This window comes from Megalobrama amblycephala, linkage group LG1 (assembly GCF_018812025.1).
Source record: "Megalobrama amblycephala isolate DHTTF-2021 linkage group LG1, ASM1881202v1, whole genome shotgun sequence".
NCBI lineage: Eukaryota > Metazoa > Chordata > Actinopteri > Cypriniformes > Xenocyprididae > Megalobrama > Megalobrama amblycephala.
Window position 1 is genome coordinate 2,455,730 of NC_063044.1, and position 133,503 is coordinate 2,589,232.

The following is a 133,503-nucleotide window of genomic DNA, read 5'->3' on the forward strand; positions in this document are numbered from 1 at the left end:
GGTTCAAACATTCACTGATGCTCCACAAGGAAACATGATGAATTAGTCGGGGGGGTGAAACCTTTTGAATTCAAATATCAAGGTAAATTGTACTTAATTTTTCTGCCGGGAAACATGCAAGTATCTTCTGTTGCTTCCTAAATGAAAAACAATGATATTTAAACAAAATAAGAAAAATTGTGACATCTTCATCCTGTTCAAAAGTTTTCACACCCCGACTCTTAATGCATCGTGTTTCCTTCTGGAGCATCAGTGAATGTTTGAACCTTTTTTAATAGTTGAGTTTGAGTCCCTCAGTTGTCCTCAGCGTGAAAACACAGATCTCAAAATCATACAGTCACTGCTGGAAAGGGTTCAAATATGCAAAAATGCTTGAAAACTGATGAATCTGCAGGATCTGGAGGATTTTTCTGAAGAACAGAGCTCAGTTTAACTGCTCAGGACAAACAAGAGACTCATGAACAACCATCACAAAACAAAAAAACAGTCGTGGATCATCAGGTAACCACACACAGTATTGAGAATCAATGGTTCACATACTTATGAATGGGGTTATTTTAATAAATTCAGCTATTGTTTTGTCTTGTGAACTAAATGCAAACATCTTTTATGTAAAATATCTTACTCAGGACAGTACTAAACCAAAAATAACATGCATTTTTTATTATGCCTCTTATTTTATTAAAATATTTCTAATTTTCACAGATTCTGCAAGGGGTTCACATACTTTTTCATGCCACTGTATATATATAAAATGATAAAACCAAGACATCATATTTATTTTTAAATATGTATACTATTAATCAATCAAAATATGATGTATCATGCATCATACATACATATATATATATATATATATATATATATATATATATATATATATATATATATATGATCACTTGGTTTCATCATTCTATTCTGTCAGGATTACTTACAAAATATTGTCATGGGTTTAATAGGCTACATGTTTATTAATTTCACAAAATTATATCCTGCATTCAACTATATTATAACAAACTGAAACAAGAATTTTAAACCTGGCTTTTTCCAATGTTCAGATTTCTGTTTTGGAATTGTATGCAAATGAATGCATAATTATATAATGTCTCATTTGCGTATAAACATAACATTTAAGAAAACTTGTTATACAAAACAGTTGTCTTAAAAAAGAAATAACATTTGAGCAATAACAATTAGAGTTCTACTGATATTAACATTTTGACCAGTACAGATACTGGCAATAATTATTTTCATGTTATGGCCAATAAACCATAATTTTGTCTATACAATTGTGTCTAAATAAATTTAAAAAACAATTATTTTAAATGTTACAAGTACAAATTTATGCATCACAATATTATAATGTAAGATGGATATTCAAGATTACCTTTATCTGTGTTATTAAATTATTAGTGTCTTTAAAGATCACATTTAAGTGAGCATTAGAGGATAGCAAAGGTAATCTAACTGTAAAAAAAAAAAATGTAAAAATGTCCAATATCAGCTGATACTGATAAAAAAAAAAAACACTCTAATATTGCCTAGTATCTGAAATGTCCTGATATATAAAAACAATCCCTTCAAGCGCATCCACAGATCACATGTGTGTAATATGATGGGGTTGATTTGCAGTGTTGCACAGGGTGGGATCTAAGTCGGTGGATTTATGAAATCACGATGAGGGAAGAACACTTGAAAATTCTTCATAAAGTCGCCATATATTTTATATCCAGGCTCCTAGGGAGAGGATTCACATTACAGTGAAATAATGTGTCACACTTGGCTGCAGTAAAGCTCACGAAGGGAAGGAATCAAAACAGTCTTTAATAATATCCACAGAAAAATTCAAATGAAGGCAGGGATGCAAACACAGCCATACATCAACATGAACTGAAAACACAGGAACTTAAATACACAGGAAAAAGAGGTGATTAATGATGATACAGCTGAGCGTGATGGCAAATAAAATCAGTAACCATTGAGACAAATATGGTGCAAATGCAAATCAGTCCAGACTGAATGACACTGACATAATGACCCAAACAACTGTCAAAGTTCAGCACCAGCTATTTAGGGCAGGAAGCTTGTGTCAGATTATGTAAGGCGATGGTTGGGTCACTTCCGTCCATCTGACTGCATCTGAAGTACAAAGTTGAAAAGCCATGGAAAAAGGCGGTCTCAAGTGACATGAGACGACCCATGATATTCACCCAGGAGGAATGGAGAAAATATTCTAGCCTCATTTCTGCACAAGCTGCTGGGTAGAGCAGGCAGAATTTGCCAAATATAGTAGCTGTGAGAGAAGAAACTCTGATGAAGCTGAAATAATTTTGAGACTTCAAACGATAAGCCAAAATACTAACTATTTTATGTTAGAATTATGCGCTGAATAATTACACTGCATACCCACTTTCTTAATCCAGATGGGGGAAAATATCATAAGACTGAGAGATGGGTTTTTTTTATCTTCTTGCTTTAGAGCATCGTAATCTTAAGGAAACTGAAACTTTAAAGCATTTCAGAAGCATATTAAGTTGTTTTTCGAACTAGTTTACTCTTGTAACTCTGCTTTGTGATACTGGGAATATCATTGATTCTTGTGTTATCAATTGCTTGTGATATTCCTCATTTTTAAGTCTCTTTGTATAATTTTAAATCTGGATTAAATGCACAAAACTGTTCAAATGTTTGAGGTTAGAATGATTTTCTTTTAAATAAATTAATACTTTTATTTAGCAAGGACACATTAAATTGATCAAAAGTGACAGTAAAGACATTTACTTTGTTACAAAAAACCTTTTTCAAATAAATGCTGTTCTTTTGAACTTTCTGTTCATTAAATATGAATAGAATATTTAGCTGTCCCCAAAGCACGGTTACGATCCAGGGGTGGCAGGGCCTTTTCATTGTATGCTCCAAAACTGTGGAACTCTCTCCCAACTGACATATAGCCGTTTTTAAAACTTTGCTCAAAACATTTTTTTTTTTTTAGGAAAACTTTTATTTGATTAGTTTTTTTATTGTATTGTTTTGTGATTTATTTCTTGTTGATTTGTATATATATTGTCTTACATTGTTGTGTTTTTCTTTTATGTAGCTTTCTTGGAAAGCGCCTTAAGAAAGCAACTTTTAAAGGCGCTATACAAAATAAATGTATTATTATAATTAAAGGTGCCCTAGAGCGTCTTTTCAAAAGATGTAATATAAGTCTAAGGTGTCCCCTGAATGTGTCTGTGAAGTTTCAGCTCAAAATACCCCATAGATTTTTTTAAATAAATTTTTTTAACTGCCTATTTTGGGGCATCATTAACTATGCACCGATTCAGGCTGCGTCCCCTTTAAATCGCGTGCTCCCTGCCCCCCAAGCTCTCGACTATAATACAGTGCATTTACAAAGTTCACACAGCTAATATAACCCTCAAATGGATCTTTACAAGATGTTCGTCATGCATGCTGCGTGCATGGATCGGATCGTGTGAGTATAGTATTTATTTGGATGTATTACATTTGATTCTGAATGAGTTTGAGGCTGTGCTCCATGGCTAAAGCTAACATTACACACTGTTGGAGAGATTTATAAAGAATGAAGTTGTGTTTATGAATTATACAGACTGCAAGTGTTTAATAATGAAATTAATTAATACAGTAAGAAACGATGGTAACTTTAACCACATTTAACAGTACATTAGCAACATGTTAACGAAACATTTAGAAAGACAATTTACAAATATCACTAAAAATATCATGTAATCATGGATCATGTCAGTTATTATTGCTCCATCTGCCATTTTTCGCTGTTGTCCTTGCTTGCTTACCTAGTCTGATGATTCAGCTGTGCACATCCAGACGTCCTGCCCTTGTCTAATGCCTTGAACATGGACTGGCATATGCAAATATTGGGGGCGTACATATTAATGATCCAGACTGTTACGTAACAGTCGGTGTTATGTTGAGATTCGCCTGTTTTCCGAAGGTCTTTTAAACAAATGAGATTTATATAAGAAGGAGGAAACAATGGAGTTTGAGACTCACTGTATGTCTTTTCCATGTACTGAACTCTTGTTATTCAACTATGCCAAAGTAAATTCTATTTTTGATTCTAGGGCACCTTTAAATAATCATCATATTAGAATGATTTCTGAAGGATCATGTGATACTGAAGACTGGAGTAATGTTAACTACTGTAATGTTAATAATGTTAATTATGATGTTTCACAATATTACTCAAAAAAATGAATTGTTGGATTTACTTTAAAAAGAAGTGTCAAGTGGTTCCACGCAACTATATTGATTAATTTGTACTAATAACAATTTAGTTGTATGAAAAGAAATTCAAGTAAAGCTGACAAAATTTCTTTGAGTAAATACAAATCATTTGAATTTGTCACTGTTACATAATATTTATATGTGCAGTTTACTTAATAATGTTGTTTATTACGCAAGGTGAACGCATTTATTGACTTAATTTACCTTATTAAATTAACTATTTGCTCTACAAAATGTATTTAAGAAATAACTCATTGAAGAAAACTTGAATTGAGAGCAGCAATTCCATCCTAAACATGCGTATATGAGGCTCACAGCCTAAACACAGATGACAGGCTCTTCTGCATAATGGTTACCACAAAATTACAAAACATTACAGAAACTCCTCTAAATGTCCAACATAACTGAACATTAAACACAAACATAAACTAACAACATATTTCCCTTTACTGAAAAACATAAAATAACACTTTGATCCCTATTTACTCTCCTAATGCAGTCCCTTGCAAAGCATGCTAGGAACTACGGATCCACTGCCCAGTTAGTTATGTCAACATTAATTTGTGCATTTCACTCAGCAATGTTAAGTTGACTGAACAAACACTTATTAAAGGATTAGTTCACTTTGAAATGAAAATTAGCCCAAGCTTTACTCACCCTCAAGCCGTGTATATGACTGGATGGAAGCACTTTCTTCAGCTCATACTCATTGATCCCTACCACTGCCATTATAAAGCTTGGATGCGTCAGGATATTTATTAATATTTCTGCGATTGTGTTCATCAGAAAAAAGAAAGTCATATACACCTAAGATGGCTTGAGGGTGAGTAAAGCTTGGGCTAATTTTCATTTCAAAGTGAACTAATCCTTTAAGTAAAGCTGACAATACTCCTTTCTAGTAGAAACAACTCAGTTAAATTAAGTTCTTGTAGTTACATGAGTTTTATAAGTAATGTGAACAAGGGTAAAAAGTTCATTTTTACTGTATTTTTGATCAAGCTTTGGTGAACATAAGAGAACCCAAACTTTTGAACAATAGTTTGCATGTGCCTTATTAAGTTTTGTAAGATTTATGCTTATGCACAATTTTTTGTAATATTTACCTTGTTTAGATATTTTATTTATATTTTGCAGTGTAAATACTTGTATGCATGTGTATGTAAATGTTTAAAATGATAACAATACCATGGTACAAATAATTCTGGCCCCTGGTGCAAAGTACTGTATATACTTGAGCATGAAGTAAACAGCATTCTGAATATAATGAATCTCTGTTTTGAGCAGCATACTGCAGGAACTCAGTGGACGGGCAGTGGTACGCCTACGATGACAGTACTGTTGAGCCGGTGCCTGAGGGAGAAGTGTGCACTCGGGGTGCTTATATCCTGTTCTATCAGAGACGTGATGCCATTCCATCCTGGTCGGCTAACTGCTCAGTACAAGGTGAAAACTCATATCTGCCTTACTGTACGTCCTCACCACCGAGGGCAAACAAACAGAAAACATACTGAAGAGTGCAATGTCAAGAGAATACAAGAACATTCTTTAAAAGCTGTAGTGTAGTTTTGTTTAGCAGATCATTTCAGCCTGTCCGATCTGCTCTCTCTTTATGAAATTTAACTTCTACACTAAGAGATTTATGATTATGATCGAGTTTGAAAATCTGCTATTAAATTACATTGTTAGAAAGGTCACCTATGGAAGCTTGATTCCACCACTAAATAAGAAATAAAAAATGTAATTGCGACTTTTTTCTCAGAATTGAGAGATATAAACTCACAATTGCAAGACAAAATGTCAGAATTGCGAGAAATAAACTCAAAATGCGAGAAATAGTCAGAATTGTGAGACATATCGCTAATATCGCAATTCTGACTTGTTTTCTCACAATTGCGAGATATAAAGTCGCAATTCTGACTTCTTTTCTCAGAATTGTGAGATATAAACTTGCAATTGTGATTTATAAAGTCCAATTCTGAGGAATTCTTTTTTTTTTATCTCAGAATTTTAAGTTTACGTCTCACAATTCTGACTTTAAAACTCACAATTATGACTTTGCAACTTACAAAATTTTGTGTTATAAAGTCAGAATTGGGAGGTATAAGCTCAATTCTGAGAGGGAAAAAAGTCAGAATTCGCAATTCTGACTTTATTACTCGCAACTGTGACTATATCGCAATTGCGAGAAAAAAAGTCAGAATTGTGAGATATAAAGCAAATACCTTTTTTATTTTTTATTCATTTACAGAAACAAGCTTCCATAGTCACCATTTAAAATGCAAGACTAATTTTATTTTAACCAAAAATCGCTACTAGAGTAGACTTTATTATATTATTATTTATTATATTTAATATATATAACTAATATAATATATTTTATATAATATAATATTTATTATATTATTACATATTTATTATAGAGTAGACTAAACTTTATTTACTATTTATTTTAAACAAAAAAGTAGTGTATTCTAGGCTGTGAAGTTCAAATATTTTATGTATTTTTTAATTTATTTTATTTTTATTTATTTTTTTCAGAAATGTTTAGCAGTAATATTTACTGTATTTTTTATCAAATAAATGCAGCCTTGGTGAGCATAAGAGACTTCCTTCAAAAGCATTAAAAAATCTTTCCCCAAAATTTTCAACAGTAGTGTATATCCAGCAATGTTTAGCATTAGTGATGAGGACAAAGGCACAACCAACCTTTTGGTGGCTCCAAGAGCTTTTCTGTACAGCTCTCTTCAACATGATGATCTCTTTACATCTTAAGAACCACATCTTCAGAATCCAAATATAAAGACAGAAATGACAAATGAAATGATAAATATTCAACACAGGTCCCAAGTCTGCTTGAACACTGTGCAGCCACAACAATAACCTTGGTGACGGATCAGGAACAAAACACTTGGAGGAAGGACGAGCTGCTGATTAGCCTCAGTCACAGGGGGCTGGTCTCACACACTTTTCACACACTGACAAAATTTGGTAACTTTATTTTTCTGCTCAAATGTCTGTGCTGCTGTTTTCCTTCCTGCTCAGTCCTTTATCCCTCTCCATTCCTCTGAAGTTATGCTATATGATACTTCAACAAATCAAATCTACACAATGATATGAATGTAAAAGCATTCACATTTTATAAACCTAAAAAATTGTTATGACAACCGCACGTGTCCACTGAAGCAAGCAGAGTGGGCATTTTCAATTCATTCTCTATGGGAGGTGAAAAAAGTCACGTAATGTTCAGCTTTATGCAAATGAGAGGTAAAAAGACAGGGGGGCAGCAAACTGATGTGAGATGAATGCAATGACATCTGTCTGAGCTTTTCAAAGTGTTGGTGGATTCTGTGGATAAATGTCATTCTCGTATATCATTAGATTTAATTCTGATTTGAATGTATTTTGCATGCTTTCTTTGTAGCTATGTTTATGATGTCTGAAACTTGGTAAAGGTTTTCACACTTTATGTGAACACACACACACACACACACACACACACAAAATCATGGGCATGACTAGAAAAGGTTAAATGGTCCTGAAAAAAAATAGTCATGTGGTCAAAAATGATAGCATTGTAAAACATCTAGTGAAAACTCCTGGTACTGCACCCAAACAAAATCTTACAGATTTTTTTTGTGATATCAAGTTCAAATTTGGAACACAACTTGCTTTGATTTTCTCACAGTTTTAAAGTAAAAGGTTTTTATTTAAAATATTAAATAAAAACATTATCAAACTAAAATATAGTCCATTCATTTCACTGAAATAAAAAATAGGTCATTTTTGACTGCCACACAAAGAGCACCAGAGGGTTAAAGGTACATCATTTAACTTTTGATGCTCTAGCAGTTAATAAACAAAACTGCATACATCTTGCAGAAGAACACTGTAGCCGGAGCTACTTCTCTCTGTTTATGTATACGACAAATCATGCAGGTACTGTGCTACTCCACAGTGGTTGTCAGCCCACCTGGTCTAAAATAGTCAGAATATATACACTTATTATATGGGTGCAGGAAAACACAAACAGATGGATTCATTCTGTACTCACATTTGGAAGGTGGATTCATGCGGTACTTGCTCATTACATAAATTTTTAAAAAAGTTACATAGTGTACCTTTAAGGGATTAGTTCACTTCAGAATTCAAAATTCCTGGTAATTTAAATCTAAAAAGTTATATCTCATCTTATCACAACTATAATTTCCCTTAATTATATTATATTATAAATTAATAAATAATACAATTTATTTTCATCCTGCAGAGAGCGACAAAAGGCTGTAAAGGAAATGTGTGGAAGCCTTTAAGATATTTTGGCCTTGTTTTATGCAAATGACTAACCTTGAGCATGCGGCTGCTCCTTTAGAATAATCCAAATTCACTAACATTAGAACGAAAAATTCATATGTGTACGCACGTGTTGTGAATTAGGCGGAGATATTTTCGTGAGAAGTTCTTCTGTCCGTACAAATACAAAATAATCCATGCAATTATTAGTGAATTAGACCCAATGTTTCAGTGAGCTGCTCTTCAATGATATATATATAGTGAATCTTACATTCTAATACATTTTTTATATTATCAAAGGTGCTGTAATTAGCCATGAAATGTCGTGCAGAGGCCTTAGGTTACTCCATTGTGGTAGTGATTAAAATGTATGTTATCAGTAGCTCCCAGTGACACAGTAGAAACAAGTTCTGTGCAGTCTGGCTTGAACTGAGTTGAACTCTTTGAACTGTTGCGAACAGCTTCAAGCAACAGTTCAAAATAAAATAACTGAACTGTCGGGTTCACGTTTGTGGAATTAAAGCAGTCACCTTCAGTGTTAGCAGATGTGATCAGATTAAAGTTACGTAAGTCACCTCCACACTAACGTGCCCCAGAGCATATATGCATAAACATTAAAAACTATCAAATACATCTGTTTGAAGCTGGTGATGTGCTTTGACAAATAGTTCTCATTTCTTTGTGCTTTGTCAATCCTTATAATATGAAACTTTGCAGCTTAACCTGCACACACAGACACACACACACACACACATATATATATATATATATATATATATATATATGAGAGCTATATGTTGTTCCTACTTTCCATATCTTACTTAAAGGGATAGTTCACCCAAAAATATGAAAACTCTTTCAAGTCGTTCCAAACCTGTATGACTTTGTTTCGTCTGCAGAACACAAAAGAAGATATTTTGAAGAATGTTGGGGTCTAAACAACATTGGATCCCATTCATTGTATGGACTGAGACACTGCAAAATATCTTCCTTTGTATTCCACAGAAGAATAAAGTCATAAAAGTTTGAATGACATGAAGGTGGGTAAACGATGACAAAAGTTTCCTTTTTGGGGTCAGTAAGATTTTATTATTTGAGAATTTATTCTTTTATATAACGGCACAATAAATAGATCGAACGTGACATTAAAGGCATTTGTAATGTTAAAAATGATTTTTATTTCAAATAATTTCTGTTCTTTTAGAGCTTTCTGTACAGCAAAAAAAATACAAAAATGTTAAGCAGCACAACTGTCTTCAATATAATAATAATATGATAATAATAATAAATGTTTCTTGTGTTGCATTGATGCCACCACGTAGTTACCATAATCTTGAGATGACAACATATGACGTTATATTCGGAGCTGCTTACGTCCTCTGACTGGGAAGTATGTGTTTCTATGGCACCACGATCAATGCCTAAATGAATCTACAGTGGTCAGGTGGTACACGTGGGAGCTTTCAGAAAACTCCCAGCTTACAAACTAATTATGAGCTCTACAAGGACGTGAATGCTTTTTACGAGCCAGAATCTCGTAGCTACAGTAATTATGATATTACGTAAACACACCTTTAAAATCAAATCATCATATTAGAATGATTTCTAAAGGATCGTGTGACACTGAAGACCGGAGTAATGATGCTGAAAATTGCACAATATTACTGTTTTTAATTTTAAAATAAATGCAGTCTTGGTGAGCATGAGAGACTTCTTTCAAAAACATTAAAAAATACCATCCTTCCCACATAGAAACTTGCCAGTCACATTAGTATAAAGGTCTGAGTAAAAAGGCATCTCACTGAAAGGTCATGTCTCAATGCATCGATTATGTCAACCCATCTGAGACATTCTTTCATATTTTGCATGTTTCCCATGTTCTATAATTCATGTTTGAAAGTTGACTGCACCAGCTGTCCGCCAGCATCTTATAATCATTTGTATGCATGCCATAATGCTTGTTTGGAGCCATTCCATCTCATCTTCATGGGTGTTTAATGGAGACGAGCCTCCCACATACAAAGGCTAGAGCAAAATGAGAACAGGGTTCCTGGTATTTTCATGAACCTTAAACCAAAATGCTTGACCATAAATCATTAAAATTTGCTAGAGTTCAGCTACATGTGCATTTCAGATATCAGAAAACAGACTGTATTTTGACTTGCATGAAATGAGCAATGTTAACTAGGCTACTTTTGACCCACAGGTTCTTCCAGCTCCTCTATATCAGATCACTGGCTCCTCCGATTAAATGCAGACAATCGAATTTCCAATTCAACTAGCAAGCTGTCCAATTCATCTTCAGCTCCTGAGCCCCAAACACCACATGTTCCTGTCATCCATGAGCCTCTAAATGAAGACATTGGTCAGTAAACTCTTGCTTTATGTCTACTTCTGTTTCTACCTACTCTTAAAACAATAAGTATTTCTTTTATAATTTATGAAAGTCATAACCTGCTCCATAGTTTTGAGTAGTTTTGACTTGAGTCATTAAATGCACTGAATGAAAGAGATAGATAATAATGATCATATTTTTAGATGTACAGTAATCAAGTCAAGTCACATTTATTTATACAGTGCTTCATACAGCACAGATTGTTTCATTTCAATTAAATGGTGGCTATTATTACTTTGTTTTTCCATTTTCAGACATTTTTAGATAGAATTAGGAGATTTATTCAAATATACTTTAAATAATCACAGGTTAAGGAAAATTAACATCTTACAATAATGCAATAATGCATATGCTCAACTACATTAGTTAAAGCTGCAGTCCGCAACTTTTTTTGCGTTAAAAATGTACAAAAATTATATAATGAGAATATACAACATGAATCCATTTTCCATACCGTGTTTTGTCTTATCCTGAATCATTATGGTACACTTATAATAAGTGTTTATATTCGGACTATTTCAGACCGGACTGGTAGGACCCGCCACAGAGTATCACAGTAACTGCGTGACTCGCCATAGACATACATGGAGAAAAGTAGCTCCGGCTACAATGTTCTTCTGCAAGACGCGTGCAGTTCTGTTTATTAACCGCTAGAGGGCCAAAAACAGACAGCAGCTTTAACAAGAATAAAATGAATAAAAATTCTTTATTCATCTTAATTAATGTTAATCTCAACATTTACTAAATCGTATTTAAAATCAAAAGTTGTATCTGTTAATATAGGATTTAATGGATTGATACAAACTAACAATTAACAATTGTATTTTTATTAATTACATTAATGAAGATTAATACATACTGTAACAAATGTATTTCTCATTGTTATTTAAATATGTTAGTTAATGCATTAAAGGGTTAGTTCACCCAAAAATGAAACTTGTGTCATTAAGTACTCACCCTCATGTCGTTCCACATCCCTAAGACCTTCGTTCATCTTCAGAACACAAATTAAGATATTTTTGATTAAATCTGAGAGGTTTCTGTCCCTCCATAGAGATCCAATGCAACTACCATGCCAAGGTCCAGAAAGGTGGTAAAGACATCATTAAAGTACTCCATGTGACTCCAGTGGTTTAACCTCAGTTTTATGAAGTGATGCGAGTGCTTTGTTTGCACAAAAAAACAAACAAACAACATTTTACCACTTTATTTAAGAAAATATTGACCTACAATTCAGTAGGGCGGAGCATGTTGTGTTGACGCAAGACCGGAAGTTGTTCTGTGAACGCGCTTTGGATGTTATTTTGTAAATAAAGTTGTAAATTATGGGGGTTTTTTTTCGTGTCACTTCATAAAATTGAGGTTACACCTCTGGAGTCACATGGAGTACTTTAATGATGTCTTTACTACCTTTCTAGGGCTTGAAAGCAGGTAGCTGCATAGCTGTCTATGGAGGCACGGAAAGCTCTCAGATTTCATAAAAAATATCTTAATTTGTGTTCTGAAGATCGAACGAAGGTCTTACAAGTGTGTCACTTATCACATTTCTACACAAACAGTTCATTTTAAAGGGATAGTTAACCCAAAAATGAAAATTCTGTCATCATTTACTCACCCTCAAGTTGTTCCAAACCTGTATGAATTTCTTTCTTTCTTAAAACCACATGTGTCACGTATGACTTGCTAGCCCTCCATTTTTTGCCTTTAGGTGTAGTCGAGCCGACGCCATTTGTACGGAGCGTACGGGGTCACAGCATGAGTATGCGCTACCAATCAAAATCCAAGACGGGCCCGAACAAAGTTCTGCGATGGTCGTTTGCTTCCAAGGAACGCAGAAAGCCCTCCAGCGTAGCTCCACAATCCGGAAACGACGAGCTGGTGGAGTACCTTGAGTCCGGCCGACGGCCTCGATGTACCAAGGAGCCCATTGTCAGCATCGTGGCAAGTCCTTCACAGGTCAAATCCCAGCTTCGCGAGGACGATTCCCTGAGTTCCCCTAGCTGTAGCAGTAGTCTCAATGGTGTGGAGCGAAGTAGCTATCAAGGTCCGGATTCGCCCAGGCTACCCGAAGGCCAGAGCAGACCAGCATCGGACCTTAACGGTATCAGTTGCGATAGCTCATGGGCCAAAAGCGGCTCAACGTCAACCAAGCAGGAGCACGAAAGGACTCAAGCCAGCAAGTCGCTTCACGCTTCCCCTACTGCATTCCCCAATGGCACTAGCAACAGTGCATCTCATTCCAGAGACTCTACGTTAAAACGGCTTCGAAACCAGGCGGCTGCGGCCAGCAGGATTCATCCCAGCCAGACGCAGATGGCCACTGGGGAAAGCAGGAGTAAAGATGGCGTCCTTCCAGTCATCGGCAAGGAGGTGGGTCACGGGAAAACGCTTTCCAGTAAGAGCTTGACAAAACTCTCTCTATCCAACGGCACTCTGAATGGGAAGGCCGTTGAGACAAGGAAAACCGGTACTGCTCACAAGAGTGGCGATAAAATGGTTAGTAGCAGAGAAAACCAGGTTTGTTCAAGCACAGCTGATATAAAACGTGCCCACAGCTCATCCAGTATTCAGAGCAGGCTTGATATGACTTTGAAAAGGACGTCATCTCTCCAAAGAAATGGTCCATTGGTGCCCCATAAAGGACATACAGTTGACAAATCTTCCTATGCAACACTACAGAGAATCAGATACAGCAGCACTTCACTTGGCCGACAGAGACCTGTGCCTGAATCCTGCTTCTGATGGGTTTCTCTTTCACTGTGGGAAAAAGTGTTTGTATATACAATAATGTGCAAAAGTCTTAGGCCACCATTAGATGTTGTTTTAGCAGTGATATAATAACCATATATAATTATTTCTCAGTCTCTTTATTAGAATATAAACAGAAAATACAGTAAATTTGTATGCAGTATTAAAAAACAGAAAGAAAACAGATTTTATAGGCTAAAGTGGCAACTATTTAGTGACCTCCCCTTATACATGAGCAATAGCAGGAACCTGCCTCTCTTAAAAAAATGGATCAGAAAAGGACTGGAAGGCCAAGAAAACTTTCAAAATATGATTTTGTTTCTCTTTGTTTGTTTCTTTTGAACTCTGAAACTTCAGAGTTTCTTTTTTTGAGAAAATGGAAAAAAGTCCATGAGGTCACAATATATACTCATTTTTGCTTAAAGAAAAAAATTTTGTTCAGAATTCATTTTTTTACATTTTGTGTACATATTTCCTATATTTTCTGTTTGCATCATAATAAAGAGACTGAAAAATAAATATGAATGGTCATTGAAGCATTGCTAAAACAACAAAGCTTTTGCTCTTTTCCAAAACCTAGAAAGCATTGTGTGCACCCTGTTTTTGTCAAGGCAGCGGGTACCCTTTTGCAAAGAGTACAATCCCATAATGCACCGACAAACTGGGTGAACAAATAAATCCAAGATGATGAGTGGAATGAGAAAAGTGTTTAATTATATGCATATATTTTATTTAACAATGAAAAGTATTTAAAAAGTAGTAAAAATATATATATTAAAAAAAACAGACTATGTACACTACCATTTGTACTGGTCTTTACGATTATTTAATGTTTTTAAAAGAAGTCTCTCATGCTTACGAAGGCTGCATTAAAGGATTAGTTCACTTCAAATTTCCTGATAATTTACTCACCCCCATGTCATACAAGATGTTTGTCTTCCTTTCTTCAGTCGAAAAGAAATTAAGGTTTTTGATGAAAACATTGCAGGATTTTTCTCCATAAAGTAGACTTCAACGCGGATCAAGGGATTGAAGGTCCACGTCTACGTCATACGTGACCTTTCCGTCATGATTACGTAATGCGTGGCGCATCGCAGAGCAGTGCAATACTAGCATTTGTGGTTACAAAGTATATAATTTTTTTTTTTTTTTTTTCTTTTAGAAAATTACTGATTGTTTAGCTAGATAAGACCCTTATTCCTCATCTGGGAGTGCTTTGAAGCAGCATTTAACTCGCAATTTGGACCATCAACCCGCTGTACCCCAGTGAAGTCCATAAAAAAATTGGATAAAAGTCCAGGAATGTTTTCATCAAAAAACTTAAATTTATTTTCGACTGAAGAAAGAAAGACATGAACATCTTGGATGACATGGGGGTGAGTAAATTATCAGGAAATTTTAATTGTGAAGTGAACTAATCCTTTAATTTGATCAAAAAAACCAGTAAAAACTGTAATATTATTACAATTTAAAATAACTATTTCTTTTTGAATATAATCTTTTAAATGTAATTTATTCCTGTGATCAAAGCTGAATTTTCAGCACCATTACTCCAGTCTTCAGTGTCACATGATCCTTCAGAAAGATGATTTAATGCTTAAGAAGCATTTGTTATTATTATCAATGTTGAAACAGATGTGCTGCCCAGTTACAGCTTGATTGGAAATGGCGCAACAAAAATATTTTGTAGTCATATTTACATTTTCTTGTCAATTTTCTTCAAATTTCATCTCATGCTATTCACTGTCACTGTTGTCTCCTTGGTAAATACACTAACTAACCAAGTTGGTTTTATTGCCATATAACAAAACAGAAGACCGCTTTTAGTTGAAAATCAATCCCTGTGACCTAAAAGTGCTGAAGTTGAAGAAACACCTGTATCCAGTATGTTTCTCTCACTTCACCTGTATTGAAATCAATTGTGAGTTGAGTCTCCCATTTCTATGACAGTTTCTGCCAATTTAGAGCATCCAAATTGTTTCTAATACAATAAGGATGCTGCCTTAGAAGATGGGGGGTGCAGGGAGTAAGCTTTACTTGGCTAAGCTCACTAGGTTTTGAAATAGAGTTTGCGTTTCCCCTTTCAAATCTGTCTTTCTGTATCATAAATGTCTACAGTCTATTTTTAGTTGGAACAATATTTAAAGGGTTAGTTCACCCAAAAATGAATATTCTGTCATTAATTACTCTCCCTCATGTCGTTCCACAACCATAAGACGTTCATCTTCAGAACACAAATTAAGATATTTTTGATCAAATCTGATGGCTCAGTGAGGCCTCCATTAACAGCAAGATAATTAACACTTTCAGATCCCCAGAAAGCTACTAAAGACATATTTAAAACAGTTAATGTGACTACAGTGGTTCAACCTTAATGTTATGAAGCGACGAGAATACTTTTTGTGTGCCAAAAAAACAAAATAATGACTTTATTCAACAATGGCCATGTTCTCACAGCAGCAGAATACGGTTGACGGTCCTGTATTTGAGTCCTATTTAATATTACGTTGGTCACTGTCGTTATAGTTACTAATAAGAGAATACGGGCTTGACTCTCACTGCATGTTCGTACAAACAGTGTTTCAGACAATACTGTAAGTTGCTGTGTGAACGAGACATTTTGAGACTCACACCTATAAATAAATGCGGTTGTCAATCCCAAAAACTGGCAGTGTGAACGTGGCCAATATCTAGTGATGGTTGATTTCAAAACACTGCTTCATGAAGCTTCGAAGCTTTACGAATCTTTTGTTTCGAATCAGTTGTTCGGACTGCGTATCAAACTGCCAAAATCACGTGAACCATTGAAATTTGAAAACACTGAAACACTTATGACGTAATGAAGCCTCGTTTACTGAAAGCACGTGAATTTGGCAGTTTGATACGCAGTCCGAAAAACTGATTAGAAACAAAAGATTTGTAAAGCATCGAAGCTTCATGAAGCAGTGTTTTGAAATCACCAATAACTAGATATTGTTGAATATCTCGTTATTTTGTTCTTTTGCTGCACAAAAAGTATTCTCGTCGCTTCATAATATTAAGGTTGAACCACTGTAGTCACATGAGCTGTTTTAATATGTCTTTAGTAGCTTTCTGGGCATTGAAAGTGTTAATTATCTTGCTGTCAATGCAGGCCTCACTGAACCATCGGATTTTATCCAAAATATCTTAATTTGTGTTCTGAAGATGAACGAAGGTCTTACAGGTTTGGAACGACATGAGGGTGAGTAATTAATGACAGAGTTTTCATTTTTGGCTGAACTAACCCTTTAAATTGCATATTTCAAAGCCTGTTCTTAAATATCCTTTTATACCTGTAAATATGTAGCGTCACATGCTAGTTGCTGGAATAATTATCGTATTAGCAGTAATGATACAGTAGGATCTTCTTAAATGTCAGAATTGGATTGCTTTTAGTGAAATGGTCATGTGTATTTATGCAAGTGCCTTTTTGTAATGATCTCAGGAGGGTGACGTTCGTAGGAACAAAATGGCTATTTTTTTTTTGTTTGTTTGTTTTTTGATCATGAATATACATGCACACACCTCACCACAGATAAAATAAATCCACAGATGGCGCAAACATTTACTGGTCTCACTCACACAATATCGCAAATAGCACTAAAAGCACTAAATGTTTCATGTGTTTGTTTTCTGACAGGAAGGGACTATGCAAGCACAGTTAGACAAGTGCATATCGTGCTCGTGTCTGAGTTCAATGCTTTCAAGCATCAGCTGGAAATTGAGCACTAATTGCAAAAAGGATCAAGGTGCGGATGCTAAAAGTAGCAATATCTCTTTTTTTTTTTTAAGAAATATTATTATTGTAAAGTGAAGATAAATTGAGTCATAAAAAGGGGCAGTATCTTATAACAATATCTAACAAAGGGAATAAAAATATAAACTAATTATCAGAGGACGTTGTCTGAGAAGTATGTCTTGACAATATGAAGCATGTTAGGAAATATGAGTCCAAACATAATGGTTTTCTTGTGAGAGTTTTTCTCTAATTACTGCATAGTTTTTTTGTGCTATGCAAATGAATGATACCTCAAATTGCATAGCTTGTTGATGTTTCTAACCAGTTGGACTTATGACTTTCTTGCTTTTTTTTCCATCATATGGTGAAGAATACAATGGGATTTTTTTTATTTATTTAATGTGAGTATTACAAGTAACTGTAAAGGTGCGGTCATATTAGCAAAATTTTACGGTCCAGACCCATAAAAAGGTCCAGTATAGCAATGTACAGTACAGTCCAAAAGTTTGGAACCACTAAGATTTTTAATGTTTTTAAAAGAAGTTTCGTCTGCTCACCAAGGCTACATTTATTTAATTAAAAATACAGTAAAAAACAGTAATATTGTGAAATATTATTACAATTTAAAATAACTGTTTTCTATTTGAATATATTTGACAAAGTAATTTATTCCTGTGATGCAAAGCTGAATTTTCAGCATCATTACTCCGGTCTTCAGTGTCACATGATCCTTCAGAAATCATTCTAATATGATGATCTGCTGCTCAAGAAACATTTAATGTGTACAATTGTACAATATTTTTTTTCAGGATTATTTGATGAATAGAAAGTTCAAAAGAACAGTGTTTATCTGAAATCTAATCTTTTGTAACATTATAAATGTCTTTACTGCCACTTTTGATTGATTTAATGCATCCTTGCTGAATAAAAGTATTCATTTCTTTAATTTCTTTTCAAAAAAAAAAAAATAAAAATTCTTACTGACCCCAAACTTTTGAACGGTAGTGTATAATGCTACAGAAGCTTTGTATTTCAGATACATGCTGTTCTTTTGAACTTTCTATTCATCAAGGAATCCTGAAAAAAAAAAGTACACAACTGTTTTCAACATTGAAAATAATCATAAATGTTTATTGAGCCGCAAATCAGCATATTAGAATGATTTCTGAAGGATCATGTGACACTGAAGACTGGAGTAACGATGCTGAAAATTCAGCTTTGCATCACAGGAATAAATTACTTTGTCAAATATATTTAAATAGTAAACAGTTATTTTAAATTGTAATAATATTTCACAATATTACTGTTTTTTACTGTATTTTTAATTAAATAAATGTAGCCTTGGTGAGCAGACGAAACTTCTTTTAAAAACATTAAAAATCTTAGTAGTTCCAAACTTTTGAACTGGACTGTATAAAGCACAGCTCACACTGAAGTCACTTTCGTGACAGATCGCTGCCTCAGCTCAAGCGCCTCGTGAACCGATCATCGCTTCCTACTACCTTTATAGCATCAAATAAACATGAATGAACATCAGAAGGAATGTTGTTTCAATCGACGTCAGTACACTCCATTTTTCAAGTTCAAGTCCACCTAATCTGCTAACACCCCTGACTGCTTTGAAGGACAAAATGGTGGATTCGGCATTATGATTGGTTAGATCGCCTGTCAATCAAACTCAATTCACGCAAAGCGTCATGGGGCGTAGGAATAACAGATAAATAACTAAATAACAACATGCAGTAAACAGTAAAATTGTTTGCGGAATAAACCAGTGTGTTTATAATTTGTGAGTAACGTTACTAAAATAAAATAATATAATAAGAAATACCAGTTTGCTATATCAAGCAAGATCAACTAGAAACAAGTGGAAGCCCGAACTCACTCTAACGTTAAAAATTAGGTGGATAGAAATGGCTGGAGTTTGCCATGAAAATTCGCTGAACAAATATGACTGGAGCTTAACAGGAGTCACTAAGTGCATCCTAATTTGCGTACTTATGCACTATTCTATGACGTTTTTAAGTACAAATAGTGTGAGTAGTGCATTCACACAGAAAATTGCAAAAAGAAAAAGTGTACTTTAAATACCCAGATGATGGGGATCAGACTCTGTTGTTAAATGACAAAATAACCTTATACAATACACGCACTACATGGATGAGTACATAGTGCATAAGTACATAGTGTATTAGTGTATAGTGTGTTGTTTGGGACGCAACTACTGCCTCATAATTGGCAAGCAAGACATATAATATTACTTAACTCTGTTACGCCTCTTCGACTTTAAATAATTCATGAAGTAATAATCCCAATGCACTTAGCAGACCTCTGGAGTGATGTTGTGCACTCATATCACTACTCAATCTGAATATGTTAATGCTGTGTGTGAACTGTTCACCTGAAATTGGACTCCTCATGTTATAGTTAATGCGCACTAAACCTGAAGAGCTGCGCTTATGTAATAGGCTACTTAAAATGTATTATGATTAATGTTGTTGGATGTAATTATTACTGAGAACATTTGTTCTGAAAGATCATTTTCTTCTGTGCTCCTGTGGGAGTTTTTATGCAAAATTTTTGTACCACACTTTTTAAATTGGATGTTTTATGTGTGATTAAATATATGCTGAGATGCTTGTTAGGTGGCAAGATAAAGCAATTCATTAAGTACTTTGTGCTGCTAACACATTGCACCCAGTTTATTTTGAGGCTAGTAAATTAAATGCTGTCACAACTTTTCTAAACAGGTTTTTAATGAGTTGTTTGTTCCGTTTTTAAAAACATTCATTTGCACCTCAATCAATAAATCTTTCACTGCCTCTGAGTCATTCCTAGCCTATAATGATATGACGCAATGCAATCTAATTGTCAATACTCATGTATGCTGTGAATCTGACATTGACTGCTTCATTGTTGGAACAGAAGTGGCAGCTATACTGCAGATACAAATAAAACATTGTGGCCAACGTAGTTGTTACTGTGCATGAACAGCGTTATTGTGTTTTAGATTAATGCTGTTTTCTCCTCTAACATCCAAGTTAGTCTTGACAACAGTTGTGTATATTGCATGTGTTTGTCAAATATGTGCTACTGAAATGACACACAAGCGAGTTGTTTTTATTATTATTAAAATGTTATGTTTTAATCTAATAGTGAAGATTAAATGAAAACATTTAGAAAGTTATAAATATCATTAATAAAGGATTAGTTCACTTTAAAATCAAAATTAGCCCAAGATTTACTCACCCTCAAGCCATCCTAGGTGTATATGGCTTTCTTCTTTCTGATGAACACAATCGGAGTAATAATAATAAATATCCTGACACATCCAAGCTTTATGATTGCAGTAAACGGGATCAAGTAGGACCTGAAGAAAGTGTCTCCATCCACATCCATCCATCATAAACATACTCCACACAGCTCTGGGGGTTAATAAAGGCCTTCTGAAGCAAAGCGATGCATTTGTGTAAAAAAATCCAAATTTTATAAAGTAAAATATCTAGCTTGCGCCAGACTGCCTTCTGTATTCAACTTAGGAAGTTACGCTACGTCCTAGGCCTTCCCTATTCAACTTACGGAAAAAGCTTAAAGGATTAGTCCACTTTTAAATAAACTTTTCCTGATAATTTACTCACCCCCATGTCATCCAAGATGTCCATATCTTTCTTTCTTCAGTCGAAAAGAAATTAAAGTTTTTGATGAAAACATTGCAGGATTATTCTCCTTATAGTAGACTTGAATGGGAACCAAACAGTTGAAAGTCAAAATTAGATTCACTGCAGCTTCAAATTGTTCAACATGATTCCAGATGATAAATAAGGGTCTTATCTAGTGAAACCAGTGCTCATTTTCTGAAAAAAAAATTGAAAATTATATAAGTTTTAACCTTAAATGCTCATCTTGAACTAGCTCTCTTCTTCTTCTCCTCTATTTGAATTCCAGCAGTGTAGATGCAGCTAAGTGTATTACTGCCCTCCACAGGTCAAAGTTTGAACTAATTGTTATATACTATTGAACTAGGATATTGCATATAAAAATTAGTTCAAACTTTGGCCTGTGGAGGGCAGTAATACACTTAGCAGCGTCTACACTGCTGTAATTCAAATAGAGAAGAAGAAGAGAGCTAGTTCAAGATGAGCATTTCTGGTTAAAACTTATATAATTTTCAATTTTTTTTCAGAAAATGAGCACTGGTTTCACTAGATAAGACCCTTATTTCTCATCTGGGATCGTTTTGAACAATTTGAAGCTGCAGTGAAACTAATTTTGACCTTCGACCGTTTGGTGCCCATTCAAGTCTACTATAAGGAGAATAATCCTGGAATGTTTTCATCAAAAACTTTAATTTCTTTTCGACTGAAGAATGAAAGACATGGACATCTTGGATGACATGGGGGTGAGTAAATTATCAGGAAAAGTTTATTTAAAAGTGAACTAATCCTTTAATCATGTAGTGTTCATCATATAGAAGAAAGTCATGGCTTGAGGGTGAGTAAAGCTTGGGGTAATTTTCATTTCAAAGTGAACAATGAACTAATGTAGGCTATGTATGCATTTATGAGGAAAAGTTCAGCTATTGAGGTTCATTTTACAAATACATAATGTGCAAGTCAGGTTTCTTTTCTCCTTATAGAAGGAAATTCTTGAAAATACTTTTTATTGTAATACAAAAACTCTGTTTCTCCGAATTTAAAGAGCAGAGAAATCTAAGGACAGTCTTTGATTATTATTCACTATTGTCCTGCAGACTTAGAGACATTGAAGTGCATGACTGAGCTGAATAATTGAGTTTTTTTCTTTCTTCAAGGATTCTGTTTTTCTTGATGGTTCTAAGAACTTGAGCAGTTCCTTAGAGGGGAAATTAAATGTGCTCTCAGAAATATGTTTGCATAATCTGTCATTTGGCTTTTATAGTAAGATATTGATTCAGACATTTCCTCCTCCTCAGGTATGAGTCATTTAGCCCTGCCACAGGATTAACAACCAGCTATTGGACCGTTTTATACAAATATGTCCTATTTAATTCCCCCTCCCGTAATTTGATGGCTGATTGAGCTTGTTTGAGATGTTTCACATACCTAGTGCCATCTGGTTATATAACACCCAGCTAGTGTATCCTCCACTGAAGCTCTCGAATGAAATAATGGTCAGGTCAATAAAAATGAAAGAAATAATATCAGGTTTGAGGTATTTAATGATATCTGAGATCAGTCAAAAGCCAGATAGCAAGCAGAGGGAAAGAAAATGATAGAATAACGATATTTTATTTTGGAGTAAACTAAAGTGTGCTGTAGACCAAAACCCACAAACAAGCATTTAAGCACGTCTGGTTCCATGCATCATCCTGAAGTCAATGGGTTTTGGGTTAAATGCATGAAATAAGGATCTGTGGTGAACATAAGCTTATGATATTTTCACGTTTTATTCCGTGACATGAAATACATCCGTAAAAGCCCCTTGTGATTTTTAGAAAAGCTATTGTCTCCAAAAAGAAGGTTTCTAATAAGTGGCTAAATGAGAGTTTGTTGAGGACATTAAATGTCATCAGCCGAACAGGTAAACTCATCTACTCAGCCTCATTGTCTTTATAATTGTGCTCTTGCAAGCTGTTCTTACTCAAACTTTTGGGGAAAATGTATTTAAGTAAAGCTTAATGTCGGAAGCTTAATGGTGGTTTCTCATGATGAAAAATAATCCAAAAGCCAATGCAAAAATCCCTTTGGGTTTTTGTTGAGGCAAGCAGTGTGATGCTAATTTATGGGTTGGCCTACAAATATAAACCATCACTGCTGCGCTCTATTCCTTATATAAGAAAAAATGCACATGACATTATGAAATTGTGTCCATTTGATACGTTTTTGTTCAAAGCACAGTTAGCCCCATTCCCAAACAATTGATTTCATGCTGTTTTTTTTTTACTCTGAGCATGGAACTAGATTTGATTCATTAATAATGCATGACATTTATCATAAAATAATAGTAAACAGAGCATCATAAGAGAACTGTGCAGCCTCCCCACAGTATACAATCAGGAAGATTTCACTCAGAAGTGAGGAGTGTTGGATTCATATTCGAAATATCCCAGCAGCTCATCAGCTTCTCCAGCTTTTCTCTACTGGAAGCAACTGAATGTTGTTATCTTCAAAAGACCTCTTGCATAATGAAGAGATTATTTCCTGCTGTTGTAATAGCTCTTAACTTGCAGTACTAATGGTGTCCCAACTGTTGTGTTTTAAACATGACAGCATGTTTCAATTTCAAACTATAATATTTATTGTTCTGTCCTGAACTGTTTTAAAATTGTACTTTTGAACTTGTGCCACTTTTTACTGAACAATGCAATATTGAAAGAAATGTGAAGAAAAATTGAGTCATGGCGGCACAACTCGGCATGTACATTCTGAATAACTTGGCCTCCTGTTATTAATATTTAGTGGTGTTTGCTAGCCATAAGTATGCTTAAATATTCCATTTAAAATAAAATAAATAAACAAAATGTAGTGATGTTACATTCGACTCTGAAGCCTGAAAACCATGCCTCAGTATCTGGTTCAAAAGGAGCGAATCCCAGTGCGGTTTTCCTAACCCTATAGGCGAGTGTTTCTCAACTGGTGGGTCGAGAAAAACGTGTTGTCCCAATTCAGTATCTGTGGTCAGATGTTGTCAGATTATATGTCAGTGTCATTATTCTAACGTTATTTCTGTAACTCAAAAATGACCATTTATTTTTACTTTGTGTTATTTTGTATATTACTGTGGTGGCCCATGCCAACTTACCAACTTTATTTATTACCTTATAGGCCTATTTATTCATAAGTATTAGTCATATTCATTCAATTTATGTGTATGTTAAGTGTGACAGTACTTGTGTGTTTCAACAATTTTTGTGAAATAAATTTGCTTGTTTTTTTAAACACACACACATTATATATATATATATATATAAAGTGGGTTGTGACTTAAAGGATTAGTTCACTTTCATATTAAAATTTCCTGATAATTTACTCACCCCCATGACATCCAAAATGTCCATGTCCTTGTTTCTTTAAAGAAATGAAGGTTTTTGATGAAAACATTCCAGGATTATTCTCCTTATAGTGGACTTCAATGGCCTCCAGATGAGGAATAAGGGTCTTATCTAGCGAAACGATCAGTAATTTTCTAAGAAAAAAATAAAAATGTATATGCTTTATAAACACAAATGATCACTTCACAAGTGCTTCCGCCAGACCGCCTTCCTTATTCTTCAAAAAGCTTACACTGTATGTCCTATACACCTTCCCTATTTAAATTACAGAACGAACGCCGCGCCAGTTCCGTTTTTTCCGAAAAAAATATTTGGTGTATTGACAAGGCAAGAGGTAAGCACTCTGTAAAGTCTCTTCCAGCACATCCCAATGACTTTCAATGAATTTAAGGTCTGGACTCAGAGGTGTTAATTCATGTGTGAAAATGATCCTTCATGCTCTCTCCCAACCGTTCTTTCACAATTTGAACCTGATCTTGACATTGTCATCCTGGGATATGGGCATGATGTGTCTTCCTACATGGAGTGTGTAGCTTTTCATTTCTTAAACAACCATCTTTAAGGGTTAAAAGAACCGTTGCCAAACATAAAACATGCTAGAAACATAATAATCACTGTAATAATGATCTATTCATAGATTCTTAAGTATTTGCCTATTAAAATCCAAACAGCAACTTTTTTTTTTGGGCGGGCAGTGTAAGTCAATCACTTTGACAATGTCTATTATTTCAGTTAAGGTTGCAGAACCACCATTTTAAAAAGCTTCGAATAATGAACTCTTTTGCTATACAGCTGAGAGAAAAGCCTTGATGCTTCGGAAAGCTTAGTTTAGCCATCATTAAGGGTGTTTCTCAAACGGAAGGCTGCATTATCTCGGAATAGCAGGCCGGGCCTGCTGCTGCCTAATCATCAAGTGATTGGAAGACTGAGCGGCAGCATTGGTTTTCAGTGTGAATGCCACAAAACACGGCAAAGAGCTTTGCGACTGACTGTACAAATAGCTTTGACACAAAATCTGAGGTATATTTTTACAGAATGCTGAAAGCTACAGAAAAAAGCAAATGGATCGCTGCAATTCACAGAAACAGCTGGACTCCAGCAGAGAAACATGGATTTGCAGTTATCGTTTTGTGTCAAATTGTTGGAGTTTGAGGTAAAAATCATACCGTATATATTGTATTGTTATACAGTGGGTACGGAAAGTATTCAGACCCCCTTAAATTTTTCACTCTTTGTTATATTGCAGCCATTTGCTAAAATTATTTAAGTTCATTTTTTTTCCTCATTAATGTACACACAGCACCCCATATTGACAGAAAAACACAGAATTGTTGACATTTTTGCAGATTTATTAAAAAGGAAAAACTGAAATATCACATGATCCTAAGTATTCAGACCCTTTGCTCAGTATTTAGTAGAAGCACCCTTTTGATCTAATACAGCCATGAGTCTTTTTGGGAAAGATGCAACAAGTTTGGGGATCCTCTGCCATTCCTCCTTGCAGATCCTCTCCAGTTCTGTCAGGTTGGATGGTAAACGTTGGTGGAAAGCCATTTTTAGGTCTCTCCAGAGATGCTCAATTGGGTTTAAGTCAGGGCTCTGGCTGGGCCATTCAAGAACAGTCACAGAGTTGTTGTGAAGCCACTCCTTATTTTAGCTGTGTGCTTAGGGTCATTGTCTTGTTGGAAGGTAAACCTTCGGCCCAGTCTGAGGTCCTGAGCACTCTGGAGAAGGTTTTCGTTCAGGATATCCCTGTACTTGGCCGCATTCATCTTTCCCTCGATTGCAACCAGTCGTCCTGTCCCTGCAGCTGAAAAACACCCCCACAGCATGATGCTGCCACCACCATGCTTCACTGTTGGGACTGTATTGGACAGGTGATGAGCAGTGCCTGGTTTTCTCCACACATACCGCTTAGAATTAAGGCCAAAAAGTTCTATCTTGGTCTCATCAGACCAGAGAATCTTATTTCTCACCATCTTGGAGTCCTTCAGGTGGGCTTTCATGCGTCTTGCACTGAGGAGAGGCTTCCGTCGGGCCACTCTGCCATAAAGCCCCGACTGGTGGAGGGCTGCAGTGATGGTTGACTTTCTACAACTTTCTCCCATCTCCTGACTGCATCTCTGGAGCTCAGCCACAGTGATCTTTGGGTTCTTCTTTACCTCTCTCACCAAGGCTCTTCTCCCCCGATAGCTCAGTTTGGCCGGACGGCCAGCTCTAGGAAGGGTTCTGGTCATCCCAAACGTCTTCCATTTAAGGATTATGGAGGCCACTGTGCTCTTAGGATCCTTAAGTGCAGCAGAAATTTTTTTGTAACCTTGTCCAGATCTGTGCCTTGCCACAATTCTGTCTCTGAGCTTTTCAGGCAGTTCCTTTGACCTCATGATTCTCATTTGCTCTGACATGCACTGTGAGCTGTAAGGTCTTATATAGACAGGTGTGTGGCTTTCCTAATCAAGTCCAATCAGTATAATCAAACACAGCTGGAGGTGAAGGTGTAGAACCATCTCAAGGATGATCAGAAGAAATGGACAGCACCTGAGTTAAATATATGAGTGTCACAGCAAAGGGTCTGAATACTTAGGACCATGTGATATTTCAGTTTTTCTTTAATAAATCTGCAAAAATGTCAACAATTCTGTGTTTTTCTGTCAATGTGGGGTGCTGTGTGTACATTAATGAGGAAAAAAAATGAACTTAAATGATTTTAGCAAATATATTGTGTTGACAACTCATCAATTAAATATTTACCATCTTATATTCTGCATAATTGGGTGTTTTTAAATGAAAAAAACTATACAAGTTTTAGGGCTGGACAATATGATGAAATATTTAACACTGATATAAGTGATCACTTCGATTTAGACCTACCTATATTGTAGTTATATAAAATATTCACAGGCAGATTTGCTTTATGTATTTCCCTGGCGTTGAAATCAGGCACATATAAATGTCAGGAAACACGATTCCTGGCTGCATGTCAATATCCATGGATTAGGTTTCTTTGACATGTCATAAGGAACACATTCAATTCCAACCTTTAGTGTAATCATTAGTTTTACTCACGTTTTCGCAGTTTCCCCTATTAAATCCAGTCATGCAGCAGGTTCTTTTGCCACTCAGTCCAGCTGAGGGAGCACGTTCCGGCAGGAAAGTGAAGTCTATGCATGGTCACCGTGATTTTGCCAAGTAAGACATGTTCCTGGATCAACATATTTTGTTGATCCTGGAACAACATTCCAGTCTGAAAATTTAGTCTTAGCCCTATTCCTACCCCTAAACCTAATCCTACCCATAACTTATCCCTAAAATCAGAAGGGAAAGATAGGTGAATAACATTGATGTAGAAGCACCTAACCCTTGTTGCAAGCTTAAACTTGACATAAACAATAAACTTGTCCCTCAAATCTGATTGGTTGATTGTCTTACTTGGCAAAATCACGGTGACCTCTATGCATACCCTCTATTTGAAGGATCCTTTCACGTCCTTTATTCAGCTCATTTTGATGGATGCATCAAGTGTATCATTTGCATCCTTCAATCACCCACAGTCTTTTGAAGAAGAAGTGATGGGAAAAGACTCAGCACTAAGATTGCCTGAGTTCATTATGAAGTGTAAGATGAAAAATAATGTTTAGGCATACATGTTGTCTTTTGTTCTTATTATTGTTGGTGTATTATTTGATTAATTAAAAAAAGGAAAGGCAGTGCAGAAAAACACTGGTGCAGTGACTGACAGCCACACATTCTCCTCAAAACATTAAATTCAATGTAACTAAAGCAACAGCAGGTGGGAATGACAAAAAATGGATTTACAAAGAGAACGCCAGTACCCACATTTGTACAAAATACTTTGTATACTTCACTGCCTTTGATATCCCAAAATCCTGTGCTTAAGTTCTGTTATTAAAATTTCCCTGTAATAAAATGTCAACTAAATTGCTAATTTATTAGTAACTAACATGTGAGTACTCCTCTTCTACTTAACAACATGATGTTATTCTTAAGTGTTATTGTTCTGTGAGTGTTCTGGTTGTACATTCACATTAACAATTAAGATCCATTTTTAATTTGAAACATCCAGTATAAATAAATGGCATGTCTGCTCACTGCTTCCCTCTTGTTCTCTTGACAACCAAATTAACACAGTTTGCATCATTCAATGATATTAATTTTTACGTAACCAAGCTAATTTCAATCTTTGCCAGAAAAATGTAACTTGCTATTATGGGTTGGAGAAATAGCTCATTTTTTAATTTTATTTTCCTAATATGTGTATATAATACTATATGCAAGCCAAATGATACTTTGTTTGGGCTGTTTATTCATTAGCTATAGCTCCATGCACTGGTTGAGCTCCACAAACCGATATTCCTGATCTTATTTTTCTTTTCAGACATACAATAACAGTTTATAGTGGCCATAAAAGTAGAAAAACCACGATACACCACTCACAGTACTAAGCTTGATATTCTAATGGCGTACCGAACGCGCCCCGCCCAGCCCTGGCCCATTGGATCTACACGACGAATACAGCATAGCCTAACCACAAGTAACCACCAATAATCGCAATAAGCTTTGCGTTTTGTTACTTTCGATAAGAAACAAAGTGCAGTCTTTCAAATTCTGTCCATTTTATCACGAAATTCAAACAAAAAAATGCATTTTTGATGATCTTTAATGTACCGTGACAGATCACTGTATAGGCGCCTCATTTCAAGCGACAATGCGGAGCACGAGTGAACGTGATCATCTCTTCCTCTTTAATACTAGTTACAAAATAAACATGAATGAACATCTGAAGGTATGTTGAAAGACACAGTTTAACTTACTGAAAGTGTAATATCTTGTGTAATCGCTTAATCAGTGTTTCAACGGTGGAAAGACGTCAATAAAACAGTTTGTAAACACTGTGTCATTTATCTCAGGCGAGTCCACACAGCTTGTTAGTTCGCCAGAGAAATGAACTCTTTCGCTAAATTTATGCACTATATTAGCCTATATATTCATTATATTTTACTATTTGATGTCTTGATTTTTTAATGTAGGCTTATGTTTAAATAAATCTGTCGTGAAAAATTTTGCCACTGTGTAGGCTAAATGATTATATTTCAACAACGAATTGGAACATAATTTTATAGGATTTAGAAGTTAATGCAAAAACTGCCTTATGTGCGGTTTACATGTTTGCATACAAATTGTTATTTGAGGGTTGATTATTATATTTAAAAATAAATAGCTACTGAATTTAGGTTAATAGTTTGGGCTCTGAATGTGCAAGTAAGGGCTTCCTATATAGTTTACAGCATTAGCAGAAATTATTATTATTATTATTATTATTATTTATCCTTAAGAAACTTCTATTTATAGAACTGAATTCATTTAAAGAGAGATACACAATTTGTTTAGTAAACTACTGTTTAATAATTAAAAAAAGCAATTTTGTTTAGTATTCCACAGTAATTGTTAGGCTTATGGGAGAGGTAGACCCTGTTGTGACTATAGAAATTAGTTTTCAAATCAAAGTGCAAATCAAAACAATTAAACTGACATTATGGTAGAACAGTTTCATTTTCATCATTGTACCTTTGTGATTTCCCTTACGCTGAACATGCACTCTGTGCCATCCAACATACGTTTGAGCAGGATTTGTTTTTAAGCTGTTTTATCAAACCACTGAATTGTGCGGAAAATATTACAAAGACATAGACTGCTTGAAAGAAGCAACTCTTCCATAAGAGATTATTATAATCCTCCTGTTGGAGGTTGTAAAGCCCCTGAGAAGAAAAGTTTTTCACGCTGCATCAAGGTTTTCAGAGAAATCTCTTTGAAGAGATAAACACTTTTATCACACCAACAAAGCATAATCAAAGGAAGAGTGATGACAAAGGGCATATAGTTCATGCTAAGAACTGAATTCCTGAGTTATAAAAACATATAACATCTATAAAGACAACCTTCATGCTTTCAATATGGGACTAGGCAAAGCTAGACAGACCTAATTCTCAAATATTATAAATACATGCGCAATCTTTTTGCTACTGTAGAGAGACTAACAAAGTCAGATTCCCAGTGAAATGCTCTCAGACAACAAATGCAGTGAGTTTGCTTCCTTCTCTGAGAAAATCGATAATATCAGAAAGGCAATCATCACATGCTTGAGCTGCACTGGGGTAAAACAGATCAGATCACAAGCTCAGTAGTAGCTATTATGTCTGATTTCGAACCAACTGATGGCAAAATTTTGGAAGAAACAGTACAGTACCTTAACACATCAACCTGTGCCCTTGACACACGTCCCACATCTTTTTTTTTCTTTTTTCCAAAAGTGTCTTTTACTGTTTAGAAGCAGATCTCCTAGAAGTGGTAAATGCCTCACTTCTTTCTGGGACTTTTCCAAAATCCCTGAAAACTGTTAAGCCCGTCCTGAAAAAGAGCAATTTGGACAACACCATATTAAGCAACTACAGACCAATCTCAAATCTTCCTTTCATAGGCAAGATCATTGAAAAAGTTGTTTTCAATCAGCTGAACAAATTCTTAAGCTCAAATGGATAGCTCAAATTTTTAATCTGGTTTCCAACCACATCACAGCACAGAGACAGCGCTCATAAAGATAATAAATGATATTCGCTTAAATACATGCATTTGGCATTTGACACTGTCAATCACAACATACTTATTGACAGACTGGAAAACTGGGTCAGGCTTTCTGGGATGGTCCTTAAAAGGTTCAGGTCATACTTAGAAGGGAGAGGTTATTATACGAGTATCGGTGACCATAAGTCAGACTGGACATCCATGACATGTCCCTCAAGGCTCAATTCTTGCACCGCTCTTGTTCAAACTGTTCTCACTGAGCCAAATTATGAGAAAGAACCAAATTGCTTACCACAGCTATGCGATGACACCCAGATCTACTTAGCTCCATCACCTAATGACTGCAGCCCTATTAGCTGCTTTTCCACTGTCGGGCCAGTGCGAGCCAAGGCTTTCAGCGGGCTAATAGCCTCGGACCTGTAGCACTGAGCCAAAAATCACGCTGCATTTCCATCATCAGGCCAGAAGCTCTGCAGTGGTTCACTAAAACCCGCCTGTAACACACACAACATCACACAAACCCATCATTTCACCAACGAATGGAAGTTTTTATCAGAAAACTAATCAGAAAGAAATCACTGGAAACTAGCAAGATAGTAAAGAGAACATAATAAAAGCGGCATTTTGTTGTTTACTTCAAGATTTAAAACCCAAGCATCAATGTTTTACCACAGTTTTACAATAATAAGTGATAAATTCATCATAATGAATTAATCTGTGTCAAGATTAAACCATTATTTACCGTTATTTCACAAAAGAAAGGGGACTTGTTCAGTCACGTCTGTTTCTGTTTATTTGTAAAAATAAAAACAGCTGGTTAGGTATGTTTTGAAGCATGGAAGCTGGTCATGAGCTGGTTTAAGCTGGTCAGGTGCTGGTCCTAAGCAACTAGCTCCAGCTCTGGACCAGCTCATGGCCAGTTAAGGACCAGCATAAACCAGTTCAAACCAGCTTCCATGCTTCAAAACATACCTAACCAGCATATGCTGGTTTTATCAACAAGGTAGTCACAGGACAGTATGTTTACATTAATAATAATTTCTACAAATTCAAATATAAGACAAATATCAGACAAATTCGAGAAGCGAGACGTACTGACAGATACAATAAATACACAATTGTGATAGCCTATGTATATGATTTGTCTGATTTCTTCAAGGGGTCGTATTTACCATGTTTACTATGGTAATAGTGGGCATAGCCTTTTGCATCGCATATAAATATTTCTGCCTTATACGGTGATCAGAATCCACATCGGCTCACAAACAGAAGTTATTTCAAACATTCGCTGCTCTCTGAAATTGAGCTTTGAGCTAAAATGATTTTAAGTCTTTAATGCTGATGTTAGCTGCTAGCCTATATGAAATCATCCGCAGTGCTACTGTCTCCAGATAAACTCCGCCTTTGTTCGTAACCACTCCCTCAAGTCTGAGCTGGCCCGCATTGGACCAATGTAATCAGAGGGCCAAATTGGACCAAGGGCCCTGAGGAAGCCCCAACGGGGCCCAATCAAGCCCCGGAAGTGACAGTGGAAACGCGACTGGCCCTGGCATGCACTAGCATAACCACTTTAGGCCCGACAGTGGAAACGTGGCTATTGACTCCCTGTGCCAATGCATTGATGAAATTAACAACTAGATGTGCCAAAACTTTCTTCAGTTAAACAAAGACAAAACTGAAGTCATTGCGTTTGGAAACAAAGATGAAATTCTCAAGGTGAACACATACTTTGAGGCTAGGGGTCAAAAAACAAAAAATTAAGTCAGGAATCTTGGTGTGATTTTGGAGTCTGACCTTAGTTTCAGCTGTTATGTAAAAGCTATAACTAAATCAGCATCCTATCATCTCAAAAATATTGCAAGAATTAGATGTTTTGTTTCCAGTCAAGAGATACCTTCATCACCAGCAGGGTGGATTATTGTAATGGTCTCCTCACTGGCCTTCCCAAAAAGACCATTAGACAGCTGCAGCTCGTACAGAACGCTGCTGCCAGGATTCTGAGCAATGAACACATCACACCAGTCCTCAGGTCTTTACTCAGGCTTCCATTTACATTTAGAACTTATTTTATAGTACTATTACTTGTTTATAAATCACTCAGTGGCCTAGGACCTCAATACATTGCAGAGATGCTCACTGAAAATAAACAGGTCACTCAGATCTTCAGGATCAAATCAGTTAGAAATACCAAGGGTTCACTCAAAGCAAGGTGAGTCTATTTTTAGCTATTATGCCAACTGTAGCTGGAACCAGCTTCCAGAAGAGATCAGATGTGCTCCAACAGTAGTCACATTTAAATCCAGACTCTAAACACATCTGTTTAACTGTGCTGAATTTACCGAATGAGCACTATGCCTTAGTACATCCGACTGATTGCACTTTATCTTATCTTTATCTCATCTTTATCTGATTATTTTAATCCTTCTTATAACTGTTTTAATTATCCTTGTTTATATTTTTGGTTAAGATTTAAAGGTGCCCTAGATTCAAAAATTAAATTTATCTTGGCATAGTTAAATAACAAGAGTTCAGTACATTGGAAATTACATACAGTGAGTCTCAAACTCATTGTTTCCTCCTTCTTATGTAAATCTCATTTGTTTAAAAGACCTCAGAAGAACAGGCGAATCTCAACATAACACCGACTGTTACGTAACAGTCGGGATCATTAATATGTACGACCCCAATATTTGCATATGCCAGCCCATGATTGAGGCATTAGACAAGGGCAGCCAGTATTAACGTCTGGATGTGCACAGCTGAATCATCAAACTAGGTAAGCAAGCAAGGACAACAGCGAAAAATGGCAGATGGAGCGATAATAACTGACATGATCCATGATATCATGATATTTTTAGTGATATTTGTAAATTGTCTTTCTAAATGTTTCGTTAGCATGTTGCTAATGTACTGTTAAATGTGGTTAAAGTTACCATCGTTTCTTACTGTATTCACGGAGACAAGAGTCATCGCTATTTTCATTTTTAAACACTTGCAGTCTGTATAATTCATAAACACAACTTCATTCTTTATAAATCTCTCCAACAGTGTAGCATTAGCCGTTAGCCACAGAGCACTATCAAACTCATTCAGAATCAAATGTAAACATCCAAATAAATACCATACTTACGCGATTAGACATGCTGCATGACGAACACTTTGTAAAGATCCATTTGAGGGTTATATTAGCTGTGTGAACTTTGTTTATGCTGTTTAATGTAAGCGCAAGCTCCGTGGGAGGGAGCGTGAGCATTTAAAGGGGCCGCAGCCTGAATCGCCGCATAGTTAATGATGCCCCAAAATAGGCAGTTAAAAAAATGAATAAAAAAATCTATGGGGTATTTTGAGCTGAAACTTCACAGACACATTCAGGGGACACCTTAGACTTATATTACATCTTTTGAAAACACATTCTATGGCACCTTTAATTTATCTTTGGTTAGGGCTGTCTGTTTGGAAGAGTTGAGAGACTTGGGAAGTGAGATGGTGAGATTTCACATGCACTCAGACGTGAGTGTTGGACCCCAGGTCCTTGGATGCAGGCTGGAGTTTTACCGAAAGCCATCAGAGGCAGTTGGTTGGTTGGTGATAACTCCACTCCATTGAGGGACTCTGGAAGCCGTCAGAGGAAGAAGGTGTCAGAATAACTTCTCCCTTTTGAAGGGTAGGAGATCACTAGGAAGCTGGGATTTGCAATTAGTGTGTCTCCTGAACCGAAGCTCTCAGGGGAGCCCCAAATTTAGTGCTCAGGCATAACATTTTTATTTTTTATGCATATGTTGTGATTATTTTCTATGTAAAGCACTTTGAATTACCATTGTGAATGAAATGTGCTAAATAAATAAACTTGCCTTGCCTTGTAAAATGTTGTAGGAAATATTCCCAGTGCTCCCTGTTCCAGGGCATTGAGTTCATCCATGACAGGTCAGAGAACTGTTCCAATTACTGTCTTTCCTCCTTACATACTTATACACACAGAAGTATTTAGACACTTAAGTCATGCTTAAAAATATCTGAATGTCATTGCATTTTATTTCATAAGATTACAAAATATCAACCAAATGGTATCTGCAAACATTTCAGCTAACTTTACTTTTTTAGCTGTTTTTGCAATGACTTTTAACTAATGTTATAAGCAGTTTTCGTATGCATATACAATACCTTTTTCTTTTTTCTTTTCCTTAATAATACTTAAATTAATAGTTTTATTCAGCAAGGACACATGAAATTGCTCAAAAGTGACATTAAAGACATTTATAATGTTACAAAAGATTTTTATTTCAAATAAATGCTGTTCTTTTGAACTTTCTATTCATCAAAGAATACTGAAAAAAGGTATCAGTTTCCACAAAAATATTAAGCAGCATAACTGTTTAATGTAAATGTTTATTAATCATCAAATCATCATATCAGAAAGATTTCTGAATGATCATGTGACATTGAAGACTGGAGTAATGATGCTGAAAATTAAACTTTGACATCACAGGAATAAATTACATTTTAAAATAGTCAAATACAAAACTGTTTTTTTTTACTATCGGAACAATATTTCACAATATTACTGTTTTTCTGATCAAATAAATTCAGCCTTGGTGAGACGTTGGAAAAAAATCTTACCGACCACAAACTTTTGAACAGTAGTGTATTATTTTTTATCATTTTATTTATCATTTCATTTATCAGCTTCTTTTTGTGAAAATTTTAGCTTGAAAAGTGTGGTACCCTACAGAATAGACTGTATTGTAATTTTATATGCAAATGATATTTTAGATTTCATTGGAAATTAATTATTGATTTAATATGACATTCATACATTTTAATTCAAGTGTGACTGAAGTGTCCAAATACATTTTAGGCGATATAAATAACCACACTTGTGATTAAGAAGTTATATAGAGTAAACAACATTCAGTCATCATGCTACAGGATCTTTACATTTCTTCTGCTGTAGACTAGCTGAAATATTCTTGAAAAAGATTGTGGGTGATTGACAGGAGTGGTAATGAGGTCAGGACAACAGCACAAGACAGCTGGTGAGCACAGCCAAACCTGAAAGAACTGCATAGTGAGTCATTACATAAAAATATATTATATAAATACTATATTTCTTATTCATTCTCAGTTGACCTTCTCCTTCTAGATGTTGTTTAATAAGCTGTTTTTCTTTTCGTTTTCTCATTTAAAAAAAAAAACAAAAAAAACAGGAGAACCCTACAGGAGCTCAGTGCTTCGCTCAAAGGCAGAATGGGAACAGAATAGAGAATCGGATTATGACCTTAGAGATCGTCTTGAGACTAATTAGATATGTCTCATCAAACCTTTAAGACTAGACCAATTTTTTTGCACCTTTAGCATGTACTGAATTTGAAAACGTGAGGAGGAGACTGACGACTTGTAGACGGATTGAAATCAAAAAGAATCATAAATTTGTCTCAAAATTGAATCTAAGTAGAAGGCAGATTTGCTTATGATTCCCGTTCCATTTGCTTTATTGGTGAAGATTGTTTTTTACTCATGAACGCACATTTGCATTAGTTGATGATTAGTCTACTGAAGGCGTGTGTACTGAACCCAAGTGATTATCCAGAACAAACAAAAGAGGACGATAACTGAAACTAGACTTGACGATAAACATAACACGATATAAACATGAGCTTAAGCTTATAGCATAAGCATAATACAAATATGTTAGCCTTAAAGGGATAGTTCACCCAAAAATGCAAATTTGATGTTTATCTGCTTACTCCCAGGGCATCCAAGATGTAGGTGCATCACTCGATTCGTTTGGTCTGATCGCGCTCCGACAACGGCAGTGATGTCTCGCACATATACTTCAATGAGAGCGAGACATCACTGCCGTTGTCAGAGCGCGATCAGACCAAACGAATCGAGTGATGAATGCAGTTGGACATAGTGGTGTATTAGAGGTAAAAAATGATATAAATACTGTTTGGTTTCTCGCACAAACCGATCGTTTCGTGTCTTAGGACATCAATGTGTCGTCACGAGCCGCAGGGTTTAATTTGGATTTGTCTGTCGTGTTTTATTTACTCTTATAGTCCAAGTTCCCACTGACTTGCATTATACCACTGACAGACGGCAGCGGTTGGAGTTAAAAATCATAATTTGTGTTCTACTGAAGAAACAAAGTCACCTACATCTTGGATGCGCTGGGGGTAAGCAGATAAACATCAAATTTTCATTTTTGGGTGAACTATACCTTTAAGGTTATGAACAAGCTGGTGTGTTCCAAAACAATGACAAAATTCACATTTAGGAGATATAAGCATTCGAAACTTACAGTCTCTCACGTCCACTAAAATGGATCATGGATTTTCATGACATCACATTAGAGATTAGAAGAAAACTGACGTTTTACAGAGTTTAACAGCTCTGGCCAAGCTGTGGTATAAATTAAATGATATTGGCTATTTTTAAAAAGGGGCGGAGCTGTACGATATGTCCCGTCCAGTCTTCCTGTTCAGTTGAAATTATGTCAAGACATTGAATAATGCTGCGCATTCCATGACAATTCAGCTGGCCTTTAAAGGATTAGTTCACTTTCAAATGAAAATGAGCCCAAGCTTTACTCACCCTCAAACCATCCTAGATGTATATGACTTTCTTCTTTCTGATGAACACAGTCTGAGTTATAAAAGTTATAGGGGTAATTTTCATTTTAAAGTCTAATTTTAAAACTAATCCTTTAACAAGACACACCTGAAAGCAATGAACAATCAAACAATAAACCAATCACAAAACAGAACAGAGAAACACATGACCTAAACAACCTGACACATGACACTAGGGAAGGCCATGATAGGGAAACAAACAACAAACAGGAAAAATGTGCTGCGTCCCAATTTGCATATATCCGTCCTGGTATTAGAAATAAGAATTAGTATGTCCCAAATTATAGTATGTTGAAATGAGTATTCCAAAAATACCCGGATGGTCTACTTTTTCCGGTTAGAATTCGAAGTGCTGATCCGTGCACACTTCTAACGGCTAATATGCCCACATTGCGCTGTGGACGAGGATTCGATTAGAACTACAAATACGAATAAAAAGAGTTTTCAAAAAAAAAAAACTACAAACATGACGGATGTTTGTAGTTAAGCAGAGCGGTTAATGCTGTGTTCCAGGCAGGTTTTTGAGCCCGTGAGTCACGACTTCAAATCACTACTCACGACTTTGTAGCGTTCCAGGAAAGTCACGCCAAACTGCGTAAAAGTGTAAACAAACCAGCATGGCGGACCGTACGGGGCTTATGCTCATTAACAATTATTTCTATCGCCAAAGGTGCTTACTCCTTGCTTATTTGAGGGAAACAGAGGAGGAAAACGGCGCATAAGGCAAGAGATGCTGTTATACCTTTTATTTTACCGTGCACTTGCAAACACCGCATCCGTAGGGGTTGCCATTGTTGTTTCGCGGGCTATGTGACGTCAGAACCCGTAACTGGGAGTACATCGATCTAGTACGAGTTCACGGGTAGGAAGTCACGGCTTTGACTGCTGTTCCAATGCACGCTTTCACGGGTAAAAGGTTGGAAAAACACGGGTTACGGGTTACGGGTTGCCTGGAACGCGGCATAAGATAAAGGGGCTTGAATGATTAATAATCAGTATAACCTGACGAAAAGATATTTATTAAATGTTATCCACATTATATTTCATCTGCAACAGCATTGTGAACATTTATAACGATACGTTTTGGTCATTAACTTTTTTAAATGCATCATTATGCAAAGAAGAGGAGAGTTCTCTGCAAGTCTGCATGAAAAACCCACGACTGGCAGATAAATGTGCGACTACATTTCTCTCCGAAACGGTAGGAAATTAAATTTAATTGAATGTGGAGGATTTTAACTGTGACAAGATGATTGACAGGGTAGATTAAACAGTTACAGGTTGCGTAACTAAGCGACAGAACGTCCGTTAAAGACGCAATTATGACGAGGTAGTAACTTATGTCCCAAAGCTTGCATAACTTACTCTTCTGCTACACACTCAAAAGTATGTACTTTTTCTTTACAAAAACAGTAGGTACTTTTATGACGTATTATAAGAAGGCGAATTGGGACGCAGCAATGGTGTGACTAACATGACTAAACGTCAAAATAAAAGACTAAAATACAAAAACATGAACAAAACTCAAAACCAAACGTGACAGCTGAATGATGGCTGAAAGATACCATTTTCATTGGTATTTTTCTTTATTATTTAATAATATTTATACCACTGTTGTCAGGCAGGTGATTTGATGTTAAAATGTTTTGTTTAAAAGTACAACAGGTTTTTCAGCACAATTCACAATTTTGATCATATCGATCATTTAGAGTCCTTAGACTCTAATTATTAAAACCTCACATTTGCCCTGACACTGTTATCCGGCAAAACCTCATTATATGTTAGAATGCCTCGATGTCCCATCAGGCAGTAGACCTGTCTGGGCTTTGCTAATTCCCAAATGTTCATATTCGATAAAATAGACCTAAGAGAGCAATAAATGATTCAGCCACAAAATTATTGTTGTATTTGACCGCTTTCAAGATAAACACCTCCAGCTTGAGTAGCATATTGACCAAAACGGCTATTGATCCTGAAGGTTCACATCACATTGCCTCATGATCGAGTGTGACTCATGAAAAACACTAATTGATTTCTCAGAGGAAAGGAAGCTGTCAAGCTGAAAACAGCCTGATGGGACATCGCAGTCTACGCAGGTGTTCGGAGACATGAGGCATGCCAATATATAATGAGGTTTTGCTGGAGAACAGTGTCAGGGCAAATGTGAGGTTTTAATCATTTAAATTAGTTAGACAAATAAAGCCTACTGTATAATACTTGATACACAAATTTTTAAGGACTGTAAATTACTCGATCTACTACAAGCATTCTGATGTTAGTTTATACTTTTTCTGCAAGTAAAACGCCTTTTAATGTAATTTTTTTTTAGAAAAATCATGTTAAAATGTATCAAATATAATAAATCAGGCTTTTGAGGAATGTTTATTTGTACATCTCTTAAGCATCGTATTGCATTGCATTGTTTTGCCCCCACAATAAAAACTACAGAGCTTTGATCATAAAACTATATTTATTTTGTATGCATTTTTATGTAAGAAATCTGCTGTACTGTTAGAAAGATCTCCTTGATTTACATTACAAGCAGAGCTGGGTAGATTACTTACAAATTCAAATTGTAGTCAGTTACTGATTCCAAATTACATCAAAAATACATTTTGATTACATCAAAAATTGTAGTTAGTAATGTAATCTAGTAGAGTTGTCAAAAGTACCGACTTCGGTACCAATCGGTATTGAAATTTTAAAAATGCGATGCTTTGAGCGCTGTTGAGCGGATTCGTACCCAGATAGCACACGTACGTCTGCAAGACGTCTGTTAAAGATCACTTCATCTGGAAAGCATCTGCTGTTTACAAACATCTAATAGACGTCTTTAAAATGTCAGTTTTACATACATTCTAAATCATAAACATCTCAAAGACATCTTCTAAACGTCTATTTGACATCTGACAGGATACGTCCTATAGACGTATTCCAGATGAGCAAACACTCTAAATAATACGTCTTCCAGACGTAATCACACACATCAAATAGACGTCTCCGAGATGTACGTGTGCTATCAGGGTAATCACCTCTGATTGGCCATTGTGTTCACGCGCTCAACATATATATCTGTGATTTGCTACAGTGATCAAGACATGGAAGTGTTTGAATTTGAAAACGTTTTGAAAGTGGGAGCAGGAGCGTTTGAAAGCAGGCATTTATCAGAGGACTGGTCCGTGATAGACGCCTGCTTTCAAACGCTCACATGTGTAGCTATCTGTGTAAGCGCATGGTGAAGAGCATTATTGATGACTATTTACAACGTTTTTTGTTTAATGAAAATTTAAAATATAGCAAAGAAGTAGAATGAATTATGAATAATTTACTGCCATTGTGAGAATAACATGTAATCAATAGAAAAGTATAGTCTGATTACGAGTTTTTTAAAACATAATATAATGTCATTACAAACACTGATTACATGATCCAGATTATATTTAATCAGCACTGATTACAAGATTGGAAGCATTGATTACAATTGAGCTGTTTTTTCCTCCTCAAGTATGTTTATTGCATGTAAAAGTTATGATTGCGGATTGTGCTTCTTTCATGGAATGACTCATTTATTCTTGCAGGTCTGTAGCAATCTTTATAACAGAGGGGAGCATGAACATCAACCCTCCTGCACCACTTAAAAAAAAAAAAAAAAAAAAAAAATCTATTACATTCATCCCTAAGACGATTTTTGCTTTTCAAAGTTCCCTTCAGGATTTCAAATTGTTCCTTCGCTTCTGCTTTATTCAACAGGGAACTTAAAATAGTTTAAAATCACATTATTTTAAGCTCCCTGTGGTAAAAAGTACAATGAAAGAAATTAATTATGCAACCCAAAGTCATTGAGTGCAAATCTTGCGGAACATTTTGAAGATTGAACTCTCGGTTCTGTGCACCCAGCTGCTGGGATATAAAAGTGATTATTAAACTGTGACCAAAATACAAACACTGTCTTTACAGGTAAAATAACTGCAACAAAACTGAACTGTATAATGCACATTTTTTCCTGACTGTAATAGGAAACCCTTTTTGACCTCTCCGCTTTGCATACATTTATATCCTCCTGGGATCTAGAAAAAAAGGATTATTTTGTATGTGCCATTCAAAAGTTTTGGATCTGTATGACTTTTTAAATGTTTTTGGAAGAAGCATCTTCTACTCACCAAGGCTGCATTTTTTTAGGTTAAAAAATAGAGTAAAATCAGTAATGTTGTTAAATATTTTTTAATTAAAAAAAAAAAGTTTTCTATTTGAATATATTTTAAAATGTAATTTAATTCCTGTGATCAAACCTGAATTTTCACATGATCCTTCAGAAATCATTCTAATGTGAGTTAAAACAGTTGAGCTGCTTAATATTTTTTGAAAGTTCAAAAGAACAGCATTATTTGAATTAGAAATGTATGGGGGGAATAATTAAATTGATAAAAAGAGCACTAACATGTTGAAGTTTCATATGTGACCCAACATGTACATTTGTAGCAATAGCCAACAATACATTGTCAAAATTATTATATGGGTGAAAATGATCGATTTTACTTTTATCCCAAAATCAATAAAATATTAAGTAAAGATCATATTCTATTTATTTTGTAAATTTCCTACTGTAAATATATCCAAAAAAAAACAAAACAAAAAAAAATTGTGAGTGGATATGCATTGCTAAGGACTTTTTCTTAATATTTCGATTTTTTTTGCACTCTCAGATTCCAGATTTTCAAATAGTTGTATCTATCAAACCATACATCAATGGAAAGATTATTTATTCAGCTTTCAGATGATGTATAAATCAAGAAGTCAAAAAATTGACCCTTATGACTGGTTTTGTGGTCCAGGCTCACATTTTTTCATTTTTGTTTTTGTTCATTCATGTTTCCCTTAAAGGTACACTATGTAACTTTTTTTGTTAAAAGTTAGCAAAATTCATCATCAATCCTTCTTTCAAAACATGATTTTGTCTTTCCCTTATTCACTATGGTAGGCCTATTGTAAGTGTTTAGACCTAGCAGAATTGTTTTCCCAGGAAATTGCCTACATCTGTGTGTGTTTGTCATATCTTTACATAGAGAAAAGTTGCAGCTTTGATGCAAGCGAGAAGGTTTGACATGGAGCAGCTAAATTTCGAACCACCGCGGAATCACTTGCTCTAAAAAACAGTGAACAGAGGAGGGTCAGCTGGCAAAAAGAGAATGCAACAGAGCTCCTAACAGAACCAGGATGAACATTGGCTTTTCAGAATGGTGAGAACTAAGGGTTTTGAAATGTTTTAAAAGACGCAGATGGTGTTTTTATTACAGGCAAGTAAGATATTTCATTGAACAGATAAATCGGCATGAGTTCACTGTAAAGCATTATCTATTGTGAAGGGTCATTTCATGATGTTTGTTGTAGCGCTGTGCTTGAATTAGTTTTCAAGGAAGTCCTGTGTCTATTAATGTTAGTATAGCGTAACCTTTCCATCTAAACTGGTTATATCTCTTAAACTTGGTGTTTTATGCTTTATGAGCAGTAAGATAATATTAATCCGCACAGTCAAGCAGTGTCAAAACACAACAATGTTCTCAATCCGCAAAATGCATGCAGTTTTGTTTTTTAACTGCTAGAGGGGCAAAAGTTACATGGTGTACCTTTTAAAGGTACAAATTTTATTTAAAAAAAAACAAAAACAAAAAAACAATTTCCTAAGTTGTCATGAAAACATCAAACAAATGGAAATTCTTGTAAGCTAAAGTTGCCTCTTTATGGTGCATCAGGATAATGAACTGTGTTTTAATAAGCTTTCATTTCTGAAACGTTTTTGTCTGCTTCCTTTTTGGCTGACATCACAAATGATGAGACTCATAAAAGAGTGCACGAAGGAAATTGGATGTGCAGTGAATGTATATTGAATGTTATTCATCTTTCCTCATTCAGAAAACAGCTTTGGCCGTGCAGTGTTTCTCCTGCCAAACATTCCTCCTGCCATTAAATTCGTTGATGAAATACTAATTCAGCTTTTAGCTAAAGTCAACAAGGATGACGTAGGTTTCCCATTACTCAGAGCTTTAATATTCTCAAATCTGATTTAATCATTCCTCAAGGCATTCCTCATGTGTTTTTTTCTGTCTGTTTTATAGTTCTTCTCCATCTTCATGGTCCCATTTTCTAATAGACTGCTGCTATTCTTTTATAAATTTCTGTCTCAAGATTGTGTCATTTGTCAACAACTGAGGATACGTCTACAACTGAACCCTACAGTGTCTGGCAGTCAGTATACAGCAAAACACTTCAGCACTTTTGTTGTTGCTCTGGTGGGATCTCTAAATCTCCTAGAAGACAATTGACAGGAAATTGGTGCAGTGGAGCAATCATAATCCAATAAGAAACTCTCTGCTTCTCCAGGGTATTGTGCTTGAGAGACCATGAGAAAGAGCGCAGATAGAAGAGCAAGATTTTTGACTCTGACACCCTTTACCTGGTGATGGTGTTCTTCCAAACCGCAGAATTATTCATGAAAATGTTCATTCCTCAGATACAGCAGTGTTGTCTGAGGCACAGGTAAAACTTATTCTCATTCTTTTTAAAGGCTATTCATGGATTAAAATCAATAATGCATTGAGAGTCATACTGATAGGATTCTTGCATTATCACATTCAGAGGGCATTTAAATTGAGAATATAATAATTTCGTATCCTGCTTGGTCAAACTACATTTCAAAGTAGTTTGACAGAATAATATAATCAATACAGTTCACTGACATCCATCATCTGCTGTAGAGCAGGATACGAAATTATTTATTCATGTGATAAATTATTGATCCAGGTGGTATTAATAGATTGCAAGTTGTCATTCCATTTCAAGAAGTTATTCAGTTCGTAACATTATGTGTGTGGACACATGCAGTCATAGACCTGTGCAGGTCATGAAGTTACATGCTATAAAAAGTGTAGCAGATCAGCCATTTCTATATAAATTCTTTTAATCAGGCTTTTTCTTCATCATGAAATCAGGGCAGTTGTATTACCCTGACATTTTTTGACTTGTCTCGAATATTAAAATGAATTTAATTCAGAAATTAAAAACATTCTCAAAAGCTGCATTCAAGTGACAGTGACAACCGCATTGTATAGGGCTTAAATTGGGATTTGTTATGTGGGGGGGCTCTGTGGTTTCAGGCTTTCAAGGGGTGCATGTGTATGAGAAGACTACAAAATCGTATCAATTGACAAACAAAAATATAACAAGTTGAGAGAGCCCTCTGCTATGAACAATAAAATGCTGATCAAAATCATTCTGTAGCTGCTGGTAGTGTGCAAAGCTGCATCTGACGACAATAAAATCTTTCTGCATGCCTGTGCCTTCTCCTTTGTGTCAGTATCAGATATAAGAGTGATGCTATATTAAAGGAGATAATATAATAGAGTTCAACATTAAGCCTTGTTTTGTGCTTGTCCTTTGGACAACTAAATTGGTCATTTTCTTGTCAGAGTAAAAAACTAGCTTGCCTGAAAAAAAAAAAAAGGATTTTTTTGTGTGTGTTGTAAATATAATTTATTCTGAAACAAGCAACATTCTCGTCAGTGTTTTATCAACAGTGATATATTTAAATCTGCATATTTATATTATTTACCCTTGGGGTATTTTATTAATATTTTTTACATTATAATAATAATAATAATTACTTAATTAAATAATAATAATAATTAACCTTTATAAAGGGCATCCCCCCCCTATTAAAATAGTAGACACTATAGGGCTGTTACCAAATTAAATAATTTACACTGAAAAAGTACAACTGCATTCAATAATGTTATGAGATTTAAATATTTTTGAATATACAAATAAGAAATGTTGGTGGGGATTATACTTTTAAACATGAAATTAAACCGCCAGTAGATGGCGGAGAGTGACCGTCTTAATGAGTGAGCCACTGAGTCATTTATTCAAACAATTCATTCAATAGGCTGAATCATTCAGTTGTTTATGATTGGGCCATTGAATCTTCACTCAACCGTTTCATTTAAAACTGCTGATTGTAGCTGCGAGATGCTGGATCTACTTTGTTTGGAACTATTTTCACTGCTACAATAGAACAAAAACAGGCAATATTGCACCTAAAATGTAAGTGATTGATATTAATTACTTGTTTATTGAACTGTTGTATGAAATTAGTGTCAATTTCAATCGAGGTGATATTCAGGAATTCAGCACTTTCTGTCATGTGATGCTTAACTTTATCATATGTCGTAAATAGCTAGCTATAAAAACCCCACATATTGAATTTTTATTGCAACATGATAAGCGGCACATGACTGACCTTCAACGTTGAAATGTGGTTGAAATAAGGTCAGTTGTTGTTTCAACGGTGAAACAACGTTGATACAATGTTGAAAGCCAAACGGTTGAAGCCCAGTCAACACGTGACCGAAATTCAACGTTGATATATGGTTGAAGTAATGTCAGTTGATGTTTCAACAGTGAAACAATTATTAAATGTAAAATGGTTGAAATAGGTTAAGAAAACCACTTATAAATCAATGCTGAAATAAGTTTGTAGACTACAAAAACAAGTGTTTAACCATATATAATAATAATGATGCAAAAACTTGGGAATATGAGATCCAGGCAGTAGATAAAGTTGATGAAAAATTATTTATTCATTACAATTAAATTTAGCCTCACACGCAAACTTTAATCGATAATGAAAATACTTAATACAACCAAAAGGTAAAATAACCATCATAAAGGAGTAGTCAATAGTTAATAATAAATTTGGAGTATTATAAAATCCAGAGTATTGTATCTAATAGCCTAGATGAAAATCAAAAAGAATGAAAACATTAAGACATTTGCAGAAAGCCCAGGAGAGCAAAGGAGAGAAAAAGCTAAATTATCAATAACTCAGTCCATATTATACCATAAGCATACAGGGAAATTCCCAACCCACTCAAACTGATGTTTTTGTTAAAAATAAAAAAGGTTAATTTCACCCATTACGTTGTCCACTGGTCCAGTGTCAAAAATAATTGTTTTAACCCTTAGGGAATTTTGCAAATCTTGCACTATTAAATGTCAGCAGACACTAATTCTGAAAAACATCACTTCTGCAGTACTTGGCAGGTGTCCAATACCTAACCACAAACGTGTCAGCGTGACCTGTCACACTGAAACTCTTTGAAGAACAATTGAACATAAGCATAATCTTAAATATAAAATAAGAATAACCATAAGGGTACAATAACAAGTAAATACTTAAAAATATGAAAAATCCAGCTAAAACCAGCCTAAGCTGGTCAGGCTGGTTTTAGCTGGTCTCCCAGCCTGGTCATAGCTGGTTTTAGAGAAGTTTTGACTTTTGACCAGCTTAAACCAGCTGAACACCTGCTAACCCACGCTGGGAGACCAGCTTGACCAGCTAAGCCAGGCTGGGAGACAAGCTAAAACCAGCTACTTCCAGCTTAAACCTAGCTAAGACCAGTCAACCAGCTTTTAGCTGGATTTTTAGCAGGGAATAATTAATATATATAAAGTATGAGTACATAAATATAGGAAATCAAAAGTGAAACTGATAAATCATAAGCCATAAACGATTAACATAAATATTAATAAAAATGCATGAATATGAATATTGACCATTTCGGATCCACCAAATAATAATATATGAAATAAAAATGTGCCCTATTAGGCCTATTTTGCCACTTCTGTGTCAGTTTGTTGGCACGTCGATATTTCAGAAAATAGAAATGATATTCTCATTTTCATTTTTTGCGGTCTGAAGAGATATCGCGAGATTACACAACACGCCTGAAGCGGATGATGCGGATCTGAGTTACCATGGAAACGGGGAAACGTCAAGCATCAAGATTCCGTCTCGCTGTTGTTTTCACTGATTTTAGGTAAGTTTAGTCCATAAAATCACACAATAATATATATAACTGTTCCTGATACCTTTTTTACGTGTAATCGACACACTTCTGTTGAATATTTACTTCAAAGAAATTATTTAGTGTCTTCGAAAAAGTCCGTTAGCATCTCAACCGTTTTCAGAAGCGGTTGGCTAACTAACTTTGAGCCCCTGTTTAATGAAGGTTTGGGCTTTTAATCTCATCTTTATGTGTAGATGAGAAGTTATAATAGTTTTGTAAAGGTTTTGCTGGCAAATTGTTAATGGATGATAGTAAACTATTTTATTTAACCTAAGGGTGCTTTCACACTTGGTTCGATTGCCTGGACCGAACCTGAGTTCGACTGCTCCCTCCTCCCCCTGCCCCCACTGGACTGTGTTCACATTTGGTCCGACCCGCGGTTCGTTTGCGTCATCAAACCAGCAGCTGTTTACTACGTTGCTTAGTAACGATGGAACAGGAGAAGGCGGCAAAATGCATAACGTTGCTCTCCTCACTTTTATATTTTTGTTTTTGAACCGTTGGTTTTGTTCATAAATGCTCTTGCGTCTATTTGCCGCGAATGTAGAATGCTGAAGGTGAGCAGAAATGAGAAAAGCTACGCTACAGCTCTCTGCTTGCAGCACGTCAGTCACGCTCGTCGGGAAAGTGAGTGAAACGCACACAAACAAACACACATTTTTATCAAATAATACGGCACTAATAGCGGTTCATTTCCGCAGTTTGGTACGTTTGCGTTCATATCAGAAGCGAACCGTACCGGAGTTCACTTGAACCGCACCCCAGACCACCCTTTTTAAGCGGACCTGGGGACGGTTCGCGGGTGCGCACCCGAGTTCAGAATCCAAACGTACCGAACTCTGACGTCAATCGAACCCGGGTGCGCGCCAAAAGTGCTAATGTGAAAGCACCCTAAAAGTTGCTGTACCGGTAATCGGTGACGTCACTTACATGAGCGCGAAAATGAGCTGAAACTATTTCAAACATGTTTTGATCTCTAATGGTAAACAAATATGGATAAATAATGTTCTGTAATTTCAGGGGCGACAGAAAACCCCCTCTACAACAAAGGGGAAGCAGACAGAGAAGGAGGAAACACAGGTGAACTGAGAAAGCTCATTAAATAAAATGCATTTATTTCACAATATATCTAACCTATATCACCATGCATCTACAATGTGTCCAAGCACTGAACAAGGCTTTTCTCCTTTACATATTAAATGTATTTAATTTAAGGCAAGGTTTTATTTTTCCTGCATAGTGAATTACTACGTGGCTGCCTCTGTCAAATGTGATGCTGTCTCCAGCTATTAACAAAACTCAGGCAGACAGTCACATGCTCCGATTCCCCTTTTCCACCAACACGATTCTGTTGCAGGCTCCTGGCCTGTGTCCATGCTCAAACTGTTCCACTCACCTCCACTGCACAAAAGGCAGTTCCAGGTCAGAAATATCGGTACCCTCCCTCTTTGACATCCTTCGCCAGTCATCACATTCACAACCACCACAGTCAACGCAAGTCAAGGTCCCTGGTCCACAGCATCAATCATCTTTGTAGGAAGATGAATAATGCATTTCTTGATTTATTTTAAAAATTGACAGTTTTCTTATGGAGTGCAATCTCTCTCTAGACGGACTGAGGTCTATCGGTCTTATAAAATACTGTCAGACACTGCATATGATGTTTTCAAAATAAAAATAAAAAAATGATTAAAATACTTAAGAATTTGTGCTTGTAAAGAGTGTTTTTTTAAATCTAGTTGAAGGTATAGTACACATGAATGTGTGTACATAATACAGATTTTACTTCTGCATTATTTTGAGCTAGAAAAGCCTTGATTTAAGGTTTGTGCTGTAATTATTGTAATGACTGAGGCAAATCAGACACAATTATTGGTTAGTTAACCAATAGTTTTAAGCTCACTCTGGAGTCTGTCCCCATCCCCCGGGAAGTTTTCAGTTACAAGTTTATTGCGCCGAGGAATGCGGTTGCCGCATGGAGAACAGAGTAGAGACATCTTCCCAGAGCAGAGATCTGCATCTTCCCTGCATTTTCCACACAGAACACAGACTCTATGGCATTAATGTATAGACAGACTGTGCTATAAATGAATCCTTCTCAGGAAATGGTATCCATTATTACTGATGTTGTATTGTACTCATTGTATTTACATGTTTGATGATTGTTAAATGTTACGACCTGCACGGTAACTTCAATCATGCCATGTTTAGTGTCTATACGTTCGTAGCGGGAAGATTTAAATGCTTGTGTATGCGGTACATCCATACCTGTGCAACACATCAGTATTACATTTACATTTACATTTATTCATTTGGCAGACGCTTTTATCCAAAGCGACTTACAAGTGAGGAATACAACAAGCGAGTCGTCATGACGAGGCAAATAGACAAGAAGTGCTCATAATACAAGTTATAGGCAGTGTTCAGATTATCCTAAGCTACAATAGAGAGGAAGTGAAAGGATAGGTATAAGAATTTTTTTTTTTTTTTAAGATGAGGTTAAGTGCTCACGAAAGAGATGGGTTTTCAGCTGTCTTTTGAATATTGGCAGGGATTCCGCATTCCGGATGAAGGCAGGAAGATCATTCCACCAGCAAGGGACAGTGAATGAGAATGTTCTGGAAAGTGATTTCGTGCCTCTCTGTGATGGTACCACAAGCCTTCGCTCCTTTAATGAGCGCAGGTTTCTGGTAGGAGTGTAGACTCGTAAGAGTGAGTGGAAGTAGGAGGGTGCTGAGCCTGTGGTGGATCTGTAAGCAAGCGTCAACGCCTTGAATTTGATGCGAGCAGCAAGTGGTAGCCAGTGAAGAGAGATGAAGAGAGGCGTGACGTGGGCTCTTTTGGGCTCGTTGAAGACGAGACATGCTGCTGCGTTCTGAATCATTTGTAGAGGCTTGATTGTGCATGATGGCAGTCCAGCCAGAAGAGCATTGCAGTAATCAAGCCTAGAAATGACCAGAGCCTGGACCAGAAGTTGTGTTGCATGTTCTGTTAGAAAGGGCCTGATTTTCCTGATGTTGTAAAGTGCAAATCTGCATGACCGAGCTGTCTTTGCAATGTGGTCTTTGAAGGTCAGTTGATCATCAAGGATTACTCCAAGATTTCTGGCCGAATTTGATGGGGTAATTGAGGATGTGCCTAGGTGGATGCTGAAATCGTGATTTAGAGTCGGATTGGCAGGGAAGACGAGAAGCTCAGCCTTAGCCAGGTTGAGCTGTAGATGATGTTCTTTCATCCATGCCGAGATGTCCGCCAGACAGCTTGAGATTCGTGCAGCTACTGTGGGATCATCTGGTTGGAATGAAAGGAAGAGTTGTGTGTCATCAGCATAGCAATGGTAGGAGAAACCATGTGCCTGAATGATGGGACCAAGTGATGTAGTGTAAATGGAGAAGAGGAGGGGTCCAAGAACTGAACCCTGAGGAACACCCGTGGTCAGTTGATGAGCTTTGGATACCTCCCCTCTCCAGGCAACCCTGAAAGACCTTCCTGTGAGATAGGATTCAAACCAGAGAAGTGGAGTACCTGTGATGCCCAGTGACGAGAGGGTGGACAGGAGGATCTGATGATTCACCGTGTCAAAGGCAGCAGATAGATCGAGCAGAATGAGAACTGATGATTTGGAATTAGCTTTTGCAATCCGCAGGGATTCAGTGACTGACAGCAGTGCAGTCTCAGTCGAGTGGTCACTCTTGAAACCAGATTGATTGACATCCAATTGGTTGCTCTGTGAGAGGAAAGATGACACCTGGTTGAAAACAACTCGTTCAAGTGTTTTTCCTATGAATGGTAGGAGAGAAACAGGTCTGTAGCTGTCTACAAGAGACATGTTTAATGTGGGTTTCTTAAGCAGTGGGGTTACCCGAGCCTGCTTGAATGTGTTAGGGAAAGTGCCAGTGTGGAGAGATGTGTTGATAATGTGTGTAAGTGCTGGTAAAAGTGTGGGAGCGATGGCTTGTAGAAGGTGTGTGGGGATGGGATCTAGAGGGCAGGTGGTGGGATGATTGGAGAGGAGAAGTTTGGATACTTCTGTCTCAGTGAGGGGGGAGAATGAAGAGAGGAGGTGTGTGGCTGTGTGTGTGGTTGGTCTGTGTTCCTGTGTATGTGGAGCGGAGAACTGACTGCTGATGGTAGATGTTTTGTCAGTGAAAAATGTAGCAAAATTATCAGCAGTAAGGGATGAGGTGGGTGGTGGTGGAGGGGGACAGAGGAGAGAGTTGAATGTTTTGAAAAGTGTACGTGTGTTTGAAGCGCTGTTGATTTTGTTGTGGAAATAGGAGGATTTAGCAGCATGAATTTCAGCAGAAAAGGATGAGAGCAGAGACTGATAGCTACATAGGTCAAATTGGTCTTTTGATTTGTGCCACTTCCTCTCTGCAGCCCTGAGTTTGGTCCGATGTTCACGAAGAACATCAGATAACCAGGGATTAGAGGGAGTGGCACGTGCAGGCCTGGATGACAGAGGACAGATACTATCTAGAGAAGAAGTTAATGTGGAACATAAAGTGTCTGTTGCTGTATTCACATCCAGAGATGAGAATTGTGAGGGTGAGGGAAGGGAGGATGACACGACAGAGGAAAGATGAGAAGAAGAAAGAGAGCGCAGGTTTCGTCTGAAGGTAACTGGTAGCGGGTTGGTGGTGAACAAATGGGGAGTTGAAGATTAAAAGTAATGAAAAAATGATCACAAAAGTGCAGAGGTTTTACCAGAATGTTGTCGGTGATGCAGTTGCATGTGTAAATGAGATCAAGCTGGTTGCCAGATTTGTGTGTACTCGTGGTGATGAGCCGATTAAGATCAAATGAGGCTAGAAGAGAGTGGAAGTCTGAAGCATAAGGCTTCTCTAGATGAATGTTGAAATCGCCAAAAACTACAAGTGGGCTACCATCCTCTGGGAATGAGGACAGCAGCATGTCCAGTTCCTCTACAAAGGTACCCAGTTGGCCTGGGGGGCGATAAATTACTAAGATATGAATTTTGACAGGAATTGAGATTGTAATAGCATGAAACTCAAATGAATTGTAGTTGCACAGAGAGGAATGAGTTGAGTATTTCCAATTGTCAGAAATGAGAAGACCTGTGCCCCCACCCCTCCCAGACTGGCGAGGGGTATGAGAGACAGTGAAGTTGTTAGAGAGAGCAGCAGGGGTTGCTGAGTCCTCTGGACGAATCCAGGTCTCAGTCAAGCCCAAGATATTAAGAGAAGAATTAGTAGCAAAGGCTGGAATGAAGTCAGCTTTGTTAACTGCTGACTGACAATTCCATAGACCCACAGAGACAGAGAGAGGAATGTTAGTATTAGAAGAGGAGTAAATAGGGCGCATGTTAGAAACATTGCGCTGCCTTTTACGTGGGTTAGTGGAGTGTTGCCGAGAGACAACAGGAATGAGTTGAAAGCACATGCTGAGGAAGAAGGAAAAGTGTGAAAGGAGGGAAGAAACTTAAGTGCCTACTGGTGTCGTTGCTCGGTGGAGTCGCGCAGGTAGAGTCGCAGGTCTTTACCCGAGTCGGTCTTCGCACGAGGAGGCCAGAACAGATATTAAGCAAAACACTTACGCGCTCTTGCCTCCGTCACCACTGCCAGCTCGCTAGTCCTAGTATTAAAAGAATCTTTAATAGTTCTGATTCAAGAACTCAGCTTGTTAATCTTTCTGGGTTGTAAAAGCCCTGACAGGAGGGGTGTTGCCACCCAGAATTACAACATCTTCATTGGTCCGGTCAACAACTGAGAGGTGTGACTTTGACCAGAGGTTAAAAACCAGCGAACAGTGCCACTCCCGCTCTTTTTTTTCTCCTTGCTTCTGAACGACCGAATCGATCTCCTTGCGGCCGGCCTAGGCCAGGCCTGCAAGGCCTGTAGGCCTCTGCCTACAAACGAGCCATGTGCTCCTCATCCAACATGGAAAAACTGGCAATAACTTCGGACTGAATCACCCAAGATCTCTCCTCAGATGGCAGAGCCGATGCTCCTCAGCCTAAGGGCATCTTGCAAGTATCGTACATTTTAACACTAAACAGCGAGTTAGTATTAATTTGTAAGACTTACTTTGCTATTGCTGAAGAAACTGATGATTCCTTTCCAGATTGCCTTTGACATTTCATGTAGCTCTAGTAACAGTATCTCTTCCGGTTCAACACTATCATTACTCATTCTGACTTGTGTGTGTGTGTGTGTGTGTGTGTGTGACCCTTTATGTATGTTATGTTATGTGTTTGTTAGTTTAGTTATGTGTTTGTGAGTTAGTTAATAAAGATTGTGCACAATACACGTTTGGTTCTGACTCCGTCTGCTAATGAATTGCCTCTTAAGTGATAGATCCGGACTACATGCTCTGAGTAGTACAGTACAATAATAAATATTATTTTTCCATAACTTGGAAATTGACATTTCTTAGAATTAATAAACAATCAACACTGAGCGTTCACTGGACGAACAGGTTAACTGATTGTAATGTTAATTTTAATGTAGCTACGTCCAGTTAATCTGATTAATGGATTTGCATATTCATAATTAATCATAATTAATAATCATAATGAGTTATGAATAATTATTAATATTTCCCCTTTGAGTTAATTTTCGCTACATTATATAAAAAAACCTTGCATTTTCATATTGTATTCTATAGGTTTTTAATATTAACTCTAAACATTGCAAGATATGTTTATTTGTTTTATAAAGTATTTTTAGTATTTTTTAGTGCATGTACAGTAATTATTTAGTATTGTCATGTTCGTACAAACGCAAACTAGATTTAATGTAAAATAGTGTATTCATCCATGTTGGAGGTAAGAGGGTGAAACAACGTCGCATTTTCAACGTTGATTCAATTTGCAAAATCGAAAGGTAATTCAAGGTACCTGACGTTGAATCAACGTTGAAATGCTTTGTGTTCTCATTGATTCCAGTCTTTCATTTACTGATACAAGAACAGTAAAGACCACAGTACATGCCTTTGTCACATCTAGATTACTGTAACTCACTTCTTCATGGCCTTTCAGCTAAAAATATAAAATGATTAAAATATGTTCAAAACTCTGCAGCCCATTTGATCACTCACACAAGAATGAATAAACACATTATTCTAATCCTCTATCACCTTCATTGACTTACGGTTTCCTTGCGTATAATCTTCAAGCTATTAAATCTCACTTACAAAGTTCTCCATGACCTTGGTCCTACATATTTATCTGACTTACTTCAGCCTTATGCTCCTGTTCGTTCCTTACATTCTTCTGGTGTGGGATTGTTAGTTACCCCTAAGTTTAGTCAGTGACTATTGGAGCCAGCAGGTCTTTTAGTGTTGTGGCTCCCAGGTTGTGGAATGCTCTTCCTCAAGACATCCGTCAAGCACCCACCCTTCTCTCCTTCAAAAACCTCTTAAAAACATGTTTTTTCCTCTGAATATTACTCTTGAGCTCTCGATCTGTAAATTGTACTTTATTATATGTTATTTGTTTGTATCCCTCTTTGTTTGTATCTCTAACCTACTTTGTAAGCAACCTCTGTATTTTCCTTTCATCCCTTGGTATGTGTGTTGTTTAAGGTTGTTTATTTAGTTCTGTTCCTTAAACTTGTCTCAGTAAAGTGACCTTGGGTGTTGGAAAGGCGCTATATAAATAAAAATTGTTATTATTATTGCAGACCAACCATTAAATGGAAAAGCATTTGATCACTGGATTTAGAGAAATCATTTCAGAAATCGTTGTCTTTGGAAGGCTTTTTTTTTTTTTCAAACACATTTTTATTATTTTAAAAATCATTGTTAATTTGTTATGATTTATTTAATAGCCTTTCATTAAACTTACAAACCCCCCGCAGCTCCATCATGATCCCCAGTCTGGGAAACCCTGACATCATGTAATATTTATACATTTAATATTTGCACTTCATGTTGTTAATGATCAAGAATGGAATATATTTTCTTTCTTACTACTTACTTATTTTTATATCAATATGGTTAGGTCAAAAGTAATCAAAAAGTGGTCAGATTATATTGCCTGAAATGTGTAATGTAATGAATTACAATTTTTGGTGGTTGTTATATATGATAATAGTTACAAAACAGATTTTAATAGGATGGTATATTAAAGGTGCCATAGAACGTCTTTTTAAAAGATGTAATATAAGTCTAAGGTGTCCCCTGAATGTGTCTGTGAAGTTTCAGCTCAAAATATCCCATAGATTTTTTTTTTATTAATTTTTTTAACTGCCTATTTTGGGGCATCATTAAATATGCGCCGATTCAGGCTGTGGCCCCTTTAAACCTCATGCTCCCCTCCCCCGGAGCTCGCGCTTACCTTAACCAGCATAAACAAAGTTCACACAGCTAATATAACCCTCAAAATGGATCTTTACAAGATGCTCGTCATGCAGCATGTCTAATCGTGTAAGTATGGTATTTATTTGTATGTTTACATTTGATTCTGAATGAATTTGAGGCTATGCTGCGTTGCTAAAGCTAACATTACACACTGTTGGAGAGATTTATAAAGAATGAAGTTGTGTTTATGAATTATACAGACTGCAAGTGTTTAAAAAATGAAAATAACGACAGTCTTGTCTCTGTGAATATAGTAATAAACAATGGTAACTTTAACCACATTTAACAGTACATTAGCAACATGCTAATGAAACATTTAGAAAGAATATCACTAAAAATATCATGTAATCATGGATCATGTCAGTTATTATTGCTCCATCTGCCATTTTTCGCTGTTGTCCTTGCTTACCTAGTCTGATGATTCGGCTCTGCACAGATCCAGACATTCTGCCCTTGTCTAATGCCTTGAACATGAGCTGGCATATGCAAATATTGAGGGCGTACATATTAATGATCCTGACTGTTACTGTTTCGCCTGTTTTTCGGAGGTCTTTTAAACAAATGCGATTTACATAAGAAGGAGGAAACAATGGTGTTTAAGACTCATTGTATGTCATTTCCATGTACTGAACTCTTGTTATTTAACTATGCCAAGATAAATTCAATTTTTTTTAATTCTAGGGCACCTTTAACATTATATCAGCAATTTATGTAAGCCATAAGGTATGAGAGGCTGTGCTGTATCATGAATAAGTCACGGCTAAAGGGCGTGGTTAGGCACGATTTGAAGTGGAGTGATACAGCACTAGCTGTTATAAAGCGGTTACCACACAGTACAATTATTAAATCCAAAAAATATGCATCAGTGCAACTTTCATGAAGTAAACTATTACTAAAAGCCTTCCTTCTGCCAGAAAAAAAATAGTCCCTGACCGTGAACAGCAACAGAAGTTACATTATTACACCATTAGATGGCGGCAAAGACTGTCTTTATAGATTTTTATATTGAAAAGTCTGAATTGTTGTGAAAACGGAACAAGATGAAACTGACAAATGCTTTGACTTGCTCTGTCAGTCACAGGAAAAATCTTTAACTGTTAAAAGTACAAGATATTGCAGCAGACATTTTAAAAGATTTTTTATTATGAACATATGACTGACCTGAAGGAAAATGCTAAATCTGAATGCAGATAAGACTTTCTCACAATACTCTTCTACAAGGCTTCACTGAACAATACAAACTGAGAACATACAGTTTACGTTTCTAAGAGTGGTTGCTAGGGGTGTTGAGTAGTGATACACAGAACCGTTGGGTGAAGCGGTCATAGCCAAATTCTCTGAAACACCTTTGGTGACGGCTTATGGTAGAAATGAACATATTCATGGGCAACAGCTCTGGTGGACATTCCTGCAGTCAGCATGCCAATTGCACGCTCCCTCAAAACTTGCGACATCTGTGGCATTGTGCTGTGTGATAAAACTTCACATTTTAGAGTGGCCTTTTATTGTGGCCAGCCTAAAGCACACCTGTGCAATAATCATGCTGTCTAATCGGCATCTTAATATGCCACACCTGTGAGGTGGATGGATTATCTTGGCAAAGAAGTGCTCACTAACACAGATTTAGACAGATTTGTGAACAATATTTGAGAGAAATAGGCCTTTTGTGTACATAAAATAATAAATAATAATATAATTTTTTTTATAATTTCATTCTGTGTGTGTGTGTGTGTGTGTGAGTATATATATATATACTCACACACACTATATATATACACTCACACACACTAAATATATATGTGTGTGTGTGTGTGTGTGTGTGTGTGTGTGTGTGTGTGTGTGTGTGTGTGTAAATTTCTTGTATGAGTAACACAGCATTTGTTTACTTCAATAACAATAAAATGACATTTCACATAAAATAAAAATGTGATGAAACAAAAACAGAAAGCCTAAATGTGTTTTCTGGCAAGGTACGCCATGTGGAAGATGTCTTCAGAATTTTTTTTCACCTATACAAAAATATTCATATTTGTTATTGAGCAGAACAGCAGAGTCATATAAATTATTTGTATATTGTGAGGAAGTGGTTAAATATGCCAGGATCCAACACTGTGTGGTAATGATATAGTGAAATGAATATAAATTTAGAAAGAATACAGAAGAAAAATACAGAAAAAAATGTATTTTTTTCCTGAGAATACAGAAAAAAAAATTAAAAGTAAGCCTTGCTTGAACTCGGAATTAATTATATTTTTAATGAATATTTTTCCATTGCTGCACAGTTTTGCCTCAAGGCCACAAATACCAAGGGAAAATGTGTGTTTCTTTGTGCTAATTAAGTCCATTTAATGCAGAACAATTGAGTCAAATATTACAAATGCTTTTCAATGTGTAATTAAGGGGCCACAAGCACAAGGTTTTTTAAGGTTATTGGACAAAACATTTTTACAATGAACCAATTTATGTTGCATTATCTATAAATATTGTTTTTATTGTGCATTTCATGTTTTTCGTAACACCTGAATATAGTTCATCAATTAAAACTCCCAATAAACACGTTTTAATTAGTGAAGGCCAGGGGGGGATGGTGTTTGCCTGTTTCTTTATAAATCACAGATTTTTCTCCTTTACCAGATTAAACAAACGAGTGAAATGAGCACAATCAATAACAATCTGTTTTTAAAAAGCTGCTATTATGTTAAATGTTGGTAGTTGTTGTTCCCATCAACTCAAGAATAGCTCTATACAGCCCAAGGCTAATGTGCTCCCAGAAATCACACTCAATGCACTTCTCAGAAAACCAGACCATCATGTATTGTTGTTGATGCAGACCACAGCAATCACTGCCATTGAAGATGTCAAGGTGGAACAGTCAGAAATGTAACAGCATTGTACATCATAGAGTCTAAGCACGGACAGAGAGCGAAATACACTGCAGTATTTGTCAGGATCAAGTCTACTGAACCAACAAGAACACAGCTTTAATTTATTATTCTTATTTTTAATGTTCACACAAGTTTCAATCCATCTGCTTCAGTTTTTTTATATAGGCTATAGCAGTGTATCTCTCTTGGTAAAACAAATGTATGATGACATAACCCATTCATTTTAAATGGGTTTTTGATGTTGTTGTTGTTTTTTTACTTAAATGTGCATCCACGGTAATAGGCTGTGTGTGTATGTCCTGATATTCCCTACGTTATGGGGACCAAATGTTCCCAAAAGTAGGCTTTTAATGGTAAATTCTGACCTCCTGGGGACTTGGAAACCCAACCTGTGTGTGTGTGTGTGTTTGCAAAAACGTCTGAAACTGTTCACGATTCATTCAGTTTACTTATGCTCTGAATCATTTGGATCGGTTTCTCACATTTTGACACAGGGGTGTTGAAACTTGGTCCTGGTGGAGAGCCGCTGTCCTACAGAGTTAACTTGCCTCAACACACCTGTCTGGAAGTTTCTAGTATGTCTAGTAAGACCTTGATTAACTGGTTCAGTAATGTTTAATTGGGGTTGAACTCCGCAAGACAGTGGCCCAGAGAATGATTGGACACCACTGCTGTAACATAACGGGACACCTTATAAGACATAGACAACAATTTGAACAATTTATGGGTAACCAAAATCATCTGCTGTCAATGCGGCTCCAGAGAATGTGTTCACTTTTTGTTCAATGAAATGAACAACTAAGTTCTCAGGTGCACACTTTTTAAACTCTTCTAGTAACATGAGCTCTTGCAACTGCTCAAGGCTTGTGATGTTATTAGACAGACACCTCTTCTCGAGTTTTCTTCTCTCAAATGAACTCTACGAATGTTTGTTTGGCTGGTTTCATTACATTTCGGCGTTGTCTGTAGGCTTTGGGAACTAATTTGTGCGCAGTCAACGCAGCCATTTTGACAGTCTCAGATTGCTCAGGTGGAATATCCCTCTTGTTACAAATGGTCCCCCTGGGAAGTTCGTATTACCAGGTGGGAAGTTGTGTTTACCACATCAGGTGCGTTCAAGTCACTTTCATCAGAGCCAGATGGAGGTGTACCTTCTCCTCATTAACTACACAAAAATTCAGCAGGGTTTTTGAAATCTACTTCTAGAAAATGAAGAACAAAGAACGTACATCAGGTGTGTTTTGCTTTTTGATGTTTTTAATTAATTTATGAAGCCTTTGTAAACTTTGTTACATATTATATTTTTTTATTACATTATATTTTGTGCAGGGAATTATCTTATTTTGTTGTAAATAGAAGAATAGACAATATCTCTGATAAATATTGTGGTAAATATTGTGGCTATTCCACCGTGTTTCTCACTGACACGCCCCCAACTCATAAGGATCGAAATCCCGAGCTTCCCACTGGTATTACAGTACAACTTTGTGGTGGCGTTCATGTGCGTTCCACTCATAAATAGGTAAGTGACGTGACGGGCCATTTTTTGTCCAAAGGCCTTAATAATAATAAAAAACAAAGATATGACATCCAAAGTATGTAAGGTAGTACAACTAGATCTCTTTTATCGAATCCAAAAGGTTTTAATTACATTTTGCTACATATAAAGGTATTTTAAAGATTTTGAAGTGTCAAAAGGTAATTAGATTTAACCGTCCAAAGGCCAATACAGCCATTTCATTTGTGATTTAAATATCTTAAAATGTAATAATTGTATACATTATATATTCTGGCATGATTTTATAACATCATCTATCAACATAGTGCAAAATGGTATTAAAATGCTGTGTAGAAGTCATTGCTTTGTTATGAGAAAGAATGACCGGAAAAATGAATTTCATTGATGTCATTTGGAGTAATTAATTAAGGGACCATTTTGGATCAAGTCATGCGGTCAATATCATGTGACAGGATGTGACATCCTTCAGTCAACTGCAAAGGACCACATGGTCATGAAACATAGAAACTAAATCTCTTTTAACTGTTTGAAAAATTCATGTTTTCTCTTATACACACGTCTCAAAACATCAGGTCATTTGGTACAACCGCTATAAAACATGGAAAATGTTGTAATATATTAAAACTTGTATTAATATGAAATGTTTAATTGTCCTTTTGAGCTAGATATCAGTCTGTTAGCATTGTTTGAAAGTATTGTCATTCGGTAAAACCGAAATTTTTTTGTTACAAATTTTCTTCATCTTGTAAAAAATGACAAAAGCAGTGTTTATTGTCAATCACATAATCTCATTGTTAACACTTAATTAAACTTCAAAATTATTATATCTCCATTATTTAGTTTTTTTAAAACATTTTTAAAAACCTTATTCGTCAGTGACCCAAAAACAATATTTTCGACATGACTTAAACGCACTATTATTAAAATTGCATTGAAAACAAAAATAGCACTGGATGGACTGATATTTTACCTGCGATCCACAGTATGAAACAACATTCGATGAAGCAGTTTTTGATTGTGTGTGTGCAACTTATGAATGAACAAGGCATTTAATACCGCAGGTAAAGGCAATTTATGCCTATATAAGCTATCCGATTCAGTATCAAAAAAAGAGTATTAAAATATGGGGACACTGTTTTTGATGGAAAGGTCTGTGCCCCAGTCCTTTGGAAAGGCTTGAAACGGTCCTGGATATCAGGATATCACAAATTATCATTGTGAAAATCTAAAACAGTTTCAGGCACTCAGCATTATTGCATCATGTATTCACGTGCGCCCTCAGATTAATAAAACACAAAGCCACCTAATTTATTACAAACTAAACATTCTCCACTGAGACTGAGTGCCTTGTGCGCCAAAATTCACGTGTTCACACTCGGAGCGTTTCCTAGAACATCACTGAACAATGGTTCAGGCTCATTTTCTGTGGTAACATGGTTTACATATTCCTTATGATTCTTGACATGAAGCCTTTAATTAGTTCACATATGTTAAGGTAATTTCCTCTCAATAGAGTTGCCTTTACACAGCCAGAGGAAGTTTGTTGTCTGTAGGTGTTGCCCTTATAATGAGCCCTCATTAACAAGCATATGAAATTAAAATTATAAATTCATAGACAATTCTGCAGGCGTGTGTTGCACTGAAGGGGTGCTATGAAATTGCAAGGCAGTTTCGGAGCAACAAACTTGTTTTGTCCTGTTTTTTCCACTGCAATCATGAGAGTAAATGGAGCACTTTAAATTTGTTTTTTGCAAATATTTTTATACATGGTTTCAATAACAGAAGATGCTCATAAAAAGAGGGGAAAACATTCATTTTACATCCAAATAACCTCTCTTTTCAGAAGAACAATGGCTGGTATTGTGAAGGCTATATATCCTATAGTGTTGTTGTTCTGTACAGACACACACACAATTTGCTATGGCCTACTATATGTTCATATAACCTACTTAGTGACAATAAAGGACATTTTGTGGTGCTATTTACAGATTAATTAACCCTTGTGCATTAAAAAAAAGGTGCACATAGGTGCAAAATGGACAAAAATGTCCATGCCAAAAAACTGTCATAGAAATATGATTTATTAATATTTTTTTCCACTTTCACTGATGTCAATTTTTTAACCAGCATCTGTTCTATCCATAGATACCAAACATTCATTAATTTTAAGAACTGTAACCCTTTAAAATTAAATGCTGGTTTGTTTACATAATGCCATAGGTGTTTTTTATGAAAAAAATAAAAATAGTAGTTTATTTTCATAAACACAAATGCTAAGCAGATTTTTTTTTCTTTGCTTATTAGATTCTTTTGTATGTCAATGAAGAACAACAACATTAATTTTGAGGCATTTATATTTTTTATGTAGTGTCAGATTTTTTACAAAAACTAACATTTAGGTCCATAATGGACAAAAATGCCCATGCCAAAAAACTGTCATAGAAATATTATATATTAATATTTTTTCCACTTTCACTGACTGTTTTTTTTTTTCTTTATCAGCATCTCTTCTATTCATAATTTCCAAACATTCATTCATTTTACAAATCGTTTTCTTTACAACCTCAGCTTCTAATGCACCTGTGTGCTCACTGTCAGTGGGCAACACTAGCTTCAGAGCTTCCTCTGCTGAGTAACGTCTTTTCACATCTTGCAAACAATGAAATGATCAACCCCTCAAGCACCACATATTTATAGGTTTGGCTGTGAGGACACCTGTGTGAACTCAAACTTTGTTTAAAATCTACCAGACTAAACAATCAACATTTTCTTGTGGTGAAAACTAAAACAATGTGTTTAGGGGCTTCTGAACTTCTACTTCAAATTCAAGCGTACCTTTTATCTCCGTACAAAAACAATAACAAGTGAAAAAGTGCAATCAAGGGTTAAGATGCGTGTTTGGTCGAAAAAGAAAAACTTCAAAGCACATTAACCTTCTTTGACATTTTTCACAGTTTTCACATGGCCCTATGTGACTCATACATGGAGTGGGATTTTTGATTGCCAGTACAATATAATTTCTTTCAAACTAAATACACACATTAAATTTTCAGTAAACACATGCAAACTACACTCTGACATCCTTACCAACATACCCACACAATTATAGCTGCATTATTTTTCAAATTGACTCTATAATATGCATAAGCAGAAAACACAAATAAAGTGAGTATTTCTTTTATATGCCATATTTGAAAATATGGCACAATCTAGTAAAAAATGGTAAAAATGTAAAATTTGAAGCCTTGCCGATAGAATTAATGCCTATTTGCAAATATTGTATCATTTTATAGTCAAATGGGCCCTGGGTTAAAAAAATTGCAGTTTTAATCGGTTTCAGTGTGGACATTTTTGTCCTTAAGGTCCTGAGTGTGAGTATTTTTTGAAGGAAATGAGGGTAAAATATTAAAATTCCAATAAAAATAAACACCCGAGCCAAAATTCGTGTAGTCGGCATTAACAAAGGCACACTTATAACAAAAAACAAAACTGAAATGGACAAAAATGTCCATAAGGTTGTACAAGGGTTAAAGATTTAATACACTATTACGATTAAAGAAGACAACATAAAACACACACAATATCGAAAACAAGTACCAGCACATACACGTTTGCACTGACATCAAAAACAAGAGTTGTGTTTCCAACAAAAAGCATTGATCTAGTTATAACATGATTAAGAATAGCACATACAAACAATTTTCAATGACTTTACAATGCAAAATGATTTTATAAATAATGTAAAACAAGCAAGTCTCTTGTGAGGTAGAAAATGTGACATTTATATGGACTTGGCCTGGTGAACATGCAGAAACTGACATCAGGGTTATTATAGTTAACTAAAACCATAAAAAAAAAAATTGTCACTTGAAAAAAAAGTTAATATCACTCATTTAGTTTAACTTAATGTACTAAAATAACTAAAACAGCTTTGCCATCACAGGAATAAATTACATTTCAAAATATATTCAAATAGAAACAGTTACTTTTAATATTACAATTTTTTCCTTGTATTTTTCATCAAATGACTTGGTGAGCAAAAATGATTTTCAAAAACAATATATATATATATATATATAAATGTCAAAAATCAGTAGGAAGTGTAGAAGCCCTTGCTTTGAATGACTTCAGCACATCTGCAGCCGCAGGACATCACACATTTCTCACACTGCTCTCCTTGTCCTTCTTCCAGTCTCTTTCACAGTATGGGTTTCTGAGTCATAACTTTGTCACTGAGGATTTTCCAGAGATTTTCAATTGGGTTTGGCCACACTGGACTGGCCATTTCATTATTTCAATGTTCTTAGCTTCAAGAAACTGCTTTATTGTTTTGCACTGTGACAGGGAGCATTGTCTTGCATAAAAATTGCGGGCTGGGAGATTCTCGCAGAGAAGGAACCGCATGTTGCTGATGGAGGCTCTGATAAAAATTTGCATTCGCCCTGCCATGTAGCTGTATAAAAGGCCCAACTCCTGCTGCAAAAAAAAAACATCACCTAAACCATTCCTCCTCCACCTTTACATGAATTCTTTACTCACTCACACTTTCCTCAGCCGAACATAACGTTTCCTATCTGACTCAAATGAATTAAACTTTGGGCCTGTTCTCCTTTGACCACACAACTCATCAGAAAAGGTTAGCCTTGCATTTAGACTTTCAGTCCGAATTCTCTTATACGGCAAGGCACTGTATGCCAAGACAAATCCTTACCCTGTTCAGAGTTTTACTGGCGAGCAATTCCAGTTGCAGTGTTGAACCGATTCCAAATTAAGAGTCTTTGCATTATCCTGTCCTCTTATGCATCTGTCTTACGTGGACTTGAATGAATTAGTGTCATTATAAAGCTGCTTCTATAAATCACAGATTAGGCATGACCAATTTCTCTTGCAATGAGTCATCTGTTAGGCCTTCATCAGGGTTTCAGTCACCTTAGAGAGACTCGTCATCTTGCAAAGTCAGAGAAAATTGGAAACTTATCCTAACAGGAATGCTGCGAGTTAAATAGGATTTGTCAGATAATTAAGGAGATTAGCACCATGTGCCAGATTAATAACAATAACTGGGAGGCATCTGAAAGTGTTCTCTGATTTTGATTTATTTTTTCCAGACGTCTCATTTAAAAGGTTAGTTCACGAAAAAATGAAAATTCTGTCATTAATTACTCACCCACATGCCGTTCCAAAACTCTAAGAATGAAGAATGAATAAATGAAGCTCTTAATAGAAATCTGAGAGGTTTCTGTCCCTCCTTTGACATCCTATGCAACTACCACTTTCAAGCCCCAGAAAGGTAGTAAAGACATCATTAAAGTACTCCCATGTTACTCCAATGGTGTAAACTCAATTTTATGAAGTGACACGAGTGCTTTGTTTGCACGAAAAAACACATAATTACCACTTTATTTACAAAATATGAATCTCCAAAGCACGTTCGCGCAACAACATCTGCTCTCACATCAACATAAACGCGCATGTGTCATTGTCAGGGGTGCACATAAGTGGTACGGTATGCGCAGTGAAAAAATAAACAATGCGCACCAGAAAACATGGAGGGAAGCGCTTTTGAGTACCAACATTTTTGAGGACCGGTTCACAGGGACACATTTACTTACTGGAGTAGGATTTTTCTCCATCTCTGGTCAGATAGCAATCATGATGATAAGTGTGTTCTTTAATTATTAAGTGTGCAACGGATCGCGGTTAATCCGTGATCCGTATGGATAAGGTCCAACGGTTCGGTGATTCGCGGATTAACTGCTAAATTTAACCATCATATAGTGAAAGTATATCATTTGGACATGTTTTGTCTCACCAATTAACACGTTCAAATGATTTTAAAAGCGGAAGACGACGCGAAAATCGGGACTCGCAAACTGTTATCTGTGCGCAGAGTGAGAGAGTCAGACAGCGCTCGAACACCGCTTACTTGCGCTTAAACGGACACATACACACAAAATTATGTCAAAATACCTGTCTCAGCAAGCATTCTCTCTGTTATGTCATAAGTGAACAGTTGAGGAAGAATATGTGTCCGGATGTGTGCTTTCCTTTTTAAAGTGACAGCAGCCGAATATTCTTGCTGTTGTCTGTGTCATTAATGTTAGTAAAAAAAAAATCATTATTATCATCATCTACAATGTTTGAGAGAAAAGAAGATAGTGAGGAGAGCAGTCAGGAGGAAAGTGATGAGGACAGCTTTTAGGATAAGTGTATCGCGTAAAGTGTGAATACCAAGCAACATCACCAGGTGCTCCCTTGAGAACCAGACCAAAAAAGTTATTCATTGTGGTGCTCTCGAACGCATGTTGGAGATTAATATTTTGTAAATAAAGTGGTATATTATGTTTTTTTTTTGCAAAGACAAAAAATAAGTCCCATGGATTAGTCTTTACTACCTTTCTGGGGTTTGAAAGTGGTAGTTGCATAGGCTGCCAATGGAGGGACAGAAAGCTCTCAGATTTAATCAAAAATATCTTCATTTATCTTACATGTTGGAACGACATGAGGGTGAGTAATTAATGACAGAATTTTCATTTTTGGGTGAACCAGTATAAAAGTTGTGTATATCAGAATATATTTAACTTATGAAATATGTTTTAAAAAAAGGGTCCTTCAACTCCTGTTAGTATAACTTCAAATAGGACTAAGCATTGAACTTGAAATTGAGGAAATTGACGGTTATTCTCTAATTTTGATCTCCACTGCATATCATACCAACCCTGTAAAGCCCTATTTTACAGAAAACAAATGATTGTAAAAGCCACTGCAAGGCAGTAAATCACTGTGATGTAAAAGTGTTGCTATAATTGAGTTGTGTATATACAGTATATCATATCTCTTTCACTGCACAGGAATATGACAAGGAAAATGTGCAACATCACAGATCCAATTCTGCAAAACACTTTAAAGACTTCTTTTCAGCTACATGCTCATTATAGACACACACACAAAAAAATGTCTTCAGCGTGACTCGGTGCAGTTTCCCAGGGGTTTCCTGGTGAGATAATAGTTTCAATGGACAGCCACGGTAACCGGCAACAGCTCCCGGGAGGACTGGGACTGCTGCGCTCCGTCAGGGGCCAAACGTAGACTGACGCTCCCGTCGGCCGTTCCCGGATCAGCCCGGAAGTCTTTGTGCACTGGACGGATGGCTACGATGAATTGTCTTTTGAAGGTCTCACTGAGCATGATGTAGAGAAGCGGGTTAATGCAACTGTTGGCGTAGCCCATGCTGATGGCGATGTTATAGGCGTAGAGGAAGGCGTAACTGGGCCGCTGCACGCTCAGATGTGCCAGTTGCAAGATGTAATGAGGTGCCCAACAAATAAAGAATGCCAGGCATATGGCGACGGCCATCCGAGTGACCTTTCTAGTGCGCACGCGAAGGCTGTGCTGGGGAAGCGGGGCGACCGTGGCCGCCATGTTCTGGAGGATCTTGAAAAACACCACGCAAATGATCACCAAAGGCAAAGCGAACGCCAGCACGAACTGGTAGAGAGTAAACCAATAGGTGTCTGTAGCCGGATTGGGGAGGAGCAGAGCACATCCAACGAACCGTCTCGCAGGGGCATGAGGCCGGCGTACATCCACACCGGCGTGATGGACAGCAGCGAGAGGATCCACACCAGGCCGACGACCGCCACGGCCACGCATGGAGTGCGAATGTGGTTGAAGCGGATGGGATGAACTGTTGCCAAGTATCGATCCAAAGTCATGACTGTTAAAATGTAGGTGCTCACAATCTGGCTGTTGGAGTCCAGCGCTGTGATAACGGTGCACATGGTGGCACCGAAACACCAGGAACCGTTTCCCACCAGCTGGTGAATGAGGAACGGCATGCCTAGGAGAAACAGAAGATCTGCAATGGAAAGACTGAAGATGAAGATGTCAGGCACCGTCTGTTGCGCCCTGAACTTTGTCTTTTTGACGATGGTGTAGATGACGATGCAGTTGCCTATAATGCCGACGAAGCAGATGACGCCATAAACGCTAGGCATGAGAACATTGTGATACTGTTCGTCAATGTCTGCAGGAAACAAAAGAGAAACTTTAGTGTTTTTAGTTTTAAGTAGGTTTCAAGTTAAACAAGTACCGTTCAAAAGTTTGGGGTCAGTAAGATCGGATTTCAAGATTTCAATTTCAAATAAATTCTGTTCTTTTGAACAAATGTTTTCAATATTGATAATAATCATAAGAAATGTGACACTGAGTGGAGTAATGGTGATGAAAATTCAGCTTTGACATCACAGGAATAAATTACATTTTAAAATAGGAAACTTATTTTAAATTGTATTAATATTTTACCATATTTCTGTTTTTACTTTATTTTTGATCAAATAAATGTAGTCTTGGTGAGCAAAAATTCTTACCAACCTTAAAATGTTGAACAATATATAAAATCTTTTGACTTTTGACCATTAAATTTTGCATTTGACTGTTGTCCCTGGTAACTGTTATTTATTTATTTATTACATAACTGTGCTATTTTCATGTGTCATGTGCGCTATGACAATCTATGGTCTCTATATTTTCAAATCAATAAACTAAATTCTACAGTTTTTCAATATTAACAACAATATTCTTTCAGTATTTCATGTCTGTGTATTAATTTATGTTGCAAGTAGCCATATAATAAGCAGGGGTATTGTACAGTCAGCCGGTCATTATCACACAATAAACATCATGTCTGGGTTTGTTCTGTGGTAATGACTGAACATTATCCGTGCCATTATCCCTGTGAGTCATGAGCTAGACACAAGCGGAGAACCACAAATTAATCTAATTAACAAAAAAAAAACACACAAAAAAACTAAGATCAATACTTTACCCTTAAAATTACTTCTGATTGTCAAACCTAATGTAGTCAAATAAATAATATGTTTGACCTGAATAAAGCCTGTTAATATGCCACATGACACACATTTAGGTTGCTTGAAAACATTTTTATAGTGTTTTTACCTCCATTTAAATGTTGAGATGAATTAAGCTCATCACTGGAATTGTCAGTGCGGGTCACGTTGAAATCCATCACAAACTTGATCATGAAATACAAATGCACAGATGTTATTAACAACAGGCTCCTACTGTCATATGAGATATGAATGTTTCAAAACATTTTTAATTGACATATGAGAATAAATGCTAAACTTACTGTTAAGTAAATTAATTATTAGTGGTCTTTGTCACTATAGAATATCTGACTGTAGAAGCTACTGTAATTCCAGACAGTCTTACACACTTAAACACTTACATTCAACACATATTGTTTTGGAAACAGTCAAATCTGCACACCGTGAACTCCAAACAAAGCAATTATTTTATGGTTTTGTCCCAACCTGTCAGGCTTTTTTCCAGGATTGTAAATGGAGTTTGTTTTCGGATTATGCTTGTGGTTGCCTTGTTGTCTCTTTATGACAATAGTGATGTATTTATACAAAGATTGTTAGGGCTGTCAGAGTTTATAAATGTAATTACTTTATTAATGAAATGAATTATTTTCAAAAATTTACTAAATTTAATTTTATTATTTAATAAATTCAGTATAATAATTTTTTAATCCTGAGATTCATGAAATCAGATTTGTGTACTCTGTAAACACCGCAGTAAGAAATAAGAAAAATTATATATATATATCAGGATTATGGGATAATATTAAAAGCAAATTATGTAATTTTAGAAACAACACACCTTTACACGCTTACTGTTTTTCTCACACTCATTAATTTATTTTAATGTGTCTTTGTATATGAAATGTATAATTCCCTTTTTTCTGTTTCTTATCATTAATAGGCAACCCTTACAATATCAATATAGGCTTCTATAGTATTTACATTGCACTCCAAGGCAAAAAACATGATGCATTCATCATTGAATATTATAAAATGTCAATGTGTTATTGACATGATGCCTGTCCACAAACATTTTTTGGTACTTTTTGTTAGTGTAAAACAATTAGGCGTCAACTGTAATCTAATTTGCATGAACCTACCTTTATCTGAGTATCTCCAGGGGTTTGCCTTTATTTCTCTTTAAAAAAGCATTCCACTAGTTGACAGCTCCTCAAGCGCTCTCTCTACACGAACTGAAGCTCCAACATCGCCAATATGTCTCCAGTTCACTAGTGCACACTTCACTGACTCATTGTCCGATCGAAATGTGCCTCGTATGATGTTAACGCTCTCATTCAGTCCTGATGCACAGGACATCTGGAAAAATGAGCCTTGCTGAAAAGGAGTTGTGTGTTGAGCTCGATGTAGCGTCTGATTTGCTGCCTGATGCTGCTGACGCGACGAACATCATCATCCAGATGGGCACTTTCGGTACAGAACCACCGGGAAACTGCACATAACTGGTGTCTGAACTACCTTAATCACGTTTATTTACAGCAACTAATCCCATTTGGGATGTCATTTCCACTGCATAATGTTTGCATGTCTGGGACTGCCTTTATAATTAGTGAGCGGTTTAATCAGAGGGGTTTGAAGTGTCTACAAAGTGGAAACATGTTTGCGAATGTAGGATTAAATGTTGTCTTGCTAATGAAACCTGGAGGGGATCAGCCTACGCGTGAAGTGCACATATTGATGCAGATAATTTATGCAAAAAGGAACAGCAACCAATCGTATTTATATAGCCTAGGTTAGCCTAAGCAACTTTAGCTAACTTTAGCTTCTGGAAAAGGTTGTCTCAAAGTTATGAACAGACGTTCTTGGTAACGTTAATAGAACGTTTGTTCAAACGTATCTTTAATAGCATAATGTTCTCAACATATTAGCACAAAAAAACCTTTGTTTATACAACGTTTTTTTTCTGAAACGTTTTAGTTGGACGTTCATCTAACATTTATAAATGTTTGGGGTGAAAACGCCCGCCCAGGACTGTCATTTTATTCTGTGAAACAAAAGTTAAATGTGTCCTATCATAATTTTCAAATCCTTTGTTTTTAATCAAATTTAATCTATTTGGTTGAAAAATATTTGGATATTTAAAAATTACCTCAAGTTAGCATCAGGTAACATTAGCCAGTTAGCATAAGCTAATAGTAGGCTATTTTTCAAATAAGATATTATAATTTTGTAAATCACAATTATTGATTATTTTTAATTTTAAGCTAAAATTACCTGTACTTTTGCTGTAAATGTATAAAGCAACTTGCTTTGTCAGACTTGGGACATTTTAACCCACCTGGGGCAAAACGCCCCCCTTGAGCCTACAAATTTAAACTTTTTTACAAATTTACACTTTTTTGTGTTAAAAATGTACAAAAAATTATATAATGAGAATATACAACATGAATCCATTTTCCATACTGTGTTTTGTCTTATCCTGAATCATTATGGTACACTTATAATAAGTGTTTATATTCGGACTATTTCAGACCGGACTGGTAGGACCCGCCGCAGAGTATCACAGTAACTGCGTGACTCGCCATAGACATACATGGAGAAAAGTAGCTCCGACTACAATGTTCCTCCGCAAGACGCGTGCAGTTCTGTTTATTAACCGCTAGAGGGCCAAAAATCGGGGACAGCAGCTTTAATTTTTGTTAAAAATCTAATCACATGAAAAGTCTGGACATTTTTCATACTTTGTTTATTACTTATGTCATTGCCTCTATGTTCAGAACAGAGTAACTACAGTAATTATGATGATGGGAAGGGGCGGTTTACCCCACATGACTGTTGAAAATATAATTTTTCATGCTGCAAATTATTTTAGGAACGTTAATTTTGAATGTTCTCTGAAACAAGTAGGGTAGAGTGGGGGAAAACGGTCCCTTGGGGTAAACCGCCCTCCCCCCTACTGTTTTTCCCAAAATAACCACTATAAAGTCAAGATACGTTTTTGTTGCAATAGGCTACATTGATAAGAGTGATGTAGAAGTATTTACAGTGAAGCTTACACTACCTGAAAGAAAACAGATTTCACTGTAAATGATCTCTTTTTCAGCAGTAAGTAATACAAGTTTTAAAGCTTGTTGTTTTGTAGAACATCACAGTTATATATGATATGAGAATAGTAAGGCATGTAGATAGGGAGCACATATTTTTTTATGGAAAATATAATGAAATGTTTCCTTAACATTTGCATTTCCACAAAAAAAAGTTTTTAAAACATTTAAGAAAAACTGGAGGTTTTGAGTGTTCAGGGAACATTCAGAAATAACATTTTTTGTCAGCTGGGTACATGTTTACAAGAATATTCCAATCCGAATGTCATATCATATAAGTGTAAATGCTTTAACCTGCTGCTTCACACAGACATATTCCACACTGCCAGTATTAATCATAATTTTGGTCTTGAATATCCAATGTAGCTGAATATTATTTGTATTTGTGGGTGTGTGTGTGTGTGTGTGTGTGTGTGTGTGTGTGTGTGTGTGTGTGTGTGTGTGTGTGTGTGTGTGTGTGTGTGTGTGTGAGAGAGAGAAGGTAATTCTGGATAGGCCTATTATTAGATATACAGACAGTTGTGAAAAATAATGCAAGCTCTTATATCTCCTTATGTGCTAAAGTGGGCTATGTTTCAAAATACATTAATTTATTTTAAGCCCTCAATAATTTATATTCTAAAGTATTTCCTCTTTGTAAAGACTAACCCTGCATCTCAATCAGCTCCCTAGGTCGTGTATCAGTATACCGTGTAAATGAATGTGGCCAGTGCCCTGACTACTGAACTAGGGAGCTGATTGAGATGCAGGGTAAGACAGAGGGGTAATGAATGTGCAGGTGGACCACATGCAGTGGTTCTTTTCCTCAGGTGGTCTGATTTTAAAGTCAAGCACCAATTAAACTGAATTAATGGGGCAATGCTTGCTTTATAGAATCAGATTAAAATCAACTCAATTTTGTCACATAATAGATACAAAATGTAGAAATGTGCTGTAGTGACAGGTGTAGACAACAGAACTGACATATTACATAATACACTATTTGATCCTGAAAGTGAATCAGATAATGCAGTTTCAAGCCATGTGGTAAAAAGCAATGTTCTGAGCATCCACTATCCAGACTGTCAGGCACTCCTGATCAGGCATAACATTATAACCACCTTCCTAATATTGTGTTGGTTCCACTTTTGCTGCCAAAACAGCCCTGACCCGTCGAGGTATGGACTCCTCTAGACCCCTGAAGGTGTGCTGTGGTATCTGCACCAAGATGTTAGCAGCAGATCCTTTAAGTCCTGTAAGTTGCGAGGTGGAGCCTCCATGGATCAGACTTGTTTGTTCAGCACATCCCACAGATGCTCGACTGGATTGAGTGAATTTGGAGGCCAAGTCAACACCTCAAACTCGCTGTTGTGCTCCTCAAACCATTCCTGAACCATTTTGGCTTTGTGGCAGGGTCCATTATCCTGCTGAAAGAGCCAGGGAATACCGTTTCCATGAAAGGGTGTACATGGTCTGCAACAATGCTTAGGTAGGTGGTACGTGTCAAAGTAACATCCACATGGATGGCAGGACCCAAGGTTTTCCAGCAGAACATTGCCCAAAGCATCATACTGCCTCTGCCGGCTTGTCTTACCACACACACCCGACCATCCATGTGATGTTAAATAAAAAAACGTGATTCATCAGACCAGGCCTTCTTCCATTGCTCCGTGGTCCAGTTCTGATGCTCACGTGCCCACTGTTGGCTCTTTCGGCGGTGGACAGGGGTCAGCATGGGCACCCTGACCTGTCTGCAGCTATGCAGCCGAATATATGCAACAAACTGTGATTCACTGTGTATTCTGACACCTTTCTATCAGAACCAGCATTAACTTATTGAGCAATTTGAGCTACAGAAGCTCATCTGTTGGATCGGACCACACGGGCCAGCCTTCGCTCCCCACGTGCATCAATGAGCCTTGGCCGCCCATGACCCTGTCGCCGGTTCACCACTGTTCCTTCCTTGAACCACTTTTGATAGATACTGACCACTGCAGACCGGGAACACCCCACAAGAGCTGCAGTTTTGGAGATGCTCTGACCCAGTCGTCTAGCCATCACAATTTGGCCCTCGTCAAACTCGCTCAAATCCTTACGTTTGCCCATTTTTCCTGCTTCTAACACATCAATTTTGAGGACAAAATGTTCACTTGCTGCCTAATATATCCCACCCACTAACAGGTGCCGTGATGAAGAGATAATGTCATTCACTTCACCTGTCAGTGCTCAAAATGTTATGTCTGATCAGTGTATTTATTAAAACACTATTTGACCAGAAGATGGCGCAATGCTGCAGCCTATTGAACATCATTATAAAACTGTGTAAACTCGTCCACTAGGGGCAGGCGGAAGCTGCACATGCTGTATCAAGGAGGAAACGGAAATAAACAGAAAAATACAGCAATTTTTCACCATTTCAAGTCGGGCGAGGTACAAGAGCTCAACCTCATCAACGATTAAAGACCAACTGGAGTGGATTCCTGGTACATTAAAACGAGAGAGCGAGTATTGGCCCCTTACAGTTGTTTACAAGAGTGAGTATATGAAACTTCAGTTTTTCTCTGACTGCCAGCGTCAGTGTTTTTTTCTTCTTCACGTTAACATGAGCAAAGGCCATAAGGCCTGTGTGCTTTACTATACATTATCAACATTCGCTATTATTTATAGCCAAAAATCATCGCTTTTATGCTTCTAGACATGTCGACAAGAAGTTGACAAAAGAAACTCAGTCTCCTATGTTGTTTTTAAGTTACTTTACGGGATTTATATGAACTAGAGCCTTCGGAACTGCACTGAAAATATTGATGTTTCTTCTATTATTATTTAGACGATACATAGTTGCATAGCAACACTTTAAAAACGTGACTATAATATTTAGACACAGTAAAAGTGAGCTTTATGTATGTATAATGGTAAACAATATCAATCATAGCAGTTTACAATTAATATTTATTTCATTTGAATGTTGTAAACATTGTGTGATTAACTTATATGATGCTAAACGTTTCAACGTTCATACAGTTAGGCAGTAACACGTCATTATCAACCGTTACCTGTTGATTCGCAGTAACGTACTGTGCAGGATATCAATATGATTCAAATGTACAGTGACATATATATGCTTTATTAGATACAATCTAAAGCGGTTCCATTTCCGGTGTCTTTTACGCAATTTTCTCCGCTAGAAATCTGATATCGTTAATACGTTACAGCTGGTTTGCATAGCTGTGTTACTCGTTGATTTATGTCTGCGCAATCCTTGATATTTGCTCACAGGTTTAACGAATATTATTCTGTGCACGTTCTATAGCGCTATGACGTTATCGAGTCTTGCGTTTTTCAACGCTGTGCGTTTATTGGTCGAACACCAGACGGAGCGACGCCAACTGGGCGTTGACGTCTCTTCTAGCGCGTTGATTGGCCGAGTCGTCTTCGACGCGTTAATGTGATTGGACGGCCCGCTCTGCTTGCGGCGCGTAATTCGCCGCTTGAGGCGTAATTGGCCGCTTGAGACGTCAAGCAGACGGGTTTCCTTCCTCTTTATGGGGAGCGTTTGCGTTTTAATGCCAGTTGTATCGTGGGGCGCGGCCCATTGAACAATCTAGAACACTAGATCAACACTATCGAGCCTTATCGGACTTTCTGAAAGAGTGTAATTTGTTCACAGGTTTCTCGCCGTGATCTTTATGTGAGGATCGCGACGCGGGGAGAGACGCGGGGCTGAGGCTGAGAGAGAGAGCGAGAGAGAGAGAGAGGCAGGTGGACATCATTGTGTCTTCTTGGATCTGTGCTCACCATCGCTATTGAGATCTCATTGTCTGGTCCTCTGGTCCACAACAGGGATATAAACTGCATCAGGAGGCTTTTTCCACTGCTTTGTACCTTACCACATAGCTGTCCGTCAGGCTGAATCATGGAGGCCATTGCCAAGTATGATTTCAAAGCAACTGCAGATGATGAGCTGAGTTTTAAACGTGGGGAGGTATTGAAGGTAAGGCATGATTATTTTAGTGTGTCATTGTTTATTAATATAGATCCACATGAGCACGTAGTTATGGTATAAGTGTGTTATTGTCTCATTAATAATTAACTAGTGAAACAACACTTATAGGTTATATTGGATCTACGTCAATTGGTTTGTTAGTTATTGATTAGTTTTATTTTATTGTTTGATCTTCTGTTCACATGCCAGAAAGATTTTCCATTTACATGAAGTAGATTCTGATATTGTAAAAAAGGAAGTGCTATAAAAAAAAAAAAATCTTAAGTTGAGATGCATAAAATCTTATGCTTTTTCACGGGCGATTGTACTTGATGATATTTTACAAGCAAATAGGTTGATTGCCATTTTATATTTAAGTAACAGACAAGAAATAATGACAAGAAATACAATATAGCATCAGCATTTAATTTTTTTTTTTTTAAATTAGAGTAAAGAACAGAATAGTCTGATTTTAGCTTTGTAACATAAAATTACATAAAACATAAAATAACATTTGTTATCCAATCAAATGAAAGCTTGTTTCCGAATTAAAGGGTAATTGTGACTTTTTATCTCCCAATTTTGGGGGAAAAAAAGTTTAAACTTCAGCATGCCGTTTTGTGCGGCTCTTATTTGTGTCAATAGACCAACGTTTGTTCGCTTCTTAATATATATAGTAATATATAATATAGACTCGGATCAAATTTGTTGTGCTGAACATCTTCACTGTAGTTCCTTCATGATTAACTTTTCCTTTTACTGTTCCTTTGCTGACATTACAGCTTGCAATCTTAACGTCCTGTTCACAGACTTTGTAATATTTCCATATAGTTTCCACATTGTTGAAACTGAGAAGCTAAGTAGATATTTTAGAGCATTTGTGGGTACGAATGAACAAAAAAGAGACATTTGTTGATTTCATTGACTAGTTCCTGCGCGTTTCAAGGTCGTTATTTCCTCTCTTCTAATATCTGTTTTGTGATATCAGTATAGTTTCTTCCATCAAAACAGCAGCTTCTCAGAATGACCGTTTACGCAAACACATCATTTCTCTTTCCTCTTGCGTCTGAATGTTAATCTCAAGCGCAGCATCTGTTAATCCGGCCAGACCTCACAGCTGTATGTCGCTGTCCAGCTTATGCAAAGCCGCGTTCTTTCGCTCTCTCCCTAAGGAGAGTTCAAGCCGTCCCTCTTTGAGCTGGATTGCAACATATCGGATGTGTGGAGGAAAGGGCTTGTACTCAAGTGCTCTGAGATTTAAACGCAATCATTCTAATCCTTCAGGTTGAGTTTGGGGGCATCGTTCGTGCATCATGCATGTATAAGCCTGTCATAAGCACGTCTACAACATCATTCTTTTGATATGATTACTGCCCGAGACTATCCTCAGGTCTTTGTCTTTGCGATGGGATGGCAGAGTCACTAAATGAACCCCGTCCTGGAGTGGTGAGGAAGAAAGCGGATGACATTGGGCAGGATTATGGCATTGGATTGTTCCTCTGGGCTTTTTTTCTCGATTTTAGATTATATTGTTGGGTAATGCATGCAGAACAACAGGGCAGTAATGAGATAATTCAACGAGCAATTATGAATGTTCTCGTGCATGCTTTATTTTGATTACATGCAAAGACCTGATTTATTTAGTCCCTTTTATGCCTTATTAGGGCCCTATGAAATCCGTTTTATTTTTTTTTACAAGTTCTGTTTTTTCTGTTTTAATATTTCTGGATTCCTTTTTTTTTTTTTTTTTTTTTTTTTCGCATTTGAATTGCTTGTATAATTAATTGAAGTCCTGAATCTTATACAATTTAACAACAATTCATTAAAAGTTTAACAAAAACTACATTTTTTTTTTTTTTTTTTTTAGGGCCTTATGAATTTTTTTTTTTTTTTTTTTTTTTCGTAAAGTCTGTTTATTTTTATTAAATTCTGTGTTTTCTGTTTTAAGTTTTCTGGATTTCATTTTACTGGTTTAATTAAAATTTAATAATCAAATCACATCTAAATAATTGAATTTAATAAAACAACAAAATTTAGTTTTCTATGAAAAGTTTTTTTTTTTTCCAGAAATTCTGTTTAAATTTTTCTGGCAATCAAATGAAGGCATAAAACATTAATTTAATTTATCTTTTAATCATATGACATTAATCAAACTTTTTGTTGTCAAACAAAGTGCTGCACAACTTTGGTTTAAAATTAAAACATGGAAGAGAAATTGTGATTATTCCTTTAAAAAATAGTTTTCATAATAAATTATTGTTATTAGTGTTATTATTATTCCATTGAGACGTAGCTCAATTCTACTGTACAACAGTAATATATTTCTGTCACAATTTCTTTAAGTTAATCAAACCTTTATTTTGACGGGTTGCCGTGAAGACCTTTGAGTTTCTGTGTGTTCATGATATGACGATACGTTAAAATGCTCATGAAGTGACTTTCAGAGTGGCTCTGAAGATGAAGTTCATGCATTCATGTCTTCTTATAGTGAGGCGGCAGAGGCTGAAAACACCACGAGCGTCACGTGGTAAATGAAACCGCACATCTGCAGCAATTAATTCACACAGAGACACACATGCAGAATTTATATTTAAGTAGTCTTTTTTTTGCGGTTTAATATTCACAGACTCTAGTCTATATCGTGATTTGATTTAAGTGTACTGACTTCTTATTTATTCATCAAATTTTACACATTCGTTGACATTCCGTTTTATACAGTAAATTCTGTTATTATGACTGGATTCTGCGGTTTTCTGCATCACGGATATCATAGGGCTCTACGCCTCTACCTTATATGCAAGTAGGAGAACCATCTACACAAGCAGGCATTCACCTATAAATTAATATTGTGTATATCTACAAGCCCTTATTCCATCCCAAACCTGTATGACTTTCTTCTTTCTTTGGAACACAAAAAATATGAGTGGTATGAGTACTTCTTCTTTTTTGCATCAGTCACAATGACGCAACGATGTCTGTAAAAACAAAGTTTGCTTAATCTCATCAGCAAACTGCAAGATAAGTTTTCGGCCCTGTGCGTTCGAATGTTCTGGATCTGTCTGACAAGTTTTATTGGCGTGTTTATAGGCTAGTTCACACTACCCCAACAACCATAGCAGTTTGGTGTAACATTGTGCACAAACATCAAGTTACTTACTTTATCATTGCAAAGGTCATGAGTTTAGAGCACTGACTGGCTCCAAATCTACCCACTTCCCACAATTCCTCCAGCATTTCTGCAGTCTGATATAAGAAAAAAAGGGGAGATCACCCCCCCCCCCCCACCCCCATGTGGATTTGGTGGTCACTATTGTGCATATTTGTGAATGCTTTCTTGTTTTTTTTTCTGTGATTTGATGAGGAAGTGATTCTTTAGAGTGTGCAAAAAATAGACCACAAGTCAGCAAGGGTGATAAAATATCCAGAAGAGAGAGCGGGTATATTTATTGTCTGCTGTCATCATTTTATTTTATACTAGATTTACATTTTGTGATGAAAATGTTAGTGGTGTTTGCATATGCAAAAGTCACCACCACAATGCAACGGTGTTCTTGGTGGTTGTCACGGTGATGCTTTGCAGCTGCTAAGGTCTTCTGAGTGGGTTTTAGTGCATTTGCTATGTAGCCTTAGATTTCTGTGTGCTTAAGCAAAGTGGCTCCAACTTAAGTACCTCTTAATGGCCAATGGTACATGTGCAGTTCACATCTTTTTTTTTTTTCTTTTTTTTTAAAGAACTTCTCGACTTCCTTATCTTTGAGCTCGTCATCCTCTCATGTAGATCTAGTATAACATCGACATGGCAGAAAATGGTGGTTATGTTGAAAACCCGCAGGTTATCTCTTGGTGCGTAGATCTAGACTGACCCTTATTACTGTACCTTAAATCGTCACAGACTGAGGTTTCAGTGGTGAACATGCTCAAGTCATTTTGTCTGGGTTTCTTTTCTGATGCAATAGCCCAATGAGCTTCACGTAAGTGTAGTTCACCTTATGATGTTGTTTTATGACTCTTTTAGTGCTCAATCTATATGGGTTTGCCAAAGGCTGATATTGATATCATGAGAGCAGAGTGTCTGATAAATAATGCACGTTAATTACAATAAATGAGAAATACAAAATAGTCAAATGTAAGCACATTTATTCTAATACAATATTAAGCCACAGAAATGTGATGTGTATTAAAACTTTATTCATTAACAAGGATGTCAGTAGATTTTGAAACTGCCTGATAATCTCAAAATAGCCAAACCTCAGCCAATTCATCAGTCTGGCTGATATCAACGTGTTATTTTTTTCACAGGGAGTAAAATGGACATTTATGCTGTCTAAGGCAGGTGTTTTGTGAGCATAATTGTGTACTTTTGACTAGTTTGTGTCCATGTATACTATTAAAGGATAGCTCACCCAGGATAGTTATCCCTTGATTTACTTTCAGACGAATACAATCAGAGATACATTTAAAAATGCATCCATTGATCATAAAACATAATCCATATGGCTCCAGGTGGTTAATAAAGGCCTTCTGACTTAAGACTTAAGAAAGTAAAATAACTAGCTTGGCTTCCGGCGGATGACCGTACACATACCGTGCAAGTCAACTTGCGCCAAATGAGTAACCCTCTGACGCGAAGTATGACACAGGATGTAAGGAGTATCGTAATCTTAGACGCCGGTCATGTTCAGACAAATAAGCTTGGGCAATAAATTCAAGCTCCTCTTCTCTTATATCGAAATCCTCTGACATTTCTCTTTAAAATTTCTCGTTTTAGACTTTTAATTCATGACCGGTGTTTTGTTTTGCTCTATCCTCTGCGCTTCCGTGTTCATCGTGCGTCGGGTCAGAGGTTACTCTTCTGCCGATAATCGATGCTTACAGCCGTCTGCCGGAAGCTAGTTATTATAGTTAATTAAGTTTTAAATATGGGTTTTCTTACGGGGGGATTTCAAAATCTCTGCCCCCTTTTACTACTATTATAAAGCTTGGAAGAGCCAGGATATTTTTAAAAGTTACTCTGACTGTGTTCATCTGAAGGAAGAGAGTCATATACACCCATGATGGCTTGAGGGTGAGTGATTCATGGGATAATTTAAATTTTTTACATTTTTCACAACTGTCCTTTTAAATTACAGAACTGAAGGAAGCATACTTGATTGATTTGATTGATTGATTGATTGATTGAATCATGCATTGATTAGAAAGTAAAGAAGATCTCTTTTAAAGTTTTTTTTTTTATTTTTATTTTTTTTATTGTAATATTTATTTATTTACATTTTATAATATAATTTTTTTATATTATTATAAAATAAAATTTTTAGTTTTTTAATACCCCGCCCCCATTTCAGCTTGTGATGGACACACATAGAGGTAGGGAACACTGTGAATAGATATAATGCACCGCAGTGGATTTGTCCTCTTGTGTTTGAAGTTTGGTCCATTAGACAAGAGGAGTAAGTGCATGTATTCAGACCCATTATGAAAGTGCTATCATGCTTTTAACAGTGTTTTGAGCTTTAAGACACCAAAGATATCGGTACGTTCCTCTTAGACTTGTATGGAAGTTTAGATTTGGGGTGGTGATCTCACACACCGACATTAAAGTATTTTTGTCAAGGGCTTTTGTGGGGTTTTTACTTGCTACCACTGTAAGAGGAACTGTTTGGTCTTTCTTCTAAATTTACTTCTAATTCATCTGCGAGACAAAGTGTTGTATCTTTTTATTTTCATTTTCCTCTTCTCGTTTTGCTTTTGATAGCTGATTGGCCAGCAGAATGATTTTCTTAAATGGACAACAGTGGCTGTTTCTCTTGTAATATATTGCAGATTAAACATTGACCGACTGATAGCTGTCGCTGAAAGGCCAAGCGTCTTTGAATTGACCTTTTCATTCATTCTTAATTTTCCACACAGAAGCTGATTGAAAAGGACTGCTCCGTTTATTGGTCTGTCTCATCTTAGATGCGATGGAGATGGAGTCTGTCAGAACGTTTGCTCGAGGGGTCGTTGTCCCGCTGACACGAATGGGTTTGCACTGCTGTTGAAACATGCCATGTGCGCGTCTTCCTGGGATAGCAGGCAGCACAGCTATTAAATGAGTCATTATGCTCCAGACTCTTTATTATACAAATAACCCGGAGCATTTTTTCCAAAAGGAATGGAAAGGTTTTATTTCAGTACTCTCGAGTGATTCAGAATACGATACAGTAGAGATAAAGGTTTTACTGCTGAGTTAAATCTAAGTATTAAAGTTCAGCACGTCTTGCTGATAATGCTGCAGACAGTGATGATATTTTGAATTGTGTGGCTTGTTAATAAGTTACCCAACGTCTTGGCTTCGATTCCCAGGCAATGCATGAACTGATCAAATGTATACCTTGAATTCAAGGCGAGTCGCTTTGGATAAAATCGTCTGCTAAATGCATGAATGTAATGCTATTAGATTTGTAAGCATTTAGACTTCAAATTTTTGATTGACAAGATAAGCATTGAAGGAGGGACCTGAGCCATCTGGGGACCAGAATATCTTATACACTAGGGGTGTTGAAATTAACCGTTTCTACAATACATTGCGATGCAAAATCATCCATGTGTGCACCGATGCAGTAATAGATCACAATCGATTATATCCTACTGATGTTTCTCTGACATCATTCGTCGCATACGTGCTTCTCACGCTAGCGTAAAATGGTGGAGGGAGGCGAAACGACACACAAGGGAGGAATAACAATGCACCCACTATTTTAACATTTACAGCATACGAGCGGGTGTGTGTGTGAGCGTTATTGTAAGTTAAGTACACTACTTAACAGTTTCATGCACTTTAAGTATTTACTAGTGTTTATTAGTTCTAAATGCTCCTGTCGCATGCTGTGTTCAGACTTATGTTTTTTTTATGGTTGCTACATTCAGGAAGTGTACTTTCTTGGAGCAGATAAAATAAAAAAGGTGTTCATATATCTGACTGCTTGTATTCATTGACAAAAATGTTGCCATGTGCAGTAATAATAAAAACTGAGAATGCATCGTGGAATCGAATCATTGACATGATAATCGTAATTGAATTGAATTGTGAGACCACACTGTAAAACCCGATAAGTTCAGAATACTCAAAACATTTAAGTAAACAACTCAAAGATTATTTTAGTAGAACTTAAGAAATGTATTTTGTACTACACAAACTCGCCAATTACAGTTTAATTGAAATATTGGATAAACTAGCAGCTAATCTTTACCGTTAAATGTTAGTTAGCAAGAGCATGCATTAATGTAACCATCAAAGAAACTATTCACATCACTATTTACTTGCATGAACTGTTAATCAACATGCAGTATTATTTATAGCTTTGAAATTTCACAGCCCATTCTCGACCTAACCACAGGCACTACTCTTCACTATGATGGCAACCCTACAAAACTTCAACATCACAGAAACACTGTTAAATACCAAAATAACAGAACATTAAACAATAACAAATCTTCCCCTGTATTAATCTTTATCAAAAACACACAAAATAACACTCAATTTTAACACTTATTCTCCTTCCGCAGTGTGACGCAAAGCATGCCGGGAACTTGAAATCTGCTGCAACTTTAATGTTGAATGGATTCTTCTGATAATGTCGGTTAGAGCAACGACATGACGTGGATGACTTAATAGTAATTTAAGTATAAGGGTTTACTCAAAAATGTTGAGCTACACAAAAAAACTAAACTCCTCGTTCAGAAAATGTAATTGTTTTAAGTTGCATCAATGATTTAACATACTTTAATTACAGTGTACTCAATCTTTATAAGTTAGTATTACTGTTTGGGTTTACAGTGCAGTGATGATTCAAACCCCTATTATACACCTGGGGTTGGGCTATTTTTGCAACCCCTTGGCAACTCCCTGGCAACCGTGCATGAAGAGATCAAAGGCACTTTCTCTTTGAAAGACCAGAAGGCCTTTATTAACCTCTGGAGCCGTATGGATTATTTTTGTAATGGATTGATTCATTTTTGGGGGGGGGGCTTTGAAATCTCGCCCCCCTTTCACTACCATTATAAAGCTTAGAAGAGCCAGGATATTTTTATCATAAAAAATGGGGTAAAATCTGTGCTTTTTTGGCATTCTGGAGGCTAAATATCACATTTTTGGGGTCGCTTCAACCTGCGGACATGAAAAACAACCCGTGGTAACACTGTTAAAGTAGCCCACTTGGCAACACTGCCAACAATACATTTGAAACTGTTTAGATCGCAAAACATATTTGCATATGTATAATAATAAAAATAATGGCATAGTAAATATTAATATTATTATCAGTATTTATAATTCATGCTATGCTGTTGTTGTCTAATGCCTGTATTTTTCTATTGGGCCAAAAAGCAGACATAAAACTATTATTAAAAATTGGTTCTGCATTTATTGGTCGTTATCTGTATTTGTCGTGATGATCAGCAAAACTGTCACTTTTTAAAATTTTTTTTTTAACTAAAAAAACGAAGATCAGAGGATTTGAATCGGGTCATGTGTCAAAAGTCAGTCTCGGGTTTACTAATGAGTGGTTGCAGATGCTGTCTGTTAACCTGGCAGCAACGTTTGTGTAGGTTTCATTTCATTCCTCCTCATAGTTTCAGTTTCTCCCTTGTGAATTTAGAATGGTTTCAGCAGCTGTCATTCAGCGTCCCCTGCGTTTAACCTTCATATAAAGCTGCCACATACTTTATGAAGAGTGCGCTAATGTCTTTTATTTGCTCTTTACATAGTTTGGTTTATCAGTCTGGTACATTTGCCTCTATCTTTGGAAATGAGGTGAAATAATCCTGGAAAATGGACTGATGCAATTTGCATTGACATCAATAGCCTACATTTGTTTTTCAAGTGTTGTCTTTTGCTCTCCCGCTCCATCTGTCTCTCTCTCTCTCTCTCTCCTCCTAGACTGTGACACACGCTCTGATCTTTTCCTTGAGATGAGACGGTAAAGACAGACATGATTTAACAGGCCCCTGCTCCATTGCCCTCGGCCTCAAGTCAAGCTGAATTTAGCATGTCAGCTATTAGACTGCGTGGCTTCCCTCTCAGTTCATCTGTTCTTGTCTCCTTTGCTATGAAGTCAGAGTCCGTTCACACTGACTGCAGTTTGCACTTGCAAAGCAACCAGAAGTCATTGGTTTTTGATGAGAGATGGTGATTTCAGAGACCTTTGGCGATGTGACAAAGTTGAGTGGAGTTCAACTTACTTTCAACTTGGCTACCAATAAGAGTTAATACTAGGGTTGGATTGACACTAAAATTTGGCTTCTGTGCAAAACCAGCCTGTGGTACTAAATCAATACCTCGGGCAACAAATACGCAACAACAAATGTCTTGCGCAACTGATGAAATTAAACCATGACAGTCTGTACATTCTGTAATATCTTCGAGTCTTTTTGTTTTCGAGGTCTAATTGATATGTCAATACTAAACGCATACATTAATGAAATACTATTACTTTCTTATTGACACTTCACTTATGTCTTATGTTTCTTCCATTGTTGTCTGAAGGTCTCCTCATTAATGTTAATTTATGTCATAAATATAATGACATTTCATACTTGTTTATCGTGAATAATTAAATTCCACTAAAGGGTGGAAATCTGGATTTAGTTCATAGACAAATTTTTAAAACTTGAACACGCCTTTATAAAATATACTGCATTAAAACATGAAATCTGCAAATATTATAAAGCATTTTAATTTTTGTTGCAATTATTTATGTAAAGATATAATGCATTATAACATACATGATAAATAACATATGCATTATACATAAAGGCTTTAAGTAAAGTGTTACCGACAAGTGTACTAAATGTTATAATGCACTGATCAGATTCTGAAAATTATAGGGTTTTTTTGTGCTTTACTTGATGCAACAGATTGCAGATAGTGGAGTTCACATGATAATGTTGCAGTTGGTTAATACAGGAAATTCTATTAGCAGCCAGTGCTTTTTAGTCACTGTCAGTGGCTTCAGGCTGCTCTTGGCGGGCTAAAGCTCATCATCATCATCATCATCATCATCATCGTCATCTCAGAGGGAAATGGCAGCAGGCTTGTGGTTTCTTCCACCTGTTCTGGAGTTTTCTGCTGTGCCCTAGATCTGGAGGTGGGGGCTGTTACCTCCTCAACTCAGCAGCATCCTGAACACATCATTCCTGTACAGAGCAGGTTGTATTGTAGGCAGGTTCAGCAGGTTTGGTGGGCGTCACAAATATGAAGTGAAACACGTTTTGATTGTTGATTTGAATTTCATTTCAGCACTTTATAATGAAGTAAAAAGCACTTCAAAGCTGTTTGTTAATGCTTATGGTGTGACTTCCGTTAGCGTAATGTTTTTTTTAACATGTTAGACAAACATATTTTAATGTTGCAATGCATCCTATTTTATTATGTTATCAATATGTACTTTGTGTATAATTTATTATTTGCATAATATATCCTTGACTAATCCTAGACTAACGCAAGTAAAAAAAAAAAGTCTGCAAACAATTATTGAAGACAAGTGAAATGTCAGTAACGCAATATAAACAAGAAAATGACAAACAATAGGAAAAAAGATAAATATTAAATAAACAATGCTTTAAGTTTTTCATACGATCAAGTCGATCTTAACAGTATAGTAGTCCGCTAATAGCATAGAGATTGAATAATCAAATGTAAAAATAAAACATTGGCACTGCATAATGTAACTGTACTGTATAAATTAAATAAACATCAATTTTTATTAAAGCTACTAAAGTGATTCAGTCAAGATCAGTGAGTGATTTTCTCAGTCTTTTGCTGCTTGATTAACATTAATGACACAGACGGCAGCAGGTAGGATATATTAGGCTGCTGTCACTTTAAGACCGAATACATGAATGTAATATAGGCTACTGACATGCTTCTGTTTTGACTGTTTGGGACCTTAAATGGATATTAAAAATGTTTTGAAATCGGTGCTACCTGAAAACCGAGAAAAAAGGCTGTTGTCTTCCCTTACACTTAGTGGTTACTGTCAAGTATGATTACTTTTATATGGAATCACAGTCAGCTTTACCAAATTGGCAGTTACACAATTAAGGTATAGTTCACCCAAAAAGTAAAATTTTGTCATCATTTACTCACCCTCATGTTGTTAATCATACAGTTGACTGCACCCATTGACTTCCATAGTATTTTTTTTTCCTACTGTGGAAGTCAATGGGTGCTGTCAACTGCCTGGTAACCAACATTCTTTAAAATATTTTCTTTTGTGTTCAACAAAAGAAAGAAACGGGTTTGGAACAACATGAGGGTGAGTAAATGATGACAAACTTTAAATTTTTGGGTGAACTGTACCTTTTAAAGGGATAGTTCACCCAAAAATGAAAATTTGATGTTTATTTGCTTACCCTCAGGGCATCCAAGATGTAGGTGACTTTGTTTCTTCAGTAGAACACAAATGATGATTTTTAACTCGGTGCGAGTTCAAATGCGAGTGAATGGGAACTTCGTCTATAAGAGTAAAAAAACCAAAACATGCACAGACAAAACCAAATTAAACCCTGTGGCTCGTGACAACACATTGGTGTCCTAAGAGATAAAACGATTGGTTTGTGCGAGAAACTGAACAGTATTTATAACATTTTTTACCTCTAAAACACCACTATATCCAACTGCCCTGCACATCTGGTTAGTTAAAATTATCCAGTTAAAAATCATCAGTTGTGTTCTACTGAAGAAACAAAGTCACCTATATCTTGGATGTCCTGGGGGTAAGCAGATAAACATTCAAATTTTCATTTTTGGGTAAACTATCCCGTTAAGTAGGGCTGAAAGTGCACTGCTTTTTTCTTTCTTTCTTTTTTTCCCCTCCATTTTTTTCATAATCATTTAAAGCCAAAATCGAAGATAAATTATGGTTAATTGCAAGTTATTATAAATTGCATTATTAATCCAGATACTTATAATTTATTTTTAAATTGTGTATCTATATAATTATAATAAATGATATAACAAAAAAGTTCATACATTAAATAGATTAGTATTTTACACAGTTTACCGTTTACTGACACTGTTTTTTAGAGCACTAATATGCTTAACACTTTAAATTTACTGCAACTTCTTTACTGCCAGTTATCCAGTCACATTTTATATTTCCAATCTGTTTTGTAGTTGTTGATAAAAGACACTGATTTCTAATGTATGCTTAGGGTTTGAAGCCAATGGCAGGTCCTTTATAGGAATAGGCTTGTGTAAACTCTTAGGCTGATTGCTTGCTCAACGACAGCAACGGCTCAATGGTTTTACCTTGATTTTATCTGTAATCAATAGGGGGGCTCTTCAAACTGATGGCGAGGCTGTGGCCTTGTGACCTACTCTAATTTAAATGTCTCTTCCTCTACATTATTTGAGCAGAGCTATACGTGATGGAGCCACGGCTGGATCCGTCTTGTTGAAATACATTTTAGTTGAGTCAGGACGGGCTGCTCGTGAACCACTTAAATTTGTTGGAAGGGTTTCGTGCCACTAAGCTTTTCTGGTAAATTAGATGGTGCATTTTGGCTTTGTCAAATGCGTGCAATTTAAAAACCTAATTCAACAAAAAATAATACTTTTTCTTACAGTGGGTAGATACACACTTGCATCCATCTAGCTGTAAATGGTAAATACGGCCAAAAACAAACCAAAAGTGCAAATATTCCAGCTCTTTGATGACAGTGTGTCTGCGGTCTGTCATTGGTATTGTTTGTGATTTTTACAAGCAAAATAGAAAATAAATCTACATCTGTTGGCATGTTTTTGCATAGTAAGATGTAGCTTTTATAAGATATAAATATAGGTTGTGGATTATAACGAAGTATGAGCCATTATATTGGATACGTATGATGTATCATCCAAAATTTTGTTGGTGATATAAAATAAACCAGAATTATGAATACTGCGAATATTTTCACATTTATTGTACTTTTTATTTGGCTTTAGACCACAGCATTTGGCTAATTTTGCCTGTCAGGATTCTTTTGTCAAATAAATATTTTGAATTTAATAAAATCATTTTAAATGAATCGCAGCTTTTTATTTGTGGGTTTCTGTGAGAGCTTGGATATGTCATTGATCATGGAACTAAATGCTTTGCAAGCGTAAGCCCAGCTTCACACTTAAGGTGTACACTTCTATGAAATCCCCCTGAAGTGACTTGTGACAGACAGGTTCTCCACTTCATGTACTAATACTGAAGTTTGCTTATTACTGATCAACGTCTTAGAAAGAAACTGTCATTTAATGGAAACTGTCATGTGCAAATACTTTTATCTGGAAAGCAGTCGGATTTTCCTCACTTCCCCTAAGACTGCATCTTAAAATGTAATAAAGGGAAATGGAAAGTTGCCTGTTTTGGCTTAATGGAAGTTCTGAATCTTTTTCGCTGAAAGCCAAGCTCGCTTTTAAACTATTCATTACCTATTGCGAAGAGCAGAAGCGCAAGATAAGGATATTAAGTAGTTGAGTGGCTTTGGACTGAGAAAATGTGGCTTATGTAAAAAAAAAAAAAAAAAAAAAAAAAGTCCTTAATGTTTAAAATAACATTGAGGTTAAGGACAGGAAAGGGGTGAGCAGATGAAATGTTAATGTGTTCATGCATAAGACAGTCACGGAAGGTTTAATGTGGCTGTCTGTCTGTGTCCTGTAATTGAAAAAAGCTGTCCATTCATTACATGCACGAATATGTTACATTTTTAATGACAAAGGACAAATTTAGTCTTATCTGTTTTAGCAGCAGTCACAAAGGAAATGTCCAATGCTTTTTAAGATTCAGTCTTGCCATTTATTTTAGATGGTTTAGTTTGTTTTTCTCTGAAACTTCTACATTATAAATGTTTGGGAACTTGCATGGGAAGCACCATGTACACTTTAGCGTGATGATATGCAGTATCCAACAAGTGCCTTCTACTTTTGAGAAACTTTTTTTTTTTTTTAACTTGGAATAATGTGCACTGTTTATTTATATTCAATTAACTGAGGAATATTTTCAGTTAATATTAAAGTGAATTAGATATAGTATTTAGATGCCACACCTCCAAGTTTGCATTATGTTATTATTTGGTCACACAAACACTTCAAAGAGCGAAAACCACAATTAAATTTGGCAATAATTTATTATTTTGCTCTAAATTATTGTGTTTGGAAGATTATGTGTATATGGAATACAGGAGGTTTTTACAAAATCGTGATCGCAAAGCCATTGCAAATTTTTAATTTCTCGCAGCCATAAAATGGCAACATGGATGTAAACAATTTAATCCATTTGGTAGAGCTGCTTTTCACCAAATTAATATTGGTGATTGGAGACGTATTATTCTCTTGAAGTTATTAGTAAACAATTGTCAATGGAGCCATTGTATTTTGAAAATGCTTATAGCAAGACATACTGTATTCTAGGGCAGCTTGATTATGGCAAATCACGATTATTTTGGTCAATATTGAAATGGCGATTATTTAACATGATTATTGGTGGGTCAGGTGATATGATCAAAGTCTTATTTAATGATATGAGTCATTTTAAATATCAGTGAAATGTCATATTTATCGACACTTCAGGAAAAAATAATACTAGATTAACTAATGTAAGTGAAAGGTCCTCGAAACAATTACAGAAGACAAGTAAACAGTCAGCAATACAATAAGAACAAAGAAACAAATTACAGACAAATAGATACAACAGATCAAACATACAAATGAAATAAACAGTGCTGTAGGGTTTTTCAGTAAGATGTACTAACAGTGGTATCCACAGTGGTATAGACAACAGAAATCGAATAAAGCAATCATATGTAAAATAACACTGCTGTATACATTAAATGTAGACTAATACTTATTAAAACCACAAAGGTTATTCATTCAAGAGCAGTGAGTGATTTTATCTTTCTTTTGTTGTTTGATTAACATTAATGGCTGCAGCAGGTTTATTAGGCTGCTGTCACTTTAAGAGCTGCACGGATCCAATATGCTGTTACGCATGTGTTTCCTTTCTCTACCGTTTACTTTAATTAAAGACATAACCAACTGTGTTTACATGAATATTCACCAAAATGCCATTTCGACTTTTTTGTGTGTAGGTTATTTGACCTTTTTAGGCTCATATTTGTAGCCCACATATACTTATGTATGTTTCGTCCCATCTCGGAACGCATGCACAGAAAGCCACCTAGGGAACAGTATCTCTTTCGAGGTTTAATGCGCTTTTAATAACACTGTGTAGTATCAAACATGTCCCACAGTTTAGCAACACTAGACTGCATTTTACAACACTCACTTATTCGGCTGATTTGGATGTTAAGTTTGGCTTAGGGAGGAACGAAAGCCAAAGTCCCTTTAAGACAAGTCATTTCATTTGGCGGCCATCTTTGAAATGCCTGTCGTGCATGCAAGTGCAGCTCCTATCTCTTTGAATGGGGAACATCAAATTCTCCAAAACTGCTCACCAAGCTTTGATATTTGAAATCGTCAATGAAATCTGACAGCAACTGTCTCATAAATTTTGTTGCTAAACTCTCGAATCATGACAAAAAAAATGGCTTTTTTCAGGCCGGATCAAGCTAATGCGCAGTCCTATGTGCTCATCTCTTTAGGAAGCGCGCATCTGACTGTTTCTATAGGAACCGGAGCTTCTAACGGCTGCTGCAGTGATGCGATGACTTTACCAATTGCCAATTGGCTCTTTTTTTTTTTAGAAGGCAGGACTTATTCCGCCATTTTGCGTGTTGCAATTTCTCCCATTCATAATAAGAGTGGACATCTTTCTATACATAAAGTCTTTGACGAAAGTGCACTGCTGTGAAGGAAAGGATGGTGCGCTGTGTGGAATGTGGCAGCGGCACAATCATTTTACGTCGATTTATCTTGTTTTCATAATTGTTGAAAGCCAGAATCGAAATCGAAAAATCAATTACGAATAATTGCACAGCCCTACTTTATTCTAATTTACATAATGATTTATTACTTTCTTGATTCTTGGCGTCATCTTGCTTTGTATGTATGCTTTTTGCTGTTATCTTTTGTAGAGGAGTTCAGACACTTTATTATCCCACCCCTCAGGCATTAATCGCTTCAAAGCTGTAATGTGTGAAGCCCTAGTGTCTTCTACATGGAACCACTGGATTTTTCCAAGAATAACTTTTAGCTTTCCAAATCGATTTTTATAAGCCCAAAGCTGAAAATGAACCTAAAAGCCGAGTGTCAGTTTAAGAAAAACTCTTTGTAAGTTCTTGTCCTAGTCGATAAGCCTCATGTGGATGTTAAAATGTCGTTTTTGAACAGATGGATTCTTCCTACTCTGTTTTACCATTTTTAAGTCGGGCATTTGTTTGGTAATAACCTTGTTTCTGTGCAACAGAGTCTTCTCAACTGGTCTGGTTACAGACCACATTTCTGAGGATTTTTATTTAGATCATCATGACCACATGGGGTTCTCTGAAGCAGACATGCAATGATGACATTTATATGTTGCTCAAGTTGAGATGATCACTGTGGCACTTTTTTCATGTCCTTTTCTGTAATATAATCATCACGTATTTGGTAGCAGTTGATGTGGCAGTTGCTACTTGGTTTAAACGCTAGTGCTTTGATTACAGTTTGTATGTGTCTTATCAGTGGAAAACTCATTAGTTTGGTTTACACTGGAACAATCATAGTTTGTTCAGCACTTTGAACTTCCCATTTTTTCTGTAGGCTGTTATAGTGCTTGACTAACCTTCTTTTAAGAAGCTGACACTGACAATCGATTGTATAAATTGAATTTTAGATTGTTTTGATCTTTGATAGATTAAGTATCATTCATTGGCTGTTACAATCAGATGTCAGTGTTTTTTATAAAGCTCTCAGATTTTTCCAAAAATGGACTCTCATGGAAATTTTCAGCAATGTCTTGTGGCTTTGAATCACACTGGCAGTAGAAAGAAGGAACTCCTCTAGATTAGACGCACATCAGCTGAGCTGTCTAAAAATGCTCTTTGGTTTATGATCTCAGATGAATTGTGCACTTGTCATAATTAAAGATAGCACTTTTGAACTTTTAATGAGATTCGCTCGCATATCCACCAAAGGGCTTTCCACAACATGCTTTTCATATTAAATGCTGTTGTTGTTGTTTACATTTTTCTTTTAATTTATATAATTCAAAATGGATTATGTTCATAGAAAACCTTTCTTTCCCTCTAGTTATAATTTTCAGGTCTGGAGAAGCCATGATTGAAATTTATGTAGTAAATAAGGCTGTTAGTTTACATAAATTCCCATAATCGTTGATTGTTTAAATTTAACAGTCAATTAATCGATTAATCTAAGTTATGTTACTCGATTATGGCAAAAATCATGATTGCTAGCCTACCTAATTGATTACATGTCTTGTACAATGTCATATTAATCGACCATCGATAAATTGTATTAATTAAATTATCAACAGTCGATTAATTTAATAGCATCCCTAATAGTAAATATACATTTTTCTAGGTATGTTTGGCTCCAAAATGGCTTGAAATTCAAATGGTTCTTTTTGAGTGCTATAGCAATTTTACAAAAGTGGGGTTAATTGGGTTAACAATTGAGTATTTTGGTCCAAAAAAGTGTGGAAACGCTGAATGAAAGACAAGAAATATTTGATTTCTCTTCAGACCGATGTTCTATATCCATCAAGAGTTTTAGAACTTTTTGAAGGTCTAAAATCCATATTTTTGTAACGCAAAGAAAGCCAGTGCTTCGCACAAGATGTGCGAGACGACTATAAATGTATCAGTGCTAATATCTTAGCAGTTGCATGTGGAATCTGTAAAATATGTATGATGTTCTTCATTGGACGGTCAGTGACAAATCTTCTTTCCTCCTCGTCATCTTCCTGACCCAGGCATTCTGGGAAACGGCATCAGCCGAAAGGGTGACAGAGCATGTGCAACGGCTCCCTGGTGACATCAGCATGTGAGCTTGTAGCCGGCTTTAACGCTACTTTGTTCTCACTTCCTGTTGGGTACAGCTTCCACCCCCAGCAGTTTCCTGTATCCGCAGAGCTGCAGTGGAGTGCATGCGGCAAACATTCAGCAGTCTGATTCTACGGCAACTTCACTGTCTAAATCACTGTTAAAACATGTCCCGTCCTGCTTCAGACTTCGTTCCAGTACTTGTTAGGAATTTGTTTTTTTCTTTCTGATATCCTTCAGGTATTTTTCGGCTTTTGTGTTTCATGAATTGTTCATTGTGCTCTCTCCATTGATGATCATTCTAGATTATTAATTGTTTGGTGCATATGATTTAGATTCCTTTTGCAGCACTTAAATTAGGTCAAATTAATGTAGAATTTCAAGTTGAATAGTGATGCAGCAAGGTTTCGTATTAAGGATTCATAATTGATATATAGGTATACATTTCAAATTATAATGGAATTTTTAAATATACTTAAATTGATGAGTAAAAATAAAGAAAAGAATAAAATGAATCAAAATTGATATTAAGAAATGCATTAAGACATAAGTTTAAAATTAAATCATCAAAAAAATTAATTAAAAGAATGAATAATTATTTAAAATGAACTTTCCTTATTTCATATTTATTGAAATCCATTTTTAAATGCATTATTATTAAAATAAAAAAGGATTTAAATGAGTACTATGGAAACAAAAATGCATAAATGCATGTCATTTGCAGTACAATATTTAATTCCAAAATTGCAGTGATAAAAGTGCAAATGTTTGGCACTTTTGAGGTTGATTTTGTTTATTTTGTGTATATGTACATTTGCTGTAATTTAAATTGTATGAATCATAATTAAGCTATCACACTATCGCGCTAGTCTGTATGTGTGTGTTTATATTACACTCTTGACATTCAGTGTTACTGCATGTTTACCAGTGGACATAATCTGTCTCTGATGTGTGAACATCCAGAGAACAACAGCCTCAGTCTCTCTTTAATCTTTTCTATGTGAAGCATGAAAAGCTCTTGTGTGCAGGATGACTCTGAGCATTGCATTAGCAAAAGCCACATTCATGCATTCTACATGAGCGTTTGCTGAAATGACACAGTATATGTTGTGCACACAGTTACCTCAGCATGTTTCACATGAAACTATATAACCTGACATCTGGAGAGAGTGAGTGAGGTGGCATCGGCGATGAAGGATGAGGCTGCTGCCCTCGTCAGGGCCGTTTCCAGCAGCACAGCAGTGTTAGCTTCTGTCAGTATCTTTAGGAACTGCGTCATTGTGGCTAGACGTCCCTTGTGAGCTGTTAAGTTGACTCAGACGGCTCGTTAAGCAACTCATCAGCTCTTTGTGTGGAGAAGCCAGTCTGACGCTTAAATTGTTGGAAAAAAAATGTCTAAATTTGTACCTAAGATTTTTTCTCTCTTCATGTCATTTGTTGTGTTATAGACTCTTAAATGTTTCGCCAAATACAAATTCTTGTTATTTTTATGGAAGAAATAAGGTAAACAAACTTGTTGAACAAGATATTTAAATGGCAGAACCACAGAAGGACCAGCAACCCTTGAAAAATCCAATTTTGAATGATTACAGTAGCAGGTACTGAACAAGGTGGCTAAGATCACAATCCTGTGTGGGCTCATTAAAACAGCCTCCTAAAGCAGGGATTAACATGGCTTGTCACATCTTTACCACTTTGGCTTGTTAGGAGCATCCTTGCTATTGCCTGTCTTATTCTCACTGCCTCTGGATTAGAGACATGTGCATAAACTTGTCAGTCAGTAACTGTGATCACAGATTTCTGCTCATGTGACATCGAGGACACTGGGTTACGTAACAGCACAATCCATGATTTATAATTTACGGATGGGCAAGCAGAAAGACTTAGTCAACCAATAGAACAAAACAGGTTTGATTTAATCTTTTGATTTGAGTGGAACAGATTAAAAGTATAGTTCAGATCAGCGGTCCTTACATGTGCCATGTGTCCTGTTCACTTACTTTCTTCTGTGAAACACAAAAGAAGACATGTTGAGTGTCAAACATACACAAAAAGCACAGGGGAAAAAAAAAAACATCTTTTTTTTTTTTTTTTTTGCTCAACACAAGAAAAAATCATACAGATTTGAATGAACATGATAGTAGGTAAATTATGACACTCTTTAATTATTTAGTGAATTATCTTTTTAAGATTTTTATTTGGCTGACAATAAAAAAAAAGCATGAAAGATGATACTGAAAATTGTTATGCCCAGTACTAAAATTATATGCTGTATTTTGTGTAAAGAAAAACTATTAAAATTAAGGGGCCATTTACACAACACAGTTTTCAACTAAAAACCGAAAACTTTTTATGTGTTTTGGTTGTTGTATATTTGCACGACAACGGCGTTTTGGGGCCCTAAAAATACAAGCTTTTGAAATCAGATTTCAAACTACAAAAACGCACATTTGTAAAAACAGTGACGTCATGTGTATGTGCATTACGTGTTCAGTCTATTGGCACGTAGTGTTTCTTTACAAATTAACATCGCCATCTACTGGTCTGGCATGAATAATATAGCATTTTTAGTCATTTTTCACTTTCAATTTTAGTACATCGTTATTGTGTAAATGTACCCTGAAACTCTAAAAACAAAAACAAATCATTTCAATTTAGGCATGCAGGACTCCAGACTGCGATCAAATGGTCGCATTTTCCTGCCTGTGCGACTAAATTTTGTAAGAGGTCACAGTGATGCGACCACCACGTTGCCAAACATATTTTACTGGACTGCAATGTTTTTAATGTAAATGGACAATGGGTTTTATTCTGAGATGTTTAACTGATGTTAACTGATATATTTAAGAATTTCTATCTTGTGTTAATATGAAATGTCTTATAGGTACAGTTTTGTTAATTGTTAATTGTATGAATTTAGTTGTTTGTTCTATTTTTGCCATGAAAATAGCCTTGTTTCTGACATGGCGTAAATAAATAAATTAAATATAGCGTTACTCGTTTGAGCTGCGAAGCGTGGACCTTTTATCAGCTCAGACAATAATAAACAGAAGTGCTAGTTCAGAGCAGGCTCTTACGTGCCAATCTCGATCACATGATACTGTTACTACACAGCACTGTGAAATCCAGTAAGAGAGCGTTAGAATTTGTGGTCACAGAAATAGTTTTTTTTTAAGGACTTTTTAAAGTGCTTTACACTTTTACCAACACTCCAGAGCTTTCAATTTAATGTTATGTTGTTTTGTTTTTTGTGATTTGTAAATCTAGACGTTAAAAGATGAAGGAAAACTAATGCTTTGTGGCACAAACTTTCATTCGAGAAAAAAAAAAAGACATGAAATTACCACTATAACTAATAGATGGCTGCAGAGGAGCACTTACTGGCTTAATAGCAATTTCCACTCCATAATATATGGAAAAGTCATAGTCTCATGAAAAACAAAAGCTTTTCTTCAAATTGTGACTGGATTACACAGAAAGCAAGTAAAGAGTGCTCCTTTTATAATCACTGAAGCTGTCGGTCAGTTCAGTATGGAACATTTAATAATGTACCATACTGAATAATGTAACCCCCCCCCCAGTGCTAGCAAATCAGGTGCTGGCGCCACCATCTGTAGAACTTAGCGGCACCAGTGCCACTGCTCTCAAATGTTAGTCTGAAGTCCTGGCATCACAACATTATATGTACAGTATGAACGATTAATATTCTTTTAGAGATTTGCTGAAGATTACAAGAAACTGTATTAAATTCCTGTTTAAGAATAACTTTAAGTGAGGATTAAATGACAGCAAAGATAATTGTAAAAACAATGAAAATGAGCATGAACAGTTACATGAATCACAAATATTGGCGAATAACCAATTTAATACAGATATATTGTGCATCCCTAGAAAAGTCCCTTTCATTAAGGGAAGGACATGAGCCATTACCACAGAGATCTGTGGGGATCTTTTTGTTTCGTTTATTTTCAGGAATGCATTTCTACCAGACTTCATTAATCCCTGAAATATGATGAAATGGATTCTCGGCACATAAGTGCAAGTGAGCTGTATTTAATCAGCAATCAGAAGTCCCAGCGGGAGAACTGTGAATCAGGATGAAACCGATTACTGTTGATTGACTCCTGCAGCTGCCTGCCTCTGATTGCTGAGTTCTGTCGTGAATGAAAATGCTAAATGCTGTTTTAAAGTCGAGACGGTTTGCCTCATCTCCATTCAGAGTTTCCATTTTAGCATTTCTGCGTGAATGTTTTCTCCAGGGTCAGCAGAAATGGCATCGCATGCAAATCAAAGTGTAACAATGCCACTTAACCATAATCAAACCCTGGTAATTACTGTAATTTGTGGTTGCGTGACCTTGCCCTCCTCATCTGTAGGGATAATTAAGCGTAGTGACATCATGTCTAATCGAGTGCTGAGTCCGTGAACGTTCTGCGTGAAAAGGACTCTTGGGAGTAATTCTACAATAAGGACTCTTTGCTTCCATAATGAGGTCAAACTTTATAATTACGACAGCTTAATTTAAACAGGCTTTAAATGTGTTTTATCCATTTGTCTTACTGTCTGCAGTAATATGAGCATTTTTGAAATCTTTCAATAAAATGCTCCCCTCAAAAGTGCTAGATTTCTTTGTAGATCTTTGCTGCTTGATCCTTAAAGATTAAGATTCGGCTTCTCACGATTACTTGATTCTTTTAATTAATCGTCAGATTGCTCAGTTACCATTTATAATGGTATAGTCAGGGGTGCACATAACTTTTTTTTGGTCTGGTTCTCAAGGGAGTACCTGGAGATGTTGCTTGGTACCAAAGACTATAGAATAACACAAGACGCGTCACTCGTATTATTTTGAATGGGAGAAAGTGCAACGCACAATATGGCGGAATAAGTCCCGCCTTCTAAATGCGAACCAATTGCTGATTGGTAAAGTCACTGCAGCGGAAACAGTCTATAGACATAGACATGCGCCTCCGAAATGAGGCACAAGAGACACGCATTTAGGACTGTGAATGCGCATTAGCTTGATCCAGCCAGAATTTTTTTTTTTTTTTCCTCCATGATTCGAGGGTTTAGAAACAAAATTTATGAGACAGTTGTTGTCAGATTTCATTGGTGAGTTTAAATAGGAAATTTAATCAAAAGCTTGACAAACAGCTTTAGAGAATTTGTTTTCCCATTCAAACAGATAGGAGCTGGACTTGGATGTCCGAGAGGCATTAAGCCCCGGGTATACTTCGGCCGTCCGCGTTCGTGCACCGTCCGCATGACGTAGTATACTTTGAAAGACGCACGGACGTGACTGCGCGCGTGACGCGTCCGGGCGCGGAAAGTGAAGTATACCCGGGGCTTTAAAGGGACTTTGTTGGTATTCACACTTTACCTGACACACGTATCCTAAAAGCTGTCCTTATCACTTTCCTCCTGACTCCTCTCCTCACTCTTCTTTTTTCTCAAACATGGTAAATGATGATAATGATTTTTTTTTTTTTTTTTTTAACTAACATTGAGACAGACAACAGCAAAAGCTGCTGTCACTTTAAGAAGGAAAGCATGGACCAAATAACTGACACACATCCGGTTTATTTCTCAACTGTTCACTTATGACATAACTGAGAATACTTGCCGAGTGTTTTGACATAATTTTGTGTGTATGTGTCCGTTCAAGCGCAAGTAACGCAAAAGAGGAATTAATTCGGTGTTCGAGTGCTGTCTGTGTTAATTGGCGAGGCAAAACACGTCTAAATGATAAACTTTCACTCTATGATGGTTAAATTTAGCAGTTAATCTGCGAACCGTTGGACCTTATCCGTACGGATCACGGATTAACTGCGATCCATTGCGCACCTAATAATTAAAGAACACACTTATCATCATGATTTCTATCTTACCAGAGAGAAAAATCCTACTCCAGTAAGTAAATGTGTCCCTGTGAACCGGTCCTCAAAAATGTTGGTACTCAAAAGCGCTTCCCTCCATGTTTTCTCGTACGCGTTTATTTTTACCGCACATTCGTACCGGTGTACCACTGATGTACACCCCTGGGTATAGTGAGTGGCAACCCTAAATCAAGATGTTTCTCTCCATTCCCCTTTCTTCGAGAAACACATTCAGAACAGAACCACCAGCATCCCAGATCAGATTCTCTGGTGGATATGGTTTTTGTTTGGAAGGGTTACAGTGTTCAGATTGCATCCCGGGGTCAGGCCTGAGGTACTGGGTCAAGGCAGAGTGTATGAGTGAAGGAGCAAGATGCCGCATGTGTTCATTGTCTCTATATAAATACAGAGAGTAAAGTCAACGTGAATTATTTTATTTTATTTAATATTTTATTTTAGCTGTCTCTTGTCCATTCACTCTCTCACTGTCTATGACGTTAAAATATCAGGCAGAGTCTTTGTGCGTGTGACAGACTGACAGCTTATATTGCCTGTACAACTGTCGTCCAGTCAGTCATAAGCAGAGACTGACACTAGCACACACACTGGTGTCTTTGTGAAAGTGGACGTTGGGATGAAAGGAAGCTCTGTTGTAGTGCACATCAATGTCTACGGTGGTGTAGCGTGCCCTGACCCTTTGTGAAGTCGTGTATTGCCGTGTTGATAACACCACATGGGTCATGATATGAACGGCTGGCCTATAACAGTCTACATGATTTCAAAGTTCCTGCTTCAATTTGTTTATTTTCTGCATTGATATATTTGCTTAGGCAGACATCACATATTATTGCCCACTTCTTAATCGATTTCTGTTTTGTTTTGTGTTTTTGTCACCAACAACAGCAGCAGATGATGGGCCACACACCAGATTAATCCACACATTCAGATAATCTACTATATCTTCATGCATCGCAATCCTCTCTGGATTGCATTGCTGCCCCCTCCTGTCTCTCTATTCAGCTATGAAAACTTTAGCCTCGACCCTCATCTGATGATGTCAAAGTGACCGCAGATGCGTCATCTCCATTAGCATTCATATTCTAAACCACTGGTCTGGTTACGACCCATTATTTTGACTGAAGTAGAGGTGGTGGCAGCGCATTGTGGGTATCCCGATGTGTCTTCTCATCTCGGACTGGAAAACAGCGGCTGTTGGTTGTAGCAGAAGGCCACGACAGCTGTGGATGAGATTATCTCTGCCACACAAAACCGAAGCGCCATTACTGTTGCGCCATAGTCTGATTAAAAGCGGGGGAGAGTGCTGGTGGATGTTGACACAGCACTGGTTGACAATGGATAGAGATTGTGTTTGTAAATGAGAGAGAAAGTGTAGGCCACAGCGCCTGGCCTGTCACAAGAACGCAGTTGTGTCCACTGCTGAATCTGCCAACAAAGCAAATTGTTTTCTTTCTCTCTGATTAGATGTTTCAGGTTCAACTGTGTGTATTAGATGAAAAAATATTGAAATTTCTAACTTCAATATGATACCTTGAAAAATATTGATATTCAGTACCATTTTTGAAATGGGAAATCGGGGAAAATCTTCCATATAGATATTTTATTATCTCATAATTCTTTGATAATTTGGGTAATTTTGTTGGAATAGCTTACACACAGCACAGGGAGGCTTTATTTGAAACTTTGAACTAAAGTAAAATGTCAGTAATACGAAAAGAACAAATTGCAAACGATAGCATAAATAAAATGGAAGAGACAAATGCCATAAACATGGCTTTAAGTGTTTCAGGTGGGTTTAACAGTATATTCATGTAAGAAATACTACAGAAATGAATTAATCAAATGTAAAATAACACTGGAGAGTCTTCTTTGTAAAAATGAAATGCAGAACAATGCTTACAATTAAAGTTACAAAAGTTATTCAGTCAAGGGCAGTTAGTGATTTTCACTTTGTCTTTTGTTCTTATTAGGCTGCTGTCACTTTAAGAGTTTATGCACAGATGCAATATACTGTTACACAACATGTGTTTTCTCTCAACTGTTTACATTCCAAAACTGACTGTGTTCACCAGGAAAATTGTTTATTTGACAATATAAGCTCAATAAGCCACGGAAAAGAGCTCAATTTGGTTCTTGCGAGCTGTTTGAGAGGCGGCTTTATGTGTGCGCCACTTATATAAATCAGTGGTGCATGGTCTTATGGTGTGAGTGCCAAACCATTGGGAATGAGTAGAATTATGCGCAATACCCGCAAACCATGCCGAAATTCAGGACCCAACACTAATCAACTGGAGCGAATAAGTGAGTGAGAGAAGAGACGGGTGTGTGTCAATTCGACATTGGAGAGAAGAGAGAGTGAGAACGTGCAGTTAGTATCATTGTATCAATGAAATTTATTTTACGTATTTGCAAAATTAGAAATAATTAATTTGTAAAATGGATCAATATGAAAAATCTGTCAAAATAAACCAAATTATGCTTTTAGTAACTTCTTTATTCTGTAATCTGATTATAGTATATTTTCACAAATAAAGAAAGTTTAAACTTGACTTTTTTTGTTGTTGTTGTTCAACACTATAACCAACAGTGCACTCAGTAATTTGTGTGCAAAGTGGGAATGATATTTTCTCAAAGATCACATAACTCTAATTTAGCATGTAGTACACAATGACATATAACATGAATGTGACATAGCTGTAAAATAGATATAGCACAGCAAAGTTTGAAATCAAGTGTTTAAAGCAGTGGTTCTCGATCCGTAGCCTGCGGGCCGCATACGGCCCGTCACGAATGCAAATGCGGCCCACATTATGTCGACCACATTTAAAAAATAAATTCCAGTTGCAATTTATTTTTGTTTAAATTAAATTAAAATAATAAAAAGTTTGAACTATAATGTAACTATAGTGTAATGTGAGTTTACTGAACAAGAGTTTCACTTTGATATGAAGTGACATTGCCAGCCATTTCAACACACTGAATCAAAAACAAATTTCTTATAGTATTTGTTGATTTTGCAGAGTGTGGCAGAAATAAAATACTGTATGTGTCATCAGAAAACACTGCCGTTTCTGTGTGTGCAACATCTAGGTATGATATCTGCTAATACCATGATTGGTTTTCATTGTTGACGTCATATGTAAATGATATGCGGCTCGTGAGACTTGCACTTGGACCATAGTGTGGCCCACTGGGAAAAAAGGTTGAGAACCACTGGTTTAAAATAAAAGTCCCATCACCGTCAAAATAAAATCGCTGTAAAATTTCGACGCAATACTGATAATTTAAAAATGCTAAATATCGGCCAATATATCAGCCTTAGTGATGTATCTTTCGATCTCTAGCCATGTCTTATTTAATCTCGAAGCCTCTTAAATTTACATGTATTGCTTCTTTAAAGGTGCTAAAGAGGATCTTTTCGTCGACTGAGAAACCAAAGACTGTTACTGAGTTTTTGAAATGAGCGCATGCGTAAGAATTTCGAGGGAACGCCTCCCAAAACTCGTAAACACGAGTATTGGAACACGAGTGTTTACCACCGGCATTCGCTGTGTCGTGTTAGTGGATTCATTATGTCGGACTCACCGCAGGTAACTCATAATCTGCAGTTGTTACTCCTGTCTCGTGACTAAAACATTGCATCTGTGGAGTCTGGAAAGTTACTGGAGCGTGCAGCCGCGCTCGTCTCTCACAAGGAACGTCACGGCAGTGATTGACAAGCCAGAGGGCCAATCGCGTAAACGATTGGCTGATGTTTTTAAGGCCCTACCTCGTGCACAGATGATGTATATTAATATTATTCCTTTCAGTGCACCTAATAAATAGTCTTTTATCAGTTAGTAAAGACAGTTTCAAGTAATATTGCAAAAATGTATAAAACAAAACCTCCTCTTTAGCACCTTTAATGGAGCTAGGTTTTCAGGGTTGTACATTTTTTAATTTTGCCATTTGTATATGGTGTTTGTAAAGATAAGTTTTAATGTCACCTCTATGAATTATAGTGTTGCTGTTCTGTCCCGAGTGTTCTGGAAACAGGTTTGGTTGAGGTCTTGTAATGGATACACGCACAACATGAGGATAGTCAGCCTTTATGATCAGAAAATGTGAAACGAGGGATCACATGCTTATGCATAGAAATATTGAAGCTGCTTGAAGCTTAAAGGCAGTTATGCAAGAACACTTCTTGTTCAGTTCCCGTGATGCACTTTTTGGGTTACTTTCATTTCCTCTCTACTATCAGTCCCTCTCACACGAGAATGAGGCCACTTCCCTGAAGCTTGTTGGCTTGATGATCTTGTTCACTCAAAATCTTTCATCTCGTTTCAGTTGCAACTGCTCCAGAAACTTAAGCTCTAGGTATTTTCCTATTTCATTAAATGAAGCCTTGCAATAATTCAATACATTCGTTAGGCCCTTGACCTTTACACTGCCTTTCTTAATCTTGTGAACATCCTCTTTTAAGTCTTCATGTTTTTAGATTGGCATTTGTCTAAGAGTCTGAACTTGCAGACAGGCTTGCGTTGCATGATGTTTATGCTCTTCGCGAGAGTCTTCCCTCTAAATATATCACTGTCGGATTAATGTTTTAGATCCAATTTTAAATCTTGATTATTTCATGTGCGTGCCATTTTTTTACTTGTCACAGGCTGTCTGAAATTGCCCCCATACCCTTAAATAGGCCGGTATTTGAGGGAACAGCCATTTGTAGTAGTGTCCATAACCATAGTGGATGTTATCAAGTGCACTCATTCAATCCCATAATGCTCCACAATAACAAGTGTACAAACTATGCGAAAGCGGCAGCCCTTCCAGTGCACTCGGTGTCCGATTTCACTCACTCGTTTTCATTCACTCCCTCAAGTGAACTATATTAGTGGGCTAATGCAGGGAATAGTGAATGAAGGTATAGAGGTTGATGATATCAAACGCAGCCAATAATTGTGTTACTGGATGTTAAAGTAATAATTTCTGTTCACAATTTTGGCTTGTGATTTGATTTTCACCCTTTTTGCTGTCCTTTTTGGCGGCTAAAATTTCCATCCCTTTTCTCACTTTTTTTCATGCATCCATTCATGCATGCAGTTATGTATTCATGCATTTGCTTATTAATTAATTTTATGCAATCAGTCATGCATTTGTTTATTTATGCATTTATTTATTTGAGTAGGCTATTAAGAATTGTAGGAGGGTTTTTTAAAAGTTTAATTATCATTAAAATGATCCAGAAAATGTAAATAATTTAATTAAAGTTTAATATAATCATTTTAAAAAATGATCATAGGCTGCAGTATGACTTTAAAGGGATAGTTCACCCAAAAATTAAAATTCTGTCATCATTTACTCACCCTCAAGATGTTTCAAACCAATGCTGGGTTGAAAATGGACAAACCCAGCAATTGGATTATTTTAACCCAGCGGTAGGGTTAAATGTTTGCCCAACCTGCTGGGTAGTTTTATTTAACTCAACTATTGTTTAAAAATGACTGTATTGCTTAATTAAAATTAACCCAAAGTATGTTGGAAATGAACATTTATTAATGTTCAATGAATAATTATTAAACAATAAACATATATTTAATTGCTTATTAATAAATTTATATTAATAAACTATTAAACTACTACATTTATATTAATAAAATATTAAAGCTTATTAATAAACATTCACCTTTTGTCTATTATTGTTGCCTCTAATTGCATCTGGTTTTTAATTTCCCAACTATTTTGGGTTCATTTTAAGCTAGCCATATAGCAATTTTTAAACAATAGTTGGTTTAAATAAAACTACCCAACAGGTTGGGCAAACATTTAACCCAACCGCTGGGTTTGTCCATTTTCAACCCAACTTGGGTTGTTTTTAACCCAGCATTTTTTAGAGTGTGTATAAATGTATTTGTTCTGCTGGACACAAAGGAAGTTATTTGTAAGAATGTTTGTAACCAAGCAGATCTCGCCCCCCATTGACTACTATAGTAGGAAAAAATAATACTATGGTAGTCAATGGGGGCAAGATCTGCTTGGTTACAAACATTCTTCCAAATAACTTCCTTTGTGTCCAGCAAAACAAAGAAATTGATACATTCTTTTGACAGGCTTCGTGAGATTCACTCTACTATGTGGTCTTTTGTGTAGATGAAGTGGTAAGTGTGCGAAGTACATTTGTACGTGTGGTTGGGTAAATGATCAGACCCAAACTTGATGCAGGCAGTTAGCGAGGTCTCTTTCTCTCTAAATAAATAAATGATGGCCATCTGTAGCTTTCACTCCAGATTGAAGCCGTTGAGTGGATGGTGTCAATCTCATTGTTGTCTTTTGGGTTTAGCAGAGAGCTGTTAGCGCCCTATTATGTTTTAAGTATGCATCAGGGAGAGCACTGCACAATCAATTCTCTCTGTATTTCTCTTTGTGGGTTTGTTCACTCTGTTGCTGCACTGAAATCATCCTGTGAACCACCCAACACGTCCTCCTACACTTCGGACTGGGCACCCACTTAATTCCAGTTATGAACACACCCAATTGTATGTCTGAGTCAAAAAAAGACAATTGTTTCCAAAAATGGGAAGGAGTGTGAAGTTTGCCGGGCTTTTTTTTTTTTTAAATGTTAAGACAATTGCGTAAATTTTGAGGTGTGGTCAGAGATTGCATTAACCGAAAATGTTGTCACTGACTTAATTTTAAATCACCCTTTAAAGATGTAAATTATCTGTCAAAACGTACATTGTGTGAATATTGTACCATGCATGAAAACTGGCTTATTTCTTAAAGTAAACTACTCGCAGGTTAGAGTATGTCTATAATTTGGTCGGCATTGTGACTGTACTTAGTTGTAGTTGGATTGTAGATGGCTGTAGCTCTCATGTGACATTCATAAGCAAAATTCAAAGTAAAAGCGAACCACAAAGGTGCTAACCAGATGTTAAATCCACATATGGAATCCACCGTCATGGTTTTCTGTTATTATTTGTTGCCATATCATGTGGAAATGGGCATCAGGTTAGATGTTTAGTGGATGTCTCACATGCTTTAATTGTTCCTAACCCATTTTTGTCAATGGTCCATCCCTTGTCGACAGACTTTCTCTTTTTCTCCTCTTCCTTTTGGTTGTCTACCCATCAATCTTTGCTGCGGAAGGATGTTGCACGCTCTGTTTCCTCCAAACCACAGTTCTGAGTCTGTTCTCTGGCAGATATTTGGTCCCCCACCTTCCCTCTCACATCTGAATGTTATTGAAAAGGACATTGGCCAATGCAGAGAATCTGAATACAGTCACCATGCTTTCCCTTTGGAACAAATTCAAAAGCAACATTTTTTTTATCAGTATCTGTCTTTCCATATTAGATATTTAATATTCATATTTTTAGATTCTTGGTTAAGATTTTTTTTTATCTGCAGCTAACTTAAAGGGATAGTGTTTGATTACAGCAAAAAAAAAATCAATTTTTTTTTTTTTTTTGAGTGTTTGCCTATTTGGAGGTCTCATTGGACTTTACTCAGGATTAATAGTTTCCAACAGCATAATTTATATAACAAAAACACTTATCAAATTTTCGACATTTCTACACTAGCATCTGCGCTCAGCTGCTGTCGTTCTTATTACTGTCAAAATAAAAGCTGCTTCCAACACTAAAAGGCCAAACAGAAAAAAACTTCAATGCCTGCAAGTAAATATTAGCCGATTATATTATATCATATACTCATAATTTTAATGTATATAAATATGCTATAAAAAAAAAACATGATTTAAAGCAATAGATCAAATAACATCACAAGCCGACTTTGATAATGGCCGATTTTATTTAAGTTTAAGTCACATGCATAGATGTGTCAATCAGTTCACATATTTGTAAATAAATTAATTTCTGGCAATTAAGGAAATTAATAAGCTGTAGTAGCTGTGCAACACATCAGAAATAGAAATTATTTCACAAGATGTCACAACAAGCTCCACTGATTATAATCGGCACTATCTGACATAGTGTTGTTTTTGTATATACAGTACAGTCCAAACGTTTGGAACCACTAAGATTTTTAATGTTTTTAAAAAGTTTCGTCTGCTCACCAAGGCTACATTTTATTTAATTAAAAATACAGTAAAAAACAGAAATATTGTGAAATATTATTACAATTTAAAATAACTGTGTACTATTTAAATATATTTGACAAAGTAATTTATTCCTGTGATGCAAAGCTGAATTTTCAGCATCGTTACTCCAGTCTTCAGTGTCACATGATCCTTCAGAAATCATTCTAATATGATGATCTGCTGCTCAATAAACATTTATGATTATTTTCAATGTTGAAAACAGTTGTGTATTTTTTTTTCAGGATTCCTTGATAAATAGAAAGTTCAAAAGAACAGCATTTATCTGAAATACAAAGCTTCTGTAGCATTATACACTACCGTTCAAAAGTTTGGGGTCAGTAAGAATTTTTATTTTATTTTTTTGAAAAGAAATTAAAGAAATGAATACTTTTATTCAGCAAGGATGCATTAAATCAATCAAAAGTGGCAGTAAAGACATTTATAATGTTACAAAAGATTAGATTTCAGATAAACACTGTTCTTTTGAACTTTCTATTCATCAAATAATCCTGAAAAAAAATATTGTACACAAATATTTTGTACAATTGTACACATTAAATGTTTCTTGAGCAGCAGATCAGCATATTAGAATGATTTCTGAAGGATCATGTGACACTGAAGACTGGAGTAATGATGCTGAAAATTCAGCTTTGCATCACAGGAATAAATTACTTTGTGAAATATATTCAAATAGAAAACAGTTATTTTAAATTGTAATAATATTTCACAATATTACTGTTTTTTACTGTATTTTTAATTAAATAAATGTAGCCTTGGTGAGCAGACGAAACTTCTTTTAAAAACATTAAAAATCTTAGTGGTTCCAAACTTTTGGACTGTACTGTATATATATTATAAAATACACACACTCACACATATATAAATATATTGTTGGTTTTAAGATATTCATTTTATCTACAGCTAACTTAAAGGGATAGTGTTTGATTACAGCAAAAGTTTAAACCTTTTTATTTTAGTGTTTTCCCATTTGGAGGTCTCATTGATGTCATTGAACTTTCCTCAGAATTAAGTTTCCAACAGTATAATTAATAGACATTAACTAACAAAAATAATTTATCAAATTTCTGACATTTGGAATTAAATTATGTAATAGATTTAGTCAGAGTGGTGGTTCTCTGAAACCTAAAGTGATAAAGCTTCAGTTCATAGATTTGGCGTCCAATCAGATTTACACGCATCACCACACACACTTTCATTTTTTTCATTTCCACACATATACTGATGCTAAAATAAGATAAGCAGAATGCAGGTGGTTTGTACTGGGCGTTAACATGACTACCCTAGCGTTACACTTTCTCACACAGATGTATCTGGAGCTGATTTGAAATTTAGCTTCCTTGATATTGGTCTTGACCACAGTGACTCATGTGCTTATGATAATTCAGCAGGATCTTGTTTTTTATATCCTGTTATATGCGTGACAGCATAATGCTGTATGCAAACTATGGTGTAATGTAATAATGTACAATTACAGCTGGATAAATGTGAATCATGTTTAATCAGTATTTATCGCCTTCTTTTATTCGCAGGTATTAAATGAAGAGTGTGATCAGAACTGGTACAAGGCAGAACTAAACGGCAAAGACGGTTTCATTCCTAAAAACTACATTGAGATGAAGGCACATCCGTGAGTATAAGATACTACAGCCACATACACTTTCAAACTGCCCTGACATCATTCACAGGTTTAAGATGAGGTCTGTGTTATTTCCGTGCTACTAGCCTCACCAAATGAACTGATATAAATAGTTCCGCTTTTTTAATTTCGTTCAGAATCATTTTTCTTTAGAATAACAGTTTAAGTAGCTGTGCTGAATCATTGAAGACTTTTCACAAGTCATTTCCTTGGTATACGGCCCTGTGCTTTCAGAGGTGTTTAAAGAATTGACTACTCTGAAAGAAACTCCTCTGGTGTATTCCTGTTCATTGCAGACATCTGTTTCACGAATCTGCCTGCGTTATTGAGGAGCTTTACTGTAATCACATTTCAAAATCTCTGAGCAGAGCTGTGTACAGCTGTTATAAAACAGACGAATGAGGGTTTCCGGGATCGTTCATGAGTTTAAATTGGCATCAGAAAGCATGCTCGGAGTGAAGGGCTGATGAACAGTAGATGGTGTTCATGCATCTTGATATTTATGAATTAGAATAGCTTAAAATAACACAAACTGGTGAATCGTTGTTGTGAACGATTAGGATGGTTTAAAAGATTTGATTCCCAGAAATGAACTTCCAAACTCTGATCGGTTTTATATTCTGAAAGTGAAGTGTCAGTTTCAGAATATACCAACAGCCTTGACAAGTTGGATATTGCCCATCTTTGTTTTCATATATTTGTAAATTATTTTTACACAATATTTACTCAGCAGTTGTATACATGTATATTGTAAATATATATAATACAGCTGTTTAAAAGTTTGGGGAAATACAGTAAAAACAGTAATATTGTGAAATTAAAAATGACTTTTTTAATATATTTTTATATTTCTTATATTATCAGTGTTGAAAACAACTTTTTTTTATTCAAAAGAACTGCGTTTATTTGAAATGGAAATCTTTGTAACATTATAAATGTCTTTACTGTCACTTAAGTCAATTAATATATCCTTTCTAAATAAAAGTATTAATTTCTTTTTAAAATAAATAAAGAACCAAACTTTTGAATGGTACTTTATAAAAAAAACTACAAATAAAAACCCATTAACATCACTGCAATATTATGTTGCTTAATTTTATATTGTAAATATATCAAATACTGGTTATATTTCCCACTTCTAAGGCCTTAGCTGTGTTGCTTTGCAGAATTTGAGTTTGAATGAAATGTTTCTGCATTCTGAGCAAGGGCTTCAACAGCATACAAAGGCATTAGGCTCGTACATTTCATACTTTATTCTCCATCAGCCTTGGGTCTGATAATTTGTGAGCTCTAATATTTCAGTAATTATGAATAATTATCTCAGGTCACAGATTATTAGGTCTGTTTACTTTGCAAATCCTTCCTTGTGCAATTTGCAGAATTGCAATTTGTCGCTTTGTTACACTTTTTGATGCCAATCACCTTGATTGAACTCAGTCTTTGTACATGTACATGGTCCGGTTTGTTCCTCCCATCCTCTTCCTCATTCGTCTCATGTCAGTGAATTTGATTATTGTCCAGTGTACAGTAGCAAAAGCGGAAGGACAAACTGGTCCCACTCGAATGAATGAATGATTAACTAATATTTGCTTGGGAAAGAGAATTGAAACCCTTGTAATGACACACAATGAGGCTCTGAACATGATCCACCAATCAAAGACCTCTTCCTCTCACTTTTAAAATCGAAATGAAACAACAATTAGCCACCATGATGCCTAAAATGGTTAGAGTGATGCCAGTTACCAAGGTACACTGATGCTGCGCCCCAATTCGCATACTATCCATCCTAAATAGTATTTGAAATTAGAATTAGTGTGTCCCAAATCGTAGTATGTTGAAATGAGTATTCCAAAGATACCCAGATGGTCTTCTTTATCAGGTTAGAATCCGAAGTGCAGATCCGTCACGCACAACCCATTGCGCTGTGGAAAAGGATTCAATTAGAACTACAAACATGTATAAAAAGTGCTAAAAAACTACAAACATGACGGATGTGAGAGACCGACGGTTAAGCAGAGCGGTTAAGATAGAGGGGTTTGAGTGATTAATAATCCGTATCAAACCTGACGAAAATATATTTATTAAATATTAACCACATTATATTTAATCTGCAACAGCATTTTGAACTTTTATAATGATGCGTTTGGTCATTAACTTTTAAATGCATCATTATGCGAACATAAGGGGAGATCAATGTGCGAAATGGTAGGAAATTAAAGAGGATTTTAATGCTACACATTCAGAAGCATGTACTTTTTCTTGACAAAAACAGTACATACTTTTAGGGCATAGTCTAAGTATGTGAATTGTGACTCAGCATGAGTGTTTTTTTGTGTTATATGGTTGTTTTGATGTTGCTAGGTGGTTGCTAGGGTGTCCTGAGTGTTTTCTTGCTTGCTCACTTTCATTTATTTCTGCTATACTTCTTTTTAAGTACTTTTTTTATTTGAATAATCACAATGTAAATGTTTCCCTTATTTGCAAATATTTGATAGCCACATTCAGTTTTATATTTAACTTGATATTTACAGTAATATGTAACTTTTAAATAAAGGAGAATTTATAACTTTAGTTTTGGCTGCGGTGTCCTTATGGGAGGCTCTTTGTTATGAATAGCTTCCTCTCTTTAACAGATAATTAAATATTGATCATTTTGCATAAGTGCTAACTATTTGTCATCAGTCGCAGAAAGATTTTTTCTCTTTTTTTTTTATTCCGAGCAATATTTTCTCGCTTTGTTTGACATCCCAGAAAATACACCACCGACTCTTTTTAATATCCTAGGACAGTTACACAAGATTGGCCAGGTTTATGGGAAGGGGAGGCGGATGTCTCTTATCAGGACAGGGAATGTAAATGTACGTGTTTGAGCGGAGAGAGACACGGCGTGCAGACGGTGGTTGAGTGGAATTTGCCCTAGAGTGCTTTAATGCCACTTCCTGGTCACATGCTCTCTGTGTTTGTGTGTCTGTGGCTTGTGCTGTCCACATCAAAGCGGACAGGAAAGATTTTGGCAGGTACAGCGGAGACAGTCACTGTTTTAATGCAAAGCCTTACATAACAGATCTTCTGGGAGCATAATTGAATTTTGGATAACGTACTGTTTTTTTTTTTTTTTTTTTCTCCCTACCAAGTATAGTATGATTAACCCTTAAGCGCATTTTAATTGTACCAACGTTTTAGTCCTTAGACCCCAAACTTTTACAGAGCGATTGCATAAGGAAATATAAAAATGTTTATATATTATAAACTATATATCGTTTTTTTTAATTCACTTCTCATCTGTGCATTTATGCTGTGTTTTTGTGGATATTTTGTAGTTTTTTACCTATTTACTGCACAATTACTTAACTATGCCAAAAATTGGCTTATGAAAATTTAGATTTTTAATAAAAAAAATCACTTTAATGATGAAATTAATTAAATCTAAATTGTATTTGGACATATGTGTTAGGGATAGAATACTACCATCTACAAGTTTATAGAAAAACTTTAGGAATTATAGTTAAAGAAAGAGAGTGCAATGACCACATATATCCAATAGAGGTCAATAGGGAGTGTGTGTGTGTGAGATAGAAAGTTTGTTCCACTTTGTGTTTTTTGGGCTAGGACCAGACCTTTATGGAAATGTAGAACATTTCAGATTTATACTGGATTTATTTATTTATTTTGACAAATGAAATGGGGAAAAAAATATTTTTTTTCCCCCATTCATTTTCAGTGTGGGGTCAATCTGACCCTGAAGGACTAAAACTTTTTTTTTTTTTTTCTTTTTTTTTAAATACACCTTTAGAACAACCAAATCAAGCCCAGATTTTTTTGTGCATGTTTAGATAGATTATTTAGGAAAAGTCAGAGTCTCATGCCCCTGAGATGAAGGGAACCCTTTTTAAAAACGAAGGAAACTGTCAGTGGGGTCAGATTGACCTCAAGGTCCGATTTAAGGGTTAAACTAGATATTCACTACATATAAGTTTTTTTTATTTTTATTTTTTTATAAATTATTCATTTTTATTCATTATTCAAACCTCTCAGATTTCATCAAAAATACCTTAATTTGTGTTCCGAAGATGAACATTTTTAGAACGACACGAGGGTGAATAATTAATGACAGAAATTTCATTTTTGGGTGAACCATCCCTTTAACTTATAAATCTAATTATAGAAAATACAATTATTACAAAATTATTTTTCTACTCCAATTCATTTTTGAAATATAATAATTTACATGGTTACTGTCATAACTTTTAATGACAAATTTATTTAACCCTTGTGCGGTCTTCGTTAAACTTCGGGGACTTCACTCGTGGTCTTCGGGGTCTCTGGAGACCCCGGCAACAAAATACAATTTTGTATAATATATTTTTTAAAAACCAATGTAATTTTACTCTGTTTATTAATATTTTTACTCAACATTTGTACAGTTTTTGGAGGATTTGTGATATCTTTTAAATTTATATAAATACATTTAAACATATTTTTTAAATAGGTTTTTATGCAAAAGCAGCTTTTTATGTAAAATTCACTTTATAAAAGGCCCAGATTTCTAAATTTCATTCATGTGGATAACATGGATAATTTGACATGGTTTAGTGTAAGATTTTTGCCCATCTTTTGGAAAATGCAGTTATAAAAGTAAAAAAAAACTATAATTTTTACCAGTAGATGGCTGTAAAGCTCCACTATATGCTATGTGCTATTTAAATGACTGAAAGATGTCTTTTTACAAGTTTTTTTTCAGTTGGATTCATATCTAAATGTTATGAAATCACAATTATAACAATAAAAATTACTTTTTGTCAAAGTTTAGCATTTTTTGTACTGAAAAAAAATCATTTTTTTCAATATCATCAATAATGTAACCCACAGAGACCCCACTTAGAAACTGGACAAAATTCATTCTCAGAATGAGAAACAACGCACAACACACACAGACAGAAATGAAGTGGCACACTTCCAAAAATGCAAAAAACATCCCCAATACAAAATGGACATGCTCACACACACATGCGCACACAAAAAATAAAAAATATTTATTTCATTATTTTATTATTTTTATTATAAAATTATTATTGAAAAACTGATTTTGCCCTGCACAAAAAATGCTAAACTTTGACAAAGTAATTTTTATTGTTATAAATGTGATTTCATAACATTTAGATATGAATCCAACTGAAAAAAACTTGTGAAAAGATGTATTTCAGTCATTCAAATAGCACATAGCAAATAGTGGAGCTCTGCAGCCATCTACTGGTAAAAGTGATAGTTTTTTTACTTTTAAAACTGCATTTTTCAAAAGATGGGCAAAAATCTTACATTAAACCATGTCAAATTATCCATGTTATCGACATGAATGAAAGAAATCTGGGCCTTTTATAAAGTGAATTTTACATAAAAAGCTGTTCATGCATAAAAACCTATTTCAAAAAATATTTTTTAATTTATTTATATAAATTTAAAAGATATCAGGAATCCTCCAAAAACTGCACAAATGTTGAGAAAAAACATTAATAAACAAAGTAAAATTACATTGGTTTTTAAAAAATATATTATATTGTTACAAAATTACATTCTGTTGCCCGGGGTCTCCAGAGACCCCGAAGACCACGAACGTAACTGTTTTTTTTTTACACTAACATAAAAACAAGATATCACTCCAATTTTTTTTTTATTTGTAGATCTTAAAAGTGTTAACCACCGTACAAAGTCTCATGCCATTTGGACAAAGAGAACATTTTTTTTAATTTGAGCAAAAAATCATTTGCGGGTCAAAAAGACCCCGAAGACCGCACAAGGGTTAAACATATATTGAATAAGACATTACTAACAGGTAAAGTAAATATAATGAATATATAAGCTAATATAGTGCATATATTTAGTAAAATGCTCCCCTCTAGAGTTAATTTCTCTAGTGAACTAACATGCTGTGGACACTAAATGACTTGCCTGAGGTAAATGTAATGCTGTGAGATTTTATTCTCAAGCTGTTTTATTGATATCTTTCCATGGTTGAAACACTGGTTGAGAGATTACACGTAAACATATCTATGCACAGATCGTCTGTTCTTTTTCTTCTGCTCTTTTTTCCTGTTGTAAACGTATAAATATATAGGTCTCTTGTTATATTCAGACAGCATCTAGTTTTGTTTCCTCTTTTTGTTATATTGAAACACATTCAGACACCCTTTGGCCAAGTGTTGTTTAAACGGGATTTAAACTTTGTTGGCTGAAGCCATAAATTTGGTTTGAAGATGGAAAAATGTACTAAGCACAATGTTCTCTAAACATTTCTGTTTTCTACTTGCCGTGTTCAGCGCGGTCTTGTGGCTGTAAGCTGATGCTCTCTGTATGTTTTCCTGTAATCTCCAGTCACGTTCATATGCAAATTGTGTGTGGTTATTTTGCCTATTAAATCAAAACTTCTGAAGAAGAACATACATTTACCTCCCCTTGAAGAAATTAGGACAGAAGTGGTTGAAAGTGGACAAACGAGATTAAAACGCCAGGTGTAGACGGGCATGTCTCTCTCGTCTACTCGTGATCCGATCGCCCAAAACGCATCAACACCACGTTTAAACAGGGCCTTGATTTGAGTATTTATCCTGCAAGAAAAAGGAATGTTAGTTAGGATTAAACAAATACTTAACAACATATATAGTTGGATGGTTTATTAACTGGTGTGTACAGGAAAGCCACAGGCAGAAGTTTTGATGTCTTTCACAATCTTACCACATCTGCATGTTTTGTTTTTTGTTTTTTTTTCCTTTTTTCACATACACACATTCTGTGCCGATCATCTGAACTTGTGTGTTTTGCTGATCTTCTAAACTCTGTAGGTGTTCTTCTGAGCTCTTTTTTCTCTGTGCTGCCTGTCTTTGCTTCTCTTTTTTGTCTGTTATCTGCGCTCATCTTCTTTGCCAGTGTTAATTGCTCTCTTGGCTTTCCATCAGACATCCTAAGCTGCTACTCTCAGCCCTAATGCTCTGAAAATGGTTCTCCTCCTTTCTATTCATCCACACTTCCATGTAAATAAGTGAAATTCATCTGATCTGTCTTTAGCATTTTTCTGTTTTCAGTTTTCCCAAAAACATGTCTTTGTTCTGATATATTCGTAATGTTTGTGTTTGTGTGTTCATATGTTCTCAGGTGGTTCTTCGGGAGAATTCCTCGGGCCAGAGCAGAGGAGATCCTAAACAAACAGAGGCACGATGGAGCCTTCCTCATCAGAGAGAGCGAGAGTGCGCCTGGAGACTTCTCCCTGTCCGTCAAGTACGTCCACACACAAACACAACCTCAAATCCACCTCTTATTATTCCCAGAATACATTCATTCACACTACAGGCTTCATCAAGTCCTGACCTGGAGTGCAGTGATGCTTGAGATCGATCCTTGCGTAGCTAGAAGAGTTTGTCTTAGGCTTCTACCTATATTTGACCACTGAACAGCCAGTGGTGAGCATAAGAGACTGCTTTCAAAACCATTAAAAATTTACCGACATCAAACTTTTGAAAGGTATCGTACATGTAAAGACATGTAGCTTAATGTAATCATGTGCAATGACTGTGTCTCGTGCGAGTCATGGTTGTTCTTGTCTCAGTCAGGCCGAGCTCTTTGATAGACATCAGGGCAATTACCCATTTGATCCCTGTCTTTCGTGCCTGTCTCGTCTGTGTTTTGCATACATGTGTTAATGTGCATTCTGACCTTATGTAACACTTTATTTTTGGATCATGGCACACAAAGGAGTGCATTATGTCAAGCTCTTCGGTATCAGCTGTGAAGTGTTGTGTCTGTCGTCTTGTTTTAAGGTTTGGAAATGATGTACAGCATTTCAAAGTGCTGCGCGACGGGGCCGGAAAGTACTTCCTTTGGGTTGTGAAGTTTAACTCTCTCAACGAGCTGGTGGACTATCACCGCACCACTTCTGTTTCCCGAAACCAACAGATCTTTCTACGAGACATCGAGCAGGTGCCTCAGGTCTGTATGCCAGTTTTGGCCTTTTTAATCCTTAAAGTTTATGTGAATGGCTGTTTTTACTTTTGTAATGTGACACTTTATCAAGAGTTATTTTAAATTTTAACAATATTTCACAATATTGTTTGTTTTTACTGTATTTTTTTATCAATAAATGCAGACTTGGTGAGCATAAGAGACTTCTTTAAAAAATATTACAAAATCGTATTGACAATAAAAGTATGTTTTGGATATTAAAGGATTAGTTCACTTTTAAATAAACTTTTCCTGATAATTTACTCACCCCCATGTCATCCAAGATGTTCATGTCTTTCTCTCGTCAGTTGAAAAGAAATGAAGGTTTTTGATGAAAACATTCCAGGATTTTTCTCCTTATAGTGGACTTCAATGGCCTCCAAATGATTGAAGGTCAAAATTACAGTTTCAGTGCAGATTCAAAGGGCTTTAAACGATACCAGACGAGGAATGAGGGTCTTATCTAGCAAAACGATTGGTCATTTTCTAAAAAAAAAAAATACAACTGTATATGCTTTATATAAACAAATGATCGCCTTTGTAAGTGCTTCCGCTTTCCGTATTCTTCAAAAAGCTCACGCTGTATGTCCTACGCCTTCCCTATTCAACTTACAGAAAACAGTGTAACATTGCCGCATTCGTTCCGTAAGTAGAATAGGGAAGGCGTAGAACATACAGCGTAAGCTTTTTGAAGAATACGGAAATGCGGTTTTGCCGGAAGCTCTTACAAAGGCGATCATCTGTTTATATAAAGCATATACATTTACATTTTTTCGAAAATGACCGATCGTTTCGCTAGATAAGACCCTTATTCCTCGTCTGCTATCGTTTAAAGCCCTTTAAAGCTGCACTGAAACTGTCATTTTGACCTTCAACCGTTTGGAGGCCATTGAAGTCCACTATAAGGAGAATAATCCTGGAATGTTTTCATCAAAAACCTTCATTTCTTTTCGACTGAAGAAAGAAAGACATGAACATCTTGGATGACATGGGGGTGAGCAAATTATCAGGAAAAGTGTATTTGAAAGTGGACTAATCCTTTAAACGTGCCATCATGTTATTTACACATGTCTATTGTGCATCTGCAGCATCCAACATACGTGCAGGCCCTGTTCGACTTCGACCCTCAGGAGGACGGAGAGCTCGGCTTTAGACGCGGAGACTTCATTCAGGTCCTGGACAACTCTGACCCCAACTGGTGGAAGGGCGCCTGTCACGGCCAGACGGGCATGTTCCCACGCAACTACGTCACGCCTGTGAACCGGAACATGTAAAGGAAAAAATGAAGCGATTAGTGAATAAATTGTAATTATCGGCCCCTCACATTCACATACAATCAGACTACCCTACATGTCCCCGACAACACCCTTAAAGTCCTGTGAAATCTAAAGCGGCACAGAAGAATGGAAATTGTGACTGAAAACGAGGAGAGAAAAAAAAACGTAGCAGAGAGGCTGGACGTTTCCACCTCTTTCGTGGTGCCCGGGCGAAACTATTATTCCTGAGAATCGTGATGTCTTCATGAACGCTTACAGTCCAGACTGAGCTGTTAGGGCAAAGGAAAGGCTGAATCTTAGCATAGTAAACAACGCATAAATTAAAACAATGATTCTATCTGTAGATTCATCCTGCTGCTTCTGGCTTCTTTTCTAGTCTACAATTAGACTTTTTTTGTTTTGTTTTGTTTTTGTTCTTTTTTGTTTTGGCTGCATGTTTAAATCTCTTTATAATAGTAAATCCTGAAGCTGTTTTTAAAAAGGAAAAAAAAAAAACATTCTAAAAATATATAAAAATGTAAGAGTAAAAAATGCAAGTGCATTGTACATCTGGGCTGTGGAAAAACACCTATAGAGAGAATCCATTTTTTTAAGAATATATATATTATATATTTGTATGTGTCTGTCAGTTTTACCTTTCAACACATTTTTGTTTTCTTTTTCCAATTGTAAATTATGTTAATTTTTTGGGGAGGGCAAATGAAACGGAGTAGCTCTGGGACATGCTAATTTTATGAGCATCCCAGACGTAACACCGTAGTATTTAACGCATCATGTATTCCATTTGACATCATTCTTATTTTGTTTTAGAACCAATAGGTGAGTGGATCCTTGACAATAGCGATTTATCGCCAGGGAGCTTCTGGTATTACAAGAGTTGATCTAATGTGAAAAACCACCCGGCTAGCCACCATTTTAAGCCAATGTATTTATTGCAGCCACTTTTTATTTGTCTTGGGTTGTGAATGTAGCCGACATCACTCAGTAGAGATCATCATGAGGGACTTCAGATTGAAGAGCTGAACCGCAGTTGCATGATTTCAGAGACGCATCTATTCATGGTGTCAAAATGTCAAAAAGCTGTTCACATACTGCATTTGTAACTAAAACATTTAAAATCACGAGATTTGGTGTGGAAAAACTGGCGGATGCCGGTTAAGCCAGTAAGAAGAAACCAGAGAGATTTCAAATATATGAGTTGTCACATCGACTAATGTGATGCGTTCTGTTTTATTTCTGCCTCTTTTGTCTTTTCAGTGTTGTATGTTTTAGCTCTTTTTATGTATTTTGTTTCCCTCCTTGTGTATTATCGACAACCCCCCCCTCTTGTTTTTTGTGATGTTTTTTTGTTCTCTCTGGATTAGTGCCTTTTTCTCTGGTGTGACAGTGTCTCTGGCTTGCTGCTTTAGCCTGAGCATTGGGTTTCGTCAGACCCGCAGTGAGAAAATCATGTGTGCCCTCCTCCTCCTGAACACACCTGCACACATTCGTTCCTATTTAAATGTCTCGCCTTTTTTCTTAACTTTTTTTTTTTTTTTTGCCTTTTCCTTGTTTCTTTTGAATAAATAAAAAGAAAATTATAAAAAAAGAGTCTCTGTTGTGTCAGATACTTTTTATTGAGTGAATGAGGCCTTTACAGTTTCAACAACTTAATTCTTAGGAAAACTTTGAACAAAAGTCAACTTTTCAAATGTTGACTACTATAGTTTGATATTCTTCTGTTAAAACTTGTCTATTATTTGATCTGTTAAGTGTTTTAGCCATTTAGGTGTTACATTGGCAACATCTAGTTATTCGTGTGCCTCAGGGCTCAGTGCTTGGACCACTTCTCTTCTCCATCTACATGTCATCATTAGGATCTGTTATTCAGAAATATGTTTTTTCTATCACTGCTATGCTGATGATGCACAACTCTACCTCTCATCCCAGCCAGATGATCTGACAATCGCTGCTCAGATCTCAGCTTGCCTGACTGACATGTCTTGCTGGATGAAGGACCACCACCTTCAACTCAACCTTGCAAAGGCAGTACTACTTGTGGTCTCAGCCAACCTAACTATAATAACACAGCTTCTCCATTCACCTCGGTTTGTCAACCATAACTATCCAGGACAGCCAAGAACCTTGGAGTTGTGATTGATGATCAGTTAAACTTCACTGCCCGGTTCTGCAGATTTGTCTTATACAACATTAGGAACTTCAGGCCCTTTCTGTCAGAGCATGCTACACATCCCCTTGTCCAAGCTTTGTTCTATCCAGACTGGACTATTGTAATGCTCTCTTGGCAGGCCTTCCAGCATGTACTGTCAAACCTTTGTAACAAGAGTGGTCCTTAACTAGCCGAAGAGAGTGCGCATCACACCTCGCTTCATAAACTTGCACTGGTTGCTAATAGTATCAAATTCAAGGCACTGATGTTTGCCTACAGAACAACCACTGGCTCTGTACCCCTATGCCTAAACTCACTGTTTCTGTTTGTGCTCTCCAGAAGCTTGCATTCTGCAAGTGAACGGCACCTTGTGGTGCCATACCAAAAAGGTACAAAATCAAATTTACAGACCTTTACCTTGACTGTTCCCTGCTGGTGGAATGGCCTGCCTAACTCCACATCGAGCATCTAAGTCTTTAGCCATTTTCACGAAACTTCTGAAGACGCAGCTTTTTTGTCAACACTTGACCCATTAATACTAACGCTTACTATTCTATATATGCACTATATTGCCAAAAGTATGGGGACACCCCTCCAAATCATTGAATTCAGGTGTTCTAATCACTTCCATGGCCACAGGTGTATAAAATAAAGCACCTAGGCATGCAGACTGCTTTTACAAACATTTCTGAAGGAATGGGTCACTCTCAGGAGCTCAGTGAATTCAAGCGTGGTACCGTTATAGGTTGCCACCTGTGCAATAAGTCCATTCATGAAATTTCCTCACTACTAAATATTCCATGGTCAACTGTTAGTGGTATCATAACAAAATGGAAGCAATTGGGAACAACAGCAACACAGCCACGAAGTGGTAGGCCACGTAAAATCACAGAGCGGGGTCAACGCATGCTGAGGTCAGTGTGCACAAGTCGTCAACTTTCTGCATAGTCAGTAGCTACAGACCTCCAAACTTCCTGTGGCCTTCAGATTAGCTCAAGAACAGTGGTTAGAGCTTCATGGAATGGGTTTCCATGGCTGAGCAGCTGCATCCAAGCCTTACATCACCAAGTGCAATGCAAAGCGTTGGATGCAGTGGTGTAAAGCACGCCGCCACTGGACTCTAGAGCAGTGGAGACGTGTTCTCTGGAGTGATGAATCACACTTCTCTGTCTGGCCAGACTGATGGACGAGTCTGGGTTTGGCGGTTGCCAGGAGAACAGTACTTGCCTGACTGCATTGTGCCAAGTGTAAAGTTTGGTTGAGGGGGGATTATGGTGTCAGGTTGTTTTTCAGGGGTTGGATTTGGCCCCTTAGTTCCAGTGAAAGGAACACTTAATGCTTCAGCATACCAAGACATTTTGGACAATTTCATGCTCCCAACTTTGTGGGAACAGTTTGGGGATGGCCCTTTCCTGTTCCAACATGACTATGCACCAGTGCACAAAGCAAGGTCCATAAAGACATGGATGAGCGAGTTTGGTGTGGAGGAACTTGACTGGCCTGCACAGAGTCTTGACCTCAACCCGATAGAGCACCTTTGAGATGAATTAGAGCGGAGACTGCGAGCCAGGCCTTCTCGCCAATATCACTGCCTGACCTTACAAATGCACTTCTGGAAGAATGGTCAAAAATTCCCATAAACACACTCCTAAACCTTGTGAAAATCCTTCCCAGAAGAGTTGAAGCTGTTAGAGCTGAGGTGGGACAACTCCATATTAAACCCTACAGATTAAGAATGGGATGTCATTAAAGTTCATGTGCACGTAAAGGCAGGTGTACCAAAACTTTTGGCAATATGGTGTGTGTAAATATAATTTTTTTTTTTTTTTTTTAATGCTATGAGTACTGTGCTAGACTAACTGGGATTAGTCACAGCACTTGAATATTGTCACCCTATTGTTGTTTTGATTGCTTCTATTGTTCTCCTCATTTGTTAAATTAGCTTTTCTGCAAAATTAAAACATTCATTTAAAACATTTGTGTATGTGACATGTTTGAAAGGCATGCCATCTGATTTGACATTTTGTCATTAAGTGAATGTTTCTAAGAGTGATTTAATTGTCTAAATACTTTTTGAGGTCAATGTATGAAAAATGACAAGGACAACTTTTGAAATCACACTAAACAATCTAGACTTCTTAGAATCATTTTAAATTATGTGCTTTAATTGACCGACACATAATAGATCTCTGAAATAGTTTCTAATTTTCATGCATTTCTAAATCCTTGTTTCTTTGTTTTTAAAAGCTGCAGCTACTCATTGTTATAGTCTGTTGAAGCACATTTGAGTCTAGTTTTCTTAATTCACAGTGGAATCTATGATGACCGCTTTTATTTTGCAAAGATGACAGTAATTACAGTAAGTGAGACGTGTATTAGCAGATATGCTTATCTAGATGCATCAAAGCAGAAAGTGTGAGAATGTTAAGACACTGACATTTTCTTGTGCACAATGAACCGACCACAAAGTCACCCTCAGAAGCACTTGAACTTACGAAGACCTGTTCACTGCAGCGCTTCTGCAGCTCTTGGCCATAATAAAAGGTCATTTCATTGTGGCTGGAATGGATAATTGCATACTTACACACTTCGCTGAAACCCCCACTTCCTGCTGAGGGTGAAATACAGGACACTATCTATATGGTGATGCCACAGCCCTTCTGGCTATCCGGCTGGTTGATTATAAGAAGTTATCTGCACTGCGATTAGATTTGTAAGATGGTTAGTGATCTTTGCCACCAATAGCCTTCAAATGACTGGGATGCTATATGAGCTTTAATATGATTGTAGTAGCGTTAAGCTAAGCTTGTATAGCATCATTGCACTATATTGCTTCTTAGAATACACAACAAATCAGGGAAGATATATGGTGTTCTTGAGCTGAACTCTTCTGAGAATAGTGATTAAGGCACAAAAGTGAACTGCCATTCTTTGTATTGATTAAACTTCTGGGATGTCCTGCTTATTTGTTTAGTCAGAAAGTGGCCAAATTGAATAAAGCTACACTTCAGGCCCACCCATGATGGATCTTATGAGGTCAAACTGACCCTAGACTTGACCAAATAAAGCTCTAAAGTCAATTTTCTGTTTGTTATTGAGCACTTGAGATACATGGTAATAGTAAAAGTACTTTAAATAACATTTGTGAATGATGTCAGGAAGTTTGAGGTTAAAAGTTGACATTCAATTGCATAAAATCTGTGTTGAAGTCTAAAGCAGGTCAACATGACCCACAAAAGCACAGAAAGTTCTAAGTTAACAGTTTGCATTTATAAATAAGCATCACATTCAGACTGAAGAGAAAGAGTAATATGCAGACAAAATGTTTCATTTTCACTTAATTATCGTCGTTATAAACACCATTTTAACCCCGGGTAAAGAAATGTTTCACACGTGTAATTTAGAAGCAGGGTTAGCACCAAACTTGTACAGTGGGAAACGATGCGGTGTTGTTTTGTTACAACTAGACGCTTAGCAACAAACAACCAATCGCGTGCCTCATATTTTAGTCACGCTGCGCACTGTATATAAACAGTAAATTCAGCGTTTGAGAGGAAAAATGTTAAATGCTGACAGAAAACGAGACAGTTGAGCGAAGAAGGGACCTTTATACGTTTATACCTTTATAGTCCGATGTGTCCATTCAGTAAACTTGATTGTACAGTCTGCAATATGAGGATGCTCAATGCTAGAGCTAGCCTATGTAAACAGGTCTCGTGGTGCCTTTATCCAATCAATGACACTGACACCGCAAATATGCAAATAAGAATGTTAACCCAGGTTTAGGAATGTACAATGTGAGACGCCAGTTTATACCCAGGATTAATTGTTAAAGGGTTAGTTCACCCAAAAATGAAAATTCTGTCATTTATTACTAACCCTCATGCCGTTCCACACACGTTAATCTTCGGAACACAAATTAAGATATTTTAGTTGAAATCCGATGGCTCCGTGAGGCCTGCATAGGGAGCAATGACATTTCCTCTCTCAAGATCCATTAATGTACTAAAAACATATTTAAATCAGTTCATGTGAATACAGTGGTTCAATATTAATATTATAAAGAGATGAGAATATTTTTGGTGCACCAAAAAACAAAATAACGACTTATTTAGTGATGGCCGATTTCAAAACACTGCTTCAGGAAGATTCGTTATGATTATTCTGTGTCGAATCAGGATTCGGATCGTGTGTCAAACCGCCAAACTGCTGAAATCACGTGACTTTGGCGCTCCGAACAGCTGATTCGATACACTGATTCATTTATGCTCTGAAGCTTCCTGAAGCAGTGTTTTGAAATCGGCCATCACTATATAAGTCGTTATTAATTTTTATTTTTTTTTGGTGCACCAAAAATATTCTTGTCGCTTTATAATATTAAGATAGAACCACTGTACTCACATGAACCAATTTAAATATGTTTTTAAATGGATCTTGAGAGAGGAAGTGTCATTGCTCCCCATGGAGGCCACATGGAGCCATCGGATTTCAACTAAAATATCTTAATTTGTGTTCTGAAGATTAACAAAGGTCTTACGGGTGTGGAATGACATGAGGGTAAGTAATAAATGACAGAATTTTCATTTTTGGGTGAACTAACCCTTTAACCCCTGGTAAATAATGAGGAGTCTGAGACATTAAGCAAGATAGGGGCCTAACCCAGGATTCTGTTGACCCGGGGTTTAGAATGACCCAGGGTTAACTATTTCAAGTGTGAAAAGCCCTTTTGTTTTCTAAAAGGAGTTTTAACAGTTCTTTACAATGACAAATGTACACTAATGTTAAAAAGTTTGGGGTTGGTAAGATTTTTTAAATGCTTTTTAAAGAGGTCTCTTCTGCTCTCAAAGGCTGCATTTATTTGATCAAAAATAGAGTAAAAAAAAAAAAACAGTAATATTGTGAATTATTATAATTTAAAATAACTGTTTTCTATGTTAATATATTTTAAAATGTAATTTATTCCTGTGATGCAAAGCTCATTGCTCCAGTCTTCAGTGTCACATGATCCTTCAGAAATCATTCTAATATGCTGATATATATATTTGGCATGTTTAAATGTCCTAATTCAGGGGTAGGCAAGTTCGGTCCTAGAGAGCCGCTGTCCTGCAGAGTTGAGCTCCAACCCTGAAAAAAAAACCCTCAGCTGCCTGTAGCCTTAGTAATCCTGAAGATCTTAATTTGCTTGTTCAGGTGTGTTTGATTAAGGTTGGAGCTAAACTCAGCAGGGCAGCGTTTCCCAAAAGCATCGTAACCTTAAGTTGATCGTAGCTCCATTGAAACCAATGGTGCTACGATCAACTTAGGCTTACGATGCTTTTGGGAAACGCTACCCAGGACAGCGGCTCTCTAGGACCGAACTTGCCTACCCCTGTCCTAATTAAACTAGGCCTAATCCTGGCTTATTCTAAGCCCTGTCTGTGAAACCGGGCCTGTCTTCACTGTCACTTTTGATCAATTTTCAATCAGTGTACGCCTGAATAAGGGTTAAAAAAAAAAAAATTAAAATCTTACTGACCCCAAAATTATGAACAGTAGCATAAAGTTTCTGCCAAACATTTCTTGGCTGCATGATCTTAAAATTTCACAACTCTGAACTTGTGGAGATATTACATAAGGGTTAGACAGAAGCCAGTCCTACTGCACAGAGTGATGAAGTCAGCTGTCTTTTTCCTCTTGATTGTATCGCTCTGTGGATTGGAGGACACGCATATATGTTTGGGTCTCACCTGGTGATCAGTGCTATAGTATCTTGGAAGGCAAAGTGTTGAAGTGAAGTTTCCGAATTGTGTGATGTCATAGGGTAAGACAAAGAAAACCCTGTTGGCTTTAAACTACAGCTGCACCCCATGCAAATGTGTTCCAAAATGCAAACACTGATCTCTGGAACACTGACTTTCCGTATCATACACATTTGTCTTAAAGTCAACTTGCTGTTTCCTTTTTGCCATGGTAAGCTCGTCCCATCTGAAATGGTAAACTGATTACATCTTTGGGGTTAACAAACAAAAAAACAAAAAAACAAAACAAAAACAAAACAATTTAAGGCAGTGGCTATTTAGTGCAAATAGTGATAGATGCTATTTACGCTAAGTTAAAGTCGCATATTTTCTTAGCGATAGATTCTATTTACACTAGGTGAAAATAGCGACAAATTCTATTTGCACTAAGTGAAAATAGCGAGAGATTCTATTTACACTAAGTGAAAATAGCGACAGATTCCATTTACACTAGGTGAAAATAGCGACAGATTCCATTTGCACTAAGTGAAAATAGCGACAGATTCCATTTACACTAGGTGAAAATAGCGACAGATTCCATTTGCACTAGGTGAAAATAGCGACAGATTCCATTTACACTAGGTGAAAATAGCGACAGATTCCATTTGCACTAGGTGAAAATAGCGACAGATTCCATTTACACTAGGTGAAAATAGCGACAGATTCCATTTGCACTAAGTGAAAATAGCGACAGATTCCATTTACACTAGTGAAAATAGCGACAGATTCCATTTGCACTAAGTGAAAATAGCGACAGATTCCATTTACACTAGGTGAAAATAGCGACAGATTCCATTTGCACTAAGGTGAAAATAGCGACAGATTCCATTTGCACTAGGTGAAAATAGCGACAGATTCCATTTGCACTAGTGAAAATAGCGACAGATTCCATTTGCACTAAGTGAAAATAGCGACAGATTCCATTTGCACTAGGTGAAAATAGCGACAGATTCCATTTGCACTAGGTGAAAATAGCGACAGATTCCATTTGCACTAGTGAAAATAGCGACAGATTCCATTTGCACTAAGTGAAAATAGCGACAGATTCCATTTGCACTAGGTGAAAATAGCGACAGATTCCATTTGCACTAAGTGAAAATAGCGACAGATTCCATTTGCACTAGGTGAAAATAGCGACAGATTCCATTTGCACTAGGTGAAAATAGCGAGAGATTCTATTTACACTAAGTGAAAATAGCGACAGATTCTATTTGCACTAAGTGAAAATAGCGACAGATTCTATTTACACTAGGTGAAAATAGCGACAGATTCTATTTGCACTAAAGCCGGGCACACATTTAACGACTAGATAAAACATTCTAAGACTGTGCTCAACATACACCGATTGTTTCCTGCGGCTGAAGCAGATTTAAATACTTACACATGGAATTTGAACACAGACTGTAATCGCAGACTGAACGCAACTGGCTCTGACTGGACGCGTTTGAGCGCGATCAGTCATAAGTATCAATTTACATTCATAATCGGCCTTACAATCGTTAAGTGTGTGCACGGCTTAAGTGAAAATAGCGATAGATTCTATTTACACTAAGTGACAATAGTGACAGATTCTTTATTTACACTAGGTGAAAATAGCGACAGATTCTATTTCAACTAGGTGAAAATAGCGATAGATTCTATTTACACTAAGTGAAAATAGTGACAGATTCTATATTTACACTAGGTGAAAATAGCGACAGATTCTATTTCAACTAGGTGAAAATAGCGACAGATTCTATTTGCACTAAGTGAAAATAGCGACTGATTCTATTTGCACTAAGTGAAAATAGCGACAGATTCCATTTGCACTAAGTGAAAATAGCGACAGATTCCATTTACACTAGGTGAAAATAGCGACAGATTCCATTTACACTAGGTGAAAATAGCGACAGATTCCATTTGCACTAAGTGAAAATAGCGACAGATTCCATTTGCACTAGGTGAAAATAGCGACAGATTCCATTTGCACTAAGTGAAAATAGCGACAGATTCCATTTGCACTAAGTGAAAATAGCGACAGATTCCATTTACACTAGGTGAAAATAGCGACAGATTCCATTTACACTAGTGAAAATAGCGACAGATTCCATTTGCACTAAGTGAAAATAGCGACAGATTCCATTTGCACTAGGTGAAAATAGCGACAGATTCCATTTGCACTAAGTGAAAATAGCGACAGATTCCATTTGCACTAAGTGAAAATAGAGACAGATTCCATTTGCACTAAGTGAAAATAGCGACAGATTCCATTTGCACTAGGTGAAAATAGCGACAGATTCCATTTACACTAGGTGAAAATAGCGACAGATTCCATTTGCACTAAGTGAAAATAGCGACAGATTCCATTTACACTAGGTGAAAATAGCGACAGATTCCATTTGCACTAAGTGAAAATAGCGACAGATTCCATTTACACTAGGTGAAAATAGCGAGAGATTCCATTTACACTAGGTGAAAATAGCGAGAGATTCTAATTACACTAAGTGAAAATAGCGAGAGATTCTATTTGCACTAAGTGAAAATAGCGACAGATTCTATTTACACTAGGTGAAAATAGCGACAGATTCTATTTGCACTAAAGCCGGGCACACATTTAACGACTAGATAAAACATTCTAAGACTGTGCTCAACATACACCGATTGTTTCCTGCGGCTGAAGCAGATTTAAATACTTACACATGGAATTTGAACACAGACTGTAATCGCAGACTGAACGCAACTGGCTCTGACTGGACGCGTTTGAGCGCGATCAGTCATAAGTATCAATTTACATTCATAATCAGCCTTACAATCGTTAAGTGTGTGCACGGCTTAAGTGAAAATAGCGATAGATTCTATTTACACTAAGTGACAATAGTGACAGATTCTATATTTACACTAGGTGAAAATAGCGACAGATTCTATTTCAACTAGGTGAAAATAGTGACAGATTCTATTTACACTAAGTGAAAATAGCGACTGATTCTATTTGCACTAAGTGAAAATAGCGACAGATTCCATTTGCACTAAGTGAAAATAGCGACAGATTCCATTTGCATTAGGTGAAAATAGCGACAGATTCCATTTGCACTAGGTGAAAATAGCGACAGATTCCATTTGCACTAAGTGAAAATAGCGACAGATTCCATTTGCACTAGGTGAAAATAGCGACAGATTCCATTTGCACTAAGTGAAAATAGCGACAGATTCCATTTGCACTAAGTGAAAATAGCGACAGATTCCATTTGCACTAGGTGAAAATAGCGACAGATTCCATTTACACTAGGTGAAAATAGCGACAGATTCCATTTGCACTAAGTGAAAATAGCGACAGATTCCATTTACACTAGGTGAAAATAGCGACAGATTCCATTTGCACTAGGTGAAAATAGCGACAGATTCCATTTACACTAAGTGAAAATAGCGACAGATTCCATTTACACTAGGTGAAAATAGCGAGAGATTCTATTTACACTAGGTGAAAATAGCGAGAGATTCTAATTACACTAAGTGAAAATAGCGAGAGATTCTAATTACACTAAGTGAAAATAGCGACAGATTCTATTTGCACTAAGTGAAAATAGCGACAGATTCTATTTACACTAGGTGAAAATAGCGACAGATTCTATTTGCACTAAAGCCGGGCACACATTTAACGACTAGATAAAACATTCTAAGACTGTGCTCAACATACACCGATTGTTTCCTGCGGCTGAAGCAGATTTAAATACTTACACATGGAATTTGAACACAGACTGTAATCGCAGACTGAACGCAACTGGCTCTGACTGGACGCGTTTGAGCGCGATCAGTCATAAGTATCAATTTACATTCATAATCAGCCTTACAATCGTTAAGTGTGTGCACGGCTTAAGTGAAAATAGCGATAGATTCTATTTACACTAAGTGACAATAGTGACAGATTCTATATTTACACTAGGTGAAAATAGCGACAGATTCTATTTCAACTAGGTGAAAATAGTGACAGATTCTATTTACACTAAGTGAAAATAGCGACTGATTCTATTTGCACTAAGTGAAAATAGCGACAGATTCCATTTGCACTAAGTGAAAATAGCGACAGATTCCATTTGCATTAGGTGAAAATAGCGACAGATTCCATTTGCACTAGGTGAAAATAGCGACAGATTCCATTTGCACTAAGTGAAAATAGCGACAGATTCCATTTGCACTAGGTGAAAATAGCGACAGATTCCATTTGCACTAAGTGAAAATAGCGACAGATTCCATTTGCACTAAGTGAAAATAGCGACAGATTCCATTTGCACTAGGTGAAAATAGCGACAGATTCCATTTACACTAGGTGAAAATAGCGACAGATTCCATTTGCACTAAGTGAAAATAGCGACAGATTCCATTTACACTAGGTGAAAATAGCGACAGATTCCATTTGCACTAGTGAAAATAGCGACAGATTCCATTTACACTAAGTGAAAATAGCGACAGATTCTATTTACACTAAGTGACAATAGCAGATTAGCGATATCTATTTTACACTAGGTGAAAATAGCGAGAGATTCTGAAAATAGCGAGAGATTCTAATTACACTAAGTGAAAATAGCGAGAGGTGAAAATAGCGACAGATTCTATTACACTAAGTGAAAATAGCGACAGATTCCATTTGCACTAGGTGAAAATAGCGACAGATTCCATTTGCACTAGGTGAAAATAGCGACAGATTCCATTTGCACTAAGTGAAAATAGCGACAGGTTCCATTTGCACTAGTGAAAATAGCGACAGATTCCATTTACACTAGGTGAAAATAGCGACAGATTCCATTTGCACTAAGTGAAAATAGCGACAGGTTCCATTTGCACTAGGTGAAAATAGCGACAGATTCCATTTGCACTAAGTGAAAATAGCGACAGATTCCATTTGCACTAAGTGAAATAGCGACAGATTCTATTTACACTAGTGACAATAGCAGCATTTTCTTAGCGATTGCTATTTTGCACTAGGTGAAAATAGCTATAGATTCTATTTGCACTAGGTGAAAATAGCGACAGATTCTATTTGCACTAAGTGAAAATAGCGACAGATTCCATTTGCACTAAGTGAAAATAGCGACAGATTCCATTTGCACTAGGTGAAAATAGCGACAGATTCCATTTGCACTAGGTGAAAATAGCGACAGGTTCCATTTGCACTAAGTGAAAATAGCGACAGGTTCCATTTGCACTAGGTGAAAATAGCGACAGATTCCATTTACACTAGGTGAAAATAGCGACAGATTCCATTTGCACTAGTGAAAATAGCGACAGATTCCATTTACACTAGGTGAAAATAGCGACAGATTCCATTTGCACTAAGTGAAAATAGCGACAGATTCCATTTACACTAAGTGAAATTAGCGACAGATTCTATTTACACTAAGTGACAATAGCAGCATTTTCTTAGCGATATGCTATTTTACACTAGGTGAAAATAGCTATAGATTCTATTTCAACTAGGTGAAAATAGTGACAGATTCTATTTACACTAAGTGAAAATAGCGACAGATTCCATTTGCACTAGGTGAAAATAGCGACAGATTCCATTTACACTAAGTGAAAATAGCGACAGATTCCATTTGCACTAGGTGAAAATAGCGACAGATTCCATTTACACTAGGTGAAAATAGCGACAGATTCCATTTGCACTAAGTGAAAATAGCGACAGATTCCATTTGCACTAGGTGAAAATAGCGACAGATTCCATTTGCACTAAGTGAAAATAGCGACAGATTCCATTTGCACTAGGTGAAAATAGCGACAGATTCCATTTGCACTAAGTGAAAATAGCGACAGATTCCATTTGCACTAGGTGAAAATAGCGACAGATTCCATTTACACTAGGTGAAAATAGCGACAGATTCCATTTGCACTAAGTGAAAATAGCGACAGATTCCATTTACACTAGGTGAAAATAGCGACAGATTCCATTTGCACTAAGTGAAAATAGCGACAGATTCCATTTACACTAAGTGAAATTAGCGACAGATTCTATTTACACTAAGTGACAATAGCAGCATTTTCTTAGCGATATGCTATTTTACACTAGGTGAAAATAGCTATAGATTCTATTTCAACTAGGTGAAAATAGTGACAGATTCTATTTACACTAAGTGAAAATAGCGACAGATTCCATTTGCACTAGGTGAAAATAGCGACAGATTCCATTTACACTAGGTGAAAATAGCGACAGATTCCATTTGCACTAGTGAAAATAGCGACAGATTCCATTTGCACTAAGTGAAAATAGCGACAGATTCCATTTACACTAGGTGAAAATAGCGACAGATTCCATTTGCACTAAGTGACAATAGCAGCATTTTCTTAGCGATATGCTATTTACACTAGTGAAAATAGCGACAGATTCCATTTGCACTAGTGAAAATAGCGACAGATTCCATTTACACTAGGTGAAAATAGCGACAGATTCCATTTGCACTAGTGAAAATAGCGACAGATTCCATTTGCACTAGGTGAAAATAG

At 36.4% G+C, this 133,503-nt stretch overlaps 3 protein-coding genes and 1 long non-coding RNA gene across 5 annotated transcripts in view; 3 read left to right on the top strand and 1 right to left on the bottom strand.

Moving 5' to 3' along the window:
- usp43b (ubiquitin specific peptidase 43b) overlaps positions 1-14,531 on the top strand; it is a 94,603-nt gene extending 80,072 nt beyond the window's left edge. Inside the window, exons 13-15 of the mRNA XM_048162172.1 lie at positions 5,551-5,709; positions 10,760-10,918; positions 12,657-14,531. Of these exons, the coding sequence (XP_048018129.1) occupies positions 5,551-5,709; positions 10,760-10,918; positions 12,657-13,690 (1,352 nt within the window). The 3' untranslated portion in view covers positions 13,691-14,531. The remainder of the gene's footprint in view (positions 1-5,550; positions 5,710-10,759; positions 10,919-12,656) is intronic.
- Positions 14,532-42,797: 28,266 nt separating this feature from the next.
- On the top strand, positions 42,798-45,018 carry LOC125249321. The gene is made up of 3 exons (XR_007180536.1): positions 42,798-42,955; positions 43,629-43,735; positions 43,832-45,018. It is a non-coding gene; the product is annotated as an uncharacterized LOC125249321 (long non-coding RNA).
- Positions 45,019-65,622: 20,604 nt separating this feature from the next.
- On the bottom strand, positions 65,623-71,335 carry mchr1b (melanin-concentrating hormone receptor 1b). Its single transcript, XM_048162452.1, is given in 4 exon segments — positions 65,623-67,899; positions 67,902-68,372; positions 69,305-69,380; positions 70,335-71,335. Coding segments are annotated over 3 exon segments (1,083 nt in total). The 5' UTR covers positions 69,375-69,380; positions 70,335-71,335; the 3' UTR covers positions 65,623-67,357.
- A 3,260-nt stretch (positions 71,336-74,595) lies between these two features.
- Positions 74,596-120,691, top strand: grb2b (growth factor receptor-bound protein 2b). 2 transcript variants are annotated; one of them, XM_048162634.1, is made up of 7 exons: positions 74,596-74,809; positions 75,943-76,030; positions 76,116-76,266; positions 109,731-109,828; positions 116,984-117,106; positions 117,646-117,814; positions 118,915-120,691. In XM_048162634.1, exons 3-7 carry the CDS (start codon positions 76,189-76,191, stop codon positions 119,098-119,100), a joined length of 654 nt encoding a protein of 217 aa, XP_048018591.1. In that variant the 5' UTR covers positions 74,596-74,809; positions 75,943-76,030; positions 76,116-76,188; the 3' UTR covers positions 119,101-120,691. The 2 variants fall into 2 exon arrangements, with proteins under 2 accessions (XP_048018591.1, XP_048018508.1); XM_048162551.1 differs by having other exon boundaries at positions 75,943-76,266.
- The last annotated feature ends 12,812 nt before the right edge of the window (positions 120,692-133,503 follow it).

Excerpts from the sequence above, each read along its gene's own strand:
- grb2b (XM_048162551.1), top strand. The coding sequence starts at position 76,189 with ATGGAGGCCATTGCCAAGTATGATTTCAAAGCAACTGCAGATGATGAG. Across the intron at positions 76,267-109,730 it reads AACGTGGGGAGGTATTGAAG|GTATTAAATGAAGAGTGTGA; the intron begins GTAAGGCATGAT and ends TTTTATTCGCAG. Across the intron at positions 117,107-117,645 it reads GACTTCTCCCTGTCCGTCAA|GTTTGGAAATGATGTACAGC; the intron begins GTACGTCCACAC and ends TCTTGTTTTAAG.